Here is a 144179-nt window from a genome sequence, read left to right as displayed (position 1 = left end):
AGAAGCTAACATTAAGAGGGTAAATGCAATTATTATCATCAATTTGCTAAGATTGACTTACGGTACTTTTTAACTACCACTTTAGCAAACAATTTTAAGAGACCTTTTATTTATAAAGCAGTTTTGAAAAAATTTAGTATAGTACAAAATTGATTTTATTGCATAGTTAACTGCTCCATATTTGTTTCAGAATTATTTTTTTTCCATACACAGACAGCTTTTCTTAATAATCACACTTTATAGAAGCACCAGAAGGGCTTTCAAATTATATCATACTGTATTTATCAGGTTCCTATTATGGAACATTAGCAATTTTTCTACTTCATCTATAGCCTGAGATTGTATTTTCAAAATATCTATTCTTGACTTATGTGTATGTATGTATATACTGTGTGTATATATATATATATATATATATATAATTTGTTAAATATGTTGTCACATAAACAAAACATTATAAGAAAAGTCTGCTAAGCATAGTTCTTTTATTGCATCAATCCATAAATCTTTTTGCAGCAGTAAATTAGTCACTTGCCCCATACTGTGTCCATAAATTTGCCCACACTTTGTACTTTTTGATTCAATTCTGAAGAAAATGCCTTATGACACTTCCTTTTCTTATTTAGTGCTTGATTCCTATTGATGAAAAAAACTGGCGGTGATCTTGCCAGTGTAAAATGCCTGTTGATTAAGGGATGGAGCTAACGATGCAAAGTCGTCTTATATACGGTAGGGAAGGAAGATTCATATCAAAGCCTTATTAGCTATAACTAATTGCTATAATGAATTTGTATTATTTTATTGCACATGGTAAGGCTAGAGAGAAGGGGAGTTTCATCAGAAAAACATTAGTGGTATTCAGATTACCACTTGTACTTTCATTGTCAATGGAAAGGATTTTGACCTCATGCAAAAATAATGTTGTCAGACAATTCATGATTCAGTTGTTCATACTTCTGCTAGACTGGAACATTTTCTTCTTCAGTAACTAATCTTGTTTTACTTTAGTTGCTCACAATAGCAAATATCGCTTTTAATTAGTAAATTAAAAAAGGGGATTTCAGAGCACCTTATCTTCTTGCTTTGTTGTCCCATCTGTGCATGCCTGGAAAAGAGCTCAGATATGTATAATGCTAATTAATTTTCTACTACACTAGGGCTGTTAAGCCAGGTATTCAAATCCTTTTCATGCAATATGAATGCATTCCAAAGGCTTAAAGTTAGCACTGCTAATGAGTAATTTAATTTGCTTTAATTAAATTATATTCAATTCAGTGGCATACTGGCACGATATGTTGTCTTTGAAAGTACATTTAAAAATTGTGTTCCAAATATTGTTGATTACATTGTAAAACTCATAGAGGGCTAGTGTCTCAAGGCAGGCCTGACTAATTTCTGTGAAAAGCAATGATTAAACAAATCAAGCAACTAGTGAAAATTAACATATAAATTATGATTCCTGATTAAACCAAAATCTGGTGACTCGTAGGCTATCAAGACACGTGATAGGGGTCCTTTTACCAAGATGAAATAGGAAATGACTCTCCTGCATGTGAGTTTTCCCTGTGCATCAAGGCCATTTTTATTATTTCAATAAACTGGCCAATTTTCCATTTTTCCAATTAATGGTCATATGCTAATATTTCAGTAATGAAAAAATGCAATAAGAGAATACTCCATAAATCAAATATAATAAAAAAATAATGTGCATTTAATTTTTCATCTTTTTTGAGAAGGGAGAAGACCTGATAAACCCAATACAGTTATCAAAAATAAGCCTCAGAGACTCAACAAGCATAGACTTCGGCCACATAGGCCTTTTAAACAGACTCTTATCATTGGCTGTATAGCCCCAGAAAAAAAATGAAGCAGAAAAGCAAAAAAAGCCTAAATATAGGAAAAGCAGTCTGCTTAAAAAAAAAACCCAACATAAAAAACACCAAACAGAGCTAGTAAATACCATATAAAAGAAAAATATTTCTCCCCAAACAGGAAATACTAATTCTGCACTCTCCTCATACAATGGATACAATCCCTGCTCACAGATGGCCTTTTCCCACAAGACCTCAGCAAAATCATCATCACCCCGATCATAAAAGACCCAAAAGGAGCAACAGATCTACCATCCATCTACAGACCCATAGCCTCAATACCATTATATGTCAAGCTAATGGAAGGCCTCATAGCTAAACACCTCACCAACTACCTAGAAAACCACAACTTACTCCACCATACACAGTCTGGTTTCAGAACCAATTGCAGCACAGAGACACTACTAGGTTCCCTCCTGAACACAGTCAGACAACACCTTAGCACAGGCAAAAAATGCTGGTTATACAACTAGATCTCACCACAGCATTTGACCTCGTAGACTATGACATCCTACTACAAATACTAGAAACAAAAGGAATCACAGGAAAGGTGCACACAAGGTTTCAAGGATTCCTACAATCCAGGACCTACAGAGTAAAGACAAACAAAGAAAAATCAGAAACATGGTCCAACCCCTACGGCATATCCCAAGGGTCACAATTATCCTCAACACTCTTCAATCTCTACATTGCATCCCTTGGCACCTGCCTAGACAAATTAGGCTTAACTTCTTATAGCTATGCAGACATCACCATCCTCCTTCCTTTTGATCACCATCACCCTCCATGACAGACACACTACATAGAACACTAGAAACAGTGGCAACATGGATGAAAGAACACAAACTAAAGCTGAACCCACACAAAACAAAATTTATACTTCTCAAAAAAAAAATCCAACTATAACAAACATAACATAACATAACATTGTGCTTGTTAACCTCGTAACCATTAATTCAACGCGGTTTACAAAAGATTACTAATGCTAGTCATAATACATGGAATATAGTGATTTAGTTAGTCAGATGCTTAAAGAATAGATAGGTTTTAAATTGTATTCTAAAATCTTCAGTAATAAACTCAATCACATACCCCATTCAACCCACCCTAAGATTTCTGGCAGTGATGATAGACAGATGCAACCACAAATCAACAAAACAATACAGAAATCATTCACGGTCATGCAAAACTTAAGACAAATCCAATAATTCTTCAACAGAAAACAATTCTAGCTCATTGTCCAATCCCTAGTCCTATTACTTCTAGACTACTACAACATTCTCTATCTCCCTTGCCCCGCAGTCATGAAAAAACAACTACAAACAGTACAAAACACAGCTCTGAGACTCATCTATTCGCTGAAGAAATACGACCATATCACCACTGCATATCTCGACTCACACTGGCTCCCAATACAAGCAAGAATACTATTCAAATTTTACTGTCTACTATTCAAAGCTATGAATGGAGACAGCCCAACCTACTTGAATAACCGACTTATCCAAACTACCAAAACCAGGCAAAGGAGAACCCAGACACCTTTCGCGCACCCCCCAATCAGAGGCATCAAACACAAAAAAATCTGTGATGGCCTACTGGCCATGCAAGCAGTGAGACTAGGCCACCAACTCTCCAATCTACTGATCACACCAGATCACAAAACTTTCAGAAGAGAAATAAAAACCCTGCAATTCAAGAAATTCATCAAGACAAACTACCACCGCAGGAAGCATTTCAATCTTCCCCAGATCCTACAACTTTCTAACCAAATTATCTAGCTTGTGATGACCCCAATACAATGTCTAGATCTCTCCTGAAGCAAACTGCTCTACTTTGAACTCTCCTGGAAATGTCCAGATAACCTCTTATATATTCCGCCTTGAACCGCAAGATAATGGTGGAATAAAAGTCACTAATGTAATAATATTTTATTACTATGATGTTATTACAATGGCAATTTTATGGTGTTTTTCATTATAATTGTGATACTTGGAGTTGGATCTGTTTAATGCTTTTATTTATTTCTCTTCCATCAGAGAGAGTGACTGGGATTTGAACCAACAATATTAGGGTAGAAGGCTGTAGGTTTAACCAGTATGCTACACAATGAGCTAGCAAGTTGCATAGTGTCACAACCTACGCTTTGGCCGAGCGGTTTCTTAGGTAGACAGGCCGTGACATATGCCTTAAAACTGGAGTGAGCCCCTTTGAAGTAGGGAAACCTTTCAAACAGGATACTCTAGGTTCCCACCTGGTGCAGACAAAGCGTGATCTTTAGAGAAAACCCTTAGTCAGGATGTCTTCAACAAAAATATAAGGTTTTATTAGGCCACGGGCCTCAGCACCCCTGAGCCATCCCGGTTTCCCTGGTGGCATGCAGTTTACACACTAAAACAAACATTTTTCAAAAACAAAATACAGTTTATTACACTCTGGGCTTTATCACAGTGAATCACCGTCTTAACAGTCCTCTTCACCAGAGTGTCCTAATTGGATAGGCTAATCGCTATCTGAATCAAAAGTTCCTTCAGTTTTAAAGCAGTCCAGCGAGTAATGGGAAACTGAAAAATATTCAATAAGCTGGGATGAGAGTTATTCAGCAACCACCGAGGAGACTGCTAGTCAGCGTTTTGGTTTAAACTCAAAAGGGCAGACAGCACTCATTGCAGCTCGCCGGTTGCTATAGTAGTCAATTAACAGCTATGAGCTTGCACGGTGGTTTGGTAACCTGACACCTGAGCAATTCTCGGCTATCTTCCTGCACAGCGTTTGTTAGACCAGTTAAAGTTTGTACAGAGAAAACATAAAGGCTCTTGTGCTTTAACCTGTCATACAGTCAGGAAACAAACCTGGCCGTTTCACAATTATAGCCCTTGCCTTCACATTCCCCCCTTATCAGTGAGACAGTAGAGAAAACAGCAAGGAAGATGAACTCCTAGTTCTCAGGCAATCTCCATTTGTTCAGGCTGGGGTTCATACGGAGCATAACTTTCCTCAATCACCATGGGTTCAGTGATACAGGCTTCTACAGTAGAGTTCCCAACCTGTTCCTCCTTCATGGCTCACTCAGACTTAGCAAACGGCACTGGCTGCTTCCCGGCCAGTCCAGCCTCCCACTGGGCTCCTTGCATCTGCACTGTTCCTGTCTCCCAGGCTTCACTGGTTCCTTCCTCCATCCTCCCCAGCTCATTACCGAGCCTGGGCTTAAGCTGTGGGAAGAAACCACTCCCCTGAAGCTGTAGGGGGGAGAGTTTCCTTCCCTCTGCCTGAGTCATTTCTCTCCAGGCACCCTGCTGATCTGCCTTCTGCCTAACAGGACCTGGATGACAGCAAGGCAGAACTTTCCTGCCTGGCTTAAGGACAGCATTAAGGAAGTTGCAGCTTTTCTGTCCCACCTCCATTTCTTCCTCATTGTCTACAGGATAGTCAGCTGATGTGCTCCCCCGGCTCCTGACTTGGTCAACCCTTCTGCACTGGGGTTTGTAAATCCTTCCATATCCCTCTGTGACAAGCCTTGGGGATGCAGGATTGTTACAATAGCAATTGTAAAACTAGGTCCTATAGCAGGGATCTCAAAGTCCCTCTTTGAGGGCAGCAATCCATTCAGGTTTTCAGGATTTCCCCAATGAATATGCATTGAAAGCAGTGCATGCACATAGATCTCATGAATATTCATTGGGGAAATCCTGAAAATCCGACTGGATTGCGGCCCTTGAGGAGGGACTTTGAGACCCCTGTCCTATAGGCATTATAAAGGAGGTCTACTTTTGAACATAGTTTGGGCTTCAGAAAGATATAGTTAGGCAGGTTTTGGACATCCTTAATATGATCTGCTAAATAGCTCTCTGGGGTTTTTATGTTTGTTTGTTTTTTGCTTTATTAAGCTCAAAATACATTTAATAAGGCACCACATAAACAGGGCACATCAAAACTGATATATTGCATGCAAAACCTTCTATTTTTGTGGACAAACAGCAATGTTATTTGCTAATTAGAAGAAAACATCCATTAACTAAACTAAACCTTAAGTTTATATATCACATCATCTTCATGGATGTGGAGCTCGGCACGGTTTACAAGAACTTAAAATATAAGAAGAGAAGGAAAAAAAAGTTTTACATGAACTTATATATAGAAGATAGATATATATATATATATATATATTAACAGAAGCAGAGCATATGAAAAAAACAAAGCTTTAGGTTTCTTGCTAAAAAGCTACCCTTTTTTTCTGACTAAACAGTGCTCCAATCAGCTCATTACTGAAAGCAAGGAAAGCACATGAAAAAAAAATATAGATTGCATATATAATTTCATTTACAGAAGCTTAAAAACTGAAAATAATAGATACAGATCTTAGCATGGCTTCTACTTCATTGCAAATGGAGGTGTGCAGCTGTACAATGCTGACCTCATTATAAGATCATCAAGGTACACCTGAAAAGTAGAATGCCACAATTAAAATATGTGGTGGGATTTGAACCCATGACCTCTTGAAGATGAGTATGTGGCTTTTACCCATTGAGCCACAGCTGCTTCCTTTGTTATTGGGGTTCCTATGATGAGAGCTTAGTGATCCTAGCCATGTGAAGGTGAAAATACCTGAGAAGATCATAGCTTTGCAGATCCCTAAGCTATCATATCAGATATGAGGAAGAAAAACATTAGTGGAAGCTGCTGTAGCTCAATGGGTAAACAGTGATTTTAAACATGTCAGATGTTCAGACTAATCAGCCTTTGGTTCCCAACTTCCTCCTTATTTCCACTTTAGAAGAGAGGGACCATATCTACCCTTTTTCAGTCCTCAGGGACCACTCCCAACTCTAGAGAAGCATCGTAAAGGTCACACAGCAGAGTCACCCAAAATTCCTTAAGTTCCTTTAGTATCCTTGGATGTATGTTATGTAACACCATCACTTTGTCTAAATTTAGTTTAACTAGCACGTCACAAACACAATCTTCTGAAAATCATTCCGGATATACCACACTTCCAGAACAGAAATATTTGTTAAACAATTCTACCTTATCATTATCAGCTTCTAAATATTCCTCCTCTTCACCCTTGAGTCTAAAAAATGCTACTTTTGTACTTCTTTCTATCACTAACATATTAAAAAAGAATGTTTTCTGCCCTACTCCATTTTACTGTATTGATTATTTTTTCTCCCATATGCATCTTTGCTTTCCTGACTACTTTACCAGCTTTGCAGACTTTGGCCTCCTTCTGCAATCTCTTGTAGTTTATGAAAGCTAATATATTTTTCTTTACCTTTTTAGCTACTATTTTTGAGAACCAAATGTGGCCTTCTTTTCATCTTACTTTTATTTACTTTCCTTACAAAAGGTTTATTGTTCTTAAATAGTTCCTTTCATTTTGTCCTACTTCTTCCAGAAGTTCACATCCAACATCTCACAGATGTACTCTCCTATCTCAACAAAACTATGGTAGCTGTTGGTTTTTTTTTTTCAATCTAGAACATTTACTTTTAAAAGAATTCTCTCCACACCTGTCCTAAAATTAAACAACACCATCTAGTGATCACTGGATACCAGATGACCACCTACTATAACATCAAAAACACTCAAACATTCACAAACCCAGAAATCAGTATGGCCTCACCCTGCATGGATTAAATTACCAGCTACTGGAACAATTCTTCCTATGGAGAATCCAGAATCTCACTTGTAGATGATCCCACAAAAGAGATAATCCAATCAACATCTGGCATATTAAAATCATCTCAAATCATACTTAAACTTTCATACCTATATTTTTATTGTTTTCAATTAAATATCTTGAAGGAAGCCTGTTTCACACTACTTTAAATACATTTTCCATTCTATCTTTCTACGGTACCCTGTAAGTCCTGCAGTTCTGTTGTTTTAATGTTGGCATTAACATATAATACCACCCCTCTCTTTTTTCCTACCCTGTCTTTCCTGATATTTCTTTGAAACTAGTACATTTTTTTTTTTTTTTAAATAAATCTTTATTCATTTTCAAACTTACAATAAGTGTATCAATATGTTAAAACAAATTTAACCATAAATATATCACTTAATAATCATCAATAGTACAAATGATATGCTGTTATCTCCCACCCTTCCCTGTTAGGTAGCTTACAGTTTAGCTGTAAACTGATAACAGTGGCTGAGCGAATTCTTATACTATATTTACAGTGGGCTGGGGATGGAGGGGGGGTTGGAATGTGAGGGTTGGTAGTGGGAGCTAGAGGTTGGCAGGGATTGGTGGTTGGGGTGCTAGGACAGGAGGATTGGTTGTGAGGAAGGGTGAGGGGTGATTGGTGGAGGACTTGTGGTGATTAAGGGTGAATTTGGCAGGCAAAATCAGTTTTGGAAGGGTGGGAGTGTGGGAAGAGGTGGGTAGGCAGGGTTAAATTTGTTCAGGTTTCAAATTCGTTTTTTTTGTTGTTGTTGAGTTCTTTAAGGGTATTTTTACCTTTCCTTCCTGATTTCCTGACGTGGTTGTTGCTTAGGAGCGTTTGTTGGGCTGGTGTGCGGTGCGGGGTCGTTTTGTGGAGAACGGACAGTTGTTTGGTTTAATTGGTTGTGCCGGTATTCGGGCCAGATGTTGGAGCTGAGCTGGAATTATTGCAGGGTTTGTAGCAGCTCCCTTCACGAGTTTTCTTTTTGCTAGTCTCGAGTGGTTGCCGGGGTGACGCGCGTTGGTGTGGCGCCAGACTTAATAAGCCTTCCTTCTTGTCTTCCTGCTCGTTTCCGGTTTTACGGGCACCGCGAGTTTCCTGGGGCCGGCACTACATGACGCGCGGCATTAGCGGCTTTTCCTGGCTTGATTGACAATGGTGCCGCAAGTTTTTGTGAGCCGGATGGCCTGCCGGCCTGGTTGGGTCGGGCTCGTGCGTCATTCCTGTGCAGTCCAGTGGAGGGGAGCTGACGTGTGAGCACTGAGCTGGTCGGGTAAGCCTTTTCTCTGCTTATCTGTTGTCTGGTGCACCGGGTGTCTGTGAGCTGTGGTTCTGTGCAAGGTTGCAGTCTTTTTGCTTCCTGCTGTGTGGGTTCCTTTGGCATGTGTAATTTTTTCCTGCCAGGGGTACTAGCCTGTTTCTTCCTTTTGGTAAGGCTCTTTGTGTGTGTATGTTTGGGGGCTTTTGGGGGGGGGAGGTGTTGGGTTAGTAGTGTGGGGGTTGGGTTGCTGTGTGGTTGAGGTGTGTGTGGTGAGAGTGCTTTGGATGGAGTGGGCTAGTTTGGGGCACTGTTCTTGCACATTAGTGGTGCAGGTTTTCTATTTTGTCCTGTTATGGCTCCTAGGAAGCCGTGTAATGCTAGCGGGGGCTCTTCAGCAAAACGGGGTTCCGCGGCTAAAAGGGGCTCTTCAGCAGCAAGCGGCTCTTCTGCAAGGGGGGCCCGTAGGGGTCAATCTATCATGGTGGGTGCCGTTCCCAGTCATGCTGCGGCTGGGACGCCGAGGCGTGGTTCCTGTGCAGCTGTTCGAAGGGGTGTTGGGCCTCGCAGAGGTGGGGCTCATGGTGTCAGGACCCCTGTTACACGGACCCCTGTGGTGTCAGCTTCTTCTCAGCCTGGTCCATCATCTGTGGTGGCTCCTGCTCCTGTTGATCATTCTGGTGAGTCTCTTGGGGTTTTGATGGATGTTTTGTCTGGTGTGGGTGCTGCCGAGTCTGGGAGTGGGGTGGCACAACGGGGGCACTCAGGGATGCGTCCGACGGCTCGATCTGTAGCGAAGTGTTTGCGGGATAAAAAATTTTTGAAATGTCTTCAGCATGTTGTGAAGCGGTTAGATGTGGACAAGAAGCAGCATCGGAGGGTTCCTGCTGATCCTATGGCAGTTTGGCAGTCGTCGGATTCCTGGGATTCCTCGGAGGTTTCTTCTGGTGCCTCTTCCTCATCTGAGAATGGTGCTGCAGCTGGACCTTCGGTTCAGTCGGTGGATTTGGGAGTGTGTGTCCCGCCGTCCATGCCTGTGTCGAGTGGTTCTGCTGGTGCAGCTGCTCAGATGATGCGTCATGGACATACCTTATGCGAAATTGCGCCCTTAGACTGTAGTATTTCTAAAAAATTGCGGGAAAATATATTGAAGGGCAAGTATGTGGATGTTTTTTCTTTGTTGGAAAAGGAGCAGGGTACGTTGGATAAGAAAAAAGATACTAGTAAGGCTGATGGGCAGCGTAGTCGTTTTCGTGTGCCTAGAACCATTATGAATTGGTTGTTGGGTTTTAATATTTATGCTTCTGTGGTTGGGGCAGCACGGCCTGGGTTGTATGCAGGCTTGTTGAAATATTCTGATCTCATTTTGCGGGCGTTTCGGATTTATGGTGGATGGTCATGGTTAAACTATGATGAGCAATTTCGTAAAAGTTTGGCTACTGACAAATCCTTGGTGTGGGGGTATAGGGATGTGGATTTATGGCTTGCAGAGATGACGCAGGCTCGTGCTGGTTCCTTTCGTTTTGGGGGGGAGCTGGCTCTGCTGTATCGGGAGGGCCCTCAGTTAGTGGGGTCTCCACCTCTTTTGGTTCCCGGGTGCCCCTTGGTAATTTCGGACGGGGTGAGACCTTTGGATTGCCTGGGTCAAGGGTTGCCGTTGGAACCTTCTGTTTCCAGTTTAATGCCGGGCGCTGTGACTGAGCGGTCTGTAAATTCAGACATCGGTGTAGTCAATGTTCTGGTGCCCACCCAGCCTTTTGTTGTTTCAGTGCTGGAGCCAGTGGTCGCGGGGCAGGGGTCCGGTCTGTCGGGACCTTTGGTGGGAGTTTGCCGGGTCAAAGCAGAGTCCCCAATTAATTTACCCATGCTTGATCTATGGCTCGATTTGTACCCTTTAGAGGATGTTGCTCAGCTGCTGGGAGAAGGTTTTCATTTTGGTTTTGTGATTCCTTTTGCTGGGCCACCCCTTGCTCATCATTGTAGTAATTCTCCTTCAGTTGAACAGCATGTGGAGGTGGTTCGTGTTAAGTTGCAGAAGGAGTTGGAGTTGGGGAGGATTGCTGGCCCATTTTCTTTTCTGCCTTTTCCAGACTTGGTACTATCACTGTTGGGTGTTGTGCCTAAAAAGGAGCCGGGCAAGTTCCGGCTCATCCATAATTTATCATTTCCTTTGGGCTGTAGTGTGAATTCTTTTATTGACCCCCTTTTTTGTTCTGTGCAGTATACCTCGTTTGATGTGGCCATTGCTATGCTGCGTAATCTGGGTACGGGGGCGCTTTTGGCTAAGGCCGATATCGAGTCTGCATTTCGTTTACTTCCTGTGCATCCAGATTCTTTTTATTTGCTTGGTTTTCATTTTGAGCATCGCTTTTATTTTGACAAATGTATGCCCATGGGTTGCTCTGTTTCTTGTTCGTATTTTGAGGCATTTTCTACTTTTATTCATTGGGTTACTCAATGTGTTTCTGGCTGTGTGACTATTGTACATTATCTGGATGATTTTTTGTTTGGGGGTCCGGCTGGTTCTTCTCAGTGTGCTGAATTGGTGGGGGCTTTTCACGCAGTAACTCAGAATTTGGGGGTTCCCTTAGCATTGGATAAATCTGAAGGGCCCGCTACTTCCTTAGTTTTTCTGGGGGTTGAATTGGACTCTGTGCGTATGGAGTCTCGTTTGCCTGCTGTTAAGGTTGCTGCCTTGAGAGAGGCTATACAGGCAGCGTTGCAGAAATCCAAATAGACATTGCGGGAAATTCAGTCTCTGGTGGGACACTTTAATTTTGCTTCTCGGGTGATCCCGATGGGTCGGGTTTTTTGCCGTCGTTTGGCAATTTTGTCTCGGGGCTTGCAGAAACCGCATTTCCATGTGCGCATTACACGGGGTGTGCGGGAAGATCTTCGGTTGTGGTCTCATTTTTTGACTTGCTTTAATGGGGTTTGTGTGTGGCAGCAGGAGGAAGTTACATCAGTGGATTTACGTCTTTTTACTGATGCAGCGGCGGGCTTCGGTTTTGGCATTTACTTTGGAGGGTCGTGGTGTGCGGATAGGTGGCCTGGGTGGTGGCGAGATCGGGGTTGGTGTGATAACATTGCTTTGTTAGAGCTTTTTCCGGTCTTTGTGGCTACGGTTCTTTGGGGGAACAAGTTGGCTAACAGGAGAGTGGTGTTTTTTTCTGATAACATTGCTGTTGTGCAGGCGATTAATGCTCAGTCTGCTCATTGTCCATTATTGGTTGAGCTTTTGAGGCTCATTGTTTTGCGTTGTTTACAGCTTAATACTACACTCTCTGCTAAGCATGTTCCTGGTTTCTTGAATGAGATTGCTGATTCCTTATCTCGGTTTTAGTGGGCCCGCTTCCGGGCTTTGGTACCTGCAGCGGACGAAGAACCTGTGGTCATGCCTGTCACACTGTGGACCTGTTTGCTGGATCATTGGGAGAGTTACTGAGGAATTCCTTGGCTGAGAATACGTGGAATTCTTATCGGTCTGGCTGGCGCCATTACCTGGGGTTTTTGGAAGCCTCATCTGCATTGGTTGTTCTGCCCTTTTCGGAATCTCTCTTGGTACATTTTTTGCTTTTTGCTTAGCAACGGGGCTGGTCTGTTGGGGTAGTTCGTGCCTCTTTGGCCAGCGTTGCTTTTTTGGCTCAGCTGCTCGGCTATCCGAATCCTTGTGCGTCCTTTTTAGTGAAGAAATTGTGGGTTGGCTTTCAGCGCTCTACTCTTATTAGGCCTGTTAGGCCTGAGCGTTTGCCTATTTTACCACTTTTATTGATGCAGTTGTGTGCTGTTTTGCCTGGGGTTTGTACGGATGGCTTCGAAGTGTTGTTGTTCTGGGTGGCTTTTAGTGTTGCCTTTTTTGCAGCTTTACGAGTTGGTGAACTGGTAGCTCCAGCAAAGTCTGCGGTTGGTAGCACTGGCCTTCTGGTATCTGATGTGTTTTTGGGTAAGCGCTGTTTGCGTTTGCATATTCGGCGTTCAAAGACTGATCCTTTTGGGAGAGGGTCCTCTGTTTATTTGCGGGCTTTGGCAGCTGATCCCTTGTGTCCTATGCAGTGTGCATTGTCTTATGCTGCGATGCGCCCGCTGGGGGGTATATATTGGCTTATTCATGCTGATGGCACGCCACTGACTCGTTTTCAATTTTCTGCCCTATTGAAGAGGTGTCTGGTGGCGGTTGGCTGTGACCCGCGGTCTTTTGGGACACATTCCTTCCGTATTGGGGCTGCTTCTTATGCGGCTGAACAGGGGGCTTCTCCTTCCATGTTATTTAAAATTGGGCGTTGGCGTTCTACCTGTTATAAACGCTATGTGAGGCCTGGTTGTATGTCAGTTTGTTCATGATTTTCTTGCTGCTTCAGTTTTTTCTTGCAGGTCCTTTGCTGCCTGATAACTGTGTGTGGTTATGTGGCCATTCTTACATCTTTTGGGCTCAGAAACGTGCAGTGGAATCTCGCTGGGGATCGAATCTGGGCCTTGTGCATCATGGAGTTCGAATTCGTTGGCTGGGACTCCGAGGCATGTGCTGGGACCAAGTTCTTCCAACCTTGTTGCAAGCCCGAAGATTTTCCTGTCCTCAATTGATTGTTTTCCATGTTGGTGGGAATGATCTTTGCAAGGTAAAAGGGGTGGATTTGATTCGATGTATAAAGCGGGACTTATTGTTGGTGGCCAGTTACTTTCCTGGCACCCGCTTAGTCTGGTCTCGCATTATTCCTCGGATCGTTTGGAGGGATGCACTCAAGGTTGAAGGTATTGAGCGCTTGAGAAAACGGGTGAATTCTGAAATTTCTCAGTTCATTGTTTCTCTTGGTGGGTTTGTTTTATGCCATGATTTGATTGCAGTTGATTGTCCTGGTTTATACAGACCAGACGGTGTGCATTTATCTGATATTGGTCTTGATATTTTCTTGAGTTCTATTCAAGACCTGTTGGAAGCTTGTTATAATAGGCAGCATGGTCGCAGCTTGGGGGGGGGAGCGGTGACTTGCGAGGCAGTCACCGCTTGTGGCGGAAATGTGTTATGGGGTGAATTGTGCACAGTATGGCTTATGAAGTTATATATTTTATGTGCTTATTCTGCTCATGTGCGGAACCGCCATGGGTGGCTGGCATGATTCTGCGATACCGCGAGTCTTGCTGGGGGAAGTGGGGTTTCATGGAATCTGATGAATTTATTTAGCTGTGCTAATTCGACACCGATTAGCATCAAGGGGTTTGAGTTTTGTGAGTTGAGCTAGTTCGACACCGAATGGCTCCAAGGTTTATGGTTGTTAAGCTACACTGAATTATTTATGTATAAAATGTTATCAAATCGTGCACTCAGCACTGTTGCTCTTACCTTTCATGGTCTATCGTGGTACAATGATGACACTCAGGCTTTTATCAACTCAAGTGGAATTTATTTGGCCACAGCCATAACAGCACAATTACATAAACTGTTATCAAACTGTTATCAACGTAACATCATAATCAAGCATGAATGGTGATGAACTGTACACTGTAACCGCACTTCAGAAAATGGTGTAACACACAATGTACATCACCAGGCAACATATAAGGAACTGATGGTCAGGCGCACAGCATCTGGCTCTCTATTCCGCACAATGTGGGGCGCCGTACAAGCTTCCCCAGCTCGCCGGACCCTTCCCGTTCAAGGAGGTGTCCCCTCGTCAGCGGTACCTTGTTGTGAAGATCATGGCCTGGCCCCCTGCCGTCCAAGCAAGGCGACGTGCCCCATGTCTTAACCACTGTAAAGATGTCAGCCTTCTACCCATATACTGTGCTTACCTGCCACTACCCGTGATAGCGAAACCTCGCTTATCGTGGGTCGACGCCGGGCCACGTGGTGCCGATCACGGCCGGTGCCGGGCCACGTGGTACTCGGTCCTTCGTGGACGGCCCCCTCCCCCCTTAACGGCAATAAGGAAGAGTCTTTTAGGCTATGCGGGCGGCGTACCGACGGGGGGGGGCGCCGTAGGAAACAGAGATCCACCGGGCCACGTGGTGCCGCACTCCGCCGCGGCACCCGGAGATCGCGGCACAGGATATCGCGGCACAGGATTAGATTCCGGCGCTGGGCCACGTGGCACCGCCCCGCTCCTACGCGGCCGGCCACACCTCCTGTAGTCAGGGATCGCATGGCCATGCAGGCGGCGCACTGCAAGCCCCGTAGGGGGCCGCCGCAGCACCCGGAAATCGCGGCACAAGAATAGATGCCGGCGCTGGGCCACGTGGCGCCGAACCCGCTCCCCCGCGGCCATCCCCCTCTCCCCTCTGGAGCGAGGGAGCGAAAGAAGGAATTGAAAAGGGGGGGGGGCAGCTGCCCCACCTCGGTTTTTTTTTTTTTTTTTTTAATTAGTGGCCGTGAGTGCAGCGGTAGTGCCCTAGGCCTGCTACTCGCTCACTCACCATCACAGAGGCGGACAAGGCTCCTCGGCAGCACTGGTAGGGCGACCTGAAGGCGAATATGCCAAAGATGTGTACAACAAGGTCAGGTGAAGTCGCTAGAGGTGGGCTGATGCTGAGCACGGTAGGAAAAATTCCTGCAGGTAAGAGAAGTCGCGTCGGTCTCCCTGGGTCTCCGTCTGGAAAAGGGGCGACTTCCCTTCCGCTTACCCTTCTTCTCCTAACCCCTCTCTCTCCCCCCCCCCCGGGCTTCCTTCGCTGATTGGTTCCTTCTCCCCCCCTTCCCCCTCCCCCTCCCATCTTCTCGCTCCGGCTTCGGCCGATTTGGCCTCGCTCCTCCCTATATGGGATCGGAGCTTGTTCTGTTTTACAAATTCATTGATGGATAAGTTTAATAAAGCTGCGGCCCATGCTTTGCCATTACTAGGTGTTATGTATCTTTATTCAGTGATGTGAGTATAAGGAGTGATGCGAATGCCAGTGTTATATAATCAAATACCTTGTACAATATATAATGATAAAATTACCTCCCTCCTCCTCATAATTGAACCTGTAAAATTTAAGGGAAAAAAATGTCATCTAATCAGTACAATTCTTTGTTAATGGCTCCCACACATCTTGAAATTTTCTAAAATACCCTTGCTGTATTGCAATAAATCTTTCCATTTTATAAATATGACATAAGGAATTCCACCAGAAATTATAATTTAAATTACTCCAGTTTTTCCAATTATACGTAATTTGTTGAATGGCAACCCCAGTCATTATAAGTAATAATTTGTTATTATTTGAAGAAATCTGACTTTTTGCTCTCATTACCATACCAAACAACACAGTATCATATGACAATGCCACTGGATTATCTACTAAACAATTAATTTGGTCCCAAATTGATTTCCAAAAAGTCATAACAAATGGACAATAGAATAATAAATGATCCAAAGTCCCTGCTTCAAGATGACAGTGCCAACATTTATTACACTTAGAGCTATCCAATTTTTGTAACCAAACAGGGGTCCATAATGCTCTATGTAACAAAAAAAAAAAAAACATGTTTGTCTCATAGATGCTGACATTGTACATCTCATCCTCCAAGTCCAAATTTGTGGCCATTGAGACACAGTAATTTGATGCTTGATCTCAATGCTCCAAATGTCTCTCAGACCAGTGTTTGGTATCTTTTTAATAAGTCCACTCAGCAATATATACCACTGGGCAGCCTGGTGACCCAGGAAGTCCACCTGAAAGCATAAGAACTCCATACTATATTGATTATAGTTTTTCCACTCAGGGAACCCAGCCTGAATGGCCTGCTTCAGTTGAAACCATCTAAAACTTTCTCATTTATTGAGTCCATATTTATGTTGCAACTGTGAAAACTCAAGCAGTTTAGAGATAACATAATCCAATAAATGTATTCCTGCTATCATCCAATGATTCCTGGCAACCTTTTCTCCGCCAATTTGAATCTTAGAGTTCAGCCATATAGATTGATTTGTAGATTTGTGAATTGGAATAGTTGTTAAATTACTTACATATTGCAGTGTTTTCCATGTATCATCCAATATTCTGTTATCTTTACAGTACCTAGGCATTTTGATACTGAGAACATGGCATAGATGCATAGGAGACATGAGTTGCCATTCTAACCACAACCAATCTGGAAGTTTTTCCATGAGTACTGGGAGGACCCAATACATACCCTGGCGTAAAATATAGGATTGATGGTACCTATAAAAATTGGGAAAATTTACCCCTCCCTCTGAGATTGTCTTTTGTAGAGATACCAAAGCAACTCTAGGAGTTTTACCCAGCCAAATAAATTTTGTAAGAATGCTATCTAATTTTTATAAAAGGACCCTTGAAAAAAAAATGTCAACATACCCATCTGATAACAAACCACAGGCAAAATCATAATTTTAATAGTTTGGACTCTCCCCCACCACAAAAGATGTAAAGGATTCCTTTGCTCACACATTTCTGTTATCTTTCAGATGCACCATCTCTCTTCCAAGCCAGCTGGGCAGCTGCAGCAATCCCTTTCTCCGACCTGTTTTCAATGGATGGCTTCACAAAAACATCCTCCTTCCATTCAGCATGTCTCCCCTGCCTCTAATCTCCAATGAAGACCAAGTGAAGGCATCAGAATCAGAAGATCTTACGATTCCATCCCTAGATTTTTCAGATGTCAGCATATTCTTGAATATATTAATTACATCACCAGGTATTTTTGTTTAAACTTAGAATCTTTTCTTGTTTTAAAATGTTTCTAATTCCAACAGTTCTATTACAGTTAAGTCAGTTATAGAGGCCATATTTAAAGTTAAAAATAAATCTTAATATAGATATTCATTTATTTCTATAGTTCTGAATTTTTTATATTTTTCAATCTAAATTTTTGTTCTTACCAGTATTTTAATTCTTAGTTCATGGGTATTTCTTGAGAAGATAGGAACTCCTTAAGTTTTTCTGGGTCTTCAAAAATAAATGAAATTTATCATTATAGGTGATTTTCATATTTTGCTCCTATTTCTTTTAATGGTTGTCTTAGCTGTAAAATTATTTTGCCTTATTTGAACAGTTTCCTTGTCCAAATCCGGAATGAAGATCAATTTAGAATCTTTATACACTATATTTTGTGCTTCTCTAACCGCTTTTAAAATATCCAGAACATGTTGGAATCTCATTAATTTGAATATAACTGTTCTTGGCTTACCTTGATTTTGGGATTTTTTTTTGCTCCAATTCTATGGGCTTTTTCTATTTCTATTGGTGTTTTTATCCTGAGTGGAATAATCTTTGGTATAATTTCTTCTAGGAAATAAATCATATTTTTTCCTTCACTTCCTTCTTTTAATCCCATAATTCTCAAATTCTGTTTTCTAGAATGATTTTCAAGATCTATCATCTTCTGCATTTCTTTTAACATTTTATGATCCTCTTTATGTTCTTGTTGTATTTGTTCTACTCTGTTTTCCATTTTGTCAATTCTGTTGGTAATTATATCCAGTTTGCTGTTCATCTGATTCATTTCCTTTCTTATCTCTACCAGAGTTAAATTTATGTTTTCCAATATGTCTATAACATCTATTACATCCAATGCATTTCATAGATGTTGAACTTCCATTTGATGTCTATGGATCTTCCTTTAGTCTTTTGTTTTTCCTTAAAGATTTTGTTGAGATTTCTTGTATCTTCTGTTTTGTGGATGTCATCTTTGAAATTTTCTCCCAAACAAGGCAAAAATTATTATTTATTATATATTAAACTCTTGTATTAGATGCTCAGAGGAGGGAGCTCAGTCTTCAGCCAGCCATTCACTCAGCCTCCAAGTTCCGGGACCAAAACTAGTACATTTTGGAAAGGGGAACTGCATGAGACGACACCAAATGTAGCTCCTTATAGGAAGAGTTAATTTAAACTTTATTCCCTTGTATTCAGAATCTTCAAAGAGAAAAGGAGAAAGTCCAATTAAGTCTAAAATGAACTGTCATGCCATTACTTTTTCAAGAAAAGTCTGTCAGGTTCTTAAAACAAACTGCATATTTTCTATCAAGGATTTTTCAGCGGTGATACTGGAAATTCAATGCTGGTGCCATATGCAGTGACCAGCTTTGAATTTCCAGTCGATTTTTGACCAGCAGAGACATAGCTGGCTAGATTATTATTCAGTGGCTCGCTGGCTATATCTTAATGGCCCAAGAAATCCCATCCTTTTAGGCATCTCTATCTGGCCGTTGAACTTAGCTGGCAAGCTGCTGAATTCTGGCGGGGACCGGATATGACTTGCAACATAGTCGGTCACTGGCCAATCCGCTGAGCCAGATATTCAGCAGGAGATAGCCACTTATCCCCTACTGAAAATCACCGGATAGATGGCTATGTGCTATATAGCTGGCCAGGAACCATTCCTGTCTACCTAAACAGTATTGACTATTAGCTTCCTGGTATCTAGTGCCACTTATCCCCTCCACTTGACTGATCCCTCTAACATAGACATTAAAATATATATATATATATATCCCTAGAGTCCTTAAGTGCATGATTGTACTTGTAAAATTGAAAATATTAAATTTAAAAAAATTCTGAGTTTAGTAATATTCCCCCTAGAGTTTAGTAATATTCCCCACTCCCTCATCTCTCCCCTAAGACCCCCATATCCCAGAATGAGGATTGAGTGATGTCTACACACTTTAGTCTGCTGCCATCTTTGAAAATGGTGGCAATTGACCCTGTCCAGTGAATCTTGGGATGTACTGAGCAGGGTCTTTAAATATGCATCTTTCTGTCAGTGCCTAAGCCAATCACTGCTTATTGCTGCTACAATTGCAATGCACCAATAATTTGCATGCTCATTGCTTACAGCATGCTGTTGTATTGTTTTGGTTTCTAATTTTATGATAGAAGCCATATGCTGAGCTGGCCCTAATAAGAAGCTTTCTGCATCAACCCCCTTGAGAGCCGATCTGTTGTAGATGATAAAGAAGGAAGAAGAGTAAGAAAGAACAATAAATATAGACTAATGAAACCTGTTGGTTGTGATTTGTTGTAATGATAAAAGAAATACATTTTGCTGTTTTAAAACATTTCTACCTAAAGATACTTTCCCCCCTCTCCAACCCCCGGATGTGTCTGTATTACATCAGTAAAAGAAGGCTAAACGAACTATAACAATTGTACAAAAGATGTTAATGGACCCCAAACTAAGTTAAATATTTAGAATGTCCTAAAATATTGGCATTCATCTTTTCATACCTGTAGCTTAAACATAAGTTCGCCCACCAAAAGGAAAGATCTTTAAGGTAATTGTGGGGGGAAGGCATATATTGTTGTACTAATGCTGATTGTATTTAAGTGCTTATTTATTATTACTGATGTGAATATTGTGTTGCTTTTTTTGTTAGTAATAAAAATTAATAAAGAATTTTTTAAAAAAACACGTTTCTACCTTTTGAACTCCAAAGATCAATACTTGTGCCATACCATATTTAGAAATATTGTTAACAAAATACATTTTGCCAATTATTTTTTATTATTAATTGTATGTATTGCTCTACTGCTTTGATGTTATTTGATTTAAAAATGTATTTATTTATTGCACACAGCTTTGAAAATGTAGCAGTAAATGAACGATCACATGAAAGGACTAAAATTAAATTGTTAATATATCTGGTTTGTGCTGTTTCCAATGTGACATACACTGATCTACAAAGGATACACGTGCGAGATAAAACTGAGTACAACAGACTGTTTACCTTGTTTTTTAGCTGACTTGCGTCATGTTCATTTTTTTTTCCAGACATGATTCATAGCTTTTAGACAATCTCAAAGCTGAAAATAACAACTAGCTTGAGAGAGAGAACATTTCTGCTGTTAGAGATGTTTTCCAGAGATGTTTTATTTTTTTTATTATTATTATTTCTATATTAAGTTCAGTTTGAAGGTTAAAAAGGTAAAAATCTTTAGAAAATTAGATAATGGAATACATTATTTTATTTTAAAAAACAATGAGTAGCATTTTTGATATGATGTCTAAGTCTAATTTGAATGTTTTTGGGGAAAAACATCCAGAGATCCAGTAAGAAAATGTCCATTTTCAAAACAGCCAGACGTCTGTCTTTTATTTTTGAAAATGACCTGTGAAGATATTTTGGTCCTTAGGACATCTATCTTTTATGGCCATTTTCAAAAATAAAAATGTCCACATGAAAAACATACAAAAGCAAGTTTTGCGGACGTATCCAACTATCTTGTCTGATTGCAGCAGGGGAATCCTGATCAGTTGAGCCAGTTTCGGGGAGTTCTGCCAGCTTAACTGATGGGGGATTCCCCTGCCAGGATCAGTTGAACTGGCAGGGAAATCCAGTTCCTTTCTTCCTCCCTCACTCACACTCACTGATCATTAAGCCCTCTACACAGTGACCCTTCGTCTTACACTCCTCCCTCAACATCCCCGACAACCCCCTGTATCTTTCCTCAGAACAATCAGCAGGAGGGTGGCCCACTTATTCCTGCCATTGGGCCTCATCAAACCCCTCCACCTCGCCCAAACTGTGGTACCCCTGAATCTCTAGCACTAAACCATGGCACCCCCAAATGCCTGACACCCTACCTTGGTACCCCCAAACCTCTGACACCTAACCCTGGCACCCTCTCAAAGATATGGGGCTGTAGAGGGGGTACTGGGGTGGGGTGACAGGGGTTTATAGGTGCTGGGGTGGGGTGCCAGGCATTTGGGGGGGTGCCATAGTTTAGTGCTAGAGGTATGGAGTGCTGCAGTTTGGTGCTAGGGTTCAGGGGTGCCGCAGTTTTGCAATTGATTTTGCGGTTAGATGGGGCATGGTGGTATGAATGAGTGGGCCACCCTCCTGCTGATTGTTCTGAGGAAAGGTACAGAGGATTGTCGGGGATGTTGAGGGAGGAGTGTAAGGCGAAGGGTCACTGTGTAGAGGGCTGAAGGATCGGTGAGTTCTGAGGAAAGTTATAGAGGGGTGTCAGAGGTTATTGGGGATGTTTGGGGAGAGGTGTAGGGCAGGGGTCTATGTGTAGGGGGCTAGGGGATTGGTAAGTGTGAGAGAGGTAGGGAGAGAAGGAATCAGATCTTCCTGCCAGTGCAGCTGATCCTGGCAGCAGAATTCCCCATCAGCTGAGCCTGCCGGACTCTCCAAAACCAGCTCAGCTTATCGGGATTCTCCTGTGATCTGCTGATGGGAAGCTTGGTTTGTTCCCCTCTTTGGGTGGTGGGAGGGGGTTGTGTCCACTAGGGGAGTAAGGGGGGTGTCATGCCATAAACTCTTCAGTGGTCACCTTGTCAGTTTGGCCACTTTTGGGGCACTTAGACCTGTTTTATATTTGTCTAAGTCCCGGCATGTAAGTTCTGCCTAGGACATCCTGAGAAAGCTCTGATTATTGCTTCAGGACATCCAGGTTTAAGCCCGCTGATGTCGACCCATAACACACCTCCCAACACGCCTCTTTGAGCTCTGGATGCACAACAGCTTAGAAGTGCTGCTGAATGTCCAGAAAGTTGATTTGGATTATTGGCACTTGGTCGTCCCTGCTATTAGGAATCCAAGTGCCGACTTGGGCTGGTTTTTGGATGTTTCAAAGGTTTGATTATGAGCTTCAATGTCTCTGACAATAATCTGTCGTGTCAAGCTGCAATATGGGATAAAGATCTGAATTCTCCAATATCGACCTCTTGCTCATATCAGCATTTTAGGAGACAATTGAATACATATTTGTTTACAAGATTCTTAGGAAATTAAAGTATTACATTCAACTGTATGTGTGCAGTTTTTTAAATTCTATTTTGTAAACCGCTTAGAAATACATTGTTATGTTATGTTATGAAGGCAGTGTTGCATCATATATGAAAATCTGGTATCGCAAACCATTGCTTATATTGACTATGCCTCAATCTGATCTTTCAATTCTATGATGCTCTTCATTAATTCATTATCCCACATTGTTTTCACATTTCTTTATATTGTCCTAATAAAATTGATGAGACACATAATTTGTACTACTGTACTTCACAGTTGTCATGATGCTACAATTTTTCCCCATTATAGAATAGCGGGACATGTTGAAACATAGAAAAATAATGGAAGCTCAGATTAACATGTGGGCAGTCATATTGATTTCTAGACCTTAGTTCTTGCTGACATCTTATCCATTTTTGGTGTGGTTTCTCCAACTTTGCAGGTCTGAAAATTTGGTAAGACATGCATGTTGTTATGATGCTATTAATATATTCTGCGCCTCACAGCTGACCTGTTTCCAAATGTCTCACTATGAACTCATTAAAGGCCGGAACACAGCTGTTCAGCCTGCCACACTGCCTCTGTTTAGGATCTGAATTATATTCTTCTTATTTATCCAGTACTCCAAAAATAGCTTTTCATCAAAGCCTGTTTTCTGTTCTCATACTGAGTGAACGAATCCTATCGTGTTTATGCAAGTTAATTGTTTTCGAGGGGGGGGAGGGGGAAGAGAAACTGGAGCATAACCAGTAATTTGAATACCTGAACCAACAAGCTTGAACTTGGAAAACCTTACTAAACAAGTCATTTTGGTCCAAATTGCCACAGTATCTAGTTTGAAAAACAAATTATTGGTAGTGATGCAAATTGTGGCATATTGAGCATGTTTAACAAGTAATGAAATATGTAAACTGGTCTATATGAGTCATTCTCTTAGAAATATGAAATCGGATGAACAAAACTTTTTCCTGATACATACAAAAGGGAAAACCCTTTAACGCCTCTGGCTTCGTACTAAGTCGTGGTAGTGCTTCTCTCACAGCAAATGCACCAAAGCCCATTCAGTTCCTTCGGTGCATTTGCAGTAGAAGAAGTGCTACTGCGGCTTTTTAAAAGAGGCATTTTAAAACAATGAAATATTTTTTTTTAAGTGAAGACCTACGCTATCCCACATTGTAACACACCATTATTAAATTTTTCACTATCTCATTGCTCGGTGTTATAGTAAGCTATCATTCTTGGTAGGTTGGGAAGCATTAATGGATTATAAACATTAAAAAGGCAAAGTCAATTTTAATTTAAATATTTTATGCTCCTAACTGAATCTCCTCTTTTTTCAATTGATTTTGGGTGACTTCTTCATATGAAGGTCAGGAATTGGCAGTGTAGCTAATTAAAATCTTCTATTTATCCAGCGGTCAAGTATAATATAACTTCTTGCAATAAAGACATCTCTACATTGTTCTACCAGCACTCTTTGTCTTGACCTGATTCTTAGCTGGTAATGATTAGTAAGTGGATATCATGAATTCTCTATTTGCTAGGCTTTCTTGATAAGACAAACATGTGTCTGTAATTCTTCTGATCTGAATTACTATTCACTGAGACCAGGACAGATGACTACCAGTACAGTTATTACTGATACCTGGAAATGTTCTCTCCATATTTTCTAACAGGTTTGAAACCAAGTTGCATACATGTGTTCTGCAGCATTATTAAATTAAACTAAACTAAACCTTAAGTTTATATACCACATCCTCTCCATAAAGATAGAGCTCAGCACGGTTTACAGGAACTTTAAAATAAGGAAGGAAAAACATAATAAGAATTAGTGATTTTTGAGAATAGACAAATTTTCAGATGCTTTCGGAATAATGATTCAGATATAGGTTATACACAGAAATTTACTTTCAGAATATTGATAAATGCCTGGCTTGCTAATTTAGATGTCTATGGATGCTTCTGGATTTCATTGAAGGGATCAGCCACAACTACTATACATGCATGCCCTTCCCCCCAAAAGGCAATAACTGACCATATATGTCTACTTTATAAAAACATATAAATATATGTGTTGGCCTAGTAGGCCAAACCAAAGGTCCATCTAGCCCAGTACCCTGTTTCTAAGGGTGATATTCATGAAAGAGAGTTAAGTGTGTTAGTGCACGTTAACCGCTAAAAACACCCATATGAATATAATGGGTGTCTTTAGTGATTAGAGTGCACTAACATGCTTAACACCCTTTAATGAATCCCCCTCTGCTTAGAGTGGCTAATGCAGGTCACAAATACCTTGGCAGAATCCAAAAATGTAGCAAGTTCTATGATCCTTATCTTGAGGATATAAGCAGCACTCAAGCTCATTAGAGAGCAATGGGAGTGCAGCACCTCTCACCATACTGCTTCCCTCTAATGCAATTTCCTGTTTCCTCAGAGGCAGGATAGGTCAGAGAGAGCCTCTGGGAACAGGCAGCAAATAACATATAGATGTTGCTGTGCTGTCACTGCTTCCTAAATAACTTGAAAGATACAGAGTGGACTGGGGAGCAGAGAGAGCAAGATGATGGACTTGGGGGTGGGGGGTCAGGGAAGAAAAAAGAGCATGATATTGGAACCAGGGACTATGAGAAGACCTGATTTTAAGCTACATCTGAGGAGAGAGAGAGGGAGGAAGGAATTGAGAGAGCTCTGATGAAGCATGGGAGGGGAAGAAGAGATGCCAGATCATGCGTGGGGGAATAGAAGAGAGGGGGAAAGAGATAAATACACTTCCTCCTCCATATTTACGGGGCTTAGGGGCAGAGCTGGCCTGCAAATATAGAAAAACTGCAAATAATATTTGGGCCGGTTCTGCCCTTATCCCCGGCTTCCCACGGCTATTTTTAGCCTTGTAAGCCCCCCCTTAAGCCTTACATGGTGGTCTAGCGGGTTTTCATGGAGGAGCGATCTTCCAACGTTCTTGCCCGTGCAGATCGCTCACAGGAAATGGCTGCCTTGAGCTCCCTTAGTCTCTCGAGCCATTTCCTGTGAGCGATCTGCACGGAGTAGGAGCATGGGAAGATCACTCCTGCCTGAAAACCTGATAGACCACCACCGCTAAACCCAAAAAATTAAAATGTATTTTTTGGTCAAAAATCACGACTAACCGAATCCGTAGATACGGAATTTGCGAATAAGAAGGGGGATGTGTACTGAAATTCTGAACTGAGTGAGAGAGGGAGGGGTATAAGGAAGAAGAGGAGGGAAAAAGAGAAGGGGAAATGGAATCAGAGGGAAGAAATAGAAGCAATGGAAGGGGATGGAAAGCATAGAAGCAGGGAGAGATGTAATAGATCTGTGGGTGTAGGGGTATTAGGAAGGAAAGAAGGAAGAAAGTGAATGAGGTATTAGACTCTGGGGATATGGGAGAGAGGGAATTGAGATAGAGATTGAAATAATGAACTGAAGAAGAGGAGAGAGGGACAGAGATGCTGGATAATGGGAGGGAGGGAATAAAGGGAGAATTGGACCTGGGGTGGGAGAAAGGGAGATATTGATCCTTTAATCAGTGACATAGCCATGGAGGGAGTTTTAGGGATGTAAGAGATGCTAAAGATCAACCAAACAAAGAAGTCCACTACCCAAGCTGCCCCTTTCTCCTCATGCTTCCTCAGGAGCAAGGAAGTAGTGGCATACTTCCAGCTGCAGATTCCAGCACTCACTGAGCATGTTCAATTTGCACTTGAACTGAGTGTGCATGGGGAGTGCTGGTATTGGCAGCTGAAGGTACACTGCCAACTTCCTTACTCTTGAAGCAGCAAGAGAAAGAAAGAAGTGACTCAGGCAGTAGATTCTGTCAGCTGGTGGAGATTTGGCATTCTTAACAGCAAAGGTATGATATCTAAGATGGTAGGGAGGGAGGGAGAGTGAAATACATGCCCTCCCTCCCCAAGTGTACCCCATGTCCTCTACAAATATGGACTACTAGTTATGCCTCTTTCTTTAATTATGTGATTAAAAACTTTTAATTGAAATGCAGCCCTAATATATAAATATTATATTACATTAATTTATTACAAGAATTCTATTCAAGTTCTCCTGCTTTTCTATAAATTAATCTGGGGAATGGCCCCTAATTACCTCCTACCTCATTTTGAATTCTATTCCCCCATTAGATCTACCAGAAACAACAACCTGTTTGCATACCCGAAAATCGTTGGCTGCAGATATCGAACCTTCCTGGACAGAACTTTCAAGTTTCAAGCTGGTAGACAGCAATCATGGCTAGGCTATCTCATCGATACCGCTAGGTTGACCTACAGCATCTTCCGGAAAGAACTAAAGACCACTTTGTTTAAGAATTTCTTGTCCTAGCCAGACACTCTCCCACCAACATAACTTCAACACCTTATCCTGAATTTCTTCCTCACACTAGGTATCCACATTCCTTGTCTGCTAAAAATTCCCTCTTCATAATTGTATCCTGATATTCGCTGATGTTAGAATATTTTCAATTGTAAGATGTAAAATAGTTATTTATATATTACTTGTTGGAATATTCATATTTATCTCTATCTTTACCTCTGTCTTTATATTTTTTATTTATTTTTCATAAATTATTTCTTCGGTTACTTTAGTTAGATTGTGAGCCTTTGGGACAGTTAGGGAAATTTTCAAGTGCCTATCTTATTTATTTTTATCTATTATATCTTTGTAATTCATCATTTTTGTAAACCGCTTAGAAACCTCACGGTTATTAGCGGTATATAAGAATTAAATTAAATTATATTAGTGACTTCTATTCCGCCTATACCTTTCAGTTCAAGGCGGATTACAAAAGAGCTGACTGGACATTTCCAATGAAGTTACAATAGTTTTTTTTTTGTTGTTTCAAAAGAGGTGAGAAAGCTGGATAAATTCCGGAAGAATTTGCAATTGGATGGTAAGATGACTGTACATTTCTAGGTAATATAACTTGCAATTGGATAGTAAGATGACTGTACATTTCTAGGTAATATAACAAATAGGTTACAGTTAGGTTACAAATAAGATTACATTACATTTCAGGGATCTGTATTCTTGGTTGGTGTTTTGAGGAGGAAGAGAATACCTAAGTGGAGGCTTTGGGAGGGAAATTTACTTGGGAGGAGGGGGAAGGGGCAGTTAAGATATCTGGATAAATTTTTTGAAAAGCAAGGTTTTGATTTCTTTTCAAAATGTTTTGAGGTCGCCCGTTGCAGGTTGTAGGTTGGAGATAAGTTCAATTGAAGTATTGTGCTGAAAGCATTGATGAAGAATTTTGGTAGTCAAATATTTATAGAAAGGGAAATATTATTTATTGTATGGTTTTAGAAATGCAAAAAATAGCAAATTTGTTGAATTTGCTTATGCCAATTTGATCCACATTATGTTGTTTTTTTTAGTTTTACTTAAGTTGAGTTTGACTGGGATCATTTTAATTTTATTATATAATAATAACCAATTATAAATCCCTTATCCAAATAATAATGTGCAATTTCTTCCCTAGTCCTAGGTTTTTTGGATTATTGCAACATTCTCTACCTCCCCTGCCCAGAAACAATGATAAAACAACTACAAACAATCCAAAACACAGCACTGAGACTTATCTGTTCATTGAAGAAACATGACCACATCACAGAGGCACACCTCAACTCACACTGGCTTCCAATTCTGGCAAGAATACTATCCAAATTCTACTGACTACTATATAAAACCATAAACAGCGACAGTCCAACCTACCTAAACAACTGTCTCATCCAAACTACATCAACTAGACACAGGAAAACCCACACTCCATTCACATAACCTCCTATCAAAGAAGTCAAACGGAAAAAAACTATATGATGGCCTCCTAGCCACACAAGCAGCAAAACTCAACAACCACATCTCTAATCTACTAATTATGACTCCAGACTATAAAACATTCAGAAAAGAAATAGACTCTACTCTTCAAGAAATTCCTGCAAACGATTTACCACTAGCTCCTACCCATTTCCCAATACCATTCCCCAATACCTTCCCGATTCCCCAAAGCAACCTCATCTACTCTTTATCTCCTCTAGAAATTATGAGATATCTTCTTTATGTAATACCTTTTTGTAATTCTTTTGTAATCTGCCTTGAACCGCAAGACATTGGCGGAATAGAAATCTCTAATGTAATGTAATATAAAATCTTAAGAGGGAATTAGCAAATTATATTGAATAACATTTAGCAGTATTACTGCCCACATAAATAAGATATTTTCTTTTTATGCTTTTGGTCTAATGTAATTCACAATTTGAGGGTCCAGAGAAGAGTGACTAAAATGGTTAAGGGGCTGGAGGAGTTGCCATACAGTGAGAGATTGGAGAAACTGGGCCTATTCCCCCTTGAAAAGAGGAGACTGAAAGGGGACGATCAAAATGTTCAAAATACTGAAGGGAATAGACTTAGTAAAGACAGACTGTTAGCCCTCACCAAGATAGGGAGAACGAGAGGGCATTCTCTAAAGTTGAAAGGGGATAGATTCCGTACAAATGTAAGGAAATTCTTCTTCATCCAAAGAGTGGTAGAAAACTGGAACGCTCTTCCAGAATCTGTTATAGGGGAAAACACCCTCCAGGGTTTCAAGACAAAGTTGGACAAGTTTCTGCTAAACTGGAACGTACGCAGGTGAGGCTGGACTCATTTAGAGCACTGGTCTTTGAGCTGAGGGCTGCCACGTGAGCAGAATGCTGGGCAGGATGGACCACTGGTCTGACCCAGCAGCGGCAATTTTTATGTTCTTATGTTGTGACACACCATAACAATTATGTCACTGAAAATTGTGATATCACTGTAGCCTCGAGAGGGCATGTGCAATTTCTAAAATCCAGTAGATGTAAAGATCCAAAAAGAGGTTTCACCAATATGTAGCAAAGCAGATACAAACAGAAAAAACTGAATTCTAAATAAGATACAAAAAAAAATACACTTTATTCCAACAATTCAATTAAAAAGTCCTTAAAAGAACCTCAGTGGGCTATGTTTTACCCAAAACTGTGCTGTATCAGGAGTTAATTTCTAAGAACAAAGCACAAAAAAATAAAACATATAAATCTAACATTAAAAGGGATATAAAACATATTACATAGATATAGATAAAAGTATTAATATGTTACATACTTATAAAACAAACAAATATAGCAAACTTCAATGAAAATAATTTTATTAATTATACATACTGATAAAGCATAAGGAGAAGGAGCGTGTGGTGAAGTGGTTAGAGGTACAGCCTCAGCACCCTGAGGTTGTGGGTTCAAACCCCACACTACTCCTTGTGACCCTGGGCAAGTCACTTAAGGGCAAATTCTATAAGAAGCACCCAAAAGTTAGACGCCTAATTAGGCACTATTCTGCGTGGTTCAAGTAAAATTGGGTGCTGTTTAATGAATCACGCTGAGCAGAACCTATTTTGGAGGTGCCCAAGAAATAGGCTAGCTCTAGGCACACCTAAAACTTAGGCGCCTAGCTGAGCGCATAAGCACGCTTAAGAGCAATGATTCTGCAACAAGGCGCCTAACATGTAGCCACGCCCATGCCCAACATGCATTGCGCCTATTTTTTTGAAGGCCACCTAAATTTTTAGAGGCACCTTGTTACAGAATCGCGCTTTCTTGATAGGCGCCTATCTAGTTGAGCGCCTCCAAAATAGGTGCCTAACTTTAGGCACTGGTTACAGAATTTGGGCCCTAATCCTTAACTACTCCAAGTACATTAAATAGATTGTGAGCCCAACAGGACAGATAAAGAAAATGCTTGAAGTACCTGTACGTAAACCAATTTCAGTGTACTGTAGTTGTAAAACTACAAAAAGGTGGTATATAAGTCCCTTTCCCCTAAAAACACAAGTAAATATATAAAAGATCAATAAATAAATGGGCATTATATTATTTGCAGTTTTATATCCTGCTAAATCCTCCTAAGTGAAGTTTGAAGCGAGTTGCAATAGTTATCAATGGATCAAGAATATTATTCTTGGTATACATCCATTAGTGCAATTTCAACAATCATGGTATACACTGTGCATCTATTTCTGCATTTGCTACAATCAGTGTGATAATGGCGGTAGGTCATGAGTATCACAGAGGTTGGGAAAAGTTGTGAATGTAACAAATTGACAAAGTAGTACCATTATTGATTGTAGTGTCAGTGTTGAGGTCAGCGTAAGTGGACGTTACAGTTCTAATTGCTGTGCATGTGTATGTGTATATTTTGGGAATTTGGTATATTCTTAGTATGCTCAAATAACTTATGAAAATAAATAAAAAGGGCATTCTGAGTGATGCAATTAATTTGTAAAAGGGAATGGAAACCATGCTGTAAGTATTAAAGTTTGAATCTATACATACCACAAGGAAGAGTACTAAAAGCATGCACTCTATACGTGTTGTGCTATGGCTCAGCACAGCTACCAAATAAAAAGATATTACATAAGTAGTGTTAAAAAGGCTTACAAATAATGTAAAGGCATTATGATGGTAAACAAAATTACTCCAAACCATATAAAGACACAATCTATGCACCCTAACAGGGTATATGCGCTTAAAAACTTTTGATCACATTCAGTAATACCAACCAATAAAACTAAAGTAAAACCTTAAAACAGTGTATCACAAACTGTGTGCCACGACGAGATTCCCAGTGTGCCATGAGATGCCAGCGAGGAGGAGAGGCACCGGCTGACTCATGGCGAGAGACACATCCTGTAGACAGTCAGCCGATGCCTCTCCTCTTCGCCGGCACCTCTCCTCCTCTACAAGCCTCTCCTCTTTCATCACCCCCTCACCCCCAATTGGCAGCTCAGGGCATTACGCAGAAGCCAACATGAGGATGTCACATATGTGCGTGATCTCATCGCATCAACATCCACACACTTCTGGATACCCTCCAGCCGTGGCTCTGAGTTTAATGTGCCACAGCTCCGGAGAGTTTGCAAGACCAAAATTAGATCATTCTCCAATCTCCAGGACTAGAGCATCAATGACTGCATCCTGGCATTTATAGCATGGCTTTCATGGAAAGGAAAACACAGGCAGACAATTCTATTTAATTATATTATGTTTCATTATAATGATGATTACTATTGTGGCTTTGCATATCCTGCTAGATGCTCTAGACTGGGTTTGGTGCTCTAAATATTGAGTCTTTCCCAGAAACCTAGGATATTCAGAGATATTGGTACATGATATACTCAGTTCCATGCAGTGCAGCCTTCTGTACAGTAGTTGACAGATGGTATTTTTGTTTCGATGAAATTCCAGGTCTTTTGAGTTTACTCCAAGGATGCCAATTACTACAGGAATCACAAAGGCATTTTTTTCCCAGTCACTCAGTTTTAATCCTCAGCTTTTGATATTTTGTGATCTTTTCCAACTGTTTGTCTTCAACATAGCTGTTTCTGGGTATTACCATACCTCTGATTCACTCCTGCTTCTTTTCAACCACAGTGATATCTTGTCTACTATGTGTCAAATGTGTCTGAACTTCTAGATAATTTTGGCTTGTTCATTTTCTACAACTATTCTGATTTTGTAGTCTCACCCATTTGCAGTTACATGCAAATTATACTTTCAGCAGATATTCTACTATCATAGCTGCCACTTTGCTATGTCTTCCCTTGTAGTCAGACTGGGTTAGGGTTACCATATTTTCTTCCACAAAACCCTGGACACATGACTACACCCATTCCACCTCCAGCACCGCCCCAGTCTACCCTAACCTTACCCAGTTCTGCCTCCAGCCCCGCCCTGTTTTATATTAGCCTCGCCTTGTTCTACCCCAGCCCTGCCCAGTTCAGCCTCCATCCCCACCTCGTTTCACCCCCATCCCTGCCCCCAAACAGCCTCTTTTCTTCCACAATGAGCATCAGCTGCGTCTGTAGGGCTTGGAGCATGCGGATGTGTGTGATGTCATCCGCGCATGCTCAGAGGTCCAGAGCTCATTGAGGCTTTCCAAAACCCAGACAAATACTGGGTTTTGGAAAGTCCATCTGGGAGCCCGGACAGTCCTCTAAAAAGAGGACATGTCTGAGCTTTTCTGGACGTCTGGTAACCCTAGACTGGTGATCGTTCTGTAGCCAGTTACTAGGTGGTCCACAGTCCCTTTGACTTCTTTGTACATGTAGCACTTGCTGTCACTGGACGTTTTATCAATTTTAACCTTTATAACTTTTGTTCAAAACACCTGTTCCCGTGCAGCCATCATAAGGTTTCTTTCTTTACTCCTACTCTACATGCCACCTCTTATTGATCAAAATAGCATTGTCCAAGCTCAATCTTTAATATTTGATTTTGCCACTCAAGCTCAATTTCCTATAATATTGGATGATTTTAATATTCATTTCACTGATTACAATGCTACCATGAGTCAAGACTTCCTTAATCATCTAAATGACCTTAACTTTTTTCCACTGATTTCTGATGCTACCCATTCAAAGTGTTATACACTCGATATGATCTTTATTCCAATACCTCATAAATCCAACTTTTCAAGTACTTTGGTTGGATCACTACTTACCTATTGTCTTCTTTCTACGCCCTCTAACTCAGTTCCTCCTTTAATTATCTCTTCCAGAGACTACGATAACTTAAAAGAAAAGCTAACTCCTCTTTCACTCCAACTTGATAATGACACCTTTGATTCAGAAGATCCAGATAAACAATTAAGGATCTGGGACAATGCTTGTCATTCCTTACTTGAGAAATTAGCTCCACTTACTACCCGTACTATTTCTTCGAAAAAACAAAAGAATCCCTGGTTTAACTCCTCTTTACTTCTTCTTAAAAGCCAGTTACACTCCCTAGAATTTAAATGGAAAACTAATCCTACATTGCCTAACCTTAACAAATTTAAGGAACATTCAAAATACTATAAACAATCTATAAATACGGAAAAAAGAAAATAATTCAAGAAATGTATCTCTAAAGCAAAAAATTTTGCAGACCTATTTTCTATCCTTAAAAGGCTAACACAATTTAAACAGAAACAAACCTACACTAACGCCTCCAACCCCACAGCTCAAAACTTAGCAAATTTCTTCCAAGAAAAAATCCTCAAAATTAGGAAAAATATTAAAAATAAATCCCAAAACTTCTACTGTTTGGAGGACGGTGTTCCAAAGCTCCTATGCAGTCACTAAATCCTAAAGGATCAAGCTGTGACATAATTCTTCCATTCATTCTGAAACAATACTTTTCAATTTTTGGCCCATTTATACTCAAACTAATTCACAAAAGTCCTGTCACAGCAACCATGCCTGCATTTTGGAAACATTCTATTATATACGCCACAATAAAAAATAACAATTGCAATAATCAAGACTGTTCCAATTATAGACCAATCTCTACCCTTCCTTTTCTTGCAAAAGTAACAGAAAAAAATAATTTTAAATCAAATTTCAGACTGTTTTGACAAAACTCAAGTTCTCCATCCCAATCAAACAGGCTTTCAGAAAAATCATTCTACAGAACATGCACTAATAGGTTTAACTACATCCGTACAATATTTTCTGGATCAGTATAAATCAGTTATCCTCATTTCATTAAATCTTTCAGCATTTGATACAGTAGATCACCAACTCCTGCTTCAAAGGCTAGCTGCAGCAGGAATCTCTGAACAGGTCCTTGACTGGTTTACTTCTTATTTCACAAATCACACTTCTGTTGTTTCGTTCAATAACTCCACATCATCAGCTATCCAAAAGAGTTTTGGTATCCCTCAAAGATCCATATTATCCCCTTTACTCTTTAATATCTATTTGGCTCCTCTATTGACACTCTGCAAATTCATTGGTCTTACCGCTTACGCTTACACAGATGACATCCAGATCATCTACCCTATCAATGCCTCCAGCTCCAACATTAGTCTCATCAATTCTAAATTAGATAAAATAAGTCAATGGCTTCACGAAAATATTTTGTCACTTAGCTTATCAAAAACAAGATGTCTGCTATTTCCATGGAAAGATAACTTATAGCTCCCATCTCCCATCACTATAAATGACACTCTAGTTATCTCTGTGAACGCTATTAAAATCCTGGGAGTAATTATAGATAGCAAACTGACCTATCGTACACAAATTAGCTCAGTAGTAAAGAATTATTTCAATAGACAGGATGATTAAATCTCATGCAAACATTTTGGACCCTCAATCCCTCAACATTCTAATTCACTCTCTTATTATATCCAAACTTGACTACTGTAATACATTATATAAGGGTATGTGCTAAAAAGATATTCGCCGTCTACAATTGATACAAAATACAGCTATAAAAATTATTACTAACAGGAATAAATTTGACCATGTTACTCCTCTGCTGAAAAGTATGCATTGGCTACCAATTCCACATCGAATAATATATAAAATAGCTATTCTTTCTTTCAAGTTCCAAAATACTAATGAGCCAGCCTTTATGCACAAGCTCCTTATTCCACATGAACCTTTAAGAGTCTTAAGATCTTCATCTCAACATCTTCTTTATACACCATCCCTGAAAATTATCAGCATACGTTGGGCCATTTCATTTGCAATTACGGCCCCTACAGTATGGAATTCCCTGCCACTTCATATCAGGTCGGAAAAAAATCTAGATAAATTTAAGGGAAATCTAATATGCTACCTCTTCTGAGATGTATATAACTGTTGAATAGACTTGGAAACAGCCAAGGTTATTTAATAATCCTTACCCTCTAGCTTCCCTATTATGGTTTACCCTTCTTGTTCTCTTTACTTTGAATCTGTAGTTCTCCTCACTCTCCTATTGTATCACGTTTGTGATATATTGTTTAGTCTATACTCATTTGTTCATTGTTTTCCCCTTTTTAATACAAATTGTAAAACACTTAGAAATCTTGATTTGCGTTTTTTCAAAATTTTAATAAACTTGAAACTTCATCTACTGACACATTTTGGATTTGTCATAAGCATCTGTTATATGTTTTCCATGGAATGGTTTATTGTGCCATTTTCCTACTTGTTCTTTTATGTAGACTTGCTTGGCTTCCTTATTCCTATGTATGCCTTGTTAATTTACTAATTTTAATATACCTTTATGTGCTACTATAGGCAGCCAGGCCTTGTTTCTCTTCTTTTACTGTTTATAGAAGAGCAGCAGACCTATTCCACCTATGCTTCGAGGAAGATAGTCAATATCATTAAAGGAGTGCAAAGCATGTTATGTTCAACATTTTCTGTGTTTTTTATCCAACGTTTGTAGCTATGCCTTTACATTCTGCAATGTATTTAATGATAGGCATGGCCCACCAGTTGTTGACGTTGATGGTATTTCCCAAAATAAATGAAAAGAAAAAAGCACCACTGATCATCCAGATTCGGGAATATCAAGTAAAGTTTATTATTGTTGGACCCAACATGGACTGTATTTCAGTGTAAACTGCCTTCCTCGGTGGTCCATTTCAATGAATTCAGAGTCACATCTAAACTGAGGGGACTGGAAGCATTGATTGCACACAAACCTGTTGACGGAAAACACAGAACCATCTCCAGTCCTTCAGAACAGCCAGTGATTCTGAATTCATTGAAAAAGATCCCTGAGGCAGGCAGTTTATGCTGAATCACAGCTCATGTAGAGTCCAACGGTAATAAGCTTTATTTGATTTTACCGATCTATAGTGGTTTTTTCTTTTCATCTACTTTTTGATGGTATTTCCACCATTGAGTTTAGTCTTCCAGATATTCCAAACCCTAATATATTCTCTGGTAATTGTGTATGTTTGTTTTGTTTTTTTACCCATGATATATGTTTGATGCTGTCCATCTGTAGCTATCCCAGATATTTGTTGTCTCTTTCGCTGTTCAAACCTTCAATTATAATTTATTTATTTATTAACATTTCTTATATACCACTGCAAATCCTGACAGCTGTTAAAATGGTGGTCATTCAGGTAAGTAGGCAATTTAATGTTCCTGGGGCATTTCTATAACTTTGACATCAATCACCTCCCCTTCATAGATAGTGTGGCACATTTGTCTAATCCAAATTCTATGACAATATCTTCACTGAGAATTCAGAAGGAATTTAGCAGTACTTCAAAGAATCCCTGTACAGTAGATGTGAAATTTTGGTAGATGTATTTCCTGTCTGGTAGCCTAAGGCAATCTTTCTCAGCATAACTTGAAATAGAATCATAGCAATCTCAAACAGAAAAGGTGAATGTGTGCATCCCTGAAATATTCCTCTTTTGATCTTCAGTTGACCTATTTCTTCATTGCCAACTATCAATTTCATTTTCCCCTGACTCATTGCTTTCTGTACAAAGCTTCTGATATTTTTATTTACTCCAGTTATTTCCAGGCATTTCAATATCAAACTATGCGACCATGTGTTCAAATCTTTCTTGCAATCAATTCTGTTATTGTTATAATAACAATAATTTATTGATTCAATTTTCTATACTGTTTTCTCAGGAGAGCTCAGAACGGTTTACATGAATGTATTCAGGTACTCAAACATCCCTGTCTGCCCTGGTGGGCTCACAATCCATCTAATGTACATGGGGCAATGGTGTCTTCCCTTTTTTTCAAATGGAGATTAAAATTACTTATCACTAAACATGATTTTAAAACAATAGCATATCTTAAAAGGAATATACTGTAAACAGTTGGTGGCCTATAAAACACATATAAACCTTCAGAGTCTTCCCCTTCAACTCTAGAAATCACATACTCCATTTTAGGTACCTGCTGCTTTTAGGATGTAGAACATGAAAAAAAATCAGTTGTGAAAAAACTTCATACTGACCCTATAGAAAACAAAACTATCAAAAATGAAAGCTGGGACGTTGGATCATTTACTGTACTATTATCCCTTGATACTTAGATTTTGGAGATCCATCTGGGATCAAGTGAACAATTTATTGGAAAATCCGGTGGCATGAGAGCTAAAAGTTCATGAGAGCTAAAAGTCAAATATCTGCTCAGAATAATAAACTTCTCCTTATAATGACAGGGGTTGCCATGCAGCTTATTTTAAAAATTGTGAGAATTAGGATAGGTTAAATTACACATTCTGGTGGGATTCCCTCTGTTATATTTTTAAAATGGAATGTTTCATGGCCATACAGCAGGGACGTTACAGGAATTTTATGGATGTTTGGGAGCCATTGGCTAAATTTTGTAAGGAATGATAACTGATTTTATTTCATTGGCCTGTAAACATACACACTAATATCCTTAAGATAGGCAATCATACAAGCTCGTAAATATCGTTGTACAGGTACTCGAGACGAACCGGAAATCTCAAGTGCTCACTATCAAAAGCCCCAAATTTATATTTGAGTCTGATGACTTTACACAGTGAGCTATCATCGATCCGGTTATTTACTCCATAACTGTACCTATAATTTATTCAAATATTCTTTTTTTATTCTTTCTTTCTTTTTTACTTTCTTTTTTGCTAATTATCTACTATTATCCACTCCCTTTAAAATATACGGAGTTACTTAGCTTTCAAAACCTTTCGTCGAAAATGTTCAATTTCCGTTTTGTTATTTCTGTCAGTGTTTAAGCTATTAAGAAGAAAATAGCTTAAACACTGACAGAAATAACAAAACGGAAATTGAACATTTTCGACTAAAGGTTTTGAAAGCTAAGTAACTCCGTATATTTTAAAGGGAGTGGATAATAGTAGATAATTAGCAAAAAAGAAAGTAAAAAAGAAAGAAAGAATAAAAAAAGAATATTTGAATAAATTATAGGTACAGTTATGGAGTAAATAACCGGATCGATGATAGCTCACTGTGTAAAGTCATCAGACTCAAATATAAATTTGGGGCTTTTGATAGTGAGCACTTGAGATTTCCGGTTCGTCTCGAGTACCTGTACAACGATATTTACGAGCTTGTATGATTGCCTATCTTAAGGATATTAGTGAGTTCCACAATTCTGTAAACATACACATCCAGGGTGGGTGGGGGAGGGGGAAGGGAGTTGCACTGGAATTTGATTCAGGGAATTTATGGATAGTTTCTTGAAGGTTTTTATTTTATTTGAATATTAGGTGGAAGGATGGGGAAAATATAATTGTACATTAATGTCTGAAAAATTTATTCTGCTTTTCTTGTAATATAATATGTATATGACTTACTTGTTGCACAATTGTAGTTTGAAAATTCAATAAAGATATACAAAACAAAAAGTTGCTCTTCCAAACTTCTAAGCCTTTATCTCTGTTATTTTTAACTAAACCTTTGTTATCTTTTTGCTCAACAGTCACAAACATTACATCTATCATGGGAATCCCAATCCTTTTCATGGGCAAACAGTATCATGCAATGGCTCATAATAAATTCCTCCCTAATTTCAAGGTTCATATGAAGGCTAATAAAAAATATATTTTAACATAAAATCTGGATTCTTAACTCTTTTCTTGAAAGAAAGGGCATTTGAATTCTTTTGACAATGGTTATGGACTGTTTTAGGTTTTTCGAATGCTTCCTTCAAAGAACCACAATTAATTCATATCATGTTCATTAAATTCCTTTTTAATTTGAAACTTTGATCAAGGGACCCCACTTCTTTTTTTCTTGTCATTAGCTTTCTATCTGTTGCAGGATCCAATTCAAGATTATGATCCTTGCATATAAATCATAAAATAGTGGCCAGTCAAGATATCTTTTCAGGGAATTTATTTGCTCATTTTCCTTAAAAAAAAATCCCAATTTGAATACACACATCTTCTGGCATTCAACGATAGAGCTCTCTGTCACTTTAGCCTTCAAGTGTTAGACATTGTGCTTGGGCTAGGGATTCAAGTTTCTGCTCTTCCAGCTGGCCCAATCTCGTCGCTTTGTTTTACTCCTGTTTTAGTATGATTTTCCCAACTAGATTCCATCTTGACATACCTGACTGTTCTGTTTTCCCCTCTGTGTCCTACTTACATAACTTGTAACTTTAATCCACGTGTTCTATATCTCTCTTCCCTCTGTTTCCTTTGCAGTTGTTTTTGTAATGATTGCAAAATGCTTTGACATAGATATGAAAGGTGGTGTAGGAAATCTAATTACACTAAACTATACCAAAGTAATCTAAATTGGATTACTGTAACTTTCTTTACCAGGGGCTTTCATAGAGCAATTTTAAAAATTGCAATGAGTGCTAAACACAGCAACACAGTTCATTTTTGGCCTAAGGAAATATAATAGGATCTGAGCTACTCTTTGAACTATTTACCAGTTTCATTAAGGATTTGTTTGTTATATCTAGTCTATAAATGTATTTTATGTGATTACCAGAATATTTAGTTACCCATTTAAGCAGAACATATCAGTTTGGTTACTATGTTGTTCTTGTTATAACTATTATTGTTATAGATAAAAAAGGACAAAGCTTTCAGCTTCATGAGCTCAAAATTATTGAATCTTTTGCCCCGTGAATTAAGGGGAAAAAAACAGCTTTTTTACTTTGGAGGGAAGGAAGGAGAAATTTTCATCTTCTAGGAGGCATTTTGAAGTTTGTTATACTCCTAGGGCTCCTTTTACTAAGGTGTGCTAGGGCTTTAGCGCGTGGAATAGCGCACGCGCTAGACCCTAATGCCAGCATTGAGCTGGCGTTAGTTCTAGAAGCGTAGCGTGCGGTAATTTCCTGCATGCGCTAAAAACGCTAGTGCACCTTAGTAAAAGGAGCCCCTAGTTTATTTATTGACTATTTTTTGCTGCCCATTTTTTATTTTTTTCTAGAACTAAATTGTATGATATTAATTTATTATATGTTTCTTATATATTTACATTTTATTAGAAAAATGCAAAGTCCTGAACAACCATATCACTCAGTTCTTGGAATTTTCTAACATTGCATATAAGTAGAGGGGCATGATCAAAAGGGCACTAGTCACCCAAAGTCAGCAGGGCACAAATGTCCATTCTCGAAAAATACATTTTAAGATGCTCAGCTCATTGGAATTCACTTGTCATGATGGCAATATATCCCTCAGCAAAGATAGGTGGCTGTGCTGCCTATCTTTGCAATCAGGCTAAGGTGCAATTCTCTAACCAGTATTGGTGACATGGGCACCAATCAGAGAATTGTGTGGGGGTTAAGGCATATGTTCATTAAGATAGATGCAATTCTGTATAGGATGCTGGTGCATGATTCACGGCTACTTCTTAGATAGGCTTTCTTGACTCCTTAAGTATGATTCTTTACATCTTTCTTAGGACTGGAAAGAACAAAAATAATTCTTAATTAAAAAAAGGTGTTTCCTTTCAAATGTTCGCTACCTGAAGGCATGTTCCCCAGATATATTATAATAGTCGTGAAATTCTGAATTAGTTCATTTAGACAAAAGCTAAGTACTGGGCATATAGTTAATCAATTTCCTTTTGAAAATTTGTAATTTCAGGGAGGGCGAGAGGACTGGTCAGATGGAAATTCTAATAAACTTCCAAATGCATGAACAATATCAGTAAAGAAAGTAAAACCAAAGAAAAGTACAATATAAGGGCAATACATAAAATCATATTACTAGAATGAGTTTTTATCTTCAAGCTCTAATCTTTGCACAATATGTTGTCAGGTAGTTTTAAATAAGACAATATTGCATTATAAGGGGTCCTCTTACTAACACATGGTACTTACTATGTGAAATAGCAAAGAGTAACTATTAGAATAGGATTACTATAAGTGTGGTGCAGTGGTTAAAGCTGCAGCCTCAGCACCCTGGGGTTGTGGGTTCAAACCCCTACTGCTCCTTGTGACACTGGACAAGTCACTTAATACCCCCATTGCCCCAGGTACATTAGATAGATTGTGAGCCCGCCAGGACAGAGAAAAATGCTGAGTTCCCCTGGGAGAATAGCATAGAAAATTGAATAAATAAATAATGCACACATTGACTGAATACTTTGGTATGGGATGAGAAATAGGCAACTTATGAGTAGGGAATGGGTTTGAACTATACATTTAATTAGCACAAGTTAATGTCACTATTTTAGATAGCATGAATGCACTTTGCTAAATAGGAGGCAGTAGAATGATCGGTGGGCCAATTGTTACTGGCTTTTGAAGAGAAGAAATTGTTTAATTATGTAGATTTTATGACATGGTTTGTTTTTATCATATGTATGTTTTAATTGATTCAAACCATTTAGATTTTTTGTAAATGATATATGAAAAAAAACATTTTTAAATAAATAAATAAATAAATAAGTACATCACTCCTAGGGGCATTTTGAAAACACCAAGACTTAAAAAAAACAACAACCCAAAAACATAAATTGGCACTAGGATGTTTTTCTCATGAAAACGTTCAAGTGCTGATTTTCAAAACTGTCTTTCTGGATGTTTTGCAATGCGTTCCAGCTGTTGTTCATCCAAAACTAAAGGGGCCTATTAGTGCTTCCAGCAGCACCAACCCTCCCATTGGGACAGGTAGTCTCCACAGCAGCCTGGCATCCAGTGCCTACAATAGGGGTCCTTGCAGGCCTCTACAAGAAAAACTGGGATCTGCAGTGAAGGCATCCTATTAGTGCTGCCAGTAGCACCAATCCTACCATCGGGACAGGCAGTCCCAGCAGCAGTCCGGTGTCCAGCGCATGCAGTAGGGGTCCTTGTGGGCATCTACAAAAACTGGGAGCCATGGTGAGGGCATCCTGATAGTGTCGCCAACGGCACCAACTCTCTCATTGGAACAGGCAGCCCCCACAGCAGCCTGGCGTCCAGGGACTACAGTAGGGGTCCTTGCGGGCCTCTAAAAGAAGACCTGGGAGCGGCCTGTGGTCATGAACCAGGGGCCACAAATCCAAATGTGTGTGGCCAAAGGGGAAGGATATGCCCCTTTTGAGCCCCGATGGAGCCTGTTAGGAGTTAGGAGCTGGCTAATATTGTTTCCTTCCATTATGGGCAAAAGGAATGGGTCCAATGGATCATCATCTCATGGCCCCCCCTACTGTCATGGATGGAACAGCGGGTAACTTTAGATATAGAGTTATCTTACCTCTCCTCTGGGGAACCGTCACCACCTCCTCAGCCATCAAATTTCATTGGGAGATTAGAGACTCCCTCCATGGTGGAGGGTGTAACTTCCCCCATACAGTTTTCTATTTTAACTGGACTAGAGGATTCAGTTAAATTGGGTAAGTCAGGAACAAAGGGATTGACTCTTGTAGAGATGGTTATGGAGTAAAGTTCTAATGTTCTGCCTAAAGATAAGGTTATCACTTTAAACGATGTTTGGCTGAGTATTAACAGAACTGAGTTATCATTGCAGAGTACCATTTTGAATTTGTCAATTTTCATAAGACATCACTGTAAAAATGAATGAGCATGAGGTCCAAATTGTAGAAACAGGAAAAAAGTTGGATAAATTAGATCAAGCTGTGAGTAATTTGCAGAGTACAGCTACTTCCAACATTAAAGATAGCATATTGCTTCATGCAAAAATGGAAAAAATGGCACAGCTTCAGCAAAGGAAGCTCTTGCTTGACAAACTTACTGCACTTCTTCAAGGGAGTAAACAGGCAGATAGACAAGGGTGACCCGGTCGACATTGTATATCTAGATTTTCAGAAGGCGTTCAACAAGGTCCCGCATGGACATCTAGAGTGGAACCTTGGTTTACTAGCATAATTTGTTCCAGAAGCATGCTCGTAAACCAAATTGCTCGTATATCAAAGCAAGTTTCCCCATAGGAAGTAAGGGAAACTCGCTTTGATTGGTTCCACCTCCTCCCGCCCGAGGCTACCGGCGCTGCTCCATTCCCCCCTCCTTGAGGCCACCGACGCTGCTCCATACCCCTCTCCGCAATCCGGCATCCCCCCCTGCGAACCGGAATCCTCCCCCCCGCTCGCGTTGCCCCCCCCTCCACCACGATCCTACATCCTCCCCCCCCCCCGAGCATGGCAATGACATCCCTTACTCCGACTGGGCACCAGCGCCGGTGCCCGAAGATCCTCCCTCTTCTGGCATGGCCTGGGCTGGGCAGTGCGTTGGAGATCCTCCCTCTTCTGGGCTGGGCCGGGCTGGGCTGGCTTTGAGCATTTGCGCATGCTCAAAGCCTTCTGGTCTCGCTCTCTCCGAGATTCTGAATCTGAGAATCTCGGAGAGAGCTAGACCAGAAGGCTTTGAGCATGCGCAAATGCTCAAAGCCAGTCCAGCCCAGCCCAGCCCAGCCCAGAAGAGGGAGGATCTACGACGCACCGCCCAGCCCAGGCCATGGTGTGCCCCTACCTGGAATACTGCATCCAGCACTGGTTGTGGTACTACTCGAAAGGGTCCAGAGAAGAGTGACTAAAATAGTTAAGGGGCTGGAGGAGTTGCCTTATAGTGAGAGATTAGAAAAACTGGGCCTCTTCTCCCTTGAAAAAAGGAGACTGAGAGGGGACATGATTGAAACGTTCAAAATAATGAAGGAAATAGACATAGTAGATAGAGATAGGTTGTTCACCCTCTCCAAGATAGATAGAATGAGAGGGCACTCTCTAAAGTTAAAAGGGAATAGATTCCGTACAAATGTAAGGAAGTTCTTCTTCACCCAGAGACTGGTAGAAAACTGGAATACTTTTCTGGAGGCTGTTATAGGGGAAAACACTCTCCAGGGATTCAAGACAAAGTTAGACAAGTTCCTGCTGAACCAGAATGTACGCAGGTAAGGCTAGACTCAATCAGGGCACTGGTCTTTGACCTAGGGGCCGCCGCGGGAGCGGACTGCTGGGCATGATGGACCACTGGGCTGACCCAGTAGCGGCAAGTCTTATGTTTTGATCCATTGGTTGTGGTGGGAGAATTAGGTGAATAGGTATTTATTTATTGCTTTCCTAAAGTTGAGGAGTCCTTCTAGGGATCTGATCTATGGGGGCAGTCGATTCCAGTGTCTTGGTATGAAGTGGGAGTAAGAATGTCGTTTGGCAGTTTGCAGTTGGAGGGCACGACCAGGGGGTGTTTTTTAAAAGCATCTAAGTGCCAAAAAGGTACTCACACTGACAAGCTGACCACTGGAGGGATTGTTATGACCAGCCCCCCCCCCCCCCCCACATATACACACTCCCCTAGTGGTCACTAACCCCCTTCTACCCCAAAAAAATCTGGCCACTTTTTGCTTTGTTGAATGTGGAGCTACTTGTGGACCATTCCCCTAAGATAGCGATTTGATGCTTGGTCGGTGTTTCATACAGCTGGAAGAGGAGCAGTACAAGATAAGTAGCAATTTTGTGATCTTTGTACTATTGTATGGCTGCTGTATGTGTAGGACCTATTCACACTAATTAAAAGACTCTGCAATTCCTGGTGTCTGTTGAGGAAGAATCCTATGCAATATTATATTTAAAATAGCTGGTGGAGTTTTTTATGACCTATGACTTACGGAATTGCTTACTTTGCTTGTACTGATCGTGTATTTGAGTTTCAGCATTCCCTAGTCCTTCGGGGCTTTAACTGAGGTCTTTTTCTCCTCCTATTTTGTCTGTTGTTTTTGCTTTGGTTTTCCATTACCTCTCAGCCTGCAGAAGAGAGTAGACTTTGGATATATACTGTATAGAGTTATCTCTACTCTTTCCTTATACTATTTCCTGTAAGTGAAACTATAACTTCCCATCATCACCTGGCTGTCTAAAAACCATCTGTCATAGGACTACCAAAATGGATCCTGCCATGGCAATACATCAATTCACCAATTGCTGTCCACATCCCTGGCAATTGTAGCTTTCCTTCAGCACAACTCCAGGCTCCAAGTGATACTTCAAATTTCTCATGGGCTTGGTAAAATATTTAAGTAAATCCCTTTTACCCTAAATTGACTTTTCCAAATGCCAAACTTGCTCACAAATTAAGTACCATTGTCAATTTAAAAAAAGGAACGGTGGGAAAACAATAGTTCTCCTTGTCTTTCATTTTCATCTCTTCCCCCCCCCCACCTCCCAAGTTTCTTCATACTTCATCAACCAATAGGAGTATCCAAATGGCATTTAGGCGTAATTTTTTTTTAAAAAATGACCTCCTCACTGTCATCCCCAACATGGGAAAACACTCCATTCCCTTCCTCTTGCCACAACTCCCCAATCCCCTCTCGTAATCCCATCCCATCACAGCACCAACTCAGCAAAGGGAGAGGCAGTAAATAGAACAGGAGGAAAAAGGAAGTGGAGAGAGAGGAAGCCCCCTCCCCCATCATTCAACCAGACCAACATTACCATCATCAGCCTGGACTCTAGCCTTCAACACCTTGTCATAAATGTAACTTCACTATTGCAACGGTAAAATAAAATGGTTAATAGAAAAAAAGAACAATCAACACCATTAAAAAATGTTGCGCACACACAAAAAATATAGATATTAAATGGCAAGTCTCTTGCTTGAAATGCATTTAAAATGTATTCAAGTAGATTGATGGATCAGCGAAAGTCTATCATTATTATATTCATTGTATGGATTATGGAGCTACATTTATATGCAGTGAAGGATTGATCTTCTTGTCAAATAACTGTGTGCTTGTCATCTCTAAAAAAAAAAGGATAATTTGAGTAGTTCTGAGGAAAATACAAAGTTTGTATTTGAAGTCAGTAATGTGCTGGGAATGAATTTACAGTTTTAAGCAAAACCTGGGAGAGAAAAAAATAGACTATTAATCTAAGATATAATTACTGTTCCATATCCATTCCATGCCAACATAGGAAATATGTTGATTAATTGTGAAATATCCTAGACCTCACTACTGTTCACTACCTTTAATTAACCCCCCCCCCACCCCTTTACAAAGCTACGTTAGCGATTTTAGCACCAGCCACTGCAGTAACAACTCCAACGCTCATAGAAATCCTATGAGCCACAGCCAGTGCTAAGGGGGGTAAGTCACTGTGGATTTCTCCCACAGTGGATCAAAGATCTTCTCAGATGTCTGCACATTTTTCTGTTCCACAAAATAAGCAGCTCTGCAGCAAACTCTTACAAAATACTTTATTACATTCTTAAAAACAGAATAGCATTCATCCGTTATATTATTTGGGATAAATACAGAAAAAAAAAAACAAAAAACACCTTGGATATTTATAAAATTAAATTTTCAAATCATTCCCTTTGATGGAAAATCTGTGAGCATTATCTGCCTGATATTCAGCGTTATTTAGCCGGCCAGGAACATCTCCCTGCTGACTCAATAGCACTAAGCCGGCTAATTATTGATATTCAGTGGAAGATAAATAGTTGTCTCTTGCTGAATATTCTGGTCATGGACATAGTTGGTCAATGCCAATATTCATTGGTTGGCTGTCTAAGTCGACCATCCAGATAGACCTGCCTAAAATGCAGGTCTGAGTTTGGCCACTATTACTTTGCCAGCCAGCCAATGAATATTGCCGCTGGCTGGTTATGTCAAACTTGGCTGAACTTAGCCCAGAAATCCAATGCCGGTGGCTGAATATGGTCCAGGCATTGAATTTCCAGGTTTGCCAGCTAAACCTTAGCTAATCTAATCTAATCTAATCTAAACCTTAGGTTTGTATACCGCATCATCTCTACATTTGTAAAGCTCGACACAGTTAACAAGAGTTAGGGTAGAAAGGAACTCCAGTGGAGGGAAGAGGCAAAATGAAGAGAAAATTTAGAAGACTAGAATAACCAGAGAGGGAGGAGGAGTTACATTTTTGAGAATAACCAGGTTTTCAGATGTTTACGGAAGAGTTGGAGGGAGCTCAGATTCATAAGAGGGGAGGTAAGGTTGTTCCAGAGCTGAGTGATTCTGAAAGGGAGGGAAGAACCTAGTTTTCCTACAAGTGAAACGCCTTTTAGAGAGGGAAAGGAAAGTTTCAGTTTTTGGGTGGATCTGGCAGAATTGGGGTTAGAGGAGTTCCAAGAAAGAGGAATGAAGGGAGGGAGAATACCGTGTAGGATCTTGAAAGTGAGGCAGGCACATTTGAAGTGGTCTCTGGAGATAATCGGAAGCCAGTGGAGCTTGGATAAAAGCGGTGAGACGTGGTCGAATTTGCTTTTTGCGAAGATAAGCTTAGCAGCGGTATTCTGAATCCGCTGGAGTCTTTGAAGGTTTTTCTTTGTTAGGCTAAGGTAGATAGAGTTGCAGTAGTCCAGTCTGGAAAGGATGGTGGATTGGACAAGGATGGCAAAGTGTTTTTGAAGGAAACAGGATCTCACTTTTTTCAGCATGTGAAGGCTGAAGAAACATTTTTTTACTAGGGAGTTGAGGTGGTCGTTGAAGGAAAGTGTAGAGTCAATGATGACTCCCAGAACTTTACTAGAATATTCAAGATGCAGAGTGGGGCCAGAGGACAGTGGGATGGAGGTGGGCAGTTGGTCCAATTTTGGGCCGAGCCAGAGAAGATTTGTTTTAGATTCGTTCAGTTTCATCTGCACAGTGTGGGCCCAGGATTGAAGGTTCGATATACATGAGGATATGTTCGCCGAGAGGTTGGTGAGGTTCCGGTCGGTCTCGAGGAGGACAAAGATGTCGTCTGTGTAAGTGTAGAGTGTTTCAAGGGGGGAGAGATGGAGGAGTTTAAGGGAGGATATATAAATGTTGAAGAGGATAGGAGAGAGAGGTGAGCCTTGCGGGACTCCACAGATCGGGTTCCAGGGGGAGAAGAAGTGCCCTTCATGTTGACTATGTAGGAGCGGGAGCGTAAGAACTTCGAGAACCAGTCAAGGACTGTGGAGTTTATGCCTATCTTGGTAAACTAGAATATCATGATGGATGACATCAAAAGCTATTTAAGTACTATATTCAGCGCTTATGGCTCCTTTTACTAAACCACAGAAGAGCATCTTATGGGTCGGAAAGGTAAATGCTCCAATGCACATTTAATTCATTTGAGCATCGGAGCATTTACCTTGATGGCTTGCGGCAAGAAGCTCTTCTGTGGTTTAGTAAAACTAGCAAAGAGGAACCACATCAAGATAGGACAATGCTTTATGAGGGGCCGTTGAAAAGTTCTCAGCCCAACCAATAAAGTTGGGGCATTCTCCATCAAGGGCTATACACTTAGTGCCAGATTTTCTAAGCTGTGACACCACGGTAAAAAAAAAAAAAACTACTGTGGTGGCAGCAATTTTTGTTGTACTGGCAATTCTCTGCACAATAGTATGCAAATTATATACATGCTATTTTTGTGAAAAATCACTAGTAAAAGGGGGTAGGAATTATGCCTGGCACTTTCTCAGGAGAGCAATTGCTAGGCAGAGCTCCTCCCTTCTAACAAAAATGAAAAAAAATAACATGCCCATGGCTGCTGCTCTCTTTATCAACTCAGCCCTTAAGGATGCTCACTCCCTCCTGCTGGCAAGTCCACCATCCCTCATGCTGCCAAAGATTGGCAGGATGGATGTCCATTCCCTCCTGCCAAAAGAGTCTCCTATCCTGGTGGTCTATTGTGGCCCTCAACACCCTCAACCCCGTACCTTGTTAAGAAGACCAACAGGAGAGATGCTCAGCCCCCCCACCCCCCAATTGCAGGCAGGTCTGCCTCTTCAAAATGTCAGGCCTTCCCTTTCCCAGTGTATCCTGGGAAGCACTGGGAGGGGTCTAAGGCCCTGATTGGCCCAGGAGACCCTGGCCCTGATTGGCCCAATGCTACTTTGGGGAGGGATCAACCAGAATTGGGGGAGGGGTTAACCGGAATTGGGCCAGTTGCCTAATGTCCATCCTAAGATTTGGTTGGCCCATGTTCCTAAGGCCCTACCCATAGGAGGACCCGGTTAATGGAGGAGGAATCCTGGGAGGCACAGTCAGGGGGAATGGGGTTCAGGGAGGAGAGGTCCGGCAGCGGGGCTTGGGCTCCCTCCTGCCATCGAGGATAAAGGCCTAAGCTTGTTTTAGATACATCTAAAAGCAGTTTTGATTATCGGTACTTGGATGATCTGTCTTTTTGATCGCCCAAGTACCCACTTAGGCCACTTTTTGTACATTTTTCTTTTTTTATTATTATGAGCCCCAGTCTGTTTACCCATTAGATTCACACAATACAGAACTCACTCTGTACTTTGAACTGAACTAAAAGGCTGCTGTCTCTGGGAAATCCACTCATCTCTCTCTCTCTCTCCCCTAAACTCATGGGAAACAAGTTTTTACTTCCCTTATTCTGATCCAGTTCTCTCCATTTAGTATGTATACACTTATTTATTTTGCAAGCTTTATTTCCTTCCACAAATTAATTTCCCCCCTAATGTATAAACTTCCTCCCAGCATTCCATCTGTGTAATCTATTAGCATATAGGCAGACCTGCGAGACCTTTTGCTCTTTTGCAAATTTAGTTCACATACATACATGCAGTTCTTACCAAACAAGCAAGATTTGTAATTTATCAAGTCGATAGGACTCAAATATGAGCTAATGGCACCTAACATAACAAGTGCTCTTATGGTAATTCTTTTTAATGGTTGTGTATTAATGGCAACATTAATAGACAAAATAGAAAATCATTCATATTCCAGCTGTGGTAAAAATAACCTTAGTGCAGAGGAAAAACCTGAATAAGGGCATCCTATGGCCACTTATTACTGCAACTAAGTAAAATGACCTCTATGTGAGGGAAAATAAAGTGAAAATATCCACTTCTATTCTTCAGGTACCAGACCTCCAAATTACCCAGCTGGATAAATGTACTTGCACCCAATCGAAGAGGAATTTATAACACTGTGATACTGGTGTACAATTTAATTTTACTAACACATATTGCCTATAGAATCTGATCAAATATTCAAACCATTTCTAAAGCCAAACAAATAAAAACATCCAGCAACAAGAAATGTTAGAAAGTCAGAAAAAATATGGAGACACTTACAAATTGTTATTTTTCACTGAGGAGGAAATTTTTGAAAGCCATTTAGAAGGTAATTCTACCTAACTGTGGGTGTGATAATGGCAAGTTAGACATCTTTTTCATCATTCTCTCTGTCTTGGTCCAATTAATCATATTATCTTGACTAGATTACTGTAACGCTGTCTATCTTAGCATCACAAAGATCTGTCTCCAAAGAATACAATTAATCCAGAATACTGCTGCGAAGCTGATCTTTGGAAAAAGTAAATTTGACCATGTGACCCCTTTGTTCCTGAGTCTTGTGATAAGCGGACTATGCCTGCTAGGAGTGTCCCTAGCTCAGATTCTAGGTTAAGTCCTGCCACAGTCCAGAATCTGCCTTTTCCCCCATATTCTGCCACTCTGTCTGAATTTCCTACTAAGGCCAGTAGAGGGAGTAAGAAAGCAGCAGTGCTGAATTCCCATCCCCCTCTGAATCACAAGATGAATTTCAGGAAATCCTTTTCACCTGAGGGTTGGGGGCGGGGCAGCAAGCTATTTTCTCTGAAGGCCAGGCTCCTAGAGAGACAGAAGGGAGAGGAACAGCAACAGGGAAGGTCGCAAGGCTCAGGGTTGAGAGCTCCTGATGGCAGACCAGCTCCAGAGGACATGGAGATTACTGAGGCTGAAGGAGAATTGCCTACCAGCCTGAGTGAGGAACCGTTGGCTATGGAATTTGAAACAAGCCCTGAAGCCAGTGTTGAAATGACTCCTGATTATACTCCCATGGAAGTTTGCACCACAAAAGCAAGTACTATTTGAATTTTGCTGGAGTTTGTTTTGGACTTTTCTTTGGATTGTGCTGTCTGAATTAATCTTACTCAAGTTAAAGAGTGGATTGGAATATGCTAAGTTAAGCAAGGACTTTTCTTTTGGAAGTTTGGAAGTTTTCTTCCTTGAAAGTTAAATAATGTTTTTTTTTTCTTTTTGAAATTGAAGCATGCTTGCTGTGCTGAGACAGTGGGGTAAGCCCCGTGTTACGTGGTGGGATAGCGGGCCTAAGTTTGGGCAAAAATAAGACCACACGGAGCACACTGTCCTTCTTGCCTCAAGCGGCTGAAGAAGCCAGTACTTTTGTATTGTCTGGTGATTTTGATTTTTGGGAGAAAAAGTGTTTTACTTTCCTGCTTTGATTAGGAACTCTACTTGGACTATAATTGGAATGAGAGTTTGTTTAAGTTTGATTTTTTTTGAGTTTCTTAACCAGAGACTTCTTTTTGGAACTTTGTGCTTGATGCTATGAAAGTTTTGTAATCCTGACAAGCAACTTATGGTTTTTCTTTATTTTGAACAATTAAATACAAACCTGTATTATTGTTTGAAGGCTGTCCTTTTTTCTGAAACGTAAAAATAAGCTATCCTTGTGAGACATGAAGCAACTCACAAGAGTTTAATTGTGGCCAACATTCCCAGGCCCTCTGCCTGGAGCGTGCGGGTTACAGTCTTCATTGGCTCCCGGTTTATCTTAGAATTCAATTCAAATGTGCCTGCATCTCTTTCAAAATTTTTATTCCCCTCGTTCCCTTATTATGGAATGCTTACAGATTTTCCTTTGCAAGAGGCATCCAACAATTCAAACTCTCCATTCCATCTAGAAAAGGAATTAAAGGAGTTAAAATCTTCAGTCAATCTCTGGCTTTTAAACTTTCTCAACTATAGAATGAACTCTCCTTAATTCTGAGGAGCCCTAGTTCTTTCCAATCTTACCACAAACTTCTAAAAACTTTTTGCCAAACATTTTGAAAACTAATCTCTTTGAAACTTTTGCTATTACATGTACTTTCATTAGTTTTTATTTAATCATTGTAAACTTTCTTTAGTTTTTCTGTAATTGTTGTAAACCGAGTCGAGCTTCCTTAGGTTGATGACCCAGTATATAAAGTTAAGCTTTAGTTTAGTTTTAGTTTAGATATCGGTAGTTAAACACCAAAATTGGAGTGGAACATCAAATGGGCAACAAAATGCATTTAGATGCTATTCTATAATTGAGCACCTAACCCCCTCTTCTACGAAACTGCGCTAGCGGTTTTTTGAGCAGAGAGCTGTGCTGAATGGTCCACACTGCTCCCAACGCTCATAGGAACTCAATGAGTGTCAGGAACAGTGCGGGCCGTTCAGCGCAGCTCTCTGCGCTAAAAACCACTAGCGCGGTTTTGTAGAAGAGGGGGTAAGTGTTCTTGCACATAACTGCAAAGGGTGCGTAAACTTGAGAGGACAAGTGGGACATGTGCATTCTCACTATATTGCACGCTTTATAGAATTCCTGCATTTACGCACGCAACGGACATATTTTGGTGCATTGCATAAATTGTCATGCCTAAAGCTGGCCACATAACTGGGTACTTATGAGGGGGTGCTGAAAAGTTCTCAGCCCGACCAACCAACTTCCTAAATTCTGAGCATTATTTTGCCGCTGTAGCTGGAAAGAGTGTTGTCTTATTTTATTAAGTACTAATTTGCAGAAACAAAATTCTATGGGGTCCTTTTATCAAGCCTCGCTAGCGGGGTTAGCGCATCGGACATTTCATAATGCGCTAATCCCTGTGGCCGGCTAGAAAACTAACGCCTGCTCAATGCAGGCGTTAGCGGCAAGCGCAGCAGGCAGTTTAACGTACGGTGGTACGCGCATTAAACCCCTACCGCGGCTTGATAAAAGGACCCCTATGTTTTTGACTATTTCATATTATTGAATGAATCATGTCCATGTCATTCTTTTCTTGGTTGGGCTGCAAACTTTTCAGCACCTTCTCGTAAGCTAATGTTCTATAACAGATTTGGTTCTCAAACATGTAGTTATAGAATGCTAGCTAAGCATCCACAATTGACTTCTTACTTGGTAAATACTGTAGCTCTTTACCTGGATAATAAGTTGGCTATAAGTTGTTTCCTGAACTTGGGAGAAGTACTCAACAGTGTCTATAATTTGTGGACTTCCACTGGTGAGCTCCGAAATGGATTTAGGTTTGCTAAGGCAACAATGCCTTTGTCAGTAGTGGTTCAATTAATTCACCCCTGTTTTACAAAAGTGTGGAAGAGGTTTTTAGCCCCGGCTGGCATGTTGAATGCTCTGCCCTACTCCGATGCTCATAGGAACTCAACAACCATTGGAGCAGCGCAGAGCATTCACTCTGCCAGCTGGCGCTAAAAACCTCTTCAGTGCTTTTGTAAGGTGTGTGTGTGGGGGGGGGGGGGAATGCAATTTGCATTGAGCTACTATTGAACAATTATGAGCTAAAATTCAAACAACTTATGTAATTTTGTATTTTAAAAAGATGTATGTCATTTCTCATGGAGAAAAATAGCCTCTGAAAAAGCAGGTGAAATACCTTATGGGTAATTTTTCCAGGCAATATTCAAAAGCAGCATACATAGTATTTTCCCTGTGACAAATGGTGCACAATCCATGAGAAAAAGTACCTCTGGACTTTGTACTATCCTGTAGAGTTTTGAAAATTGTTCATTATAATATTCCTTTACAATTCCTAGAGACTCTGCTAATAAGCCTGCCATAAAAATAATCTCTATAATTCTAAACTGCTTTTTTATATTATATGAAATAATGAGCCACTTTGGAAGCCTTTGGTAAAGTAATTAAAAAATAACTGGTATGTAAATGCAAAGGGCATTTGCCTATTGATTTTTTTTTACAGGTATATATTATTTATATTCTGTAGTTTCTACCCACAGTTCAGTCATTAACAGTGAATGCAAAAGTAACTGATTCTCTGCCAAAATGCAAACTTTCTTCTCTGGCCTCTGAATAACTATTTACTGTATATTTTGTCAGCACATGATTTATCTTGTATTTCATTAACACACCATTGATTACTCATTTTTTTCAGCTCTCAGAACAATTTAACATAGTCTCTTTCATGCAGAGAATAACATATTCCTATTATTTGATGTTTGATGAAACTAAATGACCCTTTAAATTTGTAGAAAGTTCTTTAATTTTGTATGAGGATTTTTTTACTGCTGTTCATTAAATTTTCTGTTTCTATTAGCCATCTGCAAGCGGTTGACACCACAACAATTATTCAGCTGTGCGGCATCATGACTGACATAGTTTAGAAGGGAAAACATAAATAAATGTAGGAGAAAAATATCCATGCACACAAACAAAGAAAAAAAAAAAAAGAAGGGTGAGAATAATGTATGTTTTGGGAAATAGTAATTGATTTCACAATTAACCTAGGCGTGCTTTCACTAAAGCTGCAGAAAAGTGGTCTTAGCATACCCCTTACGTGAGTCTTTTCCCATTTTCTGAATTAATAGCCAAATGCTAATTTTGTCATTAATACACAATACTCAAATATACTCCACTATTTAAATCAGAGAACCCACTCTCAACGGAAGAAAATGCCTCAGGTTTTCTTAAGGTAGGGCATAAATGCTCATAGAAACATAGAAAATGACGGCAGAAAAGGGCTACAGCCCATCAAGTCTGCCCACCCTATTGACCCACCCTCTTAACCCACTCCTCCATCAACATCATCGGCAAAAAAACTTCCGGAGAGAATGTGCCTATTACCACATTCTACTCTTAGTGCAGGGCTGAACTAGCTAATGCTTCTAATTGTGAGAAGACGAGTGATGTTTCAATTTTAGCCAACGTTTCACGGTCTAAGACCATTTCTTCAGGGCTTATTATATTTCACTTTTCTCCACCACCTTTCTGTAAAAATAAATCATAAATACTATCTATATCCACTTCGTTCACTACGAAGTGGAGTATCTTACAAAGTCTCTACATCAAGTACTCACTGAGCTGCTTGTTCTGTCTCATCAGCGCCTTGTCGCTGTGGCAAATTCCCTTTCTCAGTTTCTGTGAATTGAAGGCTAGATCTTTTTTTTAGAAAATCCACTGAGTCTTGAATATATGAAAAGGACATTTTCACATACGGTTGTAGGAAATAATCATTGAAATTGGACAGTGGTTCTAATAAGGAGCCTCGACTCGACACGATCGGTCTACCTGGAGGCTGGTCCAAACTCATGTATTTTTGGGAGATTCACAGAAACTGAGGAGATCTGGTTAGTAACTCTTGATTTGCAGTCACTATACACTGTAATCCCCCAACAGGAAGCTTTGCAAATTATACACAAGTATTTGAATCGAGACAGTCAGACAGTTCCCACAGAGTTTTTGATTAAAATTACTAAGATTGCTATATATGAAAATTTTTTTCATTTTTGATGGTAATTTTTATAAACAACAGATGGGAGTTGCGATGGGAGCCACAATAGCACCTTCAATCGCTAATCTGTTCATGTCTAACTTTGAAACAGAGTGGATTTTACAAAATCTGTTCTTTGATAAGTTTTCACTCTGGTCAAGATTTATAGACGACATATTTTTCATTTGGAGAGGGGATGTTATACATCTTAAATTTGTAGAATGGTTGAACAAGAGCCACCCGAACATCAAGTTTGTTATGCAATGTGACAAAAAGAACATAACATTTCTAGACATTAAAATTACAAGGCAGAACACAGAATTATTCAGCACTGTACATAGAAATGAAACAGATAGAAACACATTTCATCACTATAACCGTTTCCATCCGCAACATTTAAAAAACAATCTTCCTATTTCACAATTTTTAAGGTATAGACGACTTTGCAGTACAGTGGTAGAATTTAAATTACAATCTAAAATCCTAATAAAGAAATTACAGCAGCGATGATACCCTGATCATATCATCAATAAAGCCTACAAGAGGGCATTATATGCCAATACAGATTTAATGCTACGTGATAAAGAACCAACAGTAGCAGAAAAGACAATGACATGCACTGTCAAATATGATTAGAGATCCCATCAACTGGGGAGAATTCTACATAAACACTGGCCTTTAATACAGATGTTACCACCGTTTAAAGAATATAATCTCCATAAGCTATATGGAGATTATATTAAAGGGGAGCAAATTTTAAAGAACAGTTAAGTCTTGCTGTAGTTAAGTTTAATGATATCCAGACTCAACCATTATATACAGCATGTGGTAGCTGTATGAACTGTGCTATTATGGTGACGTCAACAGAGTTTGTTAACCCTTTAAACTGTATGAGATATTCATTTAAACATGTAACAACATGTACAACAGCATTTGTGGTGTACTGTATAGTATGCCCTTGTTCTAAAGTTTATGTAGGCCAGACAAGGAGGCAGCTGAGGGTCCGTTTAAATGAATATAGGAGTGCACTAAATAGGAAAGACATACAAGCCCCAATGATGCAGCATTGTGTGATTTTTTTTGTGCTTCAATCTTATGTACTTGAGCACATTGAAAGTGATGCTTGGGGTGGGAACCGCCGATTATGCCTTCAACAGAAAGAACAACGATGGATCTATGAACTGGGATCCGTAACCCCAGGGGGCCTGAATGCGGGTATTGATTGGTATTATTTTTACTAAAACACTTTAACGAAGTTAATTAGACTGTTTCAGACCTTTAAAGTTGCCGCGCTCTATGAGTTAACCAGTCCAAGATGGCCGGGGCTGAATCAGCCAATTAGAGAAGAGCAGCCTATGTCCCCCACACAATAGACGTGGTGCGATTCGACGGATGGAGCTCTCTATAAAATGAGAAAGGGAATTTGCCACAGTGACAGGACGCTGATGAGACAGAACAAGCAGCTCAGTGAATACTCGATGTAGAGACTTTGTAAGATATATATCATAGTGAATGAAGTGGATATAGATAGTATTTATGATTTATTTTCACAGAAAGGTGGTAGAGAAAAGTGAAATATAATAAGGCTTGAAGAAACGGTCTTAGACCGTGAAACATAAGAACATAAGAAGTTGCCTCCGCTGAGGCAGACCAGAGTTCCATCTCGCCCAGCGGTCCGCTCCCACGGCGGCCCATCAGGCCCATTGCCTGAGCAGTGGTCCTTGACTATTTCTAAAACCTATCTCTACTCCTATCCCTATAACCTACGTCAACTCTTATCTGTACCCCTCAATCCCTTTGTCCTCTAGGAATCTATCCAAACCTTCTTTGAAGCCCTGTAACATGCTCCTGCTTATCACAGCCTTCGGAAGCGCGTTCCATGTATCCACCACCCTCTGGATGAAAAAGTACTTCCTAGCGTTTGTTTTAAACCTATCCCCTTTCAATTTCTCCTAGTGCCCCCTTGTACTTGTGGTTCCCCATAATTTGAAAAATCTGACCCTGTCTACTTTTTCTATGTCCTTCAGGATCTTAAAGGTTTCTATCATGTCTCCTCTAAGTCTCCGCTTCTCCAGGGAGAACAGCCCCAGCTTTTTTAGTCTGTCAGTATATGAGAGGTTTTCCATACCCTTTATCAGCTTAGTTACTCTTCTCTGGACTCCCTCAAGTACTGCCATGTCCTTCTTGAGGTACGGCAACCAGTACTGGACACAGTACTCCAGATGCAGGCACACCATTGCACGATACAGTGGCAGGATGACTTCCTTCGTCCTGGTTGTGATGCCCTTCTTAATGATACCTAGCATTTTGTTTGCTTTCCTTGAGGCTGTGGCGCACTGTGCTGACGCCTTCAATGTCGTGTCTACCATCACTCCCAGGTCTCTTTCAAGGTTACTTACCCCTAGCAGTGATCCCCCCATTTTGTAAGTGAACATCGGGTTCTTTTTCCCTACATGCATGACCTTGCATTTCCCTATGTTGAAGCTCATTTGCCACTTTTTGGCCCACTCTTCCAGTGTCATCAGATCCTTTTGGAGATCTTCGCAGTCTTCCGTGGTTTTAACCCTGCTTTATAGTTTGGTGTTATCCGCAAATTTGATGACCTCACATTTTGTTCCCGCCTCCAGGTCATTAATAAATATATTGAACAGGAGCGGTCCCAGGACCGACCCCTGCGGCACTCCGCTCGTGACCCATTTCCAGTCTGAGTAATGTCCCTTTACTCTAACCCTCTGTTTCCTGTCTGCCAGCCAGTTTTTGATCCATCGGTGGACCTCCCCTTGCACCCTGTGGTTCCACAGCTTCTTAAGCAGTCTTGCGTGTGGCACCTTGTCAAAGGCTTTTTGAAAGTCAAGGTAAATGATGTCTATGGATTCCCCTTTATCCACCTGGCTGTTTACCCCCTCAGAAGTGTAATAAGTTTGTGAGGCATGACCTACCCTTGCAGAAGCCATGCTGACTCGACTTAAGCTGTCCATTGTTCTCGATGTGTTCACAGATGCTGTCCTTAATCAGCGCTTCCATCATCTTTCCCGGGACAAAGGTCAAGCTCACCGGCCTGTAGTTTCCGGGTCACCCCTTGAACCCTTCTTGAAGATGGGCGTGACATTTGCTATTTTCCAGTCCTCCGGGATCTCTCCAGTTTTTAAGGATAGGTTGCATATTTGTCGAAGTGGCTCTGCTATTTCGTTCCTTAGTTCCTTGAGTATCCTTGGGTGAATGCCGTCCGAACCTGGCGATTTGTCACTCTTTAGCCTGTCTATCTGCCTGAGGACATCCTCTTGGCTTACCTCTAGATGGACCAGCTTATCCTCCTGATCTCCATTTATGATCTCTTCGGGTTCCGGAATGTTGGTTGTGTCCTCCCTCGTGAAGACTGACGTGAAGAACTCATTTAACTTGTCAGCTATCTCTTTTTCCTCTTTTACCATTCCCTTTCTGTCTCCATCATCCAGGGGTCCCACTTCCTCCCTTGCTGGTTGCTTCCCCTTGCCGTATCTGAAGAATGATTTGAAGTTTGTCGCTTCCCCTGCTAGTCTCTCTTCATATTCTCTTTTTGCTTTCCTAACCACTCGGTGACACTCCCTTTGGTGTTCTTTGTGCTCCTCTTGGTTGTCCTTTGTTTGGTCCTTTTTCCATTTTTTGAACAATGCTTTCTTGTCACTTATCGCCTTTTTCACTGCATTTGTTATCCACACTGGGTTTTTTGTTCTATTTTTTTTGCACCCTTTCCTGAACTTGGGGACGCACAGGTTCTGTGCTTCATGCACCGTACCCTTGAGTAGGGTCCAGGCTTTTTCTATGGACTCCATCTTCCTTGTGTTGCCGTTGAGTTTCTTTCCCACCATTTTTCTCATGGCATCATAATTCCCTTTTTTGAAGTTGAGTGCTGTCGTTGTGGTTCTTTTCACCTTTGATGATCCAATTTCTAGCCTGCACTGTATCATGTTGTGATCGCTGTTTCCTAGTGGGGCTAGTACCGCCACCTCCTTTGTGGGTCCCCCTAGTCTGTTGAAGATTAGGTCAAGAGTGGCATCTCCCCGTGTTGGTTCCGTGACCAGCTGTTCCATGAAACAGTCCCTCATGGCCTCCAGGAATTTGGTCTCTCTCATGCAGTTTGAGTGCCCGATACTCCAGTCTATCCCAGGGTAGTTGAAGTCCCCCATCACCACCACACTTCCGCTTTTGCATACCTGCCTCAGTTCAGCCTCCAGGTCCTAGTCAATTTCTTCCGATTGCCCAGGTAGGCGATAGTACAGACCCAATTTCATGTTTGCTCCAGTTCCTCCCGGTAGCTTAACCCATAGTGATTCCAAACCATCCGCCCTTACTGTTGTTTCCATCCTGGTTGAGGGTATGGAGTCTTTTTTATATAGCGCTATTCCTCCACCCTTTTTATGTGTCCTGTCTCTCCTGTAGAGTTTGTACCCTGGTATGGCCACATCCCATTTATTGTCATCAGTCCACCATGTTTCTGTGACTCCAATTATGTCTAGGTCCTTTTTGCTGGCTATGATTTCCAGCTCTCCCATTTTGGCCCTTAGGCTCCTAGCATTAGTATATAGGCAATGTAAGTCCCGGTTGTTTGCCTTCCCTGCTGGTTTTCCTCGTGGTCTGGCGCTCCTGCCGTCCTCCTCATGGGTTGCCAGGCCCCGAGCCTCGTCCCGGTCATTCTCCTCCTGTGGTGTGTCTGTTTTGTCCTCAGCCTGATTCCCCATTTTTGGTTGCCCCTCTGGCTCCCGTTGTTCTCTGTTAATCCTGCTTGCTAGTTTCCTTTGTGCCCTAGGCCCCTGCATTGCGTCCTTAGGTCCTTTTTCCAATAATTCCCACTCAGTCCCGAGCCCTCTTTTACAATGTCCTTGCTCAGTATCCTTATTTGACTATCAGCTAAAATTTAAACATCACTCGTCTTCTCACAATTAGAAGCATTAGCTAGTTCAGCCCTGCACTAAGAGTAGAATGTGGTAATAGGCGCATTCTCTCCGGAAGTTTTTTTACCGATGATATTGGTGGAGGAGGTTTGAGCATTTATGCCCTACCTTAAGAAAACCTGAGGCATTTTCTTCTGTTGAGAGTGGGCTTTCTGATTTAAATAGTGGAGTATATTTGAGTATTGATTATTGATCACCCACTAGCACCAAAATTGGATATAGTATTGCCATTAATACACAACCATTAAAAAATTTACACCGTGAGCCCCTAGTGCCACCTAAACCTTGTAGGTGGTAAGGGTTCCCACTCTAATAGCACACTAATCAATTAGCATTTGGCAATACCTCATGGTCTAACTGATTAATGCTGTCATACCTACTCTCTTCTCCCAAACACATGGGGCCTGATTCTCAAAATGGACCAATCAGGACATTTTTTTAAAAAAATTGATATAGCTAACAATGCCTACAATGTAGGCATCTGACTCATGCCTAGGCATGCCTACTATTATTATTGGAGTTCTGTCCTCCCGGGTCCAAGAAGAGAGTAGATTTCTTTTTACTTACTGTATATTGAATTATTTTCTACTCTTTCCTCCTATTATAACCTTATGCCCTAAGAAGCCTGAGGTGTCCATTGGTGTGCCTAAGCACTTCCGTAGGTATCAGTCAGACGCCTTAAATGTAGGCCTGTAAAACAATGGCCTGCATTTAAAGGATCTGTACAAAAAAATAGATGCAATTCTGGACATGGTGCTTACTAGTGAGTGACACAAAGTAGAGGCCCATTTTGCTGGTGCCTAGCATGGCAGGTGTCATTTCCAGAATCGGGCCCATGGTATGCATGTGCAAATTGACCATTTTACTATAGGATGCCAATGCACATCCTTTTTAATGAGCGATAACTACATGCTAGTGCTTACCATAGTTTAGTAAAAAGACCCTTTTGGGGGAGGGATATTTATTTTGTATGGTTCCATTCCCTTATGAAAATGTTGGTTGGGTGTTTTTTTTTAATGTTGTATGGATTCTGATTGATTATAAGTGCATATATGATTACTATTATTTGTATAGATATTGTATTGCATTTTTTTAGCTTTAGAAACTCAATAAAGGTAAAAATAATAATAATAATAATAATACCTACTGCATGATGACTTCATATTTTGGTTTTCTCAGAATGTTTCCATACGGTGTTGATCAAACTATTTCAAGATAATAAACTGACTGATTATGCAAGATTGTCCATTCCTTCCTACTCTTCTCATCAGTGTCACAAAGTACAGTCTATGTTTTCCTGTTCTGCATTCATAGGACTTCTAAACATTCATTTGAAATTGCTTCATTAAGTAACAATACTGAGAGGCTTAAGATTACAATTAGTGCTGATTAACTAAATCACATTTTCTAAATAAAGAAGTAATTTTGCTAAGTAAAAATCCTTAATTTCATAGAAATGGAGAAAAATGAAGGCAGATAAAGATCATATGGCCTATCTGGTCTGCCTATCCATGCCATCTACTATACCTTCCTCTTCCTTTGAGATCTATTGAACTTATCCCAAGCTTTGTTAATTAGGATACATTTTTCATCTCCACCACCTCCACTGTGAGGCCATTCCATGCATTCACTACCCTTTCAGTGAAAAAAGTATTTTTGATATTTTCTGAGGTTATTTCTTAGTCCATCCCCTTTCACCTTTATCTTATACCCCCTCCTCGTCTCAGAGCTTCTTTTCATTTAAAAGAGACTAGCCTTGTGCACATTTATGCCATGCAGATATTTAAACATCTCTATCATATTGCCCCTATCCTACCTTTCCTCCACAGTATACATATTAAGATCTTTAAGTCTGTCTCATATGCTTTATGATGAAGACCACTGACCATTTTAGTAGCCTTCCTCTGGAACAACTCCATCTTGTTTATATCTTTTTGAAGGTGCAGTCTCCAGAATTGTACACAATATTCTAAATGAGGTCTCATCAATGTCTTAAACAGGGATATCATTACCTCCTTTTTGCAACTGGTCATTCCTCTCCCTCTGCAACCAAGCATCATTCTTACTCTTACTTTTCTACCTGTTTGGCTACCTTAAAATCATCAAATATGATCATACCTAACTCCTGTTCCTCTTTTATGCACAAATGTTCTTCACCCCCTAAACTATTCCATTCCTTCAGTTTTTTGCAGTCCAAATGCATTACTGTGCATTTATTAGCATTAAATTTTAGCTACCAAGTTTCACCAGGTCCTTCCTCATGTTATCTAAACCTCATGTTATCCATATATATTTGATATCCCACCTATCATTATATCTAGGCCAGTGGTCTCAAATTCAAACCCTTTAGAGGGCCACATTTTGGATTTGTAGGTAGTTGGAGGGCCGCAGAAAAAATAGTTAATGTCTTATTAAAGAAATGACAATTTTGCATGAGGTAAAATTCTTTATAGTTTATAAATCTTTCTTTTAACAATTAAAGGATCTGTAAGGATCTGGAGTGGAGCTCTTTTAGAACCCTTGAGAAAGCCTTTATGTGGCGAATCGGGTCCCGTCATGGCAGTCTAGTGATTCTGCACATTAAAAGATAAGTGAAAATACTTTCTGTTGTAATGTTTTATTTCAAATGGTTTATATAACTAAGATACAACAGCAAGTGATAAGCAATACATCAAGGAGGAGGTGATAATAAGGGCCAAGGATTGACAGCATGACCCATTAAGATTTTGAAATACATAATTAGTGTTGAACCAAGTGGGTTCTGAAGACCCTTTAGCCCTCTTTCCTGTACTGGACACTCTGAAGTGGGGTGGTTTGCCATTGTGGACATTATGCTCTATCCCCTTCCTTCCAATTAGCCTGTGGGGAAGAGGAGGGAAGGTGGTGATCTTGGAGTAGAACTAAGAATAGTCACTAATCCCTAATCCAACCACTCTTCTCCTATTGCTCCTAGCACACCTAATCCTCTCTCGGCATTACAGTTCCACTTCCTTTTTATCTACAAATTAAGCCTGTCAGCCAGAATCTACATAGTTTTTACACAAATTTTGCTAGCCCTATCATCCTCCTCCTCCAAATAAAGTAGCCTTTTTCCAATTCCTCTTCCTATATACAACAGCAATACCCACCCACCTACCTCCATTGTAATCACCATAAACCCTCCTTGGGCTTACCTCACATCCCTGGTGTCCATTGGTGATGCTCCTAGTGGTTACCTCATTAAAATGGCTACCATGAGCTCTAACAGTACCCTTGCAGTATTATCCAACTTTTCCTCTTTCTTTCCTTTTTCCTTAACTTTTATTCTGTTCTATCTCATCTTTTTCTCATAGTCTTCACAAATAACTCCATTACTCTGAGCTTTTCTTAATACTATGATCCTTTATAGTTTATTCTATATTTATAAACCATATATATATACAAAATGTTATATCATTTTTTATGTATTTGAATTGCTCTCTGTATTTTTCAAAATACTCAATAAAAAATTTATTGAACTAAAAAAAAAAAAAAAAAAGGAAAAGGCTGCTACGAGAGGTCCTGACAGCCATTTCGATGAGGCAGCAGCTAGAGGCAGGAGCGAGTATTGTTTGATACAGCCTCTGTTACCCTCACTGGACCATCATGGATGTGAGCTAGGCCCAGAGAAAGCCTATGGTAATGGCCGAGGGAGGATTGGGCAGGGGTATTGCTGGTATGGCAGGAAAGGGAGTCATTTCATGAGGAGGGATAATGAAATGTCGGCTGTATCGGAAAGAAAGAGATCAAAAGGTCTGGGAAAGAGTTAAAAGTTACGTGTGTCCTAGCTGATACTCAAATAAATGTCTTATGCGGGCCTCAGATAAATATTGGCCAGGACCCCCATAAGTTCCAATACACAGAATGTTATTAATCCTGAATATTCAGTGCCAGTGTCCATATATGACCCAGCTATCCAAGGCTAATTGAGCTGACTTCCACCAGCTGAATATTAAATTCCCCTGAATCTTTACAAAAAATAAATTTAAAAATCATCTAGCAGCAAACAATGAGCTACATATTTAAAGCCATTAAAATTATTTTTGCTGAATTTTAGGTTTTAGTTGAGGGGCATAACTATTGTTATCTGAACTGTGTAGAATAGTCATAGAAGGGCATTTTTAATAGGACATTTAATTCTGAGGTTGTCCATTTTGGGCAAGACATTCACAAACCCAGCAGAAAAAATGTCATTTTTCAAAACTGCCAGATGTCTATCATTTATTTTTGAAAATGATCTATGTATAAGTTTTAGTCCTTAGGACATCTATCTTGTTTGGCCATTTTCAAAAATAAAAACATCCGCATGAAAAACATACAAAAGCAAGTTTTGTAGATGTGCCCAATTACCTTGCCTGATAGCAGCAGAGGAATCCCCATCAGCTGAGCAGGTTTTGGGGATTCCTGCCAGCTCAGCTAATGGGGATTCCCCCTGCCAGGATCAGCTGAGCTGCGGAGTCCTACACTCCTCCTCCCGATATCCCTCAACATCTCCCTGACATCCCCCACATTCCCCAACATTGGTGGACCTCCCCCAGACCTCCCCGTCCCTACCCGAAATCCATCCCACATCCCCCCCACATCCCGTAACACTGTGGGACACCCATCCCACTCATTCCCTCCTGCCCTAAGGGCTGTGTTCTGCAAATTATGGGCTTTCTCCCTCCCAATGCATTTTGGTCACCTTTGGCGTACTTAGATGTGTTTTACTTTGGTTCTAAGTCCCGGTGTGTAAGTTCTGCCTAGACTGTCATGGAAAAGCTTTGATTATTGCTTCAGGATGTCCAGGTGGAAGCCCACCCAATTCCCACCAATAACAGACCTTCCAACTTGCCCCTTTGAGCTCTAGATGCACAGTAGCTAAGAAGTGCTGCTGAATGTCCAGAAAGTTTGTTTTGATTATCGGCACTTGGATATCCCTGCTTTTACGATGTCCAAGTGCCGACTTAGGCAAGTTTGTGGACGTTTTAAAGTTTTGATTATGCCCCTCACAGTCTTAATATTGTCTTCATTCAAACAAAAACAGAAGCATCTCTTAACAAATTATTTTGCTCTTACATGAGTTAGAATGGCAGATTCTCCACCCAGAAAATTAAAATAGATTTTAAAATCATCCATCATTAACTTTCATTGAATCTGCATAGCAGATCAAAAACAAATGGACAAAGTGGCAAGCAGGAATGATGGATGAAACTGTGCAGCAAGACAATCACAATGCCAAATTGATAGCTAGATTCAGGACTTGACAGGTATGAAAATTAATGGAGTATATAAGTTTCAAAATAACACAAAAGTAAATGATCTTCTTCTGTAAGTACAGACATGAAGTTTTTGATGATTTTTACACTCCTAATATAAATTGTTGGTAAAATAAATTTTAGGTGAAGCGGGAGAGGGGAAAGGACAGCTTGAAATGACAATAGTTGCCAATGTTATGAAAATATGAGAAATGTCAGTAAACCACAAAGGTTTAATTCAGTAATATTAAAAAAGTTGAGGCTGTCACCAAAGAAACATTTGGGTTTAGGGAAGATCCAACAGAGATGAAGAATATTACATAAATTGAGGGAGAAAGAAGTAGGAACACAGTTTTAGAAATATTTTTCAATTCTATTGGTACTGCTACCTTTATTATATTTGTCCGCGAGAATTCACAGCAGCTATTCAGGATGCTGCTCAGTGCTGAGCAGCAGCGCCAAAGCGTGCTCCTGCTCAGTACTGCTCAGCGCTGAAGCCAGAACTCATGGCAGCAACCAACTGGGTTAGCAGCGTGTCAGGAGCACGGAAAGCTTGGTCCTGCCCACTACACCTCTGGACCAACAGGGATTCCAGTGGCAGAGGAGGTACGATGGACAGAGCAGGGAGGGGGGGGGGTAGGGTGGAGAGCCTGGGAGGGAAGGGGGCTGTGTTCAGTACCTGTCAGGGAGAGGGCTGGGTGCAGAGCCTGACAGAGGAGGGAGGGAAGCGGGCTGAGTGCAGTGCCTGGCAGGGAGGGGGCTGGGTTCAGAGCCTGACAGGGGAGGGAGGAAGGGAGGGGGGCGTGGGGTGCAGATCCTGGCAGGGCAGGGCACTTGAATATTAAGCTGCCCGGCTTATATTCAAGACAACCATTTTTCCTCCTTTTTGGGGATCGACTTATATTCGAGTATATATGGTATTTATATACTGCTTATAGCCTAAGGGGCTCATAATTGAAAGATAAATACGTCCGAAAACTGGCCTAAGTCGGCACTTGGATGAACATTTCTCAAATACGTCCAAGTGCTGATACTAAAAACGGGTTTTGGATGTAATTCTGAACAACCTAGGCCTTCATAGTGCCGCTGAACGACCAAAGATAAACGGGGCATTTTGGGAGGAGTGTCGAGGGTGGGAGTTGGGTGGGACGTGGGCCGGCTTAAACTTAGTCGTACAGCATGTATAACCGAAAGTTATACACCCGACGATCGACGGAACTTGGACGTTGTAACTTACACCATGTAAAACATGGTCTAAGTCACAAAAACCCACCTAAACTCACCAAATAAGCACTGAAAACACATAATATAGACCCCCACACACTACCCCAGTGATCACCGACCCACCCCACACCCTCATAAAAATATTAATCACACCTTTAAAATTCAGCCTCCAAACCATCATCACCTGGCTGCCTGGCATAGGAAAGCCTAGTCGTCCAGCACAGAGGTGGCTTAAGTCATCTTGGGGGTGGGTTAGGGACCCATAGAGAGGAGGACCCATGCCCATAAGCCCCTGTAATCACTGCATTGATACTTAGACATGTGCACTGCCATATACACCCCCAAAACCCTTTTCTACTGGCATATAAGTGGCTCCTGCAGCCATAAGGGCTATTGGGGTGGTAGATAAGTGGGTCTATGGGATTCTGGAGGTGGTTTGGGGGGCTCACCATGACCTATAAGGGAGCTATAGTGAGGAGAAGCCATGGCAACCTTTTTGTGAAGTTCACAGCAGTGCCCTGTAAGGTACCCCACTATTTAGGTGGCATGTCTGGGTGTGCAGTCCATCACTTTGCAGACCCCTCCCACATCCAACAGGGCTTGTTCTAGGCGTTTTGGACTTGGACGGAAAGTTGGATGAAAATGTGGTATAAAGATGGACGATTTAGCGGTTTGGACGATCAGATCGGCAGGACGTATAATTAGACGATTTTCGAAATGAAAAAAAAGTTGGACGTATTTTTCGAAAATGTGTCTTAAGATGTTTTTTACTTTGGACGACTTGCGAGATGGATGTAAATGGACTTAGACGTCCCTTTCGATTATGCCCCTTCACGCATTTTACATTTACTCAAGTATTTTCCCTATCTGTCCCAGTGGGCTCACAATCTAATGTACCTGGGGCAGTGGAGGATAAAGTGACTTACCCAGGGTCACAAGGAGCAGCCTTTGGTTTGAACCCACAACCTTAGGGTGGCAAAGATGAAGACTGTCTGAATTCAAGAATGCATGGGTCAAGCATGTGAGATCTCTTAAAGAGGAGGAAATAGTAGATGCTGCAGTAGGGCAGACTGGAGAGACCATTTGGCCTTTATCTGCTGTCATATTTCTATGTTTCTAGTCTCATGTTATCATTACGGGTGATGTTTTCTTTTACGGAAAAATAATCCCTAGAAGTAGTCATGCTACCAGGGGTGCTATTTTGATGACAGTGCTGAATGGGAGAGGAACCACTAGGCATCACTTCTGCTTGAAGACCTCCTGAACCACTATTAATAGAACATATTTTGCCCTTGGGGGTGTCTAAAGCCTTTTGGAGTGAGGAGCCTAGAACTGGAGTACATCTTGAACCTTTTGGAGTGAGGGGTCTGGAGTTGGAGCCTTTGGGAGAGGTGGGATGAGCTAGGGGCCTACTTTGCCAGTCCAGAATCATTGGGCTATAGCTTTGCATTGTAATGCTTCAGCCCACTGGAATAATGCAGCATTATTCTTTTTAACAAAGCATTCAGCAACCTGTGGGACTGAGATACTACAGTTGCTGAATCAACACCTTTTACCCCACCTTGATAATTTTTTTTCCCTTAGTTACTATTCATTGATATTATAATGTGGAATTGTGGTCAATTTGTTTGAAAATGAAAATAAATATTGCAGCAAAGAGTCAGTAGCACAACAGAAAAAAATATAATTTGTGGGACTTATTACCTCAACAACAAATACTGTATTTGATAATTCAATGCCTCCTATTAGCTTTAATGCATGAATATTAATATGCAAGCATTCTGCTTCCTAACTTATTTTAGGATTTTTTTATTTATTTGTTACAATTACATAACAAAAATACAAGTATATCAATTTCAAACATAGCATACAAGTGCCCAGCAAATAAAGTCCAAGGCAATAATTTATCAGTGATCAAGTCCACATTAAATGGCCGAGAGTGCCAAAGCTTAAAAGATAAAAAGAGTTTAACATCTTGGCAGATAATTAAGACATGTGGCACATTCTTAATTATCATCTCGCAAACAAATAAAAGTTTTTAAGGAACTATCTGCAAAGGTTTATCTCTAAGAAAATCTTCTAACTGGACTGGGTCCAGAAACACATATTTGTTACTTGCAAATGAAATAAGGCATTTATAGGGAAATTTTAAGAAGAAGGTCACACCCACCGCTAAGGCCTTAGGCGTAAGCGATAGAAACTGTTTCCTCTTTATCTGAGTCTGCTTAGGCACATCAGGAAATATTAATACTCGTTGGCCACAAAACAGAGCTTGTTTCTCAGTAAAATATAACTTCAAAATAGCTTGTTTCTCTAGTTCTGTTTTGAAGGCTACCAAGAGTGTAGCACGTTTTTTAATTGTGTCCTTAGATGACTCGAGAAAGTGAGACAAATCCAAACTGTCTGGTGATACTAGTTTATCTATTTCCCCCTCATCTACCACCTCCTTAGAAGCCCTCGGGATGTAAAAGAGGTTATCAAGCTCAAAAGTATCCACATTAGAATTTTGCAAAATCTTCCTCATATACATTCTTACTAGCTCCAATGGTAATAGGTAATGTGTGATGGGAAAATTTAAGAAACAAAGATTTTTAGCTCTCATATGGTTCTCCATTTTTTCCATCTTGGCATTAACCAATATGCTATCTTTGATTTTAGCAGAAGCAGTACTCTGTAGATTACTTACAGATTTGTCCAATTTATCTAATTTGTTTTCTAGCAGTTATTTGGATTTCATGCTCATTCGTTTTAACTATTGTGTTAGAGGAGAACTGACACAATTTCAAAACAGTATTTTGCAATGAAAACTCAATTCTATTAACAGTTAACCAAACATCATTTAAAGTGACTACTTTATCTTTAGGGAGAACACTAAGGCTTGGCTCCACAACCATTTGAACAGGAGTCAAGCCTTTAGTTTCCACCTTACCAAATTGATCTGAAACACTAAGTCCAGTTATGTCAGACAATTGTAAGGAAGAGGTTACATCCTCAACCTTAGAGGGTGTCTCTACTCTTCCAACAAAGCTTAATGGCTGGGGAGATGGTGATGGCTCCCCTGAGGAGAGGGAAGCAGACTGTGTACCTAAAGTTACTTGCTCTTCCAACCGTGGCAAAGAGGAGACCTTGAGGTACCGATCCATTGGGCCCACACCTGAGGCTAGTCTATGGATTTTCACTTTTCTTTTGCCCATGGTGGAAGGAATTAATAGCAGTCCACTCCTGACTCCTCATGGGCTCAAAAAGGGCATGTCCTGCCCCTTTGGCCATGCTCCTTCGTACTAGCAACCGCGGGCAGCATACCGCGGCTCCCGTTGGTTATAGAGGCCTCCAAGGACCCCTCTCGTAGCGCTGGATACCGGGACTGCTGCGGGGGCTGCATGCCCCAAATAAAATAGTTAGTGCTCCTGATATAACTGGCAGCACCCTCGGTGCGGCTCCTGTTGGTTTTATAGAGGCCTCCAAGGACTCCTCTCGTAGCGCTGGATGCTGACACTGCTGCAGGGGCTGCCTGCCCCAGATGAAATAGTTAGTGCTGCTTGCGACACTGGCGGCCTTATTTTAGGATTTATTATTAAAATTTATTTAGAGTTTTGAAGAAATTCTTCCAAGGATGGTATACAGTAAGAACAATTGTAAAAATAAAATAAAATAAATGAACATTACACATTATGGCATACTATGCTATTTATAATGTGAACACAATACACATTAAAAACATTTTAATTGACATCATAAGATGTAAGTGGATGTGGAACATACAATGTAGACAGATATGATACTGTAAAAGGAGTTAGAAAATAGTGGTGATTAACAAGGATATATATATATATATCTTGGCATCCCAAGTCCTCTAAATTTTCTTCACACTTCTACCTCTAACCCTCTGTTATAGTTCCTTCCTATTTCTCCTACTGTAAACCGCGTCGAGCTCTACGAACGTGGAGATGATGCGGTATACAAACCTAAGGATTAGATTAGATTAGATATTACATGTCTAAAAGTTGTCTAGAATTCTAATCACATGTAATATATAGAGCTTTAAAAAAAATAAAAATTAAAATATACATACGAGGGTGCTGAAAAGTTCTTAGCCCAACCAACCAGCTTTCCAAATTCTGAGCATTATTTTGCCACTGTAACTGAAAAGAGTGATATCTTATTCCGTTAAGTGCCAATTTGTAGAAACAAAATTCTATGTTTTGATATTGTTTCAGATCATTGATTGAACCATAGCCATGTCATTCTCTTCTTGGTTGGGCTGAGAACTTTTCAGCACACCCTTATATATATATATATATATATATATATATATATGTTTGTGCATTTCACATGTTCTGTAGTAGGGATCTGTTTCCACATGTTAACATTCAGTAATTTTTAACAGCCTTGATATGTGAGGTCACAGCATCATGATATCAAAGCAGAAAGGAAAATACAACTCCATGGTTCGCGTATGGATTTTGTTGCAGCATTTGAAATTGAAAACTTTGGTTTGTTTGGGTTTTTTGCAAGTCTTACTACACAACTTAGAGCCATCCTTTTTAGATTTCCAGCATAACAGCGCCATCTACTGGATCACAAGCATACCCCTGAGGAAGGCTTTCTTTTAGAAACCAAAACACGGACCGTATTGGGGTCAAGTTGAAAAGGATTAAGGACTCCTAATTTAGGCTTGTGTCATTTTATATGTTTGTGTGAATTTATTAGATATAGTGTACTTTTAATAAATTGATTGTTCTAAAGGCTGATGCACAGTGTCCTTTCCCCACTTTATATTGTGTTCACAGCATCATGATGTCATAACACCATGACGCTGTGACAATCCTTAGTGTTTGAGAGTAGGAGGTTGCTACCTCTTGGACTATACCATTAGAGTAATAGTATTTATGAAATTCATTTGTTCCAGTACAGCAAACATATAGGGCTCTTTTTATGAATGTGTGCTAGCGTTTTTAGCGCATGCACTGGATTAGTGTGCGCTATAGTGCACACTAGCTGAAAATCTACCGCCTGCTCAAAAGGAGGTGGTAGCGGCTAGCGCACACAGCAATTTAGTGTGCGCTATGCCGCACGTTAAGGACCTAGCGCACCTTCGTAAAAGGAGCCCATAGTTTTTTCAAGTAGCCGCGATTTGCAGCATCATGACATCATTGGGTTATAGGTTTTTAATTCTTAGTGTTTTGAATGTGGGTGGTCACCCTTATTGGACCCTTGTAGAAAGAATCAGTAGTACTGAGTGAATGTTGGTATTGGAATAGTGTTATAGAATTGCTATAGAATGTATGCATACTGTATTATGAGCATTTTAATTGGGAGTTTAAAGGGAATAGAACAGGAGTTAACTTTTTATATATAAATAAGGTCATAGATGTAGAATAGATTGTAGAATGAGTGTGCTGATTGAAGTTACTGATGTTTTTTTTCTTTGCTGGTTTTGATATATTGAGGCATCAAATTAGTGCAATAACTTATCTCCTGATGAAGCTCTGGTGAAACGGGACCTTGTTATTCCCATTTGCAATAAGTTTACTGATGAATTGGGCATGTGTACAGGTTTCTTGAGTATTTTTCCACCATTATTTAGAGCCTAATTGGATGGGCTATAATTAGGTCCATGTTTTGTGATTTTTGAGTGACTATTTAATCTCTACATTTTTATTTTTGTTTTTGAATAACGATGCATATTAGGGTGAACGTGTCTTTCATAGCAGCTGTCTCTTATTAATTTGTTTATGTTACTTATTAGCATTAACTAATGCCTTTTCATTGGTAGCTCAAGGCGAGTTTATTATGAATTGTTAATCATCCAACACACTCTTCAGTCTTGTGGACTTACAAACCTCTACTGAGATCTGGAAGAAATTATTTATTAATGTCATTCAGCACGAAAAAAAAAAATCTTCAATGAAATAGGAGGAAATTTATTGCCCTTAAATATAATCTTTCTTCTGTGTGTTTTATATATAAAGAAATGATAAAACATGAAAAATTTCTGCAACTTCTATTAGAGACAATCTTCTTGTACAAATTGTCACATTGCAAGGCACAGAATAAGCATGTTTACCTGTGATATTACACAAGAAAGGTATCATTTGAAAGAAAAATGATGATCTAGAAATCATGAAAAAAAGATTATTACTGCACCAAATGGTCTGTCCTATAGAAATAGATCATCAGGTTGCCAAGTTATTTTCTGCTTTGAAGAGAGTGTGATTTTCTGTTTTGAACAACAAGAACTGCTTTATGTTTTGGAAAGGGTAAGACCGAAAGAAAATCAATAATAGTGCTTTTGATGTTTTTTCTGTCTTCAAGCAAACACGATGATGGGTTGTACAACAAAAGACAAAGGCTTGCTTGACATTTTTTTTAAATTATATAATGGCATGACATCATTTGGATCATTGAATATAAATAACATTAAGGGTTCTGTTCACTACAATATGGTAGGTTTTTGAACTTACTGGACCTTTAGCACAAAACTGAAGGCACTCTCCTTTCATTCCACATATTGTACCCAAAACAGCATATGACAAATCATTTGCCTCAGCATTTAACACACGCTAATCTTTAGCGTGTGCTAAATAGATTAGTGTGCGCTAAATCAGTTAGTGCACCTTAGTAAAAGGATCCCTTAAGAAGAAGAAGAAGAGTGGATTTATTATTGCCAAAACACTGAACTCTTTAAATACATATGTTAAGTTCAATAGTTTTTATTCAATAGTTTTACATTATGTTATAACATAATGTAATATAACATTTGTATACCCCAAAACCATGTGATTTACAATTATTAAAAGAAAAAGCTAAATATCAAGCAGCAAATTATAAGTAAAACATAACGTAAATGACCAATTATAGAAATGTATCATAAAAATAAGCTTTTAACAATTTTTAAAAATTCACATAAGATGTGGAAGTGGAAAATAGTCGACGAAACACTGAATCCCAAGTAGCTGCCTGATACGATAGCAATCTGTTATGAAATCATTTGAAGCCCTCCTACTCCAGCGACCCTGCCCCCGACTCGATCCGGGCAGGAGGGAGCCCAACCCATCCTGCCCTGGCGAAACCCCTCACCCCCCACCCTATTCAGATATGGGCAGGATGGACCCAGGCCCTCCTGCCCACGACATCCCCCATGACTGCCCCCCCGAACCCCCGATTGGCCCCCCTGCTGACCCTGTGACACCACCCCTCCACCCCCGACACCCCCGTATCTTAAAAAAGTTGGCCGAACAGACGGGTCCCAAGCCTATCTGTCTGGCAGACCCACTATCCACAGAATGGGGGGCCTTAGGGCCTGATTGGCCCAGGCACCTCAAACCCTGCCCACAGTAGGGGCCTTAGGCGCCTGGGCCAACTGGAATTGGTCCTGTTGCCTTAGGCCCCTCCTGTGGGCAGGGCCTTAATCACACGGGCTGGGTTGGTCACTTACCTCCCCCCCGCCCCTCAAATATGTAAATGAAACATTACACACCTGTCTTTATGACAACTTTTTAGGCTATTCCACCTATTAATAAAATATATGCAGTCCTAGTAGAAAATCAAGCAGGTTCCGGAAGCAGCCTAGTAGAGGTGTAGTAAACCATAGAGATGGGGATTCAGGCCTATACTCCACTCTAACTATTATATTTGTGGTGGAGCATGTGAGCCCACCAAAACCAACTGCACCATCATATAGGTACCACCTGCAGGCATAAGAACTATTATTGTGGTATACAGTTGGGTCCAATAGGTTTTGGTTAAGTTTTGGAGGGTTCACCACATAATATAAGGAGGTAATAGTGAGATGTGTAACTGAACTTTTTTATTTAAACTTCACTGAAGTGCCCCCTATAGTGCCCTACTGCTGTGCTGGGATGTCTGTGTGACCAGTCTACTAAAAATTCTGGCCCCCTCCAGCATCCCTATGACTTTTTATTTTTTTTGCATTTTTCTATTGGATGTGTTTTTTTCTAAATGGTTCAAAAAGATAGACACACATCTGAGAAATGGCCATTTTTTTTTTTTGGGGGGGAAATATATATATACACATTTTGCAGTTTTGAACATGGGCATGGTTGGTACTGGTTTGCTCCACAAAACGTCTAAACCTGGATTTGGAAGTCATATCAAAAATACCCCTCTATATAATTATTGCATGATCATTTTATAGCTATATCGTAAGCTTCATGGCTCCACATCATTCTTTTCTTGGTTGGGCTGAGCACTTTTCAGTAGTCCCTCAAACATATATATTTTTTGATTTACCCTTGTATAGTATATATACTTTGAAATCATATAAAGATTGATTTTTCATTTCGACAGAATATTGAAGAAAAAGGAACTCAACACAATTGCCGTTATGTTGATTCTGCCCACACTAATATTGTATTATCATCATTAATATCATCATATTCTTGTTATAATAGCACATTGCGATCTAAAGAACTATGACAAGCATTAAACCAGAGAACAAGAAAGAACTTTCAGATTCAAGTGCTTTTATTATACATAGAGGTCATACTTCATATTACAGGAGTATGAAGATTGTGTTTAAAACTCTGTTCAATCCTCTTGGCTTTGAAAGCAAGTGAAGGTCATTTTAATAAAGGATTACTTCTTGACTTTTTTTTTTACTTGGGTACACTGTGTTCTTTTAAAACTAATAAACTAAATTCAAAAACTGATAATGACAAACCAGATTTCTGCAGTGATAACAACAAAACATCAAAAATATTTGAAGTGGCTCTTAAAGTGTATTTTGAATCTTAAGGTATAGAAAGTAATTTAATCAGCCCCTTCTATTCTTCTATCTTAAAAAAAAGCAAAATAAATGTAGATCTGTGCAATACTGGTGAACTGTCATGACACATAGGGGACCAATTTTAAACAGAGATGGGCATAATTTAAAAAAACGTCTAAGTCCCCTTTTGTTGGGGGGGAGTTGTGTCGACGGCAGGAGGGCCTGGGATCCCTCCTGCCCATATTGTAGTGGGGGGTGGGGGATAGGGGGTCCGCCTGGGCAGGAGGGGTTGGGCTCCCTCCTGCTCCGATAACGTAGGGGGGGTTGTCGGTGCCGCGGGGCAGGAGGACTTGGGCTCCCTCTTGCCCCGATGTCATTGGGGGTGCCGCAGGGCAAGAGGGCTTGGGCTCCCTCTTGCCCCGATGTTGTGTGTGGGGGGTGATGGATCGCGGCAGGAGAGATGCCTCATCTCCCCTACCGCGATGCCATCACTCCTCTACCCGAACTGCCGCGACCCGTGGCAGGAGAGATAGGGCATCTCTCCTGCCACGGGTCGCAGCAGTTCGGGTAGAGGAGTGATGGCATCGCGGTAGGGGAGATGAGGCATCTCTCCTGCCGCGATCATTGCTGTAGGGGGTAGGCAGGTTGCTAGGGCCGCTGAGCTGATCGCAGAAGCCACGATCAGCTCAGTGGCCCCTTTTTCGGCACTAGACCTGTTTTGACTTCGTCTAAGTCAAAAACGTATAAGTGCCGACTAGGCAACCTGCCTAAGGTTTTGGTTATACCTGCTGCACGCCTAGTTGTAGGTCGGCCCACCTCCCGCCCATCGCCCGCCCTTTCCCTTCCTCTAAACACGCCTCTTCTCTCTGTGCGTTTAGTGGCAGGAGAAAGGCCTAAGCTGGTTTTAGATACGTCTAAGTTTGATTTGGACATTTCCAGCAAAATGTCCAAAGTCAAGGGCAAAAATGGCCATTATTGAACTGGAAGTCCAAATATAAATATATAAATTGTCTACCTGGGTGTCTTGGCTGCCAGAATGTCTAGACTGCTGGGACATCTGATTTTATACCCCATTTTTTACCACAAAACCTTTCTAATCAGAAATGTCCAAATTAACGCCATATAGATGTGAGAGGGGCCAGCATTGTAATGGACTGGCCACATAGACATCTCAACAGAGTAGTGGGTCATCTTAGAGCAGGAGTGTCAAAGTCCCTCATCGAGGGTCTCAATCCAGTCAGGTTTTCAGGATTTCCCCAATGAATATGCGTGAAATCTATTTGCATGCACTGCTTTCATTGTATGCTAATAGATCTCATGCATATTGATTGGAGAAATCCTGAAAACCTGACTGGATTGCGGCCCTCGATGAGGGTACTGCTGTGAACTTAACTGAAAGGGTGCCAGATATATATCTTAAAGTGTAGCTAACTGAGTGGTGCAGATATATATCTCACCATTACCCTTTTATAATTTATACTGAGCCCTCCAAAATTACCCCCAAACATGCTAAACACTCCTTTCTACCACCCCAATAACCCTTATGGTTGAATGTAGCACTTCTCTGACAGTATAGTAGGGTTTTTTGTGGGTTTTGGAGGGCTCATATGAGGGGCATTCAGTAATATATCTCCCTCAGTAGGAGTTTTCAAACATTTTTTGTTTTATTTTTCAATATATATTGTTATGATAGCTTCAGGAACATTTCATCCACTTTTCCTTCAATGACTTTAACCCCTTTGACAATAATTCTGCTTGACCTTCAGACCAGGACATCACAGTTTCCTTGACATTTCCATCACTTGAAAACTACTGTCTACGGAGAGATTTCTTCAAAACTCGGAACAGAAAATAATCCGAGGGAGCCATGTCAGAACTGTAGGGTAGATGGTTCAATGCTGAAACCCATATTCTTGGCTGACAGCCTGTCATTCTTGTGACATGTGCAGCGGTGCATCGTTGTAAAGAAGCAGCACACCTGCTGTGAGTTTTCCTCATTTTTTCTCCTTGTTTGACTCCTGCAATAATTGTGTTGGTGTAACTCTCCCCAGTTATAATTGTCTTGTGGGGCATGAACTCCAGAAGTAAAAGTCTTTCATCATCCCATAAGACAGTTGCCATGATTTTGCCTGCAGATTTTTAGGGTGGGCAATGACTTGTGTTTCCACTGCATTGACTCAATTTTGGACTCAGGATCTCTGTGATAGTCTCATCTTCAGTCATCAAATGATGAAAAAAATTAACTTGGTCTTCACAGAGCATCTCCAAATTCTCCTGACAGCACTGGAGCCTCGTGGCCTCTGACATGGCATCAGAATTCTTAAAACACATCTTACAATAATCTTGGACATGCCAAACCTTTCATAAATTATTTTCAGCTATTCAGGAAACCTTAATTTGTCTGCCTGACAAAATTAAATCCTTAACTTTCTTTCAGATTTATATGGAAGTTGCTTCTACAGGCCATCCAATGTGAAGACCATCTTCAATGGACTTTCTACCCTACTTAAACTGCCTGCTCCAAATTTTTACTTTGTAGGATGATGGGACAGACTCACCATAAACTGCAGTAATGTATTCATGGATCTCTTTTGGCTTCTTTCCTTCTTTTGTGAGTCCTATGTCCCATCTTCACAGAGGCTAATCTAAGTCACAAGTATTTGGCAAAAACCCAAATAGAAGCAGCATTCCATGCTACTCTCCCATGTTTGTCTCAACAGCAGTTTATGGGCTTTTCCTTCAGGAATTTCTCCAAACCTTTTTTAAAACCAGCTACATTAACCACTCTTACCACATCTTCTGGCAACACATTCTAGAGCTTAACTATTCCCTGAGTGAAAAATATTTCCTCCTGTTGGTTTTAAAAAAAGTATTACTCTGTAACTTCTTGTAGTATCCCCTAATCTTTGTAAATCTTGATGCAGTAAAAAAAATCGATCCACATGTACTCATTCTACACCATTGAAAAATTTGGTAGACTTCAATCATATCTCCCCTCACCCGTCTCTTTTCCAAGCTGAAGAGCCCTAACCTTTTTAATCTTTCCTTATACGAGAGGAGTTCTATCCCCTTTATAATCTTGGTCACTCTTCTTTGAACTTTTTCTAGTGCCGCTATAGTTTTTTTGAGATAAGGAGACCAGAACTGAACACAATACTCAAGGTGAGATTGCACCATTGAGTGATACAGAGGCATTATAACAGACTGCAGAAAGAGGAAGACAGACAAAAATATCTGGAAAAATCTGAAAAATCCAGAAAAATCTGGAAAAATGAAATGGCAGCACCATTGTCTTTAGAGCAGATTTCACAAAAGAAATTGCTTCTAGCAGGAACACACTCCTGGCGTTAACACCTCACTTCAATGTGATCAACACAAGATTTGGGTTGCTTGTTCCAGCTACTATGAATATCACCCACAAAAACATAATGAAACCATATCAAGACCCTAGTGATTTGGATAAGTACTTAGGGCTCCTTTTACAAAGGTACGTTAGGGCCTTAACGCGCGGAATAGTGCACGCTATAATGCCGTGCGCGCTAGCCACTACCGCCTCCTCTTGTGCAGGCAGTCATTTTTCAGCTAGCGTGCACTATAGCACGCATTAATCCGGTGCGTGTGCTAAAACGCTAGCATACCTTTGTAAAAGGAGCCCTTAGTGTACAAATGATAACATAACATAACATTGTGCTTCTTAAGCGCGTAACCATAATTTCTACGTGGTTTACAAAAGATTATAAACTAAAGACAATTTAAGAATGACAGGAAGAAATAATATCATGAATGTTGAGCAAGGGACATCGATGCCTTTGTGAAAGCTTCAGGTTTGAAAATAATAACACATGCAAAATGACACCAGCGCAAGGTTTTAAAAATTAATTAATATTTATTGAATTAGTGTTTCTATTTTTCCATTATAAGATCAAAAGCGTCAGCATAATTGCTTAACAGTTGCGCTAATGGGAGATCATTATAGATGCCAAATGCTGGCCTTCTCATAACGGTCTCGTCTTAATAGCTCCAGATTTTCTATTATATGCTGTTGGCTCATTATGACATCATCATCGTAACAACCAATAACAATTCTATGGGTGGTCTTAAAAGCTGGACAAAGAAACATTCCTCCACGTTTAAAAGTTTAGAACAGTACATTTGATTTCTGAATTAACATTATTATTCAAGAGAATCTACAATTATTAACATGGTGCTGAAAAGTTCTCAGCCCTAAGTTTCATCCACACACAGTGCTGCAAAGTTGTTAGCCTGAAGGAGGGAGCTGACAACTTCACACAAAAGCCCTCCTATGTTAAAGCAGGGGTCTCTGACTTAATTACTTCCAGATGTTGCCTCAGGATTTCTCTAGGCAAATATATTTTATGTTTTTCAAACCCTACGCTTTTGTTCAACACAGTCACACAAATCACTCCGGTGAGACACGTTATCCTTCTTTACCAGTCTAAAGCAAGCACATGTGGTATTAATTAACACCATGCTGCTGAGAACAAAGACCTGGACACACAAAATGGATTCCTCAACTCAAAATGGATTCCATGTAATCATGTAATCATGATTTCCACCATGATTTGGCTCAACAGCAAAGTACATAAACAGATATTATTATGCTTTCCCTTATATTAATCCTTAGTGTGTTTTTTCTTCTGGCCTTAGCTACATATTATTTAGATTTTTATTATTCACCCGTTTTTCTTTACGCTTCTATTTGGGCGTGGTCCTTAACTGACACAGATGTATCTAACTAGAATTACCCAGAATCATACGAAAAACAGGCGCTTTTGTAGAAAAACTCCACAAAAAATATTGCACTATCATGGTCTGACATCCATTCCATTACCGTCCCATAACCATCGCCCCCTGCTGGCCACGAGCCACTACTCCTCAATGTTTGTGTACTTGGCTCCTCTTGTCACCTGGTTCTTTGCAATATTGCACTGCTATCTATGTGAACTCCACTTTTTACTTGTGCTCATTCCTCTCCTTCAACACCCTGTTATCCTCATTTTTGAGGGTGTGGTTGAGGAAGTTTATAAGGTGTTTTTGTTTTCTTTTTTTTTTCTACATATCTGCTTTTCTTATGGTACATCACTATACTGTTATTGCATGATGTCATCAGGTTTTACTGTAATGTGGATTTTTGCACCCTCAGTGGACTCTGCTAGTCTTTTACTAACCACTTGATCTATGTCCTTTAATATACTTTCACTTAATGTGAAAGGCATTCACATTCCAATAAAAAGGGGGGAAAATTGTTATTAGATTTTAAACATCTGAAACCTGCTGTAGTGTTCATTCAGTAATCACATTTATCTGCCTCTGAGGCTTTAAAACTAAAACAAGATTTGGTTAAAGACTGTTTTCTTCTTTTTTTTTTTTTTTCCTCTCCAGTACACAATAGAAAGATGGGGAAATTACTTTATTATCCAAAAATCACAATCTATGGATGCAAAAGGTCGCCGGTTATTGTTGACAGTGCAAATTCAACAGCATACCTTCTCTTTTCTAAATGTGTATGATCCCAGTATAGACAAACCTTCCTTTTTTTCAATAATTGAATACACAACTTGCTTTGGCTGATTCTGATTTCAGCATCACAGCTGGGGCCATGAACTTACCACTTGATGTGGTATTGGATAGAAAATCTACATCAAAACCAAGACTTTTAAAATCTATAGAAGCACTAAATCAACTTTTATAGTCTTGGAATTTAGTGGATTCATGACAACTGCTGAACCCCAAAGATTTTGACTTCTCTTTTTATTTTAAACCTCATAACTCCTCATCACATTTGGATTGCATATTTATATTTCATTACCTGGTGGCATTTACTGAAAAAGTAACTATTGAATCAATTTCAATTTCTGATCACTCATGTGTTACCTTACAAATGAAAGATATTATACCTCCTACTACTCACATTTCCTGGCATTTTAATTCATCCTTATTGAACAACAATGAGTTTTCTTCAGCTTAAAACACTGGAGAGGAACTTATTACCTTGGAAAAACAAAGAAACTGAGCAGTTATCTTCATCTTAGGTGCCTTCGACTCATGCTCAAGTCCTAGCAACTTGATGAATGACAGATCTAAAAAGAAATTGGTTTTGTGCTAGTCCAGTAAGGTCCTCCAGAGTCTTCCCCATGTTTGTTTTCAATGTGTCCAGCCATCTGATTGCAAGTTACCCTTTTTGCCCGGTTTCTTCAATCTTTCCAAACATGATGTCCTTCTCCAATTATCTTTCTCTTCTGACAGTAGGACCAAATAATTTCCAGAATCAATTTGTTAATTCCTTTGGCAGTCCACAGCACACATAAAATCCTTCTCCAACACCAAAGCTTAAATGAATCAATCTTCTTTCTGTCTTGTTTCTTTAGTGTCCAGTTTCCACATCCATAATTGATCACTGAAAAAATGAGTGCATGGACAAGTCTGATCATCATTTAGAGTGTTATTTCCTTGCTTTTGAATACTTTGTTAAGAGCCTTCATTGAAGAGCGACCAAGTGCTATTCTGCAGAGTATTTCTTCCCTGCTAGTTGCATCTTTGTTTACAAAAGAGCCCAGGAAATAGAATAGAAGTTGTAAAGGATTTCAGTCACCTTCAAACTAAATCTTCATTTTCCATATTCATGATCTTCATCTTCTGTTCAGTTCTAATTCCATGTTATGACTTTCAGCTTTGATTTTTCTCAGTAGATACAGCATGTCTTCTTTGCTGCTGGCGATGAGTATTGCATTATCTGCATAGCACACATTATTTATATTTCAGCCACCAACTTTGAAACCAGCACTTTCTTCCTCCAAATTTACTTTTCTGAAGATGGCTTCATCATAAAGGTTGAACAGGTATGGTGACAAAATGCATCCTTGCCTGAGGCCACGGAAACCAATCAATGTTGCCATATTCTGTTCTCACTGGAGCTGCTTGATTTCCATAGAGGCTCTTTATCAGTTGAGTTATATGTTTGGGTATTCCCATTTGTGCTAGAGTTCTCCATAGTTTAGCCTGATTCACACAGTCAAAAGCTTTGCTGTAGTTTATAAAGTAAAAGTATAGGGGCTTTTGGTATTGTTTGCTCTTCTCCAATATCCATCTAATGTTAGAAATAATGTCTCTTACTCCTTAACCTTTTCTGAAACCAGCATGATCTTCGGGTAGTTCTTGCTCAATGCATGATTATAGCCTTTGTTGTATTATTTTCAGCAATATTTTGCTGGTGTGTGGAATTAATGCAATCGTTCTTTATTTGTTACAGTCCTTGACATCACCTTTCTTCAGTATAGGTATGAACAGTGATCTTCTCCAATTGGTTGGCCATGTTTTCTCCTTCACTATCTATTGACACAGTCGAGTGAGGGCTATGATAGCACCTTCTGATCCTTTGATTAATTCAATTGGAATACCGTCAATACCAGGTGACTTGTTTTTCGATAAAGCTTTAATTGTTGCTATGACTTTTTCTTTTAAAATATCTGCTAGGCTAACTTCTTTCACCTCATTCTCTGGCAATGAATTCCAGAGTTTAATTTTCCTGTTTGTGTTAAACCTACTACTTAATAGCTTCATTACATAGTGATGGAGCCACTTGATAACAGCTGATCATAAAATGATTAGATTTTATATAATCTCTGGAGTTAAGTACACATGGGAAATCCAATACAGTGCAATAGCAATTGACTTTTAAAAAAGGAAACTATGATAAATTGAAGAGAATGGTTAAAAAGAAACAGAGGAACAGCTGAAAAGGTCAAAAATCAGGCATGGATATTATTAAAAAAGAAAAGCAAAATGAAGAAAATAAAGCTCTGCACAAAACTAAATGGATAAACAAAGGAGCAGAGAAAATCAGACCTTCAAACTGAAGCTTTTAATGTTACCAATAGGAAGTGGAACAAGAAAAATGGATCCAACATGGACCATATTTTGGCTACAAAGCCTGCATCAGGAGTCTTCATGTTGTCCACTCAACATTTAGACAATAAAAGTAAGCTAATGTAGCAAGCTAATTCAATGAAAACTCACATCCAAAAGTGTCTTCTCTGCTCCTTTGTTTATCTATTATTCAAAAAGAACATCCAGGAAGCCCAGACCACATGTATCTAAAAAAGAAAGGCCAAATGGCAGCCAGGGTGGTTAACAAGTGAGGTGAAGGAAGATATTAGAGCTAAAAGAACATCCTTCAGAAAGTGGAAGAAGGATCTGACTGAAAATAATAGGAAACAGCATAAGGAATGGTAAATGAATGCAAATAGAAACCATGAAAAGCAAATTTCAAAACATATACTAAAATTTTTTTAAAAGTATATTAGAAGAAACAAAGTGGGGAAAAGAATGAGTTGGACTGCTAGAAGAGGGTAAAAGGGGCATTCAGGGAAGACAAAAGTCATAATGGAGAGATTATAGTACTGTGTATGCCTATATGATTTGAAAATGAGCCCTGTAATCTCTCTGCTATGGCCTTGTCTTCCCTGAGTGCCCCTTTACCCCTTCAGTTATTGAACAGTCAAACTGATGTTTTTCTCAGCTTCTTGCTTCTAATATAATTTTTAAAAAAGTTTTTATTATATGTTTTTGCCACCAAGAGATATACCAGTACCAGAAATAGTGTTCAATACTTATGTGTCAGAGAAACTGAAACAAATCTCTGTAACACTGGAAAATGTAATGGGGCAATTTGACAAATTGAAAAGTTGTAAATCACCTGCACTGTATGGTATACATTCTTGATTTTTCAAAACTGCTTGTGAACTGCTCCCACTAACAGCAGGGAAAGGAAAAAAAATTGGTGACAAATAATGCACAATTTTGTGAACAACTAATACTCAGCATTTAACTGTTCCGTGATTATCCTAAGAAGAAGCTAACTTGATTAGCGAAGCGGATCCTGTTGGGCACGGTTGATATTCTCAAGATAAGTTTAATATAACTTTTATAATCTGTTATTCATTGTGATGTGGTAGACTATTTAACCACTATGCCTCTCTCCCAATTCATTTTGAATGGCATCAATGATACAATAGAGAGTACTGTTTCAGTTTGACTCCACTCATGTAATGTGTTTTCACAAAAATTGAGTGTTTAATGTAGCGCACCTTTTATTTAATTATTTTTCTCTAATTGGATAGGTTTGCACCTTTTTAGGACATTTTTCACAGCATTGATAAAGCTTAAAAAAACAGGAAGGTTTTTTAGAACCAAAGATAGAAAGCCGGAACTGAAAAGTCTCAGACAAGTTTGCCTTGAGTCGGATCCTGAGCGAGTTTCTGAGGTTCTTTTTCTTCCAGTCATACAAGCTAGTTTTCTCATTGCTGTTCCAAGAACTTCTTTGGGCTTGTGCAGTGTGTTACTTGGGGTTCTTTTTTCATCTCATTTCATATTGAGTGTAAAGACTTATACCAACTGAAACCTGGTGTATATCCTGGCATGCAATTTGGGAATACTGTCCATAGTTATTTGGAATGTTCTTGACCTCCCCATTCTCCTTCTATATACACACTCCCTTTTTGGTTGCATGTGAGAGGATTTGAACATTGATCCTTATAGACTTGCGAGTAGGCAGATCCATGCACAAATCCAAATTAGAGCCAATGAACATCAATCATTGCTTGTTAATAGCCAATTATTAATTGATAATGGCTCATTAATTTATTTGCATGAGAATCTCAGGATAAGATTTTAGACAGTGCTTGGGAAGGGCCTGATGTCTTGGTACATGTGGGTACCAATGATATAGGGAAATGTGGTAAGGAGGTTCTGGAAGCCAAATTTAGGCTCTTAGGTAGAAAGCTAAAATGCAGAACCACCAAGATAACATTTTCAGAAGTGTTTCCTGTTCCATGCGCAGAACCCATGATACAAGCAGAGCTCCAGAATGTCAATGCATGGATGAGGCAATGGTTCAGGGAGGAGGGTTTTAGATTTGTTAGGAACTAGGTGACATTTTAGGGAAGGGGGAGCCTTCTTAACCAGGGTGTCTCCATCTTAACCAGGGTGGAACCAGGCTGCTGGCATCAACTTTTAAAAAGGAAATAGAGCAGTTTAGAACAAGATATCTTTAATAGATATCACCATAAAAAGGAAGACAGGGCATCCCAATAGGTTGTATTGCAGGTCACAGTAGACCAGGTTTCCTTAAATACAGAGCAGGCTGATTTTAAAGATTGCAGATTATCCATGCCAATTGCTGAGCAAATTGATAAATAGATATGACAAACATTGTTTGAAATGTTTGTATGCAAATGCCAGAAGCCTAAGATACAAGATAGGAAAGTTAGAATATATTGCGTTACATGAAAAGATAGATATAAAAATACCTCTGGAAGGAAGTTAACCAATGGGACACTGACATGCCCAGGTACAAATTATATTGCAATGATAGTGTGGATCGAACTGGTGGAGGTGTAGCAATAGTCTTCCAATAATCATGAAGATAGATCACAATTACCTCACATTCAGAAGAAAAAAATAAAACAAAAACTTAAACCTTTCTCTTTCAGAACATATTCTCCATTGATCACCCATAGCAACCTAGATGCCATTTCTTCCTTCTAAACATCTCAAGAACGTCCTCTCAAACACCAAACAACTCATTCATTCCAAACTACTTGTCTAGTTCTCCTGCATTATATTCCAAGATGTTACAACGCAATTCTAATTGTCTACTTAATGTTCCCCTCTTCTAAATGTAGAACCAAAGTCACTGAACATTCTGGTCCACTCATTAATCATTGCAAAGTTAGATTACTGTAATAGCTTTTTCTTAGGAGCCACCCAGAAGGAAATGAGATGCTTCCAAATATTTCAAAATGCTGCAATCAAACTCATAACAAAAGCTAGGAAATATGATCACGTGATCTCCCTGCTCCGTATAGCTCACTGGTTGCCAATAAAGCATTGGATCTTATATAAAATATCAGTATTAACCATTAAAATGATGCAAACCATATTACCTAAATTTATTGATAAATATTTGCTCCCTATGAACCGTCTCGTATCCTTAGATCCTCTGACCACAAATTACTCACAGCATACTCTCTGCAAATAATAGGCACAAAAAGACATGACATTTTCTCATTGGTCGCCCCCCAGCTGTGGAATACCCTTCCAGCCACAGTAAGAGAAGAAAATAGTCTGAACTGCTATAAATGCTTACTTAAGAGCCACTTATTTAAGGATGCTTACAGCATTTAAGCTCCTCTATAACTTCTTCCGGTCATCTTTTAAAAAACAAGTCTCAGGTTCCTCCTCCTTACTTGTCTCCTATCCTATTTCAATTGTATTTCTTCCCCACTTCCCTTTTTGTTTCGTGTAAGTCCTGTATTAGTTGTTCTTGTCTAGTAACGTCATTTGATTAATATTGTTTTCTAATGCTTTTTTAATTTTTCTGTTTTTTTTGGTGTTTTTTATTTTTATCTGTCCTCCCCATTTTTAAAATCCTGTATAACGCTTAGAATTTGGATAAGCGGTATTATTAAATTTTAATAAAAACTTGAAACTTGTTTATACCTATTACCTTTAGTATATTGCATACCTTGTATTAATTGCTATAACCAAAATATGATGTAAACTTCTTGATTTGTAAGTCACCTTGAACCTAGTTAGAGTTAGATTAGTTTATATGTTAAGGAAGGACTTAAATTGAATGGACTAAAAATTATTGGAATCCCTATGGGTAGAAATCCCATGTGTAAAAGGGAGAAGGATAATGATAGGTTTGAACTACCGTCCACCTGGCTAGGATGAACAGAAAGATGCTGAAATGTTAACAGAAATCAGGGAGGCTAACAAAATGGGTTATACAATAATTAAGAGTGATTTGCCTATACAGAAACTATGCATGGGGTAAAGGTAGACTCAAATTTGGGCCATTTAGAGAATCTGGGGGATAGTGTGCATTCCTTTCAAAGAGTGCATACTCAACAACTAAATAGCTAACAACCAAATAGTCTATTACCTATGAGGTAATATTTTTATATGTTCATTCATTATTAATAGCCAACAACTAAATAGCCAAATGAAAATAAATACAATTACAATTCCTAGAAACAATATAGTGGCTTGCAGATTGATTTGAGGACTTATAACACTGGATGAGCCAGTGAAAATTGTGGGGAGGGAGGAGAAAGGGTTGAATAAATATTAGCGGGAGGGGAGTGGGTAATGGGTTGTTAGGCAGGGTAAGTAAGAGGAGTGGAAGCAAGAGGTAAGGGATAGGTGGGAGGTTTGTGAGTGAATTAGGATTGGCTAGTGAACGAGTTTATGTATTGGAGGGTTTTTGTGAGGAAAACTGGTGGGCAGTTGATCATTAGGGGTTTGGAGGGAGTGTGGGAAGGTTAGGTTGGTGGGGAAAATTGTTCCACCCTTCCTTTCTCCTTTTTTTTGTGAGAATAGCTACTTGGTGGGTTTTTGGGGGGTGGGGGGTGGAGTTGGTCGTAGTTTTGTTGGCGGAAACAATTATATGTTAGAGGGAACAATTGTGGATCGGTATGGCTATGTAACAGATTTGATGACTAATTTTGTTTAACTGCTTATGTGCGACACCGCAAGTCTTACCAAAAGGGAAGTGGGGTATGGGTGAGAATTTTGGAAGAGGAGCTAGTTCGACACCGAGTAGTTCCTGAATTTTGTGACTAAGCTACACTGTTTTGGACAATGTTGATAATTTGATTTTATTAAGATTTGTTGTTAATAACAATAAGGCTGCGGACCATTTTTTGCCACTATATGTGAGTTGGTGTTTTATTTGGACAATCTGAGTGATGTTGCAAATTCCATTGTTAAATGACACAAAACCAAAATTTCAAGTTCCCCATTTTAGAGGTGTGTGTGTGTGCCAAAAATTTGAAGATTCTCAGGATAGAGTTTGCACATGTTAGAAAATTTCTCTCTTTTTTGGCTATGTTTAAAATCCTTAGCAGCATAAATACCAATCTTTGAAAATGTTACTCTATGTGCATCCTATTCACTTACCAAAACAAAAATGATATACTCGGTCTCAATTGTATAGCACTGTAAAACAGGCAAGTTATATGAGTAAATTCATGTACAGTGCCAGGATATTCCCTGCCTGACCACAAAACTGCAAAATGTATCAATCACAAATAGTTAGAGATATTTAACAGTTAAAATACAATGCCAATTCATGACTACTTAGAAATAAGGTATGCTCGCTCTTATTTTCTTTACCTATGAGGTAATTTTTTTAATATGTCCATTCATTATTAATCAATAGGCATAGTATAGTTTAATAATACAGTATAAGTCACATTTTTTGACCCAGTCATGTTAGGCCAGTGGTCTCAAACTCGCAGCCCGGGGACCACATGCAGCCCGCCAGGTACTATTTTGAGTCCCTCAGTATGTTTATCATAATCACAAAAGTAAAATTAAACAGTTTCTTGATCATATGTTTCTTTAGCTAAAAATCACAATATTATTATTATTAAGACTTAGCTAAAAGGAAAGATTTACAAACTATAAAGAGTTTTACCTCATGCAAAATTGTCATTTCTTTAATAAGACACTATTTTTTTCTGAGGCCCTCCAAGTACCTACAAATCTAAAATGTGGCCCTGCAAAGGGTTTGAGTTTGAGATCACTGTGTTAGACAGATTCCAGAGTACAAATAATTTTAAGTAATAATTAAGATTCTCTTTCAATTACAATAATTTATTCCTGTCAGAAATTCTTGTAGCTGGAAAAAAAAAAAGTATTGTGCCAAATTAAATTCTGTATTTCTAGTAAAGCAGATCATATTTAGAAAGGTCAATATTGTTGAAAAGTATAAAGCTGAAAGTAAAAGACAATCCCTTAGGTACAGATTAGTGAAGTTAAAATTCAAGACATTCATATGGTGCATTCCTCAGATCTCTGGTTGTTTACTGTACCAACAGAACTGCAGAATGTTATGAGTCCATCAATGTTCATGGGCTGGGTTCAGTGGAACTGACAGCTTTGCTTTTATGACCAGCTATGGAAAATTATAACATATTCTTTTGGTCTCTCACTGCTTTATTTTTTATCCACTTTATCAGTTTTTCAATATTGTCATGTGTTCAGGTGAAAAAATATAAAGAATCTTTCAGCGGTTTAAAAATAAAGTTATTCTAGCATAACAGCTATTCCAAAATATAAGCTTTCGCTTGAATCCAGAATTTATTGGTAAGCCTTTGCTGTTTCTCGGCTTTGCATGACTAGCCAAGGCTAGAAAGTGTCATTACTTTCTTTCATGCTTTATGATCCCATATTCAAACCATGGCATTTTTTTTATTCCTAAGTTACATTTTGTGAACAGATAGGTGATGGTTCAGGAGTCTGTTGAATGGTAATTCAGAGAAGTGTGTTCAGTGTATACTTAACATAAGTTCTCTATAAAATGAACCTTCTATTTCACAAGTCAGACAGTATACCACAGGAAGTTTATTACCACTGGATTACTGCATAACTTCCTATAGAAATCGAAGTCAGAAGATCACACTAAACCATGTACACAGAAAAATACTATGAAATACCATTTTATTTTGGAATTTAGTAATAGTATCATCGGAGAATTTGCTTGGCTGATTTAAAGAGCATATTTGCAAGGAACATTCAATTTGTGAAATGGCAATCCAGATTTTCTAAAGGGATATAGTTTGGAATATTGCTGGAGCTGGATACCAACAAACTCCTCCCCCCACCCCCTTTTATGAAGCCATATGATTTTGGAGAGAGAGACTAGAATAGGTTTGTTTGGCTTCAAGTGAGACCACATTTTTCCTTGTCTCTTCCAAAGATGGCTCTATTCTATCATAATGGAGATTGAACCAATGGCTTTCAGTAACAGGAGCTGCACAGGTATTGAAGAAGAGGCATGCCATCAAAGGAGCCATTGACCAAGATGTGATGAGTTCTTTTTTTTAAAAAAAATTCATGACACATATATTCACAGAAATGATTAACAAAACAAATTGATTACAAGAATCAGTATACAAATAATAACACAAAAATTAAGCATACCTAAACACAAGAGAACTAACAGCATGTATGTACATTACCATAGAAAAATGATAAACAAAACTAAACCTTAAGTTTACATACCGCATCATCTCCACAATCGTAGAGCTTGTCATGGTTTACAGGAGCTTAGTAAAAAGAAGGAACTCCATAGTAGGGTTAAAGGAGCTTAGTATAAAGAAGGTTTACAGGAGCTTAGTATAAAGAAGGTTTACAGGAGCTTAGTATAAAAAGGGAACACCGTAGTAAGGGTTAGAGGAGGAATATAGAGGGAGGAAAGTGTTACATTTTTGAGACTAGCCAAGTTTTCAGATGTTTTCAGAATAGTTGGAAGGAGCCCAGATTCTGAAGTGGGGTAGTAAGGTTATTCCAAAGCTCTGTGATTCTGAAGGAGAGAGATGTCCCTAATTTTCCCGCATAGATGATGCCTTTTAATGAGGAGAAAGATAGTTTAAATTTTGGGGTGGATCTGGTGGTATCAGGGCTCGAGGATATGTCACTATATTTTATGAGAGGATTCCAAATTTTTTTGAAAATGTGCAAACATCCCATTTTTTCCGCAAACACTCTTTCAAGCTTAGCAAATTGTAATCAAAATTCCACCATTCCATATACTCAATTCTTGAAAAGTCCTTCCAGTGAGCAAGAATTATTTTAATAGTTAAGTTGAGCAAGATTCATACAAGTTTAGCCTGTTCATCTGTAATTGATGTATTCATATAGAATCAACAAAATGATATCAATGGTCAACAGTTCTTTATCATTAATCAGTGAGCATATGGAGTCTCAAACTATATTCCAATAGAGTTGAAGTAAATCACATTGAAAGAGTAAATGGACCAAAGTACCCATCTCCTTATTGCAAGGCCAACACTTATTTGACTCGGGTCTTATTTTGCTCAATTTGTAGTGTCCATGTTGCCTTATGTAAAATGAAATATATAGATTGAGTAGTGGTAGAAGATTTCAAAGCTTTATGTACAGACAACCAAACTTGCTCCCATTGTTTATTAGATATTACCATTTTTAGCTCATAGGCCCATGTAGACTTTCTATAGGTCTATGGAATTTGTTGTCACGCAACACTTTGTACCAAGATGATGCAGCTTCTCTCTTAAAAGATATTTTATTTATATAATCTAGTAAACCTGGTGTCTTGCTAGTGAGCTGGGAAGTTTTCCTAAAGGACCTCATAGAGTGTTGCAGTTGTGTCGATTTAAAGAATTGATTATATGGTACTTGATATTTATCTTGTATTTCGGAAAAAGTCATCCATTCATTTTCAGATTTTAATTGCTGGATAATCCAAATATTAGCCTCTTGCCACAATTTCCAACTGATTGTTTTATCTTCGATTTTGAACCTAACATTGTTCCAAAGTCATATGTGCTGTAGTAGACCAATCCACAGGAAGTGCAGATTCTATTGCTTTAACTGCAAGTGAGGCATTACATATTAATCTATCCTTGCATCCGTGCACTTTGTTGTTAAACAGTAGTAAAAACTTGATGGGATAATTGTTCCAATTATAGGCAATAGCCTATATCCAGCTAGGTTGATCAGATGTAAAATTGACATCCAGAAAACATCTAGAAACAAGTTTAACAATGTATGCAGTATGGTATTTCCAAAAACTAGGAAAATTAACTCCTCCATCATCCTTTTTAGCTTTGAGTTTTTTAAGAGCAATGCATGGAGGCGTGGAGGGGTATAATCGAAAGGAACATCTAAGTCCATTTTCATCAAAAAACAGCTTAGGACACATTTTTGAAAAATACATCCAAATTTTTTTCCCTTTCGAAAATCGTCTAAGTATATGTCCTGCCGATCTGATCATCCAAGTCACTAAATCGTCCATCTTTATACCACATTTTCGTCCAACTTCTCGTCAAGTCAAAAATGCCTAGAACAAGCCCTGTTGGACGTGGGAGGAGTCTGCAAAGTGATGGACTGAACACTCAGACATGGCACCTAAATAGTGGGGTACCTTACAGGACACTGCTGTGAACTTCATAAAAAGGGTGCCATGTCTTCTCCTCACTACAACTCCCTTATAGGTCGTGGTGAGCCCCCCAAACCACCTCCAGAATCCCTAGACCCACTTATCTACCACCCTAATAGCTCTTATGGCTGCAGGAGCCACTTATATGCCAGTACAAAAGGGTTTTGGGGTGTATAGAGGAGTGCACATGATTCAGTAACAATGTAGTGATTACAGGCTTATGGGCATGGGGCCTCCTCTCCATGGGTCCCTAACCCACCCCCAAGACAACTTAAGCTGCCTCTGTGCAGGACAACTAGACTTTTCTATGCCAGGCTGCCAGGTGATGATGGTCTGGAGGCTGAATTTTAAAGGTGTGATTACAATTTTTATGGGGTTGGGGGGGTCAGTGATCACTAGGGTAGTGTGTGTGGGGGGGTCTGTATTATGTGTTTGCAGTGCTTATCTGGTGACTTAGACCAGTGTTCTTCAACCTTTTTACACCCATGGACCGGCAGAAATAAAAGAATTATTTTGTGGACCAGCAAACTACTAGGACTAAAATTAAAAAACCCCATTTACGCCCCATCTCCGCGAGCTCGGTCCCCGCAAACCATCTGATCCCATCTGCACAAGCCGCAATTAAGATTTTATATTGAACGTATTTTAATAAAGTATAAAAAGAAACAATATTCTGAACAATTGTGATTTTATAAATACAAATATACAGAGCACGGACCAACAAAACCCCTGTCTCCCCTCCCCTTCACATATATCCCCTCTACTATCAAGAAAACTGAACAAGCCAAGTTCATAGAAATATCATGCTAACAGAATACTGCAGTCCTCAGTTATGTCTCTATCAGGATATATATTTCAAATCTGATATATTCTAATCACAAAATAGAAATAAAATTATTTGTTTCTACCTTTTGTTGTCTCTGGTTTCTGCTTTCATCTTCTTTTCACTCTCTTCCTTCCAATGTCTGCCCTCTCTGTCTCTTCAATCCAGCATCTGCCCCTTCCATCTACTGTCTGACCTCTCCCCCTTCCATATAGTATTTGTCTTCTTTCTATGCCCCTCTCCCCTTTCCATCCAGTCTATGCCCCTCTTTCCTTTTTACACGATTCACTCCAGCTTCACTGCTCTCTTCATTTTTATCTCTCCTACACCAGATCTAGCATCTTTGTCCCTCTCAATTTCTCTACTGACCCCCCTTCCTATCTCATTCCTGTCTCTCCCCTTCCCCTCCTCTAATCTCCCTGCAAGCTGTTTCCTTCCTTTTTTCTTCTCCCTTCCCTCCTTCCCCTGTCCAGCAGTAACTCTCTTCCCTTTCCTTTCCCTCCTCCCCTCCCAGCAGCATCTCTCCTTCTCCCTCTACAGGTCCAGTAGCAGCTGTCCCTTTTTCCCCCTTACCCAGCAGCTACCCAGACTCCTTTCCATCCTCCCCTTCCAGCAGCATCTCTCCTTCTCCCTATCCAGATCCAGTAGCAGCTGTCCCCTTTTTCCCCCTTACCCAGCAGCTTCCAAGACTCCTTTCCCTCCTCCCCTCCCAGCAGCATCTCTCCTTCTCCCTCTCCAGGTCCAGTAGCAGCTGTCCCTTTTTTCCCCCTTACCCAGCAGCTACCCAGACTCATTTCCCTCCTCCCCTCCCAGCAGCATCTCTCCTTCTCCCTCTCCAGGTCTAGTAGCAGCTGTCCCTTTTTCCCCCTTACCCAGCAGCTTCCCAGACTCCTTTCCCTCCCCCTCCCAGCAGCATCTCTCCTTCTCCCTCTCCAGGTCTAGTAGCAGCTGTCCCTTTTTCCCCCTTACCCAGCAGCTTCCCAGACTCCTTTCCCTCCCCTTCCCAGCAGCATCTCTCCTTCTCCCTATCCAGGTCCAGTAGCAGCTGTCCCTTTTTTTCCACCATGCCCAGCAGTTTTCTCCCCTCCCAGCAACTCTCCTTACTTGCCAGCGCTGCGATTCAGTAAGGCAGCCTCGGGTCCTTTGTTGGGTCGCAACGCCTCTGAGGAAAGTGGAAGTTGCATCATCAGAGGCAGCCCGACTAAGCAAAAGCTCCAAGGCTACCTTCTTCAATCACTGCATTTGTAAGGAGAGCCGCTGGGAGGGGAGAAAGCACAGTGTGAGGCTCCCTATTATCTCTCCGGTCCTGCGCAAAAGACAGCTCCTTGATCTTGCCGGTCCTGCGCGGACCGGCAGGAAATTGAAAAAGTTGATCTCGCCGGTCCGGTGGACCGGCAGGAATTTTCTGCAGACCAACACCGCAGTTGAAGAACTGTGACTTAGACCATGTTTTAAATGATCTAAGTCACAACAGTCCAAGTTCCGTCAATCCTGTACTGTATAACTTTCAGTTATACATGCAGTACGACTAAGTCTAAGCCTGCCCACGTCCCGCCCAATTCCCGCCCTTGACACTCCTCCTGACTCGCCCCGTTTAGCTATGGTCGTTCAGCGGCACTATGAAGGCCTAGGTCATTTAGTAATATGTCCAAAACCTGGTTTGATTATTGGTACTTGGACGACTTTCATTTATGATCATCCAAGTGCCGACTTAGGCTGGTTTTTGGACTTTTTCTCTTTTGATTATGAGCCCCTTATTGTTCCATAAAATGCTGTAAGTATACTTTCCACTTTACAATAGAAATTTATATTGAAATATATCGGCAGAATGCTCAAGATATAATTAATTTTGGAGACAATCATCATTTTTATAGTATCCAGTCTTCCCCACCATGATAATCTTAATGGTGACCACTGCTTAGTTAGTTCTTTAACTTTTTGAAGCACAAATTCCTCATTAGTCTGATTTGTTTCAACAATAGTAGGGCAGAAATACACTTCCCCCTCCGTATTCGCAAATTCCGTATCTATGGATTCAGTTATTCGCAATTTTTGACCAGAAAATTTAAAAAAAAAAATTTGGGCTATTTTTAGCCCTGTAAGTTCCCCCCCATAAGTCTTACCTGGGGACTAGCGGGTTTTCAGGCACGAGCGATCTTCCCACGCTCCTGCCCCATGCAGATCACTCACAGGAAATGGCTCAAGAGACTACAGGAGCTCAAGACAGCCATTTCCTGTGAGCTATCTGCACAGGGCAAGAGTGTGGGAAAATAGCTCCTGCCTGAAAACCCGCTAGACCACCAGGTAAGGCTTAAGGGGGGCTTACAGGGCTAAAAATAGCCAGGGGAAGTGGGGATAAGGGCAGAACCTGCCCAAATATTATTCGTGGTTTTTCCATATTCACGGGCTGGCTCTGCCCCTAACCCCCGCGAATAAGGAGGGGGAGTGTATACACCTAAATATTTTAGTTTATTTTTAACACATTTAAAATTGTATTGTGACATTTCAACTTCTATTCGAGGAGAATTTAATGGCATTAGTTCAGATTTTGGTATGTTAAGTTTGTGATGAGTTCTTGACTAAGAACAAAATGATAGCATAATGAGCTCCTCCATAGTCATGTCTTTCTTTTGGGTGCCCAGAGAATAAATAACCATTTTCCCTGATCTTTAACTCCTCCATAACCCTCTATCTTTCTTCATTGCCTATGACTCTATCCTCTTTCTCTTCATATTGCACATCATCTCTCACTCCATTCCTATCCTTCTATACAAAACCTCAAACCTTTTAATCACACCTGCCACACTATCATCAAGTTCCAGAATCCCTCTTTTTTCCTCTATCCTGATTTGCCAGCCTTTGAGACCTCTCCCTCCCATGTGATACAACAATGAACACATGGTACTTTGTCAATGTAGGAAACATCATACTTCAAATTGCTGATTTGTCTACCACACAAGAGGATAAAGCATAGGCGACAGAAGGAGATGATTCAAAATGTTGGTCTGTTCTCCTGGTAACTTAGGCCAGTCAATGAAAGTAGGTAAGGGAAGTTAGTTAAAGACTAGCAGACAAGCCTTGGAACTAGACAGGAGAAGAAGTAAGTATATTTAAGGATAGTTGCTTGATCTTTTTTATCTCTCTATGGTTGTGTCTATGCTTGTGCCTCTGGAAGTTTCAGCAGAATGGGTCTGAGTCAAAATATCCTGTTCCTATATGTTTGTTTTTATTATTTTATTTATTTATTTATTTTATTTTCAAATTTACAATTCTTTACAGAATAAAGAAAATGGAGTTAATAATACAAATATTCCAGAAAAGAAAAGGTCTAAACACATTAAACCAAAGAACTCTAACAAGCCCACATTATGGGGAAAATTTACCTGTTTTTTAAAGATATGTCTCAAGTAAACAATAATTTGTAAATTTGTACATAAAAAAATAATACAAAAGAAATAAGTAAATCTACCAGTAATCACATTAGACAAATTTTCAGACTAAGGGTTCCTTCTACTAAGGTGCGTTAGCGTTTTTAGCGCGAGCTAACCCCACGCTATGCGGCTAGAACTAATGCCAGTTCAATGCTGGTGTTAGCATCTAGCGCATGTGGCATTGTAGCGCACGCTATTCTGCGCATTAATGCCCTAACGCAGCTTAGTAAAAGGAGCCCTAATTCTTTTAGTGGTGTACAATTACTATGAACTCCAAACTAAAATCTGAAACCACTTTTAGTACCTAAAAGAAGTGTTTTTGTTATTTAAAATGTTTGCATTCCCTCTTCTGCTTTGATTTATGCTGGGGTTTCTATTCCTGTCTACTTGACAATTTCTGGGCTTCTCCGTCTTTCCCCTTATAATCTCCACCTTCTTTCCTTCCTGCTTTGCCAGACTAATTCTATTCTGTCTTTTTCTCCTTTCTCTCTGATTTTGCAACCATTGTATAATGAGAAGTTCCATGTTTGCCAGATGTGAGCTTTTATATTTGATGAAACCTGCACTTAACACCACTTTCCTGGTGGTGAGTTTTTGCTCGACTTATTTATTGCAGGATAAACAGAGCACCATTTATCACACTTTAGTCTGTACCAGCAGAATACATAATCAGATACTTTTTCCTTGTTAGGATACCCATTATTATATCTACACAGATGACTGTGATATATTTTATTGCAGCTATGATGGACTCATTAAACATGTCTTGATCTGATAAATGCGTAGTACCTAGGGTGAAGTGTTTGTCATTCATTAAATAGCTTTTATCACATGATATATGTGTTATCACACTTTATTACATTTATTCATCCCTGTCAACATATAGGGTATGATTATAGCACTGTAGTTTATAACTTGTATTCTATGTCATATTATTGTATTTTTGCTCAGTTCTATTTTTACTTAATTCTTCCAGCATCCTTCCATGGTTTAGAGTGGCTACATTTGATTCATTTACTCCACATGCTTGTTCCTTCTATGACATTATCTGCTAGTTGATAAAAATGAATCTTTAGTGCGCAGCTTTTCAACTGGAAAGGGAGTGCATCAATTGATTTTATAATGTGCCTTATTCAAAATGAAACAAATGGAGTAGTTAAGTAAAAACAGTGCTTGGCTTTAACTACGAGACCAATATTTTAAGAGCTTTCAAACACTCAATAGCTGTGTTGTTAATTCTGAATTGTGACCCAGAAAGAAAAATAAAAAGGAAATATGAACAAACCACATCTGGCTGATAAAAGTTGTTTCTATGCATTAAGAAAAAGCTCAAATAATTTCTTCTCCAATGCTAATGTACTACTGACAGTACTGCTAACAATTTGTACATTCTTTGCCATTTATTTTCATCAACTAGATTGAGTATTGTGAGAAAGAAATGGCATTTTATGACAAAAGCAAGATAAAAGCTTATAATTGACTGAAATGCATAGGTCCTGCTTGAAAAGGAGGCCTTTGTGACTAATGGAGACCTGAAGAGAGGTACTGGAGTTTTACCCAGCTGTGGGTAAGGTCACACTATTTTTCTTTCAGATAGGAATTTAAGATGATTCAGCTTTAAAAGCAGTCAGATAAAAGAAACTGGAACATTGGAAAAAAAAATCTTTGCAAGGTGCCAGTTGTATTATGAAAAACTGGTAGTACTTATAAGATGTCTATGGAAATCCCACTCTGATCTCAAAATATTCTGATGTCCAGTAATCAGATACACTTCATATATTTACAGTCTATTCACCAATAAAATAATTCTATATTTATTAATAGATGCCTTGTAAATATGAAAGAGATTTATGGAGCCACAAATATCTGTTCTGAACCTATGTGAATTATTTTATTTATGGTCCCCTTTTATCAAGCTGCATTAGGGTTTGTTTGTTTTTTATCACAGGTCATTGTGGTAAAACCTCCAATGCTCATAGGAATTCTATAAGTGTTGGAGCTTTTACCACAGTGACCTGCGATAAAAAACCCCTAATGCAGCTTGATAAAAGGGGGCCTATGTTTGTTTATGTGTTTATTTGTGGATATTTTTTTTTTCTATAAACCAGCTAGATTTTATATGGTTAAGAAGATAAAAAAAATATTCTTCATAATACATTAACTGCTATTTAGATAACTGATATGACTTTTTAACAAGGTTTAAAAATCTATATAGGAAATACAAATAACTGTGGCCCCCTTTTATCAATCTGTGTTGGTGTTTTTTATTACGAGTCGCTGCAGTAAAAACTCTGATGCTCATAGGAATTCTATGAGTGTCTAAGCTTTTACCGCAGTGGCCTGTGATTAAAAAACCCTAATGCATCTTGATAATAGGGGGCCTGTATTTGTTTACTGTGCTATAACAAATCATATAGGTACTGCTCATATGTGATTTTCCCAATGCAACATTTTATATTGATTTAAAAAATATATACATTTTACATATTTTAATCATTGTAAGTTGAGTGTCTACCCAAGCATCTTACTTTTATTTCCCAAGGAAAACTAGAGTGAATATAGAGTGAAGTTTTTTGTTCTTTTATTTCATTTTATTATATGCTTGTTTTTGTTTCCTTTATTTCATTTTAAATAAACACATCAAATTGAAAATAAAATAAGGGAAAACAAATTGAAAGGTTTCAGAAGATAAGTGTTCTTTTTCCCTGTATAGGATTATATACGTTTGCCAATATATTTTTTAGAAAGCATACTTTGGGCTCCTTCTACAAAAGCGCGCTAGGGCTTTAACATGCAGAATAGCATGCGCTAAATTGTCATGCATGCTAGCCGCTACTGCCTCCTTTTGAGCAGGTGGTAGATTTTCAGCTAGCGCGCGCTAATCCGGTACGTGCGTTAAAAATGCTAGCGCACCTTTATAAAAGGAGCCATTTGATTTATACATTTTCCCCTAATTCTTTAATTGGTCACCCAAAATTGCACACTCAATTGCACACATTTAAGAATGATGGATGCATTTATACATCACATGACACCTTAACATTAGCTTTCACAATCCGCCACCTGCATATAAATAACATAAGCAACAAATAACCAATAAACATACTCACACTAATTTTTAGAACAAGAATTTGGCTGCAGCTTTATTAATTATTAACTATTCACATCAAATACCCCAAGTGACTTCACAATCACAGAAAGCTATTTGGTGATGAAACTAGCTCCTTTTAATTTTGTACTTTTAAAACATCATGTACAAGCATGACCCACGGTAACGTCAAGCCAGGCCTCCCCTCCTAGCGGTGTCACCCACGAGTGCTACATTTTAATTATTTATGAACTTCTCATCCCCATGCTCCATCTGAGACCACTGCCCCATTTTCCGCCATTCACTCCGCAGCTGTGACCTCTCCTCCCTACCCAAAACTCCTGCTAAACACCACCCTAAGAATCACCAATTCCACCACAACACAAAACAAAACACACGAGGGGTGTGGGAAGGAAAATTAAAACAGGTGCCACCCAACCCTCCCCTGTTCCTCACAGACTAATCTTTCAAGCCTACCAAGGGCTCCTTTTACTAAGGTGCGCTAGCATTTTTAGTGTACGCAGGATATTACCGTGTACTACGCGGCTAGAACTAACTTCAGTTCAATGCTGGCGTTAAGGTCTAGTATGTGCAGCAATTCAGCAAGTGCTATTCCATGCGTTAATGCCCTAACACAGCTTAGTAAAAGGAGCTCCAGAAGTTTCCACCAATCCCTCCCACCATTTATTTAGCTCTACCAATCCACAATTCCGTTACATCTTACTTTTACTCTTGCTCTCTCATACATATGCACTGTCCTATATAGCCTTCATTGCCCATATTGCCTGCCTTTATCCTTCCTTCACCCCCCACCCCATTTACACAAATCCCACCTGCAGGTGCTCAGCTCAGCTAATGTTATTAACATGCCATATTAGTTTGGTGTGTCTTCATATTTGCAGCTACGTGCATCTCTGAACTTAGATAATATTCTATAAGTTAATGCTTAAGAGCTACTATAGCATATACCTGCTAGAGGGGTATACACATGGGCAGGTCATGGGTAGGCCAAGGAATGGCCCCACACACTCTTACATGTGAGACTTGTAGAATATTGTAAGTTATATATCTATATATACAGTGGTACTTTGGTTTACGAGCATAATTCGTTCCAGAGGCATGCTCATAATCCAAAGTACTCGTATATCAAAGCAACTTTCCCCTAAGGACATTAGCTGTCCAAAAAGGAAATTATAGCAAATTTCAGGATGTGTGGAGGCCATTGATAGATTATTGCAAAGATTAAAAATATTATTCCCTGATTATAATATATGACATATGAAGAAGGGTGGGGGGAGGGAAAATTTGATTATTAAAGAGGGGGTACAATGAGGGGGTACAATATTTTAGAATGATACGATCAAATGTAAGAATTCAAGTGTTTTTAAATGTTCAATTGTTAAACATCATTTACTGTACTTGATTTTAAGATATGAAATGAATAAAGATTTTTTTTTTTTTTAAAAAGCAACTTTCCCCATAGGCCATAATGGCAACGCTGACAATTCGTTCCACAAACCCAAAAGGTGCCAAGGAACTCGGAGGAAGTGGAGAGGGGTGGCCCAGGGGTGTGTACTTGTCAGGTGCCGGATGCTGCAGTGCTGTTTCAAGGAAACGCCTCCTCCGTCCGCCAGCTGCTGGAGAACCCTTGAACCCACACAGTGCCGCTTCAGGGGATGCCTCTTCCATCCTCCAGTCAGCCTTCCACACTGGGTTCCTTCCGCACCATGTTGGAGAGCCTCTGAGCCGATGCAGCTGAGCTCCGTCCCACCTGCACATTACGTATGATCACGCACGTCGATGATTGATGTTGTGCGTGATCATATATAACATGCAGGAGAGACAGCACTCTGCTGCGTGGGCTCAGAGGCTCTCCAACATGTGGAAAGCACCCTGCATGGAAGGCTGGCTGGCGGACGGAAGAGGCACCCTCCTGAAGTGACGCTGCCTGCAGCTGTAAGTTCTCGTTTATCATGCCGGTGCTCGGTTTGTGAGAGAAAAGTTTGTTGAGTGTTTTGCTCATTTTGCAAAACACTCGCAAACCGCGTTACTTGCAAACCAAGGTTCCACTGTATATATATATATATATATATATATATATATAATTTATTTATTTATAACTTTACATTAAACTTCACAAGAATAAATCTTGCTTCATTAAATACAGGGAAGGAAGACAAATCAAAATCATTCTTACAATATAAGCAAATAATAACCCCCTTCTTAGACCCCAATATTGGGGTGAGTGGTCAACAAATATAAGAGAAGACCTTAAGTATATATATTTTCCAAAAGAAAGGCTTAGGGCCTATTTTAGAAAGCCACGCTAGCAGCTGCAGCGTGGTAACGGCCCCAAAGCCCATAGAAATTTAAAGGGCTTCGGGGCTGTTGCCGCACGGCTTTGTAAAACAGGCCCTTAGTGATTTTTAAACAACTGCATTATTTTTTAAACGTCCCTCTTAAATCATTCTTTGATGATCTTCTTGACATCTATAAACTCCTTCAAGTGGTCTGGAGAGAAAAAAGTGTACTTGATTCCCAGGTACCTGACCAGGCACTTACAGGGATATGCCAAGAGGAATTTGGCTCCTAACTTGATTGTCTCTTGACGTAAAGAAAGAAAGTCTTTCCTTCACTCTTGGGTTATCTTAGCAACATCGGGATATATCCATATTTTCTGATCCCTGAACAATTTTTGAGAATTCTTAAAGTATAATTTCAAAATCATATTAATGTACTGCTCAAAAACAAAAGACACCAAAAGAGTAGCTCTATCAGTATCATCTTAACGTTTGTTCAAAAAGAGCGTACACATTTTCAAAATCAATCTTTCTTTCATTCTTTTAAAAAAATCTTATATACTGGAGGAATATTATTTGGGGAAATTTTTAAATTTTCAATCATATATCTTTTTAGTAAATCTAGAGGTAACATGCCTGGGGCCAGTAGAAAATTTAGAAAGTGAGGATTTAACCACCGATTAAAATTTTCAAACTGTTCCAATTTCCTATGTATTAAGGTATTATCCTTAATTGTTGCTTGCTTAAACTGATATGAATGGTGTATATCATCTAATCTAATCTAATACTTGGTTTTGTATACCGAGACTTCAATCTAAGAGAGCTCGACTCGGTTTCCAATAGTTAGATTAAGCTGAAAGAAACATATTGAATGGATCTCAAAAATGATTAATTACCAAAATGTTTAGTAAACAGAATAGTTTTCAAAGCCTTACGAAAAGAAGAAAGGGAACCAGAACTTCTCAGGAAAAGTGGAAGATCATTCCAAAGTTGTGTGAACTTGAAGGACACAGAGAGACCTAAAATCTTGATTCTTTTGATACCTTTACTAGATGGGCAGGAAAGCTTAAGTTGTTGATCGCCTCTTGCAAAAGAGAATCTATAAAGATTCCAAGATAAAGGAACTAAGGGAGTAAAAATACCAAGAAGAATTGAAAAACAACACAGGCACACTTGAACTGGACTCTAAAATACACCTGCATTTGCCTGGCTTGGTCTGTGAAATCAGTTTTCATTAACTCTCTGGTTTTAGTTAAAGAATCAAGTTTATCCGTTATTTTAGATACCTCTTCCGTTGATTTGGTCATTTTGGTCTCCATACATTGAAGGAGCAGCCAGATATCATTCTGTGGGCACGGATATAGTTCCCTCTCTCTTGCTTGCAGACATCAGCTGTTCTGCCGCAGCCGTTGTACCCTCGCTGGGAGACCCCGTGCATCCACTTCCAGGATCACATGTCTCCTGCTCCAGCACCCTGACAGTTGCTGGCCATGGAGGGTTTAGGGTTACTGGAGGAGATAACAATGTTTCCATGCCTGAAAGAACAGCTCCCATATCTCTGCCCAATGCCGGGCTGTCTGAAATTCCCGTGCCTAGGAAGTGACATCAAAGGGTGAGCAGGAACCAACATGAGCATGCTGCTCACACTGGAAAAGTTAAAAAGGTACGGGGAAAGGAAAGGGATGCATGTGGGGTGTGGGGGAGGGGCACCAGCACCCCAGATGCCTCTCACCCTTACTACACCACTGACTGGGATTGTTCCTGCAGGGACACTCACTAGACCCCTGGAAACATGTGAGATAAGTATAGGGGGCAAAAGGGTATGTGGTAGACCTTTGAAAGATTGATTCCATGGAGAAGACATCCAAGGGACCTTCTGGGTGTTTGGACTTTTGGATGGGAGGATACTCTGAGGAGTCTGCCTTGGGGGCACATTGACTTGAGGGGCTTTGACTGGGAAGGGGGACCTTTACTTGGAAGGGGGCTTCAAAAGGGTGCTTTACATTATAGGATGTTTAAAGAAGGTATATGAATTAGAAGGGGACATCTTATGTTAATTCTGGCCACCCCTTTTACAATGCATCTTGGAAGCATTATGCAGAACTTTTGTAACCCAATGCTCCTGGGATGGAGGGATAATGCTTCTTGCAAGGTGTTCACAAGCAGTGTCTTTCATTTAAAACAGGAGTCAGTAACCTGTACAGAAGCCTTCTATAGTATGTGTCTTTTGCTTCAAGTTTTTTTTATTCCTTTTAAGATGTGCCAATATGAATTTACATCTTTTAGTATATGATCACTTTGTTCCAGTCATGTTTTTGTGCCTTGTAGCTCTCATTAACAAACACATAAAATATCACACGCTGAAAGCTAGAAAATTATATTTGCTGTGTTCTTTATGATTTTGAGTATTTATAATAGCAATGCATCTGAAATCTTGCACATCAAAACAGGTGTTAAGATTACTGAGAGAAAGAGAACAAGAGCAGATTATAATGGACCTAGTGTACGGTTAATGTTTACAACAAATATTATATACACTGGCATACAGTGAATTACATGAGTGGTGCAATCATATTCTATCAGCTCTCTAATATTTGCAGTCTACAGTGGTGGTGTCCAGCTCTAGTCCTTGGTCTGTACTAGAGATCAAGACAATCAAAATAAATAAAATAACTTACAGCTCATTTTGAAAGAAGTTAAAGCAGTCATTTTAGAAGAGCTCTTCATGAAAGGAGGAAGGAGTGGCATCGTGGCTAGAGCTATAGCCTCAGCACCCTAAGATTATGGATTCAAGCCCTGTGCTGTCCCTTGTGACCCTGGTCAAGTCACTCAATTCTCCATTGTTCCATATACATTAGATAGATTGTGAGCCCACCAGGACAATATAGGGACAAATTACTGAGTACCTGAATGCAAAACCACTTAGGCAATAGGCAGTATACAAATAACTGAAATAAATCCTGATGTCCTAGCACATCAATATAGAAACCCCCAAAATATAGAAAGTGGCATTTTAGAAAAGGCCAGGTAAAAATGTTTACAGCAATGAAAATGTCTAGGTTGGCCAGATGCATATTGGGAGAGGTATAGGGATGTCATGGCATTCTCAGCATCTATCCCTGATTCTGGGTAATGCATCAATGTACAGACAATGTACAATAACAGGGATGGGACTCCTATCATTTAAGGAAAGACTAAAAAAGGTTAGTGCTCTTCAGCTTAGAAAGAAGATGGCTGAGGGGAGATATTATTAAGGTTTGCAAAATCCCAATTGGTATTGAGCAGGGATTTCAAAGTCCCTACTTGAAGGCCGCAATCCAGTCGGGTTTTCAGAATTTCCCCAATGAATATGCATGAGATCTATGTGCATGCACTACTTTCAATGTATATTGTGACAGGGATCTGGCTAGTCCTGCTGAATCCAAGGGGAAAGTCCCTGTAAGCCCCAGTAAAAACCCAGTGACCAGGTCTAGGAAACATCCTGAGTGATGGGAAAATCCTGTGAACAGCATTAGGAAGGTGCCTGCCCCTTTAAGAGTATCCAAAGCTCAGGCTGTTACTGAAAGGACAGGGCCCTTTAAGAATTTGGCTAACCCTACTAGGAGGGAGCGTGGCTTGTTGCCGAGGCTCCCATTTACAGAGCTTTCCTCATCAGATAGAGAGGAGAGGCAGCTGGGACAGGAAGCTGAAGTGAAACTGGGGAAGAAGCCAGCCCTTGCAGCTAACCCATGGCAAGCACAGGAAGATTTCCCTGAGGATTGGGAAATGGAGGAACCTGAAGTCCAGACCGAGGACTGTGATATTGAATGGCTGGAAAACTATGTTTTACCACAAGGGGAAGAGCGCCCAATGGAATGTGAGTAGGCTGCTAAGCCCAGGGGGTTTTCTTTTTCCTAGTTTTTTGGAGCGTTTTTTTGGTTTATGTTTTGGGAGCAGTTGGTGCACTGCTCTGACTTGTGCTGGAAGCTGCAAAAGTTACACCAGAGCTTGTCTATGGGAGGGCGGCAACACCTGTAATGAAGAGGCTCCTCTTCTCCCAACCTGTTGGGGTTTTGGCTCCACCCAACAGGGACACAGTCAGAGCCAGAGCCAGAGAGAACATTGTACAAGAAAGTGGTGCTTGGTGCTTGGACTGTTTTGTTAAGCCATGAATATGGCCTGAAGACTGAATTAAGGATTTTTGTATTGATAGCCAGGACTAACTCTGAAAGCACGGTTTGTGCTGGAGTGGGACTTATTTGCTTCCTTAAAAAGAGTGAAGGAAATTCTTGAAAGTTTGTTTTTCTACCCATGCCAAAATCCTGACATATTTTTGGTGTTTGAAGTTTTATGTTGCATTAAAGTGTTTTGTTTTGACCAACCAGGTCCTTTCTAGTGTGCAATTCTTGGGAGATACTGGGAAACTGTGTTCTACTATCCTTATTTTAAACTCAGGACTAGGATTCAGCAAAGCCATTTGGCCTAGCCAGAATCCTTGTCCCACAATATTCATTGGGGAAATCTTGAAAACCCGACTTGATTGTGGCCCTCAAGGAGGGACTTTGAGTTCCCTGGTATAGAGCAATTAAATATGAATTTACATGGAAATAATTTTTAAACAAATAGGAGGGAACAAGACTTTTACCCATTGAACCACAGTCACTTCCTTTCAGTTGTGGGGGCTCCTACCATGAGAGCTTAGTGATCCTAGCCATGTGAAAGTGAAAATTTCTGAGAAGATCATAGCTTAGCAAAGGGGTCCCCAAAGTCCCTCCTTGAGGGCCAAATCTAGTCGGGTTTTCAGGATTTCCCCAATAATATGCATGAGATCTATGTGCATGCACTGCTTTCAATGCATATTCATTATGGAAATCCTGGAAACCCGACTGGATTCGTCTCTCAAGGAGAGACTTTGGGAACCCCTAGCTTAGCAGATCCCTAAGCTATCATATCAGATGTGAGGAAGAAAGAAATTACTGGAAGCTGCTGTGGCTCAATGGGTAAAAGCCCTATTCCCATCTTCCAGAGATCATAGGTTCAAATCCCAACATATATTTTAATTGTGGCATTCTACCTTGCAGGTGCACCTTGATGATCTCACAATGAGGTCAGCATTGTGCAGCTGCATACCTCCATTTGCAATGAAGTAGAAGCCATGCTATAAGCTGTATCTGGTTGGGTTTTTTTTCCAGTTTTTAAGCCTTTGCAAATGAAGTTATGTATGCAATCTATATAATTTTTTCATGTGCTTTCTTGGCATTCAAGAATGGAGCACTGTTTAATCAGAAAAAAGGGTAGCTTTTTTTTTAGCAAGAAACCTAAAGCTGTGTTTTTCATGTGCTGTGCTTCAGTTAATGGATCTTTTCCTCTAGCAAATAGCATTGCTGTTTGCCCACATAAATAGAAGGTTTATTTATGTGGTGCCTTATTAAATGTATTTTGAGCTTAATAAAGCAAAAATTAAAACCCAGAGAGCTATTTAGCAAATCGCATTAAGGACATCCAAACTGTGCCTAATTTCTGTCCATAGAACTCAGGTCTATCTGAAGTCCAAACTATGCTGAAAAGTAGACTTCCTTTAGAATGCCTATAAGACCTAGCTTTACAATTGCTATGCAATTTGCTAGCCCACTGTGTTGCACACTGGTTAAACCTTCTACCCTAATATTGCTGGTTTGAATTCCAGTCACACTCTCTGATGGAAGAGAAATAAATAAAAGCATTAAACAGATCCAACTCCTAGTATCACAATTATAATGAAAAACGCCATAAAATTGCCATTCTAATAATATCATAATAATAAAATATTATCACATTAATGACATTATTTGGACATCTAGCTCTCGCCTAAAACCTGACTCTCTAAAGAACGTCTCAAAAATTGGACGTCTAAACAGTACTGAGCATCACTGAGTGTGATTCCACAAAGGACGCCTATCTTGGATGCCCAAACTGCACCTAACTTTAGGCACACTTTGCAGAATCAGGGCCTCAGAAAAAATACATGATGAAAGAAAACCAGTGGTGAGTGTATTGAACTTAAAACCATGTTTAGCTTAAAAACAGTACACCAGAGCATGTCCTTGCGGTATCTCAGGTCATGTATTTTGGGATGGAAAAAGTAAAAAACTGGAAGTGAGGAAGACAGCTAGAGAGGTACTGCCTAGCTGTGGGGGGAATATATTATATTTGTAATGGTGTTATGTTAATATTACTGTTCAGGAAGATTGTTTATTATAATAAACCTGCAGCCAAGGTTTTGCCACTATTTGTGGTGTGACTGAAGTAAGTAACTGGTGAATGGAATTATGAATGCCAATGTTTACAGCATAAGATTTAGGTGTACACGTTTAGGCCAGGGAAACCCAGGCCTATATGCCTGTATCTAAGTTGTGTGTGGATTGTACACATTCTATGACAGTGCATGTAACTTTTAGGAACACTCATAATCTGTCTATGCTCCTTCCCTGGCCATGCCCCTTTTTGAGACACACACCACTTTATAAACAGCGTCTTCCAAGTTGTGCCAATTACTGCCAATTATCATCAGTTATGAGGTGTTAATTGCCAACTTTAAGTGCCGATTTGTCTTGTTAAAAAAATGTTAAGCTATGCACACAAACTTAACGCTGGCTTTTACAAAGCTGCAGTACAGGTTTCTACTGCTAGCTGGTGCGGTAAATACTCCGCCACTTATAGAATTTCTATGAGCGTCAGAGCATTTACCTTGCCGGCCAGCAGTAGAATCATCTACCGCGGCTTTGTAATAGGAGTCCTAACTCTTTTACTGACTTATAAATTAAAAAAAAGAAACTAAGGGGGACATTATCAAAGTGAAATGCTATAGTCAGGTTGTTTTGCTAAAATCAAATTATTTTATCCCAGGGTCCCATTTTATGCAATGAGACCCTGTGCTAAAATAGCCTGACTTGCGATAAAATGACCCGACTGAACAGCTGCCTACATTGATAACTTTCTGACTAAATATTTTAAAATCTGGTTTTCAGCTGGAATAATATTTCATTTGGACTTGATTCTGTAAATGTGCAATTATTTAATAAAAGAAAGGCAATGCAAGCAGAGCTATCAATTCATGGGCAATACCAGAGATTTGATTTGATAAATCAGCAGTGAAAATCAGAGAGGCTTTGATAACCATGACTAGTAAAATAGAAAATTGATAACTTTGAATTATGCCTTGAACCCTTTCACTGTGACAGTGATAGACAATATCTTCCAAGAAAAATAAGTCGACAGTTGCTTATGCGGGTAAAACAGAATGGAAGAGGAAAATGAGGACTAAACTATTTTAGGAAAAGCAGCACAGAAAGGCTACTGATTGAAATCCAAAAGGAAGGACTATTTGCAGAAATAGAACCTAAATAGGAACATCAACATGGAAAACCAAACCTGCCCATGGTCATGTTTTCTAAATTAGGAAGGTAAAATGGACAACATCAAAATCTAATAGTAGCTTAAAATTGATCCATTAACAAGGAAGCAGAAGGATTGATTTTTATTGGCCAAGAACAAGCACTACTAATAAGTTTCATCAACTCAAGAATAGAAAAAATAAAATAAAAGACCAGCAATGTTTAGCAAATGCTGTTTGTGCAAAGCCAAAAATGAAATGGTCAACCATATGTTAACGGAGCAAAACTGCACAAACTGACTACAAAAACAGACATGACTGAGTAGACAAAATGCTGCATTGGATTTTATGCAAAAACTATGCCAGTCGATATTCATCCGGCAGTGGTCAGCATTGTCTTCTGCCTGCTGCATTTCTGGATATCCAATGCCGGGTCATGTTCAGGCACCAGCACTGAATATCCAGTTCTATGTTGCTGGCTAAAATGTATGCGGTTAAATGCAATGTTAAGCTCTTCAATGCATAAAGATAGTCCTACTTTTTGTGCAGCCCAATGTATGCAGTTAAGGGCTGACTATTGGCAATAAACTAAACCGTTTAAGTGCTGACTCTGCTCCAGAATGTTCACAAGGTTAGCCAGTTTTAGATTGGGTGCTACCTGCAGATATTGGTTGACAATAACCAGTTAACGACCAATGAATATTCATGGTGAGCCACATACAAGCGATTTAAACACCCAGGAGCCTCTCGGAACTATTTAAATTGCTTTGAATATCAGGTGATTTGATTCCCAGTTAATAACAGCTATTGAAACATGATTATGGATAAAGTTATTTAACATAACCAAGCAAAGGGAGTAAGATGACTACCACAATGAGATGCTGAGCTGCACTCTCTTTCCTTGTACAATAAATTATTTGCTATAATGGGTAAATGTAAAGGTTGCCCCATACAGCAATGGTCTCTCTGGTCACCTTGCCATCTTTCATTCTTATAGGCAGTTTTGTTGAGCATGGTTCAGGTGTGTCTAAAGCTTCAGGAAATTGGCCACTGGTGGGTTTGCCTAGAGAGGGAAAGGAGGCCATTGATATTAGATATAATCTTGCAGGTGCAGCAAACTTATAGCGGATGGGCTTGGCTGAACTGTTATGAATAGTTTTACAAGAGTTTGCTCCAAGAAAAATTGAAGGTGTGGAGATTTAGAGTTGCAGACATATGGCTTGCAGAAATGACCCTATCATGGTCTGGATCTTCAAGTGTGTTTATTCCATTCAAGTTCACAAATTCTTATCTATTTTTGCAGGGAGTGGGGATGGTCATTTAACCCATTCTATGCAATTTATTCCTTGTGGCATTTTAGGTGTTCAAGCTGATCTGTGTATTGTGAGGCAAGGATGCCCATGTTTTCAGTTTAACGCTGGTTGATGTAAGCAGGAGTTATGTTGCTTTGAACACATATGCAATCTGTGTGAGAAAGGCCATTCTGCCTTTCATTCTGCCCTCCCTGATGACCGACGACAAATGTGGCATGAGAGAAAATTGGCAAGAGGGTGCCCACTCTCTCCTGCCATGCAGAACACCCCTGCTCCATGGCCCCCTGCACCAGGAACCCCTGAGTCACTGTCCCCCCGAATCCCCATAAAAAGGCAGGAGAAATGCTGCTCACTCACTCTTGCCACTGGATGCCCCCACCCCCCAAAAAAAACAACTTCCCCATACCTTTTAAAAAATTTGGAAGCACGACGCCCACTCTGAGGCTCATGTTCTGTGCCACCAGTCCTAAATGATGGGCCTTCCCCACCCCAGGCCCTAATTGCTTCAGTCACCTAAGGCCCTTTGCAAGGGGAGGGGCTTTAGGCATCTAAATCATTCTAGCCTTAGGCACTTCCCTCTGTATCCAGAATACTAAGGGAGGAGCCTAAGGCCCTGATTAGCTTGACCAATTGTCTTGACCAATCATGGATTTAGGCTTCTCCCTCTGTAGCCTGGATAAAGAGGGAGGTGTCTAAGATCTGAGGTAGATTGTACATGTGTAACACACACACATAACATCTGTGCCATTAAAAAAAAGAAACCCTAACAGTATTGACGTGAGGCTGCTTCTCCTGTCAGTGCTGTTAGGGCTCTGCACAGGTGTCAATTGCTCACTGATTAATTGATTGGTCGCATTTGCATGCAAATGATTTGCACCTCTGTGCAAATCATTTGTATGCAGGCTTGATAACGCATCGATTGTTGGTTGAGAATCGGCCAGAGAATCGGCCAACAGTGATTCAGTTGGTGTCTTTAGTTCATCTAGCCCTTAGTTTTTCAATCTGCTTTCTACTCATTTCTGGGAAAGGAAGGTTAGGAAATATATATCACCTTGCAGTCTTTTACTCTTTCTTGGCAGAGTACTGCAGAAGTATGTCACTGCATTGTACAGCACAGAACAGCCCCGGTCCTGCTTAGATATCAATATCTAATATGATAAAGTACTCTCTCAACCATTGCTGCAGAATAGACTGCCCCCATTTATACCAAGATTCTGCACCAAACAGGATGCAAATATCTTACTGTAATTTGGTTAAACTGAGTTCATGGAAAATACAATTGTATGGATAAGAAACAACAAAAGAAAGCTGAAGGGGAAAGATAACATTTTGTGGATCAACTGACAAAGCCAATCCTCATCTATTTTTTATTGAACTCATAAGAATATTTTTTATATACAGTACAATATATATGAATATATCTAGAGAGAGAGAGAGAGAGAGAGAGAGATTGGGAGAGGATGTGGCCTAGTGATTAAAACAGTGAGCTAAGATCAGGGAAACCACTGCTTCCTTCTACTGCCATTTCCTGTGATCCTGGGAAAGTCACTATCTCTGATTGCCCACTTGAACTGAAAGATTTTAGGGCAGTGACAAATCATAACTAAATTATTATCACCAATTTACAGCACTGCATACATTCAGGAGTATTATGAAATGATAAGCATAATTTTAACAATATGCAGTCTAGGAGGATTAACCCCATATTATACAACTTGGTTTATCTATATAAAATAATTTTAATATCAGCTATCAAAAATACAGTACACCAACCAGGTAATTTTTTCTGCAGATGAATCATCCCATAACTCTGAACTGTAATAATATTCTTGAACACACATTTGGTCCAAGAATTTTGTTCAGATATAAAGTAAAAGACATTTATTACTTACTTTTTCATATCCTGAAAATTCCACAGAAGATTTTATCTTTTCAATTAGATCTGAAAGCAGGAATCTATCACCAATGGATGGATTATTTATCCCTTAGGCAACTCTTTTTTTTGTAATACTGTGGTGGTTTTATACACTGAAGATAATATAAAGAAATAAAACTAAAAACAAAGGGAATATGGTGATACCTTTTTTATTGGACTAACTTACAATGACCTTTTGAAGGTAACCCTTCTTCAAATAAAAAAAAAAATGTTGACAAATATCAGTCTCATATATAAGGAAAATATGAAAGCATTTTAGCGATAGGAAGAGGGAGGGGTGGGTGGGAGGGTAGACAGTAGATAGAACATAAAAACATAAGAATTGCTGCTGCTGGGTCAGACCAGTGGTCAATCATGCCCAGCAGTCCGCTCCTGCAGCAGCCCTTAGGTCAAAGACCAATGCCCTAATTGAGTCTAGCCTTGCCTGCGTACATTCTGTCTAACTTTGTCTTGAATCTCTGAAGGGTGTTTTCTCCTATAACAGCCTCCAGAAGAGCATTCCAGATTTTAATACTCTCTGGATGAAGAAGAACTTTCTTACGTTTGTATGGAATCTATCCCCTTTTAACTTTAGAGAGTGCCCTCTTGTTCTCTCTACCTTGGAGAGGGTGAACAACCTATCTTTATCTACTAAGTCTATTCCCTTCATTATCTTGAATGTTTCGATCATGTCCCCTCTCAGTCTCCTCTTTTCAAGGGAGAAGAGCCCCCTTAACCATTTTAGTTGCTCATCTCTGGACCCTTTTGAGTAGTACAATTTCCTACTTCATGTACGGTGACCAGTGCTGGAAGCAGTATTCCAGGTAGAGGCATACCATGGCCCGGTACAGCTCCATGATAACCTTATCTGATCTGTTTGTGATCCCCTTCTTAATCATTCTTAGTATTCTGTTTGTCATTTTTACTGCTGCCGCGCATTACGCAGATGGCTTCATTGACTTGTCTACCAGTACTCCCAAGTCTTTTTCCTAGGGGGTCTCTCCAAGTACTGCACCAGCTAGTGATGTCAGAGAGAGAGAGAGCGCTGAAGCCGATGTGAGCAGAAAATTCATGGCTACTCATGCTGAAGATAAAAAGATATGGGGAAGGGGCGCATGTGCAAAAGGGGAGTAGGGGAGAGTGCAGGAGGGGGGTGCCACCACCCCGGATACCGCTCACCCCTGCTACGCCACTAGGTATATGAATCAGTTAGACATGACCTCTATGTTGGTCGCCTCTGTTAAAGCAAAATACCGTGCAGTTCATTGATTTAAACTGTCTGGATTATTGCATTCAATGGCTTTCTAAGATTCATTGGCCATTTTAAATTCAGAGAGGGAAGTAAGCATAGAAAACTGTAGCTTAATATTGAGTTATTCATGGTAGCATACATTGTACAAAACAATATTGGCAAGAACACAAATCTTTCTAATAAAAATTCTTTAGCGCTGGGAAAGAGTAGTCAGAAATAACACGTAGTTATGAGCTCATTAGCAATAATTCTCCAACAGGGTCACTTACATGCACAATCCAAAAAAAACGAACAATGGACAAAGCAAATATTGAGCTAACAAGCAGCATATTCCAAGAACATCAGTACAATTCATATGGTGTTTTCATTTTGGTTTCCTTTCCCCTTTTCTGAAGAAAAAATGTGTTTGTGTCAAATTCCTGACTGGAATTTTTCTTGCATGAGACAGGAAAAGAAAAGAAAAAATTACAACTAAAAGCCTATTTTTAAAAGAATTTTCATAATAATCTTCCACAAAATATAACAAAACAAAAGCACTGTCTCAGATGTCAGCAACCATAAAGCTTGCCAAGAGGAAGAGTTATTCCTGAAGCAGTTTGACAGTAAAGTGGAGGCATAAATTCTGTATTTTACCACTATTTTATTTCTCTTCAGAAATGGCAGGCCTTTCAAATTTAGACTATCTCATAACAAGTACAACATCTTTCACATTTTCATTTTTTCCCCTTCTATTACCCCGTCTTCTACGAAATTGCGCTAGCAGTTTCTAGCACGGGGAGCCGCACTGAATGGCCCATGCTGCTCCTGACGCTCATAGAGTTCCTATGAGCGTCGAGAGCAGCACGGGCCATTCAGCATGGCTCCCTGCACTAGAAACTGCTAGCGCAGTTTTGTTTAAGAGGGGGTTAGTGTTCCTTTAATCAGGAAGTGTGTGTGTGTGTGGGGGGGGGTGTGTGCTAATGAGCAGACAAGGGCCAAATTCACTAAGCAAACTGATTATGTTCAAAAAAAAAAAAAAAAGCTGCATGCAGAACAGCCCTTGCCCTCCCCACGACCGGCATGGTCCTCGCCCTCCGACCGGCACGGCCCATCCCCGGCACCAAAAAGTTGGGAGCAGGAGGGGTGCTCAGTCCCTCCTGCTCCTAGGCCTCCCACCCCTGACCCACCCCTGGTCGGCCCAGGTGATCGGGCCTGGCCCACCCACCCCGGTACCTTTCAAATAGTTGAGAGCAGGAGGGGTGGACCCTCCTGCTAATCTACTCTTCGGGAGCAGGAGGAAAGTGCTGCTGCTCCTGCTGCTCCGGCTGGCCGCCGCCCAATAGAAGCCTTAGGCCCTGCTCTGGTGCATCATCTGATGCACGGGGAGAGGCCAAAGGCACTGATTGGCTGAGGCACCTCAGGCTCCTCCCTGGCTCCTAAATTTGTATAAAACCATTCTGGGATCCCTTGGGAGAACAGCATAGAAAAATAAATAAATAAAACTGGGATTATTTTATCATCCTTTGGAGACTCTAACATGACTGCAGTGTATCACCACAAGGTAACATTGTTTTGTGGTTCAATTTCATTTTTACTTCCATTTTTACATAACAACTGAATTGGAACAGGATTAGAGTTAGGTTTTTAAATCATTTGTCAGATAGTTATAGATCACAACAGCTTTTTAACAAATTACAGCAAATGGTGAAATATGTGCTACGCCACCTTTTAACCTGCCAAACCAACACCATATAAATGAAAATTATATGAAAATGAGATACTAACAAGTAGGCAATCAGTGCATCAATATCCTAAAATTATCACCTTGAGATGTTTGATGAGATTGTTGCTTCAAATGATATTGCTATTGATCTCACATTGTACACAAAATTTGCAGTTGGCAACAAAATTTTTCTCAATTGGTTATCACTTTTCAATCTCAGGGTCTCATAAAATTCCCTCACTCCTAAACCATTAATCCTGTCTTATTTAAAAAGTAACTGATTCCTAAATCAATAACAAACACTAGCAATGTCATAACACAAAAGAAATGTCCCAAATGCAGTTTCTTATTTTATTAAATTACAGACTAATACTTCCTTCCTAGCAATCCAATTACAATGCAAATTCTTATTTTATCCAATCCTAATGTTTCCTTCATATCTATCCAATCACAGTGCAATTTCTCATTTTATCCAATCACTTGCCTCAGAATCAAAGATATTATATCGTAAGAGACCTGAACTACATGGGGCAGGGCAGAAAAATTTTACAAATACAATAAGATTTTTTTGTAGTTAACTACTTATAATTTAGTTAAACAACACTTAACTACTTAAAATGTAGTTTAACTACTGGGCAACTACTATTATTGAATAGTTAATTTTTTTTTTTTGATTTACTGAAAAGTAGTTTAACTATGTAGATCACTACAGCCCAGAATTGCTGTTTTGGTAAAAGGGCCCCTAAGATTGAGTGTTACATTTCATCAAACAAGATTTCTGTTTAGTACCAATCTTGGTGGAAATTAGAGATTTATCAGTGGCCCTTCAGAGAACTATAATTCCTGTTAAGTAAATTGTGCTAGCCTCTTCCCCCCTCCCCCACTGTTGGTGTACTATAAGTTATCCTAAGTTTATAAAAGCCTTGGAGATTGTTTTCACAGCTAACACTGGCTACAAATCTCTTGTTGTCTAGGCCCTCCCAATCACCCACCCCTAGGCTTGCACTACCTATATACTCTACCACTGTTCAATTATTTCTAACAAGAGAAAATCCTTACTGATTGAGGTTACTAAGTTCAGTCTTTTTTTTTTTTTTTGGGGGGGGTAAATCTTTATATCTTTATTCATTTTTATACGTACAATAAGTGTGATAATACATAAACACATTTGCACATTGAGAATATCACTTAATATTCAGCAGTAATACCAATCATAAAATTTTATCTCCCTCCCTTCCCACCCCTTCATAACAAGTAATTAAATTACTTTATATAAGATGTTATACTTAAAATCCCCACCCCCCTCCCTGAAAAATGAACTTTAAGAATTAAGGGAAAAGTAACATCTAATCATTACAAAATTTTGTTAATGGCTCCCATACATCTTGAAATTTCCTAATATATCCTCACTGTGTTGCTATTACTCTTTCCATTTTATACATATGACATAATGAATTCCACCAAAAATTATAATTTAGTCTACTCCAGTTTGTTGAATGGCAACCCCAGTCATTATGAGTAATAGATTGTTATTATTTGATGATATCTGACTCTTTGCTCTCATTGACATACCAAATAATACAGTATCATATGACAATGCCACTGGGTTTTCTAATAAACAATTAATTTGGTCCCAAATTGATTTCTAAAAAGTCATAATAAATGGACAATAGAATAATAAATGATCTCCCACCCTTCCCACCCTTTCTTATCATATAATCAATACCTTATACAATATGTAACAATAAATTTACCCTCCCCTCCCCCCTTCACAATCAAACTTGTAAATTTAAGGGGAAAAAAAATAAAATGTCATCTAATCAGTACAATATTTTGTAAATGGCTCCCACACATCGTGAAATTTCCTGAAAAAAACCGCGCTGTATTACAATAAATCTTTCCATTTTATAAACATGACATAAGGAATTCCACCAGAAATTATAATTTAATTTACTCCAATTTTTCCAATTATACGTAATTTGTTGAATGGCAACCCCAGTCATTATAAGTAATAATTTGTTATTATTTGTAGAAATCTGACTTTTTGCTCTCATTGCCATACCAAATAGCACAGTATCATATGATAATGCCACTGGGTTATCTAATAAACAATTAATTTGGTCCCAAATTGATTTCCAGAAATTCATAATAAATGGACTATAGAATAATAAATGATCTAAAGTCCCTGCTTCGAGATGACAGTGCCAACATTTATTAGACTTAGAGCTATCCAATTTATGTAATCGAACAGGGGTCCATAATGCTCTATGTAACAGAAAAAACCAAGTTTGTCTCATAGATGCTGACACTGTACATCTCATCCTCCAAGTCCAAATTTGTAGCCATTGAGATGCAGAAATTTGATGCTTGATCTCAATGCTCCAAATGTCTCTCAGACCAGTGTTTGGTTTCTTTTTAATAAATCCAGTCAGCAATTTATACCACTGGGCAGCCTGGTGACCCAGGAAGTCCGCCTGAAAGCATAAGAACTCCATACTGTATTGATTATTAAGATTTTTCCACTCAGGGAACCCCGCCTGAATGGCCTGCTTCAGTTGCAACCATTTAAAACTTTCTAATTTATTGAGGCCATATTTATGTTGCAACTGTGAAAACTCAAGCAGTTTACCATTAGCGATAACGTCCAATAAACGTATTCCTGCTATCATCTAATGCTTCCAGGCGACCTTTTCTCCGCCAATTTGAATCTTGGAGTTCAGCCATATAGATTGATTTGTAGATTTGTGAATTGAAATAGTTGTTAAATTACTTACATATCGCAATGTTTTCCATGTATCAACTAATATTCTGTTATCTTTACAGTACCTAGGCATTTTAATACTGAGAACATGGCATAGACATATAGGAAACATGAGTTGCCATTCTAACTACAACCAATCTGGGAGTTTTTCCATGAACTCTGAGAGGACCCAATACATACCCTGGCGTAAAATATAGGATTGATGATACCTATAAAAATTGGGAAAATTTACCCCTCCCTCTGAAATTGGCTTTTGTAAAGATACCAAAGCAACTCTAGGAGTTTTATCCAGCTAAATAAATTTTGTAAGAATGCTGTTTAATTTTTTTATAAAAGGACCCTTGAAAAAAAACTGGCAACATACCCATCTGATAACAAACCACAGGCAAAAATCATCATTTTAATAGTTTGAATTCTCCCACCACGAAAGATGTAAAGGATTCCACAGTGTCTACTGTGAGTTGTCAAAACTCAAGGTTAACAAAGCAATGGGGCCAGACAACCTACATCCCAGGGTCCTCAGGGAGTTAAGGGACGTTCTGGCGGAACCACTATCCGTGCTCTTCAATCTCTCCCTTAGTACAGGTAGAGTCCCGTTGGACTGGAAAACGGCTAACGTCATTCCACTCCACAAAAAAGGTTGCAGGACAGAGGCTGAGAACTACAGACCAGTGAGTCTCACATCAATAGTGAACAAACTAATGGAAACTCTAATCAAACATCAATTAGATATGATCCTGGACGAGGAGAATCTGCGTCAGCATGGGTTTACCAAGGGGAAATCCTGCCAATCCAACTTGATCAGCTTCTTTGACTGGGTGACAGGGAAGCTCGATGTTGGAGAGTCCTTGGACATTGTATACTTGGACTTCAGCAAAGCATTTGATAGTGTACCCCACCGCAGGTTATTGTGCAAAATGAGTTCAATAGGATTAGGTGATACTTTGACTAAATGGGTTGGGGACTGGCTTGGTGGTAGGCTTCAGAGGGTTGTGGTAAATGGCACCCCCTCTGTAACGACGGCAGTGATCAGCGGAGTGCCGCAGGGCTCGGTCTTGGGCCCAATCCTTTTCAATATCTTTATAAGAGACTTGACTGAGGGGCTTCGCGGCAAAATAACGTTATTCACCGATGACGCCAAACTGTGTAACATAACAAGCAAGAGCACAACGGACAATATGAAACACGACCTACTCCTATTGGAGAAATGGTCTAGGACCTGGCAACTGAGCTTCAATGCCAAGAAATGCAAAGTCATGCACCTTGGCAGTCAAAATCCATGCGAGACTTACACCCTAAATGGTGAGATCCTAGCAAGGACTGTTGCAGAACGGGACTTGGGGGTAATCATCAGTGAAGACATGAAGGCTGCCAATCAAGTGGAGCGGGCTTCATCTAAGGCTAGGCAGATCATGGGATGTATACGTAGGAGTTTCGTCAGCCGCAAGCCTGAAGTCATTATGCCATTGTATAGATCCATGGTGAGGCCTCATCTGGAATACTGTGTACAATTCTGGAGGCCTCATTACCACAAGGATGCACTGAGGCTTGAGTCGGTCCAGCGAATGGCCACCCGGATGGTCTTGGGACTCAAGGATCTCCTGTACGAGGAACGGCTGGATAAATTACGGCTATACTCACTCGAGGAACGCAGAGAGAGGGGAGACATGATCGAGACGTTCAAATACCTCACGGGCCGTATCGAGGTAGAAGAAGAAATCTTCTTTTTCAAAGGTCCGACGGCGACAAGAGGACATACATGGAAAATCAGGGGCGGGAAATTGCACGGTGATACCAGGAAATACTTTTTCACCGAAAGAGTGGTTGATCGCTGGAATGGACTTCCACTTCAGGTGATCGAGGCGAGCAGCGTGCCTGATTTTAAGAAGAAATGGGATCGTCACGTGGGATCTCTGCACAGAGATAAATAAGGGAGGGTCATTGGGGTGGGCAGACTAGATGGGCCGCGGCCCTTATCTGCCGTCTTTTTCTATGTTTCTATGTTTCTGTGTTTCTATACATTTCTGTTACCTTCTGTAATAAAAAATTTTCATTTATTTTCATTGTTTCTTTCAGCGTATTTTTAATCCAAATACCTAAGCACTTTATTCCATCTTCTTTCCAAAGAAAGGGAAATGAATCAAACAAACCTTTTGTACAGTGGACATTAAGTGGAAGAATTTCTGATTTACTCCAATTTATCTTGTATCCTGAAAATTTTCCAAATTTCTCAATCATTTCAAGTAAGCAAGGAATGGTTGTCTCAGGATTTCTCAAATAAAGCAGTATATCATCTGCATAAGCAGAGACTTTATATTCCCGATCTCTACGAGGAATACCCTGTATCTCCTTCGCTTGCTGAATAGCTAATAACAAGGGTTCTAATACAATATTCCACTGTACGATATTAAGGTTTTTTGTTTTCCCTGCCTTTTGTTTTTTCCTTGATTGTCTTACTTTCCTTTAATGATTTTGTATTTCATTCTCCTTTTTCCTTGTGTTTATGGTTTGTTAAGTTTGTCTATTAGTCCGCTTGTATGTAATATATTACTAAGAATTGTATTGTTCCCAAAATATTGTAATTTTAAAATGTTCATCGCTTAGAAATATGATTAAGCGATTAATCAAAAATTTTATTAAACTTGAAACTTGAATATCAAAAAGACAGGGGAGAAAGACAGAAGATCACAAATCCAGGAAGAGCTATGACAACTGAACAGGAAGATGCAAAAGAGCAGACTGGATGGATAGATGGCATGGTTAACTAAATTGACAGCATGAATTCTGCCAATCTACACAAGTTTATGAAAAACGTGTTATGCCGCCAAATCAAAACTTCTTAGCGGTTTTCAAAACATTAAAAGGGAATTGAAAACTCTGCAACGCTTTATATTTTGTTGGATTTGCATCTTTTGTCCACACTTGCTGGGTGCAGGACCTTAATGCTCAGTGCAGACTGTTAAGATGTTTTGCAACATTGCAATGGACTTATGAAGCAAATCAGTAGTTGCTTTAATCATGTGTTACATTTCAAGAACACCGCAGCAACCATCTTATATAAACCCTTCTGGTACTCACTGCTTCCTGCCTGCCTTCACAGCATCACTAGACTCCACCATTCTAGATCAGAATGGTTCCTCTAAGCTACTTCTGTTTCTCCTCCCCCACTCATCATCTACTTCTTATGACATCATGTAAATATTTGACTATTTTACTGTATTAGCTATATTACCTGCTCAAGTGTAGGATCTTTTCTGTTTTGAATGATAAGAATTCCCATAGTTCCATGACAGTTTAAAATCTGTTTAAGCAACCATTTTAATATCATATAAAGCCAGTAATAAAAATATTAAAGTAATTCTGTAATTCTCAAAATTTTTCCAGATCAATGTAAATAAAGAGTAGTAAAAATGAAATATATTTTCCATCAATATAATAATCTTTAGTTCATAGGTGTTTCCTGAGATTATATAAATTCCTTAAGTTTATCTGGATCTTCAAACTGATGAAACTTTTCTTTGTATGTGACTCTCATTAGCGCTGGGTAGTATAATCCATAATTAGCTCCGATGTCTTTCCTTTTTAGAAGATGCATTACCAAAAATTCTTCCAATGAAATTTAAAAGTCCAATAGAAATTGAGAGAGCACACAGGATTGGAATGAAAAAACTCAAAATCAAGAAAAACCAAGACTTGTAATATTGAGATTATTAAGATTCCAACAAGTATTGGATATTTTAAAAGCTGCAAAAGAAAAAAAAATCTGACATACAAAGATTCTAAGCTGCTCTTTCTCCAGATTTTGCTAAAGAGACTGTCCAAATCAGAAAGAATTTTTTTTTTTAAATCAGGTAGCCTCTTTAAACAAAAGTTTTTCCCTTTCTTTATATATTTATAAGCATAACCACAGTTTACTAATACTAACTTTAAAGGAGGAGACCTGTTTATTATATTAGTCTTGCCCTGCACTACTTGATAATCATCTTAATCTAGGTTTCTCTTCTAACCCCCCCCCTCCCCTTCACAAAAGGGAAACAAGTTACACATTTTAGATATACTATACAGGTATACTCAAATTGTTAGCAGTAGGAGTATTGCTTTAAGGTTAATCAAGAAGTCACCAAGTCACATATTACTTACTTCTCATTAGAAAACAATTATTTTTTTAATTTCTAGCCCTGAATTAGTACTTTAACCCGCCTTCAATTAAAACTATTAAGGAAGTACAACTCTACACACCAGAGATACAAATATGTTTTTAATCCTGAAAGGATAAACTAAGGGCTCCTTTTACTAATCGGCGCTAACGGTTTTAGCGCGCGCTTAGCACACGCTAAATTGCCAAGCATACTAGATGCTAACGCCAGCATCGAGCTGGCATTAGTTCTAGCCATGTAGCATGGGTTTAGCGTGCGCTAAAATTCTGCGTGTGCTAAAACCTCTATCGCAGCTTAGTAAAAGGAGCCCCAAATCTCTATATAATAGGTGAGGAAGTACATTGAATTACATCCACAAAGGAAATCTGTACAATTTCTTCAAACTCATATAAGGGCAACTACCTGCTCCTTTTTTACTGAACAAGTAAAAGAAAAACGGTTGCTACCTTGATAGGTACTGCTCTTTCTACCCACAGGCATAAAAAGATCTACTAGTTACAGTATGGTTAATAAACATTATACCTCCAAAGCTGTTGTTGCCGCTCATGTTACAGCTTCTACATCAGTGCAGACTAGTGCTGCCTAATTCAGTGAAAAATATTTTGATTCGATTCACTCTGTTGAATCGATTTTTCGATTCAGTTCATTTTCAATGACACAGCTTTTTAAGTTTAAACATTTTATTTAAACAAGGCAATATCAAGTAAATTGGGCAGCACTCCCATATTCCCCCTCCCCGATTCTCAGCTTCCTCAGAGCATCCCCAAAGAAATAGGCTCCATATTACCCCCCCAAGCCCCTCTCCCCTATTCTCAGCTTCCCTAGTGAAAGGTTCTCAACTTCCCCCTTCCCCACCCAATTCCATGAAGAGAGTATTGCAGCAGAGAGATCCTTTACTTACGCTGAAAGTTAGATGCGGGGACTCAAGAAGAGAAATGCTTTTGGGAACAAGCAAGCTAAGAGCCAACAACTACAAAAATAAATCAACGTTCTTGCAAGTTGCCATCGTTGCCGCCGCTACCACGGATCGCACACTCGCACAGGCACATGCGAACATCCTTTCTTCTGATGTAACTTCTGGTTTTGCAAAACCAGAAGTTACATTAGATGAATTCTGTCGGCTGCAGCAGTGGTCTGACCCAACAGCATCAATTCTTAGGTTCTTATAAGGATAGGAATGGACAGTAGGGAAAAGGAGGTAATAATGCCATTGTATAAGTGGTGAGGTCCCATTTGGAATATTGCGTGCAATTTTGGAGACCCAACCTTCAAAAAGATATAAATAGAATAGAGTTGGTCCAGAGGATGCTTCAAAATTGGTTAGTGGTCTTTGTCATAAATTGTATAGGGACACAATTAGAGACCTTAATATTGTGGCCGGGCCAGGCTCTTGGCAAGCGAAAGACCCGGTTCAGACCGCAGGCAAGATTTTGGATGCTTTTGATTTGGTTGGTGAAAAGAAAAACACAGAATTTTTCTGGTTTCAGTTCAAAATAAGGTTTATACTTTATTTGTCCACAAGAAAAAAAAACCAAAAGTTGCAGCTCAGTCTTCGCTGCCACCTGAGTAAAGCATGCATTCTCATTATTGTGTTTCATTTCAAAGTTCATCGCCACCAGGCTTCATTTGCCTCCAATACTAATGTCCAAATGATATGATAGTCTCTGTTGGGACTCCTATCCACAGGTAGCTAGATTCCCTCTTAGGGAGCACTCGCCAGCTTACTCACCTCTCTTAAGTCAATACCTGGTATATCATAGCCAGTCCAAACAATAAACCAAAACAGTTTTCATTGACTTTTGGCTTCTCAGCTTCCACTGCTTTTCTCTCTTGGAACTTCTCCCATTCTGCCTAAGCAGTGGGGGTAGAAACAAACAAACCTTCCTATGCATAAAGTTGTGCTATGCCCCACCCAAGTTTCCAAGCCCCCTTGCTTCTGAAATGCAGTTTAAAAGTTTGTTCAAGGGATTGGCTAATTCCCCTAGCATTTGTACTTGGTCCCTGTTTCTTATCAGCACTCTGTAGCCCTCTCCAAGCATATACATGTTCCTAGCTCATTTAATATTATGGCTGGAGAGACGTTTGCAAAGTGCAGTGCTGGTGAGTAGTTTCATTACAACTCCATGCCTTCTTCTGGCAAATTATATTCTTCTGGGATATTAGCATGGCTCTCCCAGCCCATACTACTGGTATCACAATCATATTCAGCTATTTCCATGCTTTCTGCATTTACATTTTCTCATTCCCCTCCCCCTTCAGGGTAGTTAGAAGAGCAGGCTGGCCAAGTTTCCCTTCCCCCCCTCTGTAGCATTAATTTGCCTTTCCCTTACCAAGTCCCAGCACTTAGCTGCTTGGGGAATTTTTATTTGTCCTTCTTTGGGTGGCATAGAGCTGCCTCTCTATCTCTGTGGAGGGACTGTCCAGCTTGGAGCTGTGGGCTGGGCTTGAATCTCTCTTCCAGCCACAGCTGGGGTTAATTTATTTCCCTTCTGCTTCACGTCTGAAGGCTTATGTGCTTGCAGTTTCCCCAGTGTAGCCCCACCCCCTTCTGGGTTGATTCTCTGTTTCACAACTTGGTTTTGCAGGGAAACTTCTCTGCTCTTGGGAAAGGAATAATGGTAATTAGATGGTGGTCTGGGAGCCCTCCCTACTGGGTTTCCTGGTGGATGGTTCTCTTGTTTTAACCCTGCTTGTTTTACTCTGCCTAAAACCCTATTCTCTGGCTGCTGAACTAGCTTAGCTTTAGGGATGGAGGGTTTTAGAGCAGGGTTTTTCCATGTGACAGGGGCTTCCCTGTCACAATATGTATGCTCTGGAGGAAAGACAGGAGAGAGGGGATATGATAGAGATGTTTAAATATATCTGTGGAGTTAATATATAGGATGTAAATGTTTTTCAAATGAAGGAAAACTGTAAGGAGAGGGCATAGGATGAAGTTAAGAGGAGTAATGTAATAAAGTACTTTACAGAAAGGGTGTAGATGTGTGGAATAGTCTCCTGATGGAGGTGGTAGAAATGAAGACTGAATCTGAATCCAAGATAGCATGGGACAAGCATTTCGGATCTCTTAGAGAGAGGAGGAGATAGCAGATGTTGTGGATGGCAAGACTGGATTGGCCATTCCGCCTTTATGTAATGTAATGTAATGTAATTTATTTCTTATATACCGCTACATCCGTTAGGTTCTAAGCGGTTTGAAGAAAATATACATTAAGATTATAAATGAGAAGTAAGAAGGTACTTAAAAAATTCCCTTACTGTCCCGAAAGCTCACAATCTAACTAAAGTACCTGGAAATTAATAAAGAAGAGAAAATAAAGATGGTTGAAAAAATAAAAATTCTATGTGAATTTATAGGATGGAAATTATAATTATCTGCCGTCATGTTTCTTTGTTTCTAATAGTGAGATTACTTCTCTTGATGTATGTAGTACATAGACATACGAGGAGCTACTGGAAAGTTCTCAGCCCAACCAATAAAATTGGGCAAGCTTCATCGAGGGCTATACATAGTCCAGTGATTTTCTACTTTTTTTGTTCTGCAGAAAAACACAGAACTGAAAAAGTGGGAAAATTGCTGGATTAAATGTATAGCCCTCGATGGAGACTACCCCAATTTTTTTGGCTGGATTGAGAACTTTTCAGCGGCCCTTCATATTTATATTTATATATAATTAAGGGCCCTTTAACAAGGCCACAGCAGCGATGCTGCTGTGGTAAATGCACTAAATCCAATAGGAACTGAATGGACTTTAGTGCATTAAAACCCCTCTTTTACTAAGGCGCACTAGCCGATTTAGTGTGCGCTAAATCGATTAGCACACGTTAAATCAGCTAGTGTGCCTTAATAAAAGGACCCCTTACTGTGGCAGCATCACTACTGCTACTTTGTAAAAGAGGCCCTTAGCTGCATTGACTTATATTTCTCAAGAATAATTATTGGGACATTTGCCTCTATTTTTTCTAATATCAAAATGATTTATGTCCCTTAGATAACAGTGAAGTACAAGGGGGTGCTGAAAAATTATCAGCCCACCAGCCAACTTCCTAAATTCTGAGCATTGTTTTGCCACTGTGGCTGAAACAAGTGTTATCTTATTTCATTACTGCCAATTTGCAGAAACAAAATTCTCTGTTTTGACATTGTCTCAGATCATTGATTGAACCATATTTATGTTTATGTTTTTTATTTATGTTTATTTTATTAATTTGATGAATCGCCTATTCATACTTTACTAAGCGATTTACAATAAGATATATAAACATATTAAAAAACATACAAATAATATTATATAAAAGGTAAAAAAAACAGACTCGTAAACAGACGAAACAGGACACAAAATGATAAAAGGGGAAAAGTTACATAATAAATATTTTGAAAAGAAGAAAGGGAACATTCAAGGAAAAGACATAAGGAGGGATGACTAACCTACACTATTTGAAAAGCATTTCCACATCATTCTCGTCTTGGCTGGGCTGAGAATTTTTCAACACCCCCTCGTATACCTCATGCCATACACTTTTTTTTTTTCACTGAAGCTAATAAATGTGAAATCTTCAGTTCATACTTAAGATATCAAAGCAAGGTGGATACATTTGAAAAATTGTTCTAATATATCAGAAAACAAACAAAAAAATCAATAGGCAAAAACTATAAAAGCTTCTTTAATGCTTGTACCCATATTGTTCAGCATTGGTGGCCTGAGCCCTGATAACAACTCAAGGTTGTAAGAAAGCTAGTATATAGCTACTTTTGTGTTTCACTGAATAGAAGAAGCCCTCATGTGAACCTCTGAATGCCCTCGAGATTTGAAAAGAAGCATGAAACGACCTTGAAGTTCTTCTCATTTGATTAAGGGCTTGGGAATGTTCATGAAAGATTTTGTAACAGTAAATGTGCTTTATGTCATCTTTGTGGGAAAATGAAATAAATGTGAACAGCACTTTTCAGTTAGATCCACTATAGGACTGTTTTTTCTCATATAATGACTACTTTGCTTCTGCATGGTCATATTTCCGTAGCAAATAAATCCCTGTTTTGGGAAGACAGTATTGTGTTAATCCCCAAAGCATGAAAACATTAGGCAGTAAAGCTAGGATTCATGTTGTTATTAAAGCATGCAATGTTATTTTACTTAACAAATGGCCTTTGCATGATCCCTTTTCTAAATTAAAACCTGTGTGGAAAATGTAACCTTTCTTCATAACCAGAAACATTAATCAAAGTTATGCTACAGTGTAAAACCTACTCCGTATTTGCCTTAGTGGTTTTTCTCTTGAAAACACCATATCAAATTGTTTTCGGTGCAAATCTTGAACAGATTTTACCCTGGATATCTAAATTTGTCCATATAGTTCAGTGTATCTCAAACTGTGTGCCACAACACAGTGGTGTGCCCTGAAGCCATTCCGGGTGTGCCACGAGAGATCCCATAATTTTATTTTATTTTTAAAAATCTCCTTGATAAGTATACACTAGAACAGATGACATGTACATCATGTACGCAAGAGTCTGTCAATGTTATGAGCGTCGTTGGGCATAAGGGTACAACTGCCAAGGCAAGTATCATTCTTTGATGTGACTGGTCCTTGAAAACTAATGGCAAGTCATTTTCCCCCTCTTTTACTAAGGCATGCTAGCCGATTTAGTGCACACTAAATATTAATGTGCGCTAATTGCTAATGCATCCATAGAATATAATGGACGCATTAGCAGTTAGCGCATGCTAATATTTAGTGCGCGTTAAATCGGTTAGCGTGTCTTAGTAAAAGGACCCATTTATTTTTATTTTTTATGCAGTAGTTATCCCAACTTGAGCAACAGAACAATCAAGGCTTTGTTACTGTTTATACTGGCTTATCTTTGTGAACTTGGATTTTCAGCTCTGACAGAAATCAAATTGAAAAAAAAGAGAACAAATGCTGATGGTGGATGTTGAAATGCATGCTTGCTTGTCAACTATTGAGCCACATTTTGAGTTAATTTTCATTCAAAAACAAGCACATCCATCACATTGATTACAACAATTCTATTCAATCTACTTTAGTTTCACCATTGTCACAATTACTCATACATAGTTTAAAGAACTTTACATAAATAACTCTCAAATTGAATTTTTTGTTGGTTTTGCAATTTTATAATTTAAATTATAATGTGTCACAAAAAAAAATATTTGCACTGTTTAGTATGCCAGAGCTTAAAAAAAAAAAGTTTGCGAGACACTGTTATAGTTACTTGATATTTTTTACAACTTACTGTAATGAAAATTTCTGATAAATTTGAATTAATTCAAGGTTATATCCGTCTGACTTAGCTCTCATATAATGTGCTTTCATTAAAAGACTATCTATCAGGTCTTTGATTTTAGAATTGAGAAGTCTAATTCCTGCTGATGTAATACTAATGCCGGATATTTCACGGAAATGTGATACTGTAGTATTACAAGTTCTTATAATTGTTATAGTAGTAGTGGATATATCAACCACTGTACAGAAATACTCAGTGGATAATAGTTTTATAACCAGCAGCAGACGTGATTAGAGAAAAGTATATGCAGAAAACCTAAAATTTCTATTAAGCAAAGACACTTATCTGTAGCAAGTGTTCTCTGAAGACAGCAGGCATATATTCTCACGTGGTTGATATCATCCATGGAACCTGGGAGGGACATTGCCAAGTGCACTGTCACTTTAAATGTTTTAGGCAATACTCATACAATGCATATGCCAGTGCCTTTCTGCCCAACATCAGCTCACAGGACTATCAGTTCAGTAATAAAGCTAAGAAGCCAACTAAGGGAGGTAGGCAGGTTGTGAGAATATACAGTATGCCTGCTGTCCTTAAAGAACACCTGCTACAATTAAGTTTCTTTGCTTTTTCCGAGGACAAGCAGGCATAATGTTATCATGTGGGATTCCCAAGCTGTCAGGCTAATTTCTCTAGAAAAAATTTTTTTTAATTATTATTTTGCATTTATAATATGCATATTTCAAATAAATAAAATACAAAGAAATAATAGTCTGCATCAATGGGAAACAATTGCACCAATATCACAAGAAAAGAAAAACAAATCCTAGAAATTTACCTCATATAAGAACATAAGAATTGCCGCTGCTGGGTCAGACCACTGGTCCATCATGCCCAGAAGTCCACGCCCACGGCGGCCCTTAGGTCAAAAACCAGTGCCCTAACTGAGTCTAGCCTTACATGTGTGCGTTCTGGTTTAGCAGGAACTTGTCTAACTTTGTCTTGAATCCCTGGAGGGCAGGGGTCTCAAAGCCTCTCCTTGAGGGCCACAATCCAGTCAGGTTTTCAGGATGCATGCACTGCTTTCAATGCATATTCATTGGGGAAATCCTGAAAACCCGACTGGATTGCGGCCCTCAAGGAGGGACTTTGAGATCCCTGCTGTAGCGTGTTTCCCCTATAACAGCCTCCGGAAGAGCGTTCCAGTTTTCTACCACCATCTGGGTGAAGAAGAACATTCTTATGTTTGTATGGAATCTATTCCCTTTTAACTTTAGAGATTACCCTCTCGTTCTCTCTACCTTGGAGAAGGTGAACAACCTGTCTTTATCTACTAAGTCTATCCCCTTCATTATCTTGAACGTTTTGATCATGTCTCCTCTTTTCAAAGGAGAAAAGGCCCAGTTTATCTAATCTCTCACTGTACGACAACTCCTCCAGCCCCTTAACCATTTTAGTCACTCTTCTCTGGACCCTATCGAGTAGTACTGTGTCCTTCTTCAAGTAATCTATTATCCATTCATTCATCATTCACCAGAACTTTCTTTTTCAATCAATAATCTTTCAAGCCGGGATGGATCAAAGTAAATATAACAAGTAGATTTTAATGTTCACCAGACATTTATAGGAAAACTGTAAGAACCCATCTCCTATCATAGTTATCATGCCTTTCAACTTCAAAAATTCATTTTGATGCAGCTGAATGGATTTAGACACATCCAGAAAAATCCAGACTGGATGACCATAAAACTGAACATCATTCTTATGAAAATACAACTTCAGAATTTTAATTTTATCCTGCTCAATTGGCAAAGTAACCAAGAAGATGGCCCTTGAAGTAATTTCCTCCTGAGAGGTTTAAAAAAAAAGTTGTCAAATCAAGGGAGTCTAATTTGGTTTCCCTATCTTGGACTTCACCAACTGATCCAGCTTGAGGTACAGAAACATAATGACATTCAGAAATATTCATATCATCTACTTTATCCAATTGTAATATCTTCGTATAGTATTTATGTAACAAGATCTCAGGAGACAGAAGATGACAAAAAGGAAAATTCAAAATGCTTAAAGTTCTAGAATGAATACAAATTTCAAGAAAGTCCAATTGTCTATGGATTAACAAACTCTACTTAATAAAGGCTGAATAAGTTAACTAGAAATCTGTATCAATTTAGTATCCATTGACAATACCTTTGTATCAAAATCAAGAACTTACAGCTGAGAAAAAGAACAAAGATGTGAAATAATTGACTTTATGCTGGTCACTTTGATCATTATTCTCCTTTTCTAAAATTCCTCCATTGACTTCCAGTTTCTTTCCATTTCTACTACATCTATGTTTAACTCATAAAGCACTTAACCAAGACATCACCTCATATCTTTCAAACCTGATTCTTCCCTACACCCAAATTAACTTCGGTCCATAGATGCTAATCATTTAAGGCCTCTTCTATTAAACTGTGCTAGCAGTTTGTAGCGCGGTGAGCCACGCTGAATGGCCCGCGCTGCTCCCGACACTCATAGAATTCCTTTGAGCATCGGGAGCAGCACGGGCCATTCAGCGCGGCTCTCTGCACTAAAAACTGCTAGCGCAGTTTGATAGAAGAGGCTCCCACCCCTTGAGAGCTTATTATGAGAACATAATAATACAAGAAGAGCCTCACTGGGTCAGACTGGAGGAGAGATACTGAGGAGCTGCAGAGTGAATACACTTGTAGGTCATAGAAGCATAGAAACATGATGGCAGATAAAGGCCAAATGGTCCATCCAGTCTGCCCATTCACATTAGCCATTATCTCTTCCTCTCTCTAAGATATCCCATGTGCCTATGCCATGCTTGTAGCTCTTCAGTGTTTACTCCCTTCTCCCCAGTGCAGAGACTGTGGTAAGATCTAGTCAATGATGGTAAGGTTGCTCTAGTCATAGAAGCTAGGGTCTGAATTGGGGTAAATTCCTAAAATTAATGAATATCCTAGGGAATGAGAAATATTTAGAAAGAGTAGGAATGGGGGGGAAGTGTGAATGTACTGTTACAGGCTGAGAAAATGAACTGGCAACAGACTGTAAGATCTTTACATCGTGAAGGATGGTGGTGGTGGGGAACATTAAGGGGATGATTCTATAAATGGTGCCTAAATCGGCTAGCACCTAAAAAAAATAGGGCCAGTTGTGTGTCAACCACACTTAGTTACTGTTTACAGAATTGCAGCTAGCGGCAACTATATAAAAACAGGCGCCTGAAATGTAGGCGAGGGTTTTAAAAACCTACATTTCAGGCACCAAAGATTTTGTAGAACCACGTTTAGTGGTGTCTAACTCATACTCCACCTATAGAAATGCCCACTTAGGTATGAGGCGCTGCTAAGCGCATTGTGATATATGTCTGTCTTTTATAGAATTAGATAGGTGCCTACCACCCAATTCTTTTTTAACCAATTATTGAGGCTGTTAAGTGTTGTGGCAGACACACTGCACACATTAACAAAACATTTCCAGTGTTCAAGCCATCTCCTATGTTAGGAGATAAAACAGCTTATATTCCTTTTCTTAGGAAGCCTGCTAGTAGCCTGATCCCCTCTAGTAACAAGGTTGGAGGGAGGGGGAAAAAAGAGAGAAGCTATGCAGAACTTTCCCTGACTCAGGAGAATTCGGATGGGAGAAGGGAAAGTTGCCCTTTACAAGCACTAGGAAGCAAACGGGAGAATTCCTGAAACACCTGACATCTGGTGGCTAAAGGAGGTTGAGTGAATTGGGGCACGCCCTTAGAAGCCAGGAGCTTAAAATCAGCTCAGAGGATTCAGGAAGGGGGGAGGGGAATTTACCAGCACACCACTCTCCAATGTCCCTCCTGAGGTAGAAATGGAAGAGCTACCAGAGAAAACTCTGTTGGTAGCTGACTGACACTTACAACAGGAGCTCATGCAGCAAGAGCCCAGTGAGTGGAAGACTGAAATGGGGCCAGAACTCATGGAGTTTGTTTGAGCAATACATGCTGCAACTGCAAGCTGTGTTTTTCTGGTATTTTTTTTCTTTTTCTGCTCAGCCATGCTGGCTGGGACAGAGTGTTGGGCTACTGAAAGCCTCCCCTGTTTGGAGGGTTTTCTTTTTGAATTAAGATGCGGGTGATGGGACAAAAGTGCACCGGACAAAGGCGCGCCAACATTACAGAGCAGACATTTGAGTGCAAGACTTCAGTGCGCTGCTGTAAAAGTTTATTTTAAAGAGCTCTGAGGGGGGGGGTGAGGGAGAACCCCCCCCCCCACTTTATTTAATAGTGTTTGTGCTGCCATTGTGGAGGTATGGGGGTGTAACACCCCACATTATACAGAAAACAACTTTTCCCCTAAAAATAGGGAAAAAGTTGTTTCCTCTATAATGATGGGGGTTCCAACCCCCCAAACCCCCCCCCCCAATGGCAGCGTGAACAACCTTGGAGCTCTTTAAAATAAACTTTTACAGCAGCGCGCTGAAGTCTTGCGCTCAATTATCTGCTCTGTAATGTCGGTGTGCTTATGACTGTAAACCGAGATGCATGTTATTGAGGAAAGTGTGCATAACAGAATGAACTATTGAATTTGCTAATGAACTGCACAGCTGCCAAATGAAGGGCATTGTGGGAATTGTAGTCTGAGTTCATCACTGAAACTTCACAAGTGCCTAAACTAAGGAAGGTGAATGAAGGGCATTGTGGGAATTATGGTTTGGTCTAATCACTGGAGTGTTTTTCCTTTTTGAATTTAAATGAAGTATGTTTTTGTTTGAACTGAGGAAACCTAGGGTAAAAGTGGGAGAAACCTGGTGTGCAATGTTAATGGACTAACGGTGCATTCTGACAACAGTAACAATAAGAATAAAACTTTGATGAACTCTGACCTGTCTCTACTCGAGTTTGTGGAAAATATAGTGGCCTACTAGTGAGAATTCATGAGCACACACTGGCAGTAGCCACAGTGTATTTTTGCCAATTAAGCCCCCCCCCCCCCTTTTACAAAGACATAGCGCAGTTTGTACCATCAGAGCTGTTACCGCCCTGGCCGGAATTAAAAAACAACACTACGGTTTTGTTAAAGGGAGTAAGTTAGGTTCCTAAGATGTGCTTAACTTTAGGCACCCTTTAAAGCATCAGCCCTTAGCAGAATAAGTCCCTTTTGAAAATTGACCTGTATATCTGTAATTAACATAAATTAATCTAGGTAAAATTTACTTGGGAAAGATTTATGTTGTCATGTAATGCATCTTATATCAATATTTCACATGGCTGAGTATGGTGTCATTCAACACTTCCAGTCTTTCATTTTCTTTTGAACATGTTGTTTAGATGTGCAACTCAGCATGGTAAGACATTTTCACAATTAGATTAACAGTTCTGACTGCATCAGTCAATAATCTGAATACTCTCTAGCACCCACTGTTACCATGACAATTAAGCCTAAGGAGGTACAAATTAGCAAAAACAGTCTTCTGTGTGCCAAACCTGATGCTAATTGACTTGCATAGTTGGAATAAAACGTATCAAGACCAAACCAAATAAGGACTAGAAAGATATATCGGCATAAACAAAAGTATCTTGCGCCATGCACTTTTTCTTTTATTCTTCTAATTTTAAGGTTGATTTTGGAAAATGGTTAATATTTTATTTTTTCCAAAAACATATTTACAGAATATTTCACTGAGCAATTCTCAGGAGCCTGAACCTCTAAGATTGCTTGCAGTAGCTCAGGAATGGAGTTGATGAGTTCTTCTGATTACAGTTTTTTAAGACTACATATATTCTGTTTATAGTTCTCTATGGTTGAAAGCACAGCATTTCCAGAGCAAGGCTCCTTTGCTTGAAAAATAATTGAGTTACAAAATATTGTTCAGTGCCTCAATGAAATCAGCACACTCTTCTAAATGCTATAAACCACCAGAGGGTGTCCAGCCAATAAAACTGTTCAATTGGTTGGTGCACACTTGCCTGTGCTTTGTATTCAGTGTTTGTGTACATGGTGGGATGGCAGCTGCACATTCCTTTGCAAAATGAAGAGAAACTTTGATCATAATATTTATTAAAATAAACTATTTATTATAAAGTCAGGGGCAGGAGCATCAGGAGAAGAGGAGCTGGATTAGAGACTAGAGTGCCTGTTCACTGCTGTTCTTCAGGGTGTCACCATCCCTGCCTCCCAGCCCCCCCATAAAAAAATATAAAAAAATAAAAATAAGATATCTATATTTATTTCTCAATGTCCAAGATAAATGTCTGCTAGAGCACAGAACTAAGTTGAAATATAGACATAACAGGTATTGTTTATTGAAAGCTTCTAAACCTACATTTTCAAAATTTTCAAAATGGAAAGGATAATTGTCGTGCTGCAAGGAAATTTTAAGAAATTTCAGGTTATTTGGGAGCCATTAACAAGATACTGTAAAGATTGAAAGTATTGCATAGAATAAACATCAATTCCCTTTTGTTCATACACATCTAGAGTGAGGTGGGAGGGTGGGAATATTTTATGATTTCTTCTGCTTATGATTAATTGTTGGATATAAGGGAGGGGATATATTTGATGAGAGCTATAATTTGATGATATAATAAGTAATGTTAAAGTATAAAATGATTGTATTTTGTGTTATACTTATTGTGAGTTTAAAAAATAAATAAAGATTTATAAAAAAGAAAGAAAGAAAGCTTCTAAACCACTGCTAATGACGGGTGGGGGGGGGAGGGGGAGGGGGAGATCAATTCAGAGCAGTTTATATGCACTTTGTAATGGTGTTACAATACACGAGCTTCTGTAAAGGCATTACAATACAGGGTTTGTGTTTCCTGGGATGGTTTCAATACAGACATTATTAAACAATGTTCAATTAATTTTGAAAATGATTAGGGTAGGCTATATGCAAATGCAGCTACTTTATAGACTAAAACCATTATTACCAGCATCTGATTTTTGTAGTGTGGTTCAGGCTTTGATATTGAGTAGAGTAGATTATTGTAACTCACTGTACTTGGGAGTTGCTAAAAGGAAATTGAAGGCACTGCAGATTCTGATCAATTCAGCTGCTAGATTGATCACAGGGTTTCCTAGGAGCTTGCATATATCTCCTATATTGAAACAGTTACACTGGCTGCCTATTCAGCAAAGAGTACATTTTAAGATCATTGCAATTATCCATCAGATACTGTACCACATTGCTCCAAGGGTACTAAAATAATTGTTTGAAATTTATCAACCGAAAATAAATCTAGATCTGACAACAGTATGAAATTGACTTTAGAGGGAAGGATGCCTATCATTCATGTTAAAATTGGAGCAACAATGATGTCAGTTGCGGGTGTCAAACTTTGGAATGCTCTGCCAGGCATACTGCGTTTTTGTGTTAGAAACATCGGTTTTAAGAAAATGTTGAAAGATTCCGGAACTTGGAGGCTTAGCAGATGGCAGGCTAACTGCTGAGCTCCTTCCTATGGGCATACTTTATTAGTTTTAAAGTAATAAATATTCTCCAGATTCATTTTAAAAGCTGAAAGAATTTGAAAGAATGGCATCAACAAAATTAAAACTACAAGAAACTCCTGCTAAATCAACTGGGAAGGCTAAGAGATTAAAGGAAGATTCACAAACTGCCAGTGGAGTTCATTACCTATGGACACTCTGGACATTATTGAGGTAATGGAAGAATTAAGAAATATTAACTTAAACCTAATGGAAATTTAAAAAGAAGTGAATCTCATGAACAGTAAGTTTGATATTTTAAATAATAGAATGGACAAATTGGAAGACAAAGTTGGGAAAATTGAGCACATACAACTAACTTACAAAGAAGATCATAATATCTTGATGGAATTGAATAAGAAAGTAATAGATATGGAAAACAGATCTAGAAATCAGAACATTAGAATTATTGGAAAAAAGGAGGGAGCTGAGGGGAAGAATATGATCTCTTTTTCAGAGGTTCTAATACCAAAAATCCTTCCAATAAAAATAAAAGGTAATTTAGAAATAGAAAGAGCACATAGAATTGGAAAGAAAAATCCTCAACATCAAGAAAAACCTAGAACTGTAATATTAAGACTTTTTAGATTCCATCAAGTACTGGATAGTTTAAAAGTTGCAAAAGAGATTAAAAATATAACATACAAAAATTCCAAATTGATCTTTCTCCCAGACTTTGCAAAAGAGACTGTTCAGGTTAGGAAAAATTTTTTACAACTTAGACAACCTTTGAAAAAAATAGGAGCTCAATATAGTTTATATTATCCTGCGCTAATGAAAATTACATACAAAGGAAAATGCCATCAGTTTAGTGATCCAGAAAAACTTAAGGATTTCCTTTCATCACAAGAAACATCTATGAATTAGAATTTAATTTACTTCATGATATGAAAAGTTGACTAAGGGATAATTAAAGAAAGTTATTAGTTAATTGAATATGAAATGTTTGGCTAGGGGAAAAGAGGAATAAAAGGAAAAAGAAAAAGGAAATTATTATTTTTTTTCCATATACTTTAATGGACATTAAAGATGGCTGCTACAAATGACTCATTAACTGTAAGAGAACAATTAGAAAGTTTCAAATTAAAACTGAAAAGGATTCTAATACAGAATTGAAAACAAATGAGATGATGAATATTCATAAATTCATATTTACCTGATGTCATAGGAGGGAGGGCGGAGCATCGAGTGAGGCCTTGAGGGAATTTCCTTTGGTAACAGCCAGGGAGATTCCTGAGACTAATCCCTGGAGGGTGAATGCTGTGGAACTTTGTGAATGGACAAAGGTTGAGTTGTAGGTGAGCTGCTGCTGCTCTGTGGATTGAATTCCCCTTATAGAGGTAAATAGCGGTTCGCCTCCTCCCTATGGTTTATGGTGCGGTAGTTTCACCTTGAGCACTAGGGTGCAGGAAGATTATGCGCTTCGGTAGCTCCTGTGGCATTATGAAACATTTTTGGACTGCAAATTGTTCAGCAGACTTCCTGGTGTCAAATAACTTCAGTGCTTCCGGTTTCCGGCGTCTAATAATGCTAAAGGGAGCAGCCATTTGTCACGGCTCCGGAGCCTAGATCTGAAAAACTACGTGCTGAAGCGATACCCTACGGGTCCTCCACTCCCCGCAGCTCATCCTTAACCTGGCCAAAAACAGCTGGCATCGGATAGTATCAGCGCTTTTTGTTTAAGGGGATAAACAACGGTGAAGGAAGCCGACAATGTCCAAATGGCAGCACAATCAAATATGGCTTCAATGACAGAATCGGAAGAAATGTCTGAGCCCAAGGAGGTGAAGTTTAAGGATGTTGGAGTATTTGGATTTACAATATGGACGGATCGTTGTTGGCACCAGCCGCTCCTGAAAATACAGATGCTGCCAGATTCGGTGCCTCAGAGAGAGCTATTACACAGACAAACCAAGGGACAAGAATACTTTGCTGAGGGTTTATTAATTTCAATTTTAAAATTGTAGGCCTTTTCTATCATAATTCATATAGCAGCAAATTAAAATGATATTAATGAAAATATTAAGGCCAAAATGATGAGTCATGTTAAGTATATTCGATTTTACTTTTAGGAAAGTGATAGAGGTTAACAGAAATAGATTTATTATAGAAAGTATAATGTTACAATAGTAATTCTTAAAATAAAATGAAATATTATATTGATATTATCTTAAATAAGATTTGAAAATTATTACATTTTCTAATGTCATAATATTAAAAAGAAAATCCTTATTTATTTTATTTTAAATCATTAATATTTAAATAATTTTATAGTTCTGATGGAGTTAAAATTAACTCAATTGTATTCATGAGCTGGTTAATTATTACTTTGGTGGTAAACATACCTTAATAAAGTTATTGTTTAAATTAATTAAAATGAATTTATAGCATAATTGATGTTGATACATTGTATTATTGTAATGCACTAATAGTTTTAAAATCAATTTACCACTTTTAAGAGGGGATGTAAAGAAAATTCTAATGCAGTTTTCATATTTAGATTGATCTTATTAATATAATGTAATTCAAAGTACATATTCTTAATTGAATTGAATTCATGAAGATTTTATATAAAAAGCTAGATATTTAATTAAAAGGTAGTAAGGGGTTTTAATTATATAGATTGAACAATTTTTTTATAGTAAAGGAGGAATAGTCAATCAAGATGCTTATGGGAGGGAAAGGGTAGCCGGTCTGAGCAGATGTCTTCAAGTTATCACATTATTAGGAGGGGAGGGATAGGGGAGGGCATAGGGAATGATTTTTGGTCTCATAGAAATATAATATTTAAGGAATTAAGAGTGGGGAAGAATGTTTTATATAGTAAATTGAAGGGAATAATTTATGTGTATGAAAATTATAATAAATTAATGTATTTGTTGGAGTTCAAATGTGCTGGAAATAAATATATAGATGGAACTTAAATTATTTTCGCTAAATGTAAATGGCCTCAACCATCCAATAAAAAGAAATAAGGTACTTTTATTCTTAAAACAACAGAATATTGATATATGTTGCATCCAGGACTCTCATTTATCAGCTTTAGAGACTCAAAAGCTTCAAGGAGACTGGGTGAAACATTGCTTTTATGCCCCAGCTGTAAAGAAAAAAGCAGGTGTTGCTATATTGGTGAATAAGAGATGTAATGCTACGTTCAAATTAATTGCTGCTGATCCCTTAGGAAGGTGGATACATGTAGACATGAATCTGGGAAATACTACCATGGCGCTAGTCAATGTATATGCACCTAATTCGAATCAAATTGAATTTTTCAAATCTCTACAACAATTATTGTTACCACTGGCTACTTCTAATTTAGTTGTGGCAGGTGATTTTAATGCTGTTATAGATCCTTTAATGGACAAAAAACCTAGTAGAATTATGAAATCATTAGGGTTAGATCAGGGGTCTCAAAGTCCCTCCTTGAGGGCCGCAATCCAGTCGGGTTTTCAGGATTTCCCCAATGAATATGCATTGAAAGCAGTGCATGCACATAGATCTCATGCATATTCATTGGGGAAATCTTGAAAACCCGACTGGATTACGGCCCTCGAAGAGGGACTTTGAGATCCCTGGGTTAGATAATCTGGTTCAAAATTGTGATTTAAAAGATATATGGCAAATATTTCATTTTAATGATCGGGAATTTTTGTTCTGCTCCCATGTCCAGAAATCATTTTCAAGAATAGATTATATATTTATTTCAAATGCATTAGTTCAGCAAGTAACACAAGCCTCCATTGATCCAATTATTTTATCTGATCATGGTGGGGGTGTGGATTAAACTTAAAATAAGTGATCAGGAGGTTAGAAGATATGTGTGGAGATTTGATAATGCTTTGCTTGTAGAACCTAATTTTATTGAGAAAATTCAGTTAAAAATAAATGATTATTTTCAAATGAATAATATGGAAGATATCTCAGTGGAGACGTTATGGGATGCTTTTAAGGCAACCATAAGAGGCCAAATTATTTCTTTTTCGGCGTATACTAAAAAACAAATTAAATATCAATTTTCTAGGTTAGAAACAAGAAATTAAGATATTGGAATCAAAATTAAAGGATAAATGGGAATATTCTATTTTACAAGATCTTTTGAAAGCTAAAGGAAAATATAATGAGATTTCTTCTAAAATGATAAGGAAAGATTTATTTTCTCAACAAACATTATGCAAATTCAAATAAGGCGGGAAGATTACTGGCAAATTATTTAAAAGCAAAAAAACGAAAAACAAATGTAGTGGCGATAAAAGATGAAAAAGGAAATTCTTGTATACAAATTGATTCTATTTTAAAACAATTTTTACAATTTTATAAAGATCTGTATTCTTCTGAGCCTTATTTAAATAAAGAAAAAGATGGATTGAGATTTATAAATTTAATCAAGGGGCCGAAATTTCCTGAGCATATAAAAGAAAGTTTAGAAAAGCCAATATCAATTAAGGAATTGCAAGCAGCAATGAAGTCCCTTAGAGTTGGATCCACTTCAGGTGGAGATGGTTTTACAGTAGAGTTTTATAAATCATTCCAAATTACTCTATTACCATATTTACTAAATTTATATCAGAATCAACTAACTAAAGGTTGTATTATGGGTACCATGGCAGAATCATTAACTATAGTCTTGCCAAAGCCAAATAAAAATCCCACTCTGGTTTCAAATTACAGGCCTATTTCTTTAATTAATGTTGATGGAAAACTTTTAGCTAAAACTTTAGCAATACGTTTGGCTAAAGCTCTCCCTTTTATTATTGGGATGCACCAAACTGGATTTTTTGCTCAAAGACATTCTTCTAATAACACTAGGCTTGCCTTGCATATGTTGAATTAATCAAAAGCCTTAAATGATCCAGCTTTTTCTGTATCCCTTGATGCAGAGAAGGGTTTTGATCGTGTTGAATGGACCTTCATGTATCAAGCTTTGGAATGATTTGGTATTGGTTCAGGATTTATACAAATGGTTCAAACATTGTATAGCTCCCCTGTTGCTAAATTGTATATTAATAATAATTTCTCAGATGGCTTTAGGTTGCAGAGGGGGGTTATCTCCTCTACTTTTTGATATTGTATTGGAACCCCTGTTACTAGCTATTCAGCAAGCAGATGAGATTCAGGGTAATCCTCGGAGATATCTGGAATATAAGGTCTCTTTTTACGCAGATGATATATTGTTCTATTTGAGAAATCCTGAGACAACCATTCCTTGCTTACTTGAAATGATTGAGAAATTTGGAAAATTTTCAGGTTACAAGATAAATTGGAGTAAAACAGAAATTCTTCCACTCAATGTCCATTGTACAAAAGGTTTGTTTGATTAATTTCCCTTTCTATGGAGGGAATATGGAATAAAATATTTAGGCATTTGGATTAAAAATACAATGGAAGAAACAATAAAATAAATGAAAAATCGTTATTACAGGTCACAGAAATGTGTGAGCAATGGAATCCTTTACATCTTTCATGGTGGGGGAGAGTCCAAACTATTAAAATGATGATCTTGCCTGTGGTTTGTTATCAGATGGGTATGTTGCCGGTTTATTTTCAAGGGTCCTTTTATAAAAAAATTAAATAGTATTCTCATAAAATTTTTTGGCTGGGTAAAACTCCCAGAGTAGCTTTGGTATCTTTACAAAGGCCAATTTCGGAGGGAGGGGTAAATTTTCCCAATTTTTATAGGTATCATCAAGCTATATTTTGCGCCAGGATATGTATTGGGTCCTCCCAGAGCTCATGGAAAAACTCCCAGATTGGTTGTGGCTTGAATGGCAACTCATGTCTCCTTTGCGCCTTTGTCATGTGCTCAGTATCAAAATGCCTAGTTACAGTAAAGATAACAGAATATTAGCTGATATATGGAAAATATTGCGTTATGTAAGTAATTTAACAACAATTCCAATTCACAAATCTACAAATCAATCTATATGGCTGAACTCCAAGATTCAAATTGGCGGAGAAAGGCTCGCCTGGAAGCATTGGATGATAGCAGGAATACGTTTATTAGATGATGTTATCTCTAATGGTAAAATGCTTGAATTTTCACAGTTGCAACATAAATATGGACTTAATAAATCAGAATGTTTTAGATGGTTGCAACTGAAGTAAGCCATTCAGGCGGGGTTCCCTGGATGGAAAAACCTTAGTAATCATTTTAGTATTGAGTTCTTATGCTTTCAGGTGGACTTCTTGGGTCACCAGGCCGCCCAGTGGTATAAATTGCTGATTGGATTTTTTAAAAAGAAACTAAACACTGGTCTGAGAGACATTTGGAGTATTGAGATTAAGCATCAAATTACTGCATCTCAATGGCCACGAATTTTGACTAGGAGGATGAGATGTACAGTGTCGGCATCTATCAGACAAACTTGTTTTTTTCTGTTACATAGAGCATTATGGACCCCTGTTCAATTCCAAAAATTGGATAGTTCTAAGTCTAATAAATGTTGGCACTGTCATCTCGAAGCAGGGACTTTTGATCATTTATTATTCTATTGTCCATTTATTATGAATTTCTGGAAATCAATTTGGGACCAAATTAATTGTTCATTAGATAACCCAGTGGCATTATCATATGATACTGTGCTGTTTGGTATGGCAATGAGAGCAAAAAGTCAGTTTTCTACAAATAATAAATTATTACTTATAATGACTGGGGTTGCCATTCAACAAATTATGTACAATTGGAAAAATTGGAGTATATTAAATTATAATTTCTGGTGGAATTCCTTATGTCATGTTTATAAAATGGAAAGATTTATTGCAATACAGCGCGGTTTTTTCAGGAAATTTCAGGATGTGTGGGAGCCATTTACAAAGTATTGTACCAATTAGATGACATTTTATTTATTTTTTTTCCCTTAAATTTACAAGTTTGATTGTGAGGGGAGGGAGTGGAGGGTAAATTTATTGTTACATATTGTATAAGATATTGATTATATGATAAGAAAGGGTGGGAAGGGTGGGAGATAAGAGCATATTATTTGTACCATTGATGATTATTAAGTGTTATATTTATTGTTAATTTGTTTGGATATATTGTTACACTTATTGTAAATTTGAAAATGAATAAAGAATTTTTTAAAAAAAGAAAATGTTGGAAAATGCAGCTCTTTGTTAATACTTTTTTTTATAAAGTGCACCTACTGTTATTCTTCTTGTAAGATATAGTGCCAATGAATATATGGGTTTTAACTTTGTACAGTTTTATTGCTAAACATTTTATTGATAAGATGTTTGGCAATATTTTATTCACATTCATGCAACTAAAGGGCGGTCAATATATTATGTGTGTAACCAATATGTGAACCATATAGCTTTATGCGTTATATAAATTTTTTAAATAACTAAATATATTATTAAACCTTAATCAATACTTGTGCTTTTGTAAAGGTGTTACAATACAGAGTTTGTGTTTTCTGAGTTGGCTCTCAATACAGCCCTCTTAAGCCATAATCAATCCTCTTTCTTATTTCCGTCTATAATATAATCAATCTACCTGTTTATGCATACCTATTTCTACATACCTATATAAAATATGTCATAGGAATTCTATGATTTAGGCAACAAAGAACCCAAAAAGAGGAGTACTGAAAAAGTATGAAGGAGAAAAAGTCTCCTCTTACCAAAAAGGAAAGAGGGAGAGAGACAGCCCTGACAAGCACACCTAATAAATTATTGAAGTGAATGGGAGGCCCTCAGTCTCACAGCCCGCAGTGGGGAACACAGTCCCTAATGTACCAGCTGTCACAGTCATACACCTAAAAGGGTATCACTTGTGAAACATGCTTGGGCTTTC

The sequence above is a fragment of the Geotrypetes seraphini genome, chromosome 1 (genome assembly GCF_902459505.1).
Source record: "Geotrypetes seraphini chromosome 1, aGeoSer1.1, whole genome shotgun sequence".
NCBI lineage: Eukaryota > Metazoa > Chordata > Amphibia > Gymnophiona > Dermophiidae > Geotrypetes > Geotrypetes seraphini.
Note: the sequence above shows the minus strand (reverse complement) of the source record.